Consider the following 144,179-nt stretch of genomic DNA (forward strand, 5'->3'; position numbering starts at 1 on the left):
AGTTATAATAAAATTTAGATTCATATCATTCATTATCATTTAGTTTTCACATCATTTTTGCATCATATCATTAAGCTAGACATATTTTTGATCCATTCATTAGGCATTTGTATATCATGTAATTAATGCATTTCATATCATTAGTTCATCATGTAATTAACCCATTTTATATCATTATCCGTACATTATCAATTAAGCCCATGTCATCTTAGATTCATTCCTATCATTTATTCACATTAGCATTCACATTATATGTTCATTAAAACTATTATCATTCATTTCATCACATTAGCATTAACATCACATTTTCAATATGAGCATTATCATAGCATCAAAATAATTTTCATACATACATTTCATCATTTCATTAATTGGATATATTTTATCAAAAATCATCCTATAAGTATATTGTATCATCATATAGACATCATCCTATAAATTCATAGTACCATCTCATAAGCATAAGCAATGCATACATCGTCAACATCACATATGCATCATCTACATCCATATCATATTATACATCATCATACATACACATAAGCATAAATAAGCAATTCATCGCATAAACATATCCATTATATATATCACTTCAAAACATATAGATCATAGCATCATAAATTTTCATCACATAGACATCATATTGCATTCATAAATCATATAAACATCCATGGCATATAGAAAAAAAATAAATGCATCTCATATCAATACTACATCCATAACAATCATATAAATCAAAATGTAGAATGCATTAGGAAATCACCATCGTATATCATATCATAAAAAAAACCAATGACCATGAACAATGATATCAATAAAAAAAGGTGGCAATGATCAAGGTACATCATACATGTTTATACCAAAATAATTGAATCCAGTGATATCAATACAAAAAATGGGGAGTCATAATCAAAATACATCACAAAGGGGCAAAATCTATGAGTGGCTCCCTCTGAAATCTATAGGCCTAGCACCCAATCTACCAGTTGTACCTGAAGGGCCTGCACCCACACTATCCCACCTGGTCCCTCCTTGGTCCTATCACCGCTCGACTCTCTATCTCCCACTGGGACACACCATGCATAGAGCTCTAAGAATATGAATGTGCTTGTCTATTTGTGGGTACATCATGGAAATATAGTGCTCTATAATAATCGACCCTCCCTATTTGATAGACAAGCTCTCTCAAAGTATCCCCATTAGGCCCCTGGCTCACTTCTTATTACAAATTCTGGACAAGAGTCTTTGCTCGACCATATCTCTTGATCATTGTATCCCACTTTGTAGTGAGATGAGCGACCTGTCCCTATAGCTAATATATATGGCCTTGAGCCTATGCCAACTATGTCCTCACTTGATCAATAATGCCCTACAACCATTGTGGTTGTCCCTTAGATGGTACCTATGGCCGAACGTGTGGCCGAACCTATGGCTATGGTTTTATCCGACCTAACACCTATCTATGTGCCTACCTCTGGGTAACTTGTCCCTGACCCTATGGTCATGGCTATCCTAGTTATGACTACACTAGTCGTGGTGGTGGCAATCAAGGATCCTTATGTGCTACCAGTGTCATAGGTGGTGCTAATGCTTGTGGTGGAGGTCTCCTCTATGAATTCCTCCCCCCTCCTCCATCTCCCCCATCTCCCCCATCTCCACCTCCTCTATCTCCCCCATCTCCTCCTCCTCCATCCCCCTCCCCCATACCCTCCTCCATCCCTACCACCTCTCCCTCCCCCTCTCTATAATCCCCTCTACCTCTGCCTCTACCCCTCCCACCATCTCCCTCCTCCTCCTCCTACCTCAAGCTAGTTGTAGCTTGTCATCCTCAAAGAGTGGCATTGGCTCCTCTAGATCTATGAGCCTTAGGAATGGGTGCTCCACAAAATACTCAGCATACTGCCATGTTAGCCCCCCATCTAGACAATGTGGAAAGTACTCCCACGCCACCCCCCAAGTGTCAAAATCTCCCTATATGTTGTATCAAAGTCCAAGGAAGGCCCCCTCTTTGGCCTCTCCTTATGTGCCTGCATATACTCTCCCTACCTTGTGGCATCCCTTGTGCATGACCATACTACTTGTAGACCCATGTGATGATAAAGTGCTTAATGATGTATGGAGTCCTGACGATTAGATATATCAAGGTAAAAACATAGGGCATCTCCCTCCAGTCCTCTGCCCACTACTCACAACCAATATACAGTCACCACACAACTGCAGACAAGTCATTTAGTACCCTCCTCCAATAGTCAAGCTTTCACAGCCTCTACTGGACAGCAACTCTTGCATATGCATAAACAAAGGACCTGCCTGGTAGATGTATCCTCTTTGCAAGTGGCTTTCCTACTAGGATATGCTCCCAAGCCCAAATCTATAGTAAGATGAGCCCTCAAGGAAATGAAGTCCCCTCATCATATACAACTTGGTGGAAATCATGATACAACTGCACTAACATGCACGCACCCCAAGCATATCTCATCTGCTCCTCAAGCAACTGACTCAATGTCCACCCCCATCCAACTAAGAAATCATGACCTCTCCTTTCTAGGTAGAAGAACCCTCCAATCAAACCTGCAAAAACTAAGGGAAGTGGCTCATACTTGTCCACCATATCCTGCCATGTAATAGAGTAACCACCGATCTAAAAATCATCAAAAATTTGTCTCAAGGCTTTAGTGCCACCCTGCTCCTCAACATCATACACAACCAACTCCCCCATAACCAGAATGTGAAGGATCCAATATACATCCTCTAGGGTGATTGTCATCTCTCCAGTTGGCAAGTGAAAGGTGTTATGATCACTGTACCACTGCTCTACCAATGCTATCAATAGACCATAGTTCAACCAATACTATGGAATATCTAGTAAGAATCCTAACCCACATGCATCAATCAACCCCTAGTCATCCTCGATCAATTGTGGAATTATGCTAAATGTCCTAGGATACTGTCCTCGTATCCGGAGGACTCACAAATCAGCCTATAAGTACAACAACAAACCAAATTTAGCAACTAATCTAATCAGACAACAAACATTAAATATCAGTCAAATGTCAACCAAGTATCAAAATTGCTCTTATGAGAACATCCAACTATCAATTGCTCTTTATGAGTGCATCCAACTATGAATTGCTCTTTACGAGCGCATCCAACTATCAATTTCTCTTTACAAGCTTATCCAACTATCAATTGCTCTTTACGATCACATCCAACTATTAATTTATTTTTACAAGCACATCCAACTATCAATTGCTCTTTATGAGCACATCCAACTATCAATTTCTCTTTACGGGTGCATCCAACTATCAATATTGCTCTTATGAGCGCATCAAATCATCTACTTTCTCTTTTCAGCGCATCCTAAATTGCTCATTACGAGTGAATCAAATTTCTCTTCCAAGGGAATCTATTAACCTATCATCTCTCATAAGTGCATCTATCATCATTATTAATCAATCATTCACCCTATCTAGTTGACTGATCATCAAAAATTTTTGACTACATCAAATCAGGCTTTCAAAAATTACAAAAATCCTAAAATGGGGCATATGCACTAAATTGCGCACCGAATGCGCTAAGACACACAAATGCATAAAAAAATTGTCAAATGCACAAAACTACACATCAAATGCACCAAATTAGGTAAAGCGCTAAAACCTTTATCAAATGCACCAGAGTATAGGTCATACATGTAGTTTCTTGTGAACACGCTAAACTATAGGCCCTATGCACAAAATCTATCATATGCACAAATCTAAATTTCATATGCGCAAGTTTAACCTAACTAGCCCTAGTTTTGACCTATTTGAATGCATAAAATCATGCATCATATGCACTAAATTACAAATCATATGGGCTAAACTACGCATCGTATGCATAGAAATAGGCTTATATGCACTAAAATGTGACAATTTTTTTAAACTAACATAAAAATGATTAAAATGCATGAAATTTTAAATTTTTTGAATCAAAAAGGGGTTTTAGATCTACTCACAGGTGGTCCATATGCTTCTGGTTGATCATGGTGGTGAACCCTCTCAAATTGGTGAATGTGGTATGAAATGGGCATGATGATATCTAACTAGAACCTCCACCTCAGCAAGGAATCTCCAAATAGTGAATGTGAAAATGACAAGTAAAAAGGCCCTTTTTGACCTTATATGTCTTTTTTAAAAGGTATTTTTGGTAGGGTTTATTTATTTTATTTTCATCTAGCCCTAATTATTTCAAATTAAATCATTTCAACATCAAACAGGGGCATATTATTAAATATCAGGAGCTAAATCATTAAAATTTTCAAAATGAATCATTTTCACAAAATCTCAACAAAATTTTTATCATTATGAAAAATACCAAAGTGCTCAAAACTACATGAATCATCTATTAATTAATTAAATAATCAAATAATCACAACACCACAAGGCAACCTAACATAGGTTCAAACATCACAACATAAGATACCAACATGATGTCTCACGCCAAGACACTCACACTAACAAGAATGACAACTTAAGCCTAGAGTGTGTAGAGGGAACTCATGCCATCTCCAATCAACTTTTTATTTGGAAAAAAACACGCTCAAACCTGTGAAGCCATGTGGAGTCGATATCTAGTACTTGCAATCATACAACCACCAATAACCATGATACAACATATACAATAATATATCACAAATGATCAAGCAAGTGATAGAGAGTGAACGCTATATCATACTTGTGATGAGTGGTATGACATTGTCCCTATCACGAATATAGTAGTAAGATAGTTGCACACATCATAGCATCATCTCATCCATTATAATCATGAAATGGGGTCTGTTGATTAGGTTGAAAGCACCAAAATACCAAGCGAAGGGGGAGTGAATCAACATTCCTAGTTAAAAGAAAGCAATAAACTATTTACGAATAGAAGCTATCCTCAAAAGTTAAAAAGATATGTAGAATAAACATGAAGATCACAACCGCAAGATGAACATCAAAATTTGTACATGGAAAACCCAAAAGAAGGGAAAAACCAAGGAGAGTGTTAACTCTCAAGAAAATATAACTAGTTATAGTTGTGTTTACAAATAGGTGGCTCACTACCAGATTATGAAAATGACTCACTACTAGACTGCTCATTGTAGATACAAAAGAAATGGCTAGCTGCTAGAATGCTCACTGCAATTGAAAGGGTTGAACTAAGAAAGTTTGTATCTCCAAATGCATGCTTTTAGTTCCAATTTTAGCTCATATTACAAACCTAAAAGTTTATAGAAGATCCAGTTAGAGATCTCAGCACTAATGTTCTCTAGCAGATCCGGTAAAGGACTACTACACTACTAATTTCCTTCACTATTTGCATCTCTCGCATACACTTCTTTTGCTGCCAATTATCTTCCACACATCACACACACTCACTTTATCAATTTACTTCTTCATTCCTTCATGGATCACTCATGAACACACATACACGTGTGCACACACACACACATACAAATATGCATACACATAAATTTGGCTTGAATAATTATTTGGATGCAAAGGTTATTTAAATGTTCCTCTATTATATGGTTGAATTCCCCAATTTAATTATATAATTCATTTTCCCAAACATCTTCTAAAAATCCTATTTATTCCATCCCACTTGCATTTTCCTACAAATCCACACCTTCACCCCCTTTTCTACCTCATCAGACACATCATCGTGGGACAAGTGAAAATAGCTATGTTTACAAATTAAATTGGTCAAATATCCTCACATCACATGGGTACTTAAATAGTAACACAGGTCTTAAACAAAGTTCAACTGGCAAAACCCAGAATAACTGAGACAAGCATAAACCAGTTGACACTTATCTTTTCATACAATCTAATACTTCATTCCATTTCACCCTAGTGCATGAATAAGTAATCTATCATCAAAGATATATTAACAGCTAGATCAACAAGTTTTACCTTCAGACACAGATCACTCAAACCATCACATGAATAACACCACACATGACACACAAATTTTTCATGTGGAAACCCAACTGGGAAAAACCATGGTGGGGATGAATACCCACAAGCTGTTTTTGAACTCTTTAGAAGTCCGCTCTGTTAGGAGCCTTGTCTGGTTAAAGACTGATACAATAGGTTATGTTAGGAGCCGATCTTGTTAGGGATCACTTGGTTAAGGGATGGCTAGAATACCCGGTTAAGGGTTAAACCCTGTTAATGGTTACCATGTTAGAGGATTTCAAGAACTCAATGGTTTTGAGTCACCCTGTTAAAGGATTTACAGTAAGCCGGTTAAAGCTACCTTGTTAAGGGATTTCCCAACTATTGAAGTGGTTAGAGATCAATAGGTATTACAATGATCCGGTAACAACACTCAATGCCAATGTAGATCTGCTTTAGCTCCTCTTCACCTTCTACACTTACACTCTGCAGGTATCACTTCTCTCCTCTAGTCTGGCAAGAATCACGTATCTCTTCTCTTGGATACACACACACAAATTTTTCCAACAACCTCAGAAAGAAACACAACATCGACCTTATAAGAAATAGATAGGTTAGTAGCATAAACCCTAAACCCTAAACCTGTTAGGTTAAGCAATTCAAATGGTTCAATCTTGACCATTGAGCACATTGCATTAAATGCAATAGTCTTGAACCAATCTAAAGATGTTCTCCATCAGTCGTTTTCCACTGATTTCATGGCGGTTGATAACCCATCACATGTTATCACCATTTACAGACTTCGCACATTCCCCAGGTAGATAGGGACAATCTCCTTAATGCAAGATCCTTCACGTGCACAAGGCTGATGTGGCAACATGATCTGTTCTTCGTTACAATGCTAACTCATCACACAAAGTCACCAGTTGAGTCACACAGGTTTGAAGTATTTCAACCAGAAACCTTGAAGTTGGGACTACCAATCGGTAGTCATACAAAGCTTCCATGTACCGGTTCCCATAACCACATGCCGGTTCACCTTGAACAAACACACCGCTTCACTTTGGCACATATACCAGTTCACAATGTTATACCAATTCTCACATATATCGGTTCTTGGTAACATACCGATTCTCTCTTCTTTAGCATATTGACATCAATGACAACATACAATGTTATCATGTCCTCATACTAGTTCACATAATGCCAACAATCTGCCCCTTTGGCATTTATGGCAATATACAAAGATATCTCTTCACTTCACATCTTCTCCCCCAATTTCTACAGATATCTTCTCTACTTCACTTCTTGCAAATTTCTTTTCCACTTTTCGCTTCACTTCTTATCCCCCTTTGACAATAATGCCAAAGTGGAGGTACAAGCTTCCCTGTTTCGTTATGTTGCTCCCCTTGAGGAGTAGCATCCTTCAACACATCAATCCGGAAGAAAAATTTGACTATGCAATACTTGACTGATGTGGAGCATATACCTTTAGTTTACCTCCTAAAGGGGCAACACCCCTAATTCACCTATTAAGTACATAAATGTAGCCTTTGGGAGAGGCTCGGTGAATATCTCTTCTAACTGCTCCTTACTGGAAACATGTTCAGTGCAATCTCTTTGTTCTGAACCTTTTCCCTCAAGAAATGATACTTAAGCTCAAAGTGCTTGGTTCTAGAATGTAAAACTAGATTCTTGGAGATGTTAATTTCACTAGTACTGTCACAAAATATACTTATCGGTTCAGATATAGAAACTTTGAAGCCATTTAATACATGCTTCATCCAAATTGTCTGAGTGCAGTTCATGAAAGCTGCAACATACTCTGCTTCTGCTGTAGACTGAGAGATACAACTCTTCTTCTTACTCATTCATGAGACCAGTCTACCACTGAGAAAGAATGCACCACTGATTGTGCTCTTCCAGTCATCCACATTACCTGCCCAATCAGCATCTGTGAATACTTTCAAGTTGAAATCCTTGCTAAATGGATACCACAATCCATAATCAATAGTTCCCTTTAGATACCTAAGAATTTGCTTCACTGCAACCAAGTGGGATTCTCTTGGACTTTTCTAGAACCTTGCAATAATGCCAACTGCATGTGCAATATCTGGTCTGCTATGCACTACATAATGCAACTTACCAATCATTGATCGGTATTCCTTCTCATTAACCAATGTTGAGTTATCCTCTTTGGATATTTTACAACCAGTCACCATCAGTGTACCAACCGATTTGCTATCTTCCATGCCAAAGGTCTTCAACACCTCTTTGACATACTTGGATTGAGTAATAAAGATTCCATCTTTCATCTGCCGAATCTGCAGTCTAATGAAGAACTTAATCTCCCCTATGAGTGGCATCTTAAACTCTTTCTTCATCTCATCTGCAAACTCATGACTCATCTTGTCATCTCCACCAAAGATAATGTCATCAACAAATACCTCACAGATCAGGATCTGATCTCCTTTAGACTTCAAGTAGATATTGCTATCTTCGCTTGTTCTCTCAAATCCAATCTTCACAAGATGGAAGTGCAGGCATTCATACCATGCTCTAGGTGCCTGCTTTAGACCATATAAGGCTTTATGTAGCCTACACACCATGTCACTGTCTTCAGATAGGGCAAACCCATCTGGTTGCTCTATATACACCTCCTCTTCAAGTACACCATTTAGGAATGCAGATTTTACATCCATTTGATATACTTTGAATCCTTTAAAAGCTGCATATGCAAGAAGCATACAAACTCCTTCCAATCTGGCTATAGGAGCAAAGGTTTCTCCATAGTCTTATCCTTCTTCTTGGGCATATCCTTTATGCACCAGTCTAGCTTTGTTTCTAATCACTGTGTCATCCTCATTCAGCTTATTTCTGAAAACCCATTTGGTAGCGATGACATTTTTATGCTCTGGTCTGGGTACCAAAGACCATGTACCATTTCTCTCTATCTGATCAAGTTCCTCTTCCATTGCCTTGAACTAGTCTTCATCTTTATGTGCCTCTTTGAATGATTTAGGCTCAAATTCAGAGATCATACATGAGTTTTCTTTGACCTTTCTTCTTGTAAGGATTCTTGCATCCTCATCTCCTATGATCTTCTTAGGATCATGATTCAACTTGACATACCGAGGAATGGTCTTGATAGATTCCTCTTGCTTTTGTTCTTCATCCTCATCTCCATCAGTATCATCATCTACATCTACCGATGTAGTAACATTGTTACTAGTACTTGGTTAATTGACAACCAGTTGCCAGAAGGTTACAACTGGTTCATTTACTACTTTCTCACTACCGGTTTCCTCAGTTTTCTCAAAGGTTTCATCAACTCTTACATTGATGCTTTCCATAATTCTTTGAGTCCTATTATTGAAACACTTGAGAGCTTCTCTCTTGGTGGAATACCCTAGGAATATTCCCTCATCACATTTCACATTAAATTTGCTCTGGTGTTTGCTCCTCTTGATGTAACATTTGCTACCAAACAATCTAAAGTAGCTAACCACAGGTGTCTTACCGGTCCAATACTCATAAGGAGTTTTATCCTTACCTTTCTTGATGAGTACCCAGTTCATTGTGTAGTCTGCAGTGCTCACCACTTCTCTCCAAAAGGTGTGAGCGACCTTTCCTTGAATCAACATAGTTCTAGCTGCTTCAACCACAGTCCTGTTATTCCTCTCTACTAGGCCATTCTGTTGTGGAGTCTGGGGGGTAGATAGTTGCCTCTTGATGCCATGTTCTTCATAGTACTTGTTGAATTCACCAGAAGTGAATTCTCCTCCTTGATCAGTTCTCATGCACTTGATCCTTTTACCGCTTTCCTTCTCCACTAATGCTCTGAAAGCTTTGAACTTTACAAAAGCTTCAGACTTATCTTTCAAGAATGTGACCCACATTATTCTTGAGCAGTCATCAGTGAGAATCATGAAGTACCTATCACCCTACACACTCCTAGGTTTCATAGGACCACACAAATCAGTATGCACAAGATCAAGTAAATTTTCAGCAGTGAAAGGTTTACCTTTAAAGGTTGAGGAAGACATTTTCCCTAGTTGACACTCTCTGCACAGGGTATTTTCTAGTTTGCTCAACACCAGCAACCCTCTAACTACCTTGATCTTACTATCCTTCATAATGTTATCAAAGTTTACATGGCAGAGTCTCCTATGCCATATCCAGCTATCATCAAATTTAGCCATAAGACATGTACTTATATTTGCATTCAGCTGAAATAAGTTACCTTTGGTCTGCATGCCGATGGCCACCAATTCACCATTCTTTCCTTTGATTCTGCACACTCCATTCTTGAATTCCAGAGTGAGACCACTATCATTTAGCTAGGCAGCACTTAGAAGGTTGTGTCTTAGACCATCAACCCAATACACATTGTCAGCACTACTCTTTCCATTCAAAGAGATGGACCCTTTTCCTTTGACCATACATGGTGCATCATTACCAAAGTGAACCACACCACTATCATACTCTTCCAAGGATAGAAAATTTCTCAGGTCACCAGTCACATGGTGAGAACAACCACTATCAATGATCCACTCATTGGAATTATCAAAGCGGGAGGAGCCTTCTTGTCTGACACATCTTCCTTGATAGAAACAAACACAATATCTTCATTTTGTTCATCTTCTGACTCCTCATCTGTGACACCTTCATCAACTGCCACAAAATAGTTTCTCCGATTTCCTCCTTTGAATTTCTTGAACCTTGTTGGTTTGTCCTTGTTGTCACCATTAGGACAATTTATAGCAATATGTCCTATCCAGTTACAAGAAAAGAATTTCAAAGGGAGCTTACCTCTGTATTTACCAATTCCTTTAGGAAGTTTCTTGGCAAGAAGAGCTTCAAATGCCATCAGAATCTCCTCATCATCCATTTCTCTACTCTATCTTGGTTCACCACTAGTGCTAGCTTCTTTTCTTTTTCTGGATGGTACATCAAAAGCTTTAAAAGCTGATTCAGTCTTTTGAACACTGCCATCAAAACTATTTAGCTCATAGGCTATCAACTTTGCAATGATGGAGTCTAGGGATACCTTAGTCTTGTCTATTGATCTCAACTCTTGAATAGCAACAACCCTTATTGCATAGACTGGTAATAAGGATCTCAGGACTTTTCTTACCATGGTGGAATCTTCCATTTTACCACCTGCACTCTTGATATCTCCAACAATAGTTTTGATTCTTATTCCATACTGTTGAATGGTCTCACCTTCAACCATCTACATGTCTTCAAACTTCCCTCTAAGGATTTCTTCCTTAGCTTGTTTTACATGCTCATCATCGCCATAGATATTTTCAAGAGTATCCCATACTTCTTTGGGATTTACTTTATCTTGGACATCAATAAACTCAATGTCAGATAAACTGCTAATTAGGACTTCCATGACTTGCCCATTCTCCTACATCTCTCTCTTTTGGTGATCGGTGAGAGTACTGGTAGGGGCAACATAAGCATTCTCAACATAGATCAAGTGTTGAGCACCCATGCTTTTGATGTATATCTTCATTCTATCTTTCCATATACTAAAATTATCTCTGTTGAACTTTGGACCTTCCCTCTTTATCATTAGACTGGGATCTTTTCCTCAAGTGGTTAAGCTTATAACATAGAGGACCTAGAGGACGCTTTGATACCAATTGATAACTCAATGATGAACGCATAGTACCAAACCAGTACTGAGAGGGGGGGGGGATGAATCAGTACAAACAAAAACACAATCCTAAATTGGTTTATCAGCAAACTCTGTGCTTTGGCAGACAAACAGTAACACCGATCTTAAACAGAGTTCAACTGACAAAACCAAGAGTAACTGAGACAAGCATAAACTGGTTGACACTTATCTTTTCATACAATCTAATACTTCATTCCATTTCACCCTAGTGCATGAACATGTAATCTATTATCAAAGATATGTTAACAACTAGATCAACATGTTTTACCTTCAGACACAAATCACTCAAACCATCACATGAATAACACCACACATGACACACAGATTTTTCACGTGCAAACCCAACTAGGAAAAACCACGGTGGGGATGAATACCCACAAGATGTTTTTGAACTCTTTAGAAGTTCGGTCTGTTAGGAGCCTTGTCTGGTTAAAGACTAATACAATAGGTTCTATTAGGAATCGATCCTATTAGGGATCAACCGGTTAAGGGATGGCTAGAATACTCGGTTAAGGGTTAAACCCTGTTAAAGGTTACCTTGTTAGAGGATTTCAAGAACTCAATGGTTTTGAGTCACCCTGTTAAAGGATTTACAGTAAGCCGATTAAAGCTACCCTATTAAGGGATTTCCCAACTATTGAAGTGGTTAGAGATCAATAGGTATTACAATGATCTGGTAATGACACTCAATGCCAATGCAAATCCACTTTAGCTCCTCTTCACCTTCTGCACTTACACTCTGCAGGTATCACTTCTCTCCTCTGGTCTGGAAAGAATTACATATCTCTTCTCTTGGATACACACACACAAATTTTGCCAACAACCTTAGAAAGAAACACAACATCGACCTTATAGGAAACTGTAGCGTCCTAAAATTGCGACACTTGCAATTTCGACTGCATTTCGGTCTTCACGATGGCGACGCAACATGCAACCTGAATGGAGACCCCGAAACTTGCTCATGACACTGAAAACTACATTTTTCAAGCACCCTGGCCTGAACCTCCTTGCACCCTGTTGTCTCGGAAGGTGGGACCAGAGCGCCGCCCAGCGCCCTGGTCCCTGGGTCCTATTTTGGGCCCGGTCTCCTATGGACTTCGGGTCTTTTTGTTTGTAATTTGGAAAATAAACTTTCCTGGTCGGCCTAAGGTCGGGAAAATCAGTCTATCAGCCCTAATTGAAAAGTATATAAACTACATATTCCTCTTTCATTCGATATGATGGAAAAAGCGTGGAAACTATACTCAAGCATTCAAGCATTCAAGCATTCCTTCAAGCAATTGATCATTTCAAGTCTCCATTCAAGGCTAAGTGTTGCATTCAAGACAAGGATTCAACCATTGAAGAGGAGATCACATACTACATGCTACAACATACAACATACAATATCTATACCTTCGCACATAAGGATACAAACATCCTTAGAACAAGGTATTAGTACTTGTTTTACAGTCATTTACATTTACAACACTTGCTCATTTCTTGGTTAATTCCAAAACCGGGGTTTGACCTAAAGGCAAACCCCTAATCCCTAACCCCCCAATCATCTTCGCTTTTCTATGTGTAGGTTGTAGGTACGCGGCTGAAATTGAAGATCTGGAATCCTTGTGCAGAGACGAACAGATCCCCCTTCGTTTCACGGATTTTTTGGAGGACCGTGGCACTGGGCGCCATCGTCCTGACAACTTTCGCTCAAATTTGTAGGACAGCGCCGTATCGACATTTTACTGCTAATTCCAGGTCCGTAGCTTCATCCTATATCCCTAACTCAGTTTATAAGCGAATCTTTCTCACTTTCTATGCATTCCTAGCTTAATTCTTCTATGCACATTCTTTACAAAAGAGGGTAGCCTTGCTTTCTTAACCCTTGAAACTCATTTAGCATCCAATCTTGCATTGCGTGGGATTGGATCTTGTGGGTTTCAACCCCTCTTTTGAATGTAAAGTCTCTCCCCTAAGTGAAAACCATCAACCCTAGTGAATCTCCCTTCTCTCTCCTTGGAGTTGGAAGAGGGGAGAGCAACTAGGGTTCGATCACGATTTTTCGCTTTACATTTTGGTGAACCCGACGTGAACATCCTTTCTGATTATTCATGATTAGATCTGAAATTTGATTCTTTGATTACATTTCCATGTTTGATCTTTTGCAAAATTTTAGAGGTGATTGCATAAAAACCCTAAAATTTCTTTTTAGTAATTGAACTTGTGAAATATTTAATTGTTAATGCTTGTTTCAGATCTGCCCTTCTATTACAAATTATCAATTCAAATTTGTGCTTTAATTTTGAAAATTAAGTGGTTAAGTGTCAAAACCCTAATTTTTGAAACCCTCTTGATTCAACCTTTGTCCGACAATTTCACTGATGAAAACATCTCCAAATCAGCTGTAACTTTGGATTCCGCAATAAAATCACAATATCTTTCATCCCTGAAAATTTGGAAAAAAGTTGCGAGGACCGTGTGCACTCCGAGCGCCATCGTCCCCGATATTTTTCCGAAATTTCGGGAGTGAGATCTTACTGTATTTTCCTGCTAAAATCCAGAATTTTGGCTGATTTTATCAATTATAACACTTTCAAAATTATAGTCAAAGTTGGTCTAGGGATTGCTTGGATTAACGCTTCTAATCATTCAAAAATCATTGAAACTGAAATTTTGTGTCAAAATTGTGTTCTTACTGTCCTAAATCTGAAAAGTGTGTTTGCATTCATTCGAAATTTCAGTGCTTTTTTCAAATTCTTGCAATTCGTGACTTTTGAAATTAAGTGCTTAATTACAACAACTTGAATTTCCGCTTTCAAAATTGAATTTTGCGTGAAATTGAGTCAATTTTTAAAATTCAAAATTTGCATTGCTTTTGGCATTCCCTCTAAAATCATAAAATTCAAAATTTCAGTTTCCCTCTCTTTTTCAAAATTCAAATTTTGCATTTTTCGACAATCTTGGTAGGGTTCAATTTTGAGATTGCAACTTTAATTTGGCCTATCTACAGATCGTAAAATCACTCAATTTTTTTAGATTAGCTTCAAAATCATCATACCTTTCATCCCTGCAAATTTCAAAAAAAGTTGCAAGGACCGTGTTGCACTCCGAGCGCCACGGTCCTGGACATTTTTTCTGAAATTTCGGGAGACTGTCGTGATTGCATTTTACAGCTTAAATCCAGAAGATTGGCTGATTTTACTGAAAATTGCTACCTCTAAATTCAAAATCTTCTCTCTCTTTCTAGTGCATGAGTTTTACAACAATAAGCCCTACTTACACTATTCTCATTAGACGAAGCCGTAGAATTAAGTCTTTCCGAGGTTTAACTACTGAGGAGATGGAACCTAATTTGAATAGCCTTTTTAACGAGGACATGGGTAATTCCTCTAATCCTCCTAATGATGAAGAAGCTCTCCATGAGGTTTCTGTAGAACAACTTTCGAAATTGGATAACCAATTTGATGATTTTCACCAATGGATGTCTCATGAGTATCCCGATAGTCAAGCTCTTCCTTTAATTGAGGGTCTAAAACATATGCTTCAAAGTGATAAGAATGGAATTGATATTTTGCGTGGTATTGCACACATCGTGGATTCAAATGTGATGCCTATGAAGAGTTGTGCTGAAAATTTGGGTTATACACAACCTCCTACTCAAGTCAATCATTCTATTCCTTTGATGACTTCTATTGCTAGCATACCTACCTTTACATCAAACATAATGACTACTTCAATACAAGACATTCCTCCTATGATCACCAGTCATGGGGGAAATCCCTCTTCTTCAATTAACCCTCTTCCTTCATTCAATCCAACTTCTTCATACATTCCTTCAATGAGTGTTCCTATTACATCTTCACAAATGAACATGACGCAAGGGGGCAATTCGTTTAACCATTCCATTCCTCCTTGTAGTGTTCCTCCTTTCCAATCATCTCCTATGACTAATTATCATAGAGTCCCACCACCTTACTCTTTACCTTCTTTCAATAACATAACACCTCCATCTCAATCTAACACATCTAATATGAACTCTTCAATTGAAGCGACCATTAACAATCTTGCACAAACTGTCTCTTCTTTACAGCAACAAATTGCCTCTATGAATCAATCCAAGTTTAGTGTGCCCACATTTGACGTTGCGAGCCCACTTTCTCTTGATATTGTTCGAGCTATTCCCCCTAAACATGTTGAAATTCCACATTTGGAGCTTTATAATGGTAAGGGTGATCCTCTAACACATGTTAAGACTTTTCAAACAATATGTACTAATTTTGCTTATGACCAAAGGTTGCTTGCAAAACTATTCACTAGAACATTAAGAGACAAAGCCCTACAATGGTATTTCTCGTTGCCTTCTTATTCTATTACTTCTTTCGAACAACTTGCAAATGCTTTCATTCAACAATTTCAAAACAATATAAGTCCTAAAGTTACTTTGATTGATTTAATGCATTGTAAACAAGGTGTTAAAGAAAAAGTGACTGATTTGATTGGTAGATATAAGCATTTGTATGCTCAAATTTCTTTTCCAGTGCCTGATAATGATATTCAAAGAATCTTTATTTCTAATTTACAAAAAGATATTCGAGACAAACTTCTATTTTCTGAGTTTACTTCTTTCCAACAGTTGTGTGCCACTCTTCACAATTATCAACTGACTGTGAGTCAAATGGAACAATCACATCCTATGGCTCCGAGTGATAAGGGTGATAGCAGTCAACAACCATTTGGGAAGTTTAAACTGAATAGAGATTCCATCAAATTCAATGAAAACATCATCAACAACAATGTGAATGCAGCATCAGGTGTGCCTCCTATTTCTAAATTTTTCAAGAAAGAAAGAAAGTATACTCCTTTGAATGAATCATTGCATAGTATTATGAATAAGTTATTGGAACAAAATGTGCTTACTCTTCCTCCTATAAGACAAATTGATCCTGCAAAGATTACTTCACCTTATTTTGATAACAAAGCTTTTTGTCAATTTCATCGTCAGCCTGAGCATGATACTGAAAAATGTTTTTCTTTAAAGGGTAAAATTCAAGATTTGATTGAGAATAATACTATCTCTGTTTCTAGAGTGAATGATAAAGGCAATACATCTGTAGCTCCTCCTAATCAAAATCTTCAGATTTTCATAGATCCATTACCTTCTCATACCTCTAATGCAATTGAGGCTAATGATTCCTCTCTCTCATCTGATGGTCTTGTGTCTATGACTCCGAATGTGATTAACTTTGTAGAGCAGCAAGAAATCCCTAGAGAACCTTCCATCACATTTGATTCCAGTGAAACCATTAGGGCACCTGATGGTCCTTTATACATAGTTGCAAAAGTCAAGAATACACCTTGTCGTGGAGTGCTTATTGATCCTTCATGCATGGTTAATGTTATTACTGAAGAATTTCTTTTTACTTTGCAATTGAATCAAGTGATATATGACAAAACAAATGTGATTGTGAAACTATTTGATGCATTTTCGTCTCCTGCAATTGGTTCTATTACATTTCCTATTGAGGCCCATAACAAATCCCTTGATGTGAACTTTGCTATTATTCCATCCTCCGAACAATTTCGTATGAAGCTTGGCTATCCTTGGCTGTCTTCCATGAAAGCTATTGCTTCTCCTATTCATAAGTGTTTGAAATTTCCCCATAATGGTGAAGTTGTTACTATCAATCATAGTCTCTTTAAACCAGCTGAAAGAACTTCTAGCGTTCCTATTGATTACTTTTGGCCTAAACAATTCCAATCTCTTCCTCCGCGAAGTGATCATCTTTTCAAATCTTATCAAAAGTGGAAAACAGATATGATCCTATCTCTAAGTGAACCTAGAACACCTAAACTTGATATTCCTATCATTCTTGAGAAGGAAGTTCTTCCTTTGAAAGATAAAACTAATGTCTTTCCTCAAGAAGATTCCCAACCCATCCCTATGGATGTGACTATGTCTATGCCTAATAAACCTTCTAAAAGTAGACCTATACCTCCTCGTCATGATGGACTTGGTCTTCTTCCTAAACCAAAAATTCCTCCTTTATATGGAGCAGTTCCTCCTCCTTCCTTCTATAGAGAGAAGAGACCTTCCTCTTCTCCTATTGTTCAACCTAAGAGACCACAACCTAAACACCCAAGTGATAAGGATGAGAACATTCTTCCTCCTCAATCTTCTCAACTTCCTACTAAGACTAGACGAAATCGTTCTGCACGTGAACGCCGATGAAAGCGTCGTCTTAGAGCTCAGACAGCTGCCTCTCAAACTTCGCAATCTCCAAAAACACCTTCAACAAGCATTATTCCATTTTCTCCTCAGCCGGACATTGAGCCTAAATCTCCTAAACATAAGATGCATGATGGTCTTGATCCTGTGCGAGTTAAAGATCCTATTTTTATAAATCTTGATGATGATATAGATGAAAATGTTATTCATGATGAAAATGTTACTCCTCTTGCTTCTGATAGTGAATATGAACTTGTTGATGTTGATAACCATTTATCTAATGAATTTTCTAAAGCACTTATCCTAGCTCCTAGACAAGAACAATGTGGCTTGGAACATGAACATAGCCCTTGTTTGGATCTTGTGATAGCTCCATCTGTTGTGTTGAATGTTCCTCCTCTAGCGTGTTCCCTACCTTCCCGAAACATTGATCAGCAAGATTGGGGGGTAGATGACGTGCTAGACTAGTTACATTAGCATAGCAGATTCTCTCCTCCTCTCTTGTGTTACTTCTTCTACATGTTATTCTCATTCTTCTATTTGTCATCCTTAGTGTTGTCTACTTGAGGACGATGCAAAGCATTGAGATCTCTCGATCTCTCTCATGTTGACTCAAAAGACACATGTGTTCCCTTCTTCTAGGTGACCTTCCTTGATTGGGGAATGAAGAACAATTATGCATACATACATATGATATATATACATGAATTATCATACAGCATACTGACCCTGAGTAAAGCGAAGTCACCTCGTGCTTTGTGTTTTGTGTCTATTATCCTTGGGTTTATCTCACACTTGGGGGCTAAATCCTTGCGATAACATGCTCCTTTCCTTTCTCATTCTTATATGTATCACTACCTTAAAGCAATCACCCCCGGTGAGGCGTGTGCGATCGCTTTAACGTAGGGGGGCATACATCCCGTTCATATCTTTTCAAGATACTTGAAAATTTCTTGGAAAATTTAATTTAACCTTTCCTTGAAAATTTTTGATATCTCTCTTGCATGACTCATAGTGAGGGAACCTTGCTACTGACAGTCATGGTTCTCCCTCGTGATCTTCCCTTTTACTTTGTCAATCGAAGTCGTAAGATCCTTAGTCCACTGGGGGCTTGGCGTGTCTTGCCTCCTTGACGTGGTGAAAGTCTTTCAATATTGTTTCCTTGTACTTTACCAGAAGTATGAGCATACATACTCCCGCTAAAGTGGGGGCTAAATGTAGCGTCCTAAAATTGCAACACTTGCAATTTCGACTGCATTTCGGTCTTCACGATGGCGACGCAACACGCAACCTGAATGGAGACCCCGAAACTTGCTCATGACACTGAAAACTGCATTTTTCAAGCACCCTGGCCTGAACCTCCTTGCACCTTGTTGTCCCGGGAGGTGGGACCAGAGCGCCCAGCGCCCTGGTCCTTCAGGACCAGGGCGCCCAGCACCCTGGTCCCCCAGGACCATGGCGCCCAGCGCCCTGGTCCCCCAGGACCATGGCGCCCAGCGCCCTGGTCCCTGGGTCCTATTTTGGGCCCAGTCTCCTTTGGACTTCGGGTCTTTTTGTTTGCAATTTGGAAAATAAACTTTCCTGGTCAGCCTAAGGTCGGGAAAATCAGTCTATCAGCCCTAATTGACAAGTATATAAACTACATATTCCTCTTTCATTCGATATGATGGAAAAAGTGTGGAAACTATACTCAAGCATTCAAGCATTCAAGCATTCAAGCATTCCTTCAAGCAATTGATCATTTCAAGTCTCCATTCAAGGCTAAGTGTTGCATTCAAGACAAGGATTCAACCATTGAAGAGGAGATCACATACTACATGCTACAACATACAACATACAATATCTATACCTTCGCACATAAGGATACAAACATCCTTAGAACAAGGTATTAGTACTTGTTTTACAATCATTTACATTTACAGCACTTGCTCATTTCTTGGTTAATTCCAAAACCGGGGTTTGACCTAAAGGCAAACCCCTAATCCCTGACCCCCCAATTGTCTTCGCTTTTCTGTGTGTAGGTTGTAGGTACGCGGCTGAAATTGAAGATCTGGAATCCTTGTGCAGAGACGAACAGATCCCCCTTCGTTTCGTGGATTTTTCGGAGGACCGTGGCGCCGGGCGCCATCGTCCTGACAACTTTCTCTCAAATTTGCAGGACAGCGCCGTATCGACATTTTACTGCTAATTCCAAGTCCGCAGCTTCATCCTATATCCCTAACTCAGTTTATAAGCGAATCTTTCTCACTTTCTATGCATTCCTAGCTTAATTCTTCTATGCACATTCTTTACAAAAGAGGGTAGCCTTGCTTTCTTAACCCTTGAAACTCATTTAGCATCCAATCTTGCATTGCGTGGGATTGGATCTTGTGGGTTTCAACCCCTCTTTTGAATGTAAAGTCTCTCCCCTAAGTGAAAACCATCAACCCTAGTGAATCTCCCTTCTCTCTCCTTGGAGTTGGAAGAGGGGAGAGCAACTAGGGTTCGATCGCGATTTTCTGCTTTACAGAAACATATAGGTTGGTAGCATAAAGCCTAAACCCTAAACCCATTACGTTAAGAAATTCAAATGGTTCAATCCTGACCGTTGAGCACATTGCATTAAATGCAATAGTCTTGAACCAATCTCAAGATGTTCTCCATCATTTGTTTTCCACCGATTTCATGGCAGCTGATAACCCATCACACGTTATCACTATTTACAGACTTCACACACTCCCGAGGTAGATATGGACAATATCCTTCATGCAAGATCCTTCACGCGCATAAGGCTAATGTGACAACGCGATCTGTTATTCGTTACAATGCTAACTCATCACACAAAGTCATCGGTTGAGTCACACAGGATTGAAGTACTTCAACCGGAAACCCTGAAGTTGGGACTACCAACCAGTAGTCACACAAAAGATTCCATGTACCGGTTCCCATAACCACATGCCAGTTCACCTTGAACAAACACACCGCTTCACTTTGGCACATATACCGGTTCACAATGTTATACCGGTTCTCACATATACTAGTTCTTAGTAACATACCAATTCTCTCTTCTTCAAACATATTGACATCAATGACAACATGCAATGTCATCATGTCCTCATACCGGTTCACATAATGCCAATAGAACCTTTCTTGCTCCATGCTTATTTACTCAAGGTTGCTTCTTGAGACCATATTTAGTAATAAATATGATCAATCCATATCAACCTCCATCTACTTGGCCTTACCTCATAAATGATCTTTGCATCCTCACCATCCAATTTTCTAGATTGAATCTCAACCCTTGATTCTATACCACCTCACTCTTGGCCTTGGAGTCTATAAATAGAGCTATTTCCAACATGTAAATCATCTCTTATCTCTTGTTTTTCATCATACTAATGCTCATTTTCATCTAGCTTATGTATTCATTTTGCTTAGCTTAGCTTATTTTAGCATGATTTTTAACTTAAGGTCTTGTTTATATCATGTTTATATCTTCATCTTAACTCCATAATTAGCTTGTATATCTTGCATTTAGCTCTCATTTAGCTTAAATTGCACATCATTTAGTAATATCGTTCTCTAGGTTGTCATCTAATTGAATCTTGTACACAATGTAAGAGCACTAATCTTTTAGATTCAATAGGTCCTTGGAGATAGGGGACAATGAGATTCTCTTGAGGGACTTTTTTGTAAATTTTTATATACTTTTATTTGAATCTCTCATACTAATGTCTCATTGGTACACTTACACTAACCCCTATATATATATATATATATATACCACAGGGCACAAATACAAAATAGTGTGTCAACCAAGTTCAAAGCTCATGTCGGCCTCCACAATACTTCTACACAATTCCTTTACATACTTTCGATTACCAAAGCGTATATTGTGATTACCAAAAAAAGACAAGGGTTATCTAGACCCTAGAGAATGGACCTATCACCACAAGATCACGTTCAATATCTCCAAAATGCAGACTCTAGATGTAGAAATGAAATTGCAATCACAAAACTCGAAGAGATACTTCTGATAGATACCAAACATATAATTTGTTGACACTGAGACACATAACTGATACAAGGACCAACTATAATTACTAACACTAGGATACCGGGGCTAGTGAGAACCCAGTAAGACCTCAAAAGGTCACCATCCAAAATTGTCCATATTGCATAATGACTTCAAATAAAAAACCACAACATCTGAAACGTGCACATACATAACGCAAACTTTTCCATAACATTCATAACATTCGGACTGATAACCTAGCTTGCACACAATGTTTGATACAGAACTAGAAGACTAGTTTGGCATCAATGACAACATTATTCACACAAGTCTAACAGGGTTGACATAATCAACATGCCATCATAATCCCATATGAAATATAATCCATCAAGAATAGTAAGTGCATATAAATCATCAATTATAAATCCATCATTATAATAATCAAGGATAAATATCATCATCCACATAAGTCATCATATGCCAAATGTCCACATAAATGTCTAGCATCATCAGTAAACATTTGAGATATAGATAGAGTCATAAGTATAAATCAAAACATCACATAAGAGTCTAAATAAGTCTATCGATGCATAAAAAAAAAGGTAAATCAAGGAGGAACACTACATAACCTCTAGACTCATATTTTAACAATTCTTAGCCACATCAACATCACCACCCTTGGATTGGTCTTTGGAATATTGTGGCCACCTGTACTTTGCGTGTCCAAATCCACATTGATTGTCTAGCCCCATATTGATTATCCACATGAATACTTGGTGATCCCTATCAACTTTCAACTAGACACATCATTGTTGCCAACACGTCATCTTTCTAGGATATGCCATCCTGATAGGGGACACATCCCTTGGCCAAGCCACTTTTTGTAATAAATATATTTAATTTTTTTGGTATGTATATCTTTCTCACATCCAATAATGCTTGCTTACTTATTATCATTGTAAATTTTGTTCCATGTTGCTAGCTTGACTCATTTCAGCATTCATGTACTTTAATGGTAATTTTCTAGAGGTATTTTATTCCTTTTCTTTCATGTTAATTTCTTTTATTTCTTGAATTTATTATGGCAATGCTATGGACAACACTATATGCTCAGCTTAGGGAAATGAGTGGCATGTCATATTATCCATCATGTCAAAGCACCATATTAATCCACTATTATGGCCTTGATCACTCAATTCATGCAAATTTCGTAGTTTAATTAATATTTGGATTTAAAAATGATTACGTAATGTCATGTGGCTTGTCACCAAGTGTTTTTTCCTATTGTTGATTTTATCTTTCCATCCCTAGATTTCTCTAAGGTGTAAATTCCAAACTCTTATTTTATTTCCTATTTTTCCTAGTCATCATTTGTGTGTAATCATGTTATTTACCATGGGTGGCCCTTAGAATTTCCAAGAGCCCACTAGCATGAAGAATGTGAGAGTTAACAAAAAGATTAATTTGGTTTTCAAGGATGCAAACTGGCATGTTTTTTTAAGAAATAATGTGGGTATGACAATGATGTGGCTTATGAATTTTCCATGGCATTTGGTGACAATGATAATTCAATAATGGTGTGGGTTATTTTGTTTGTAGTTATAGAGAAAATCATAGGTAATGCCACCAGATTACCTCAAATAGGGGAAGCTTATTTTCTAGTAATTGCAACTAGAGTAGCCAACCTTAAACGACCCACTAAGTAGTTTTTTGAATAGGAGGAGACATTGCAAACAAATATTGGACAAGGTACCTTATGGAATTCACTTGTATAACACTATAAGATGTAGCCAAATTCATAATAAAGTATAACATAGAAGGGAGTTATATCTAGGTTTTTGCACACCATTTTAGGTTATTATATCTTTTACAACATAGTGACCTAGTTAATTGTGTAAATTACCTCTTTCATTAAATTAAAAGGATGTGTTCAAAAGTACACAAAGGGAACTAAAATTATTTGGCATGCCATTAGTTAATCAAGTTAATCATTATGAAGGGTTTAGATCAAATCACATCCCCACTAATTTGGGCTATTTTTTCAAGTGAAGAAAACTCCTCTTAAATCTTAGCTCCAAAAGGTGAGGATGATCTCAAGGCTCTTGAAGTCAAGAATAGTAATGATGAACCTAAAAAATAAGATAATAAAATTGGAATCCCAATTAATAAAACCTTAGGTCAGTGAAAGGAAGTAGAATCTCAATACAAAAAAAATGGGCATTGAATTGTAAACATATGAGAGGAAAAATCATGGAGTGGAAATTGAAAATTTACAAGGGTACATGAAATAGATGAAGTGGATAGTGTTGGTTGTAGGGTTGAGTAAATAACTCATACTAAAAAGGGTAGAGAGATTTTTGGTACAAATGATCCTCTAGTAAAAACCACTTATAATACTAGGCTTAACAAAAAGAAAAAGGACGTCCAAACGAAGAACTAGGCAGACTACCTATGATTTGGAGATAAAGACTAAAGAAATTCATTTGAAGCAGGAGAACAAAGACCTAAGAGAAGTTGCTAAGGCTATGATGATGCTGGTGAAGGACGTAGAAGAGTCTATAAAAGTTTTTATCTGATATGTAATATTGGTCTTTGTTTGCTAGTCTCTCATTGGCTTTGTTCTGTCCCTTTCCCTTGCTGTTGTTTTTTCTGCTGGTCTTTTGCAGCTTTTTTGTCTTTGTTCTATTCTCTCTTGCTTCTTTCATTCTTATCTTTTCGTAATGTAAGTGGGTTTCAAGTCCCTTAAAACCTGATTTTCCTTAATCAAAAAGAAAAAGAAAAAGGAAGAAGAATCCTCAACCACCATATTATAGAGATGGTCCATTGCTACTTGTACAATTATCCAAGGAAAAAAAAGAACCAGATGTTAAGATTGTGGCCACTTATCTTTTAAGAAGTAGATACAAAAAAAAATGAGAACAAAGGAGACATAATAGGCAAAGAAAAAGAAAAAATAAAGAAGAAAACAAATGAAAATTGCAATAGAGAATAGTTTTCTTGAAGAACAAGATGAACTAAATGTTTATGAAAGAGACATGACTGAGCATCTCACTGGTCCCCAAATGCAGAAAGAAAAGGAGGATGTAGGTGGTCAATAAAATATTTTTTTTGAGAGACTCTTACATGAACAATATGGTGAATTTTATAGTTTTGTGAATGAGAATGTGTCTGACCACAATAATGATCTCTCTATAAAAGATGATAATCAGACAAAATCTGATTATCCACAAAGGAGTGAATGATATTTGTTGGTGCAAGGAACTAATACTCCACAACATATCTCTAATTTTACTAAACAAACTATGATAAATGAAATACAAACCCTAAATTAATAGTCAAAACTTTTCCTACCCATGATCACCATCAAAAAGATGATTCCATACCTAGGGATAAAAAGGAAAAATCTGCTAAACTTATAAGGCATTCAAAGGGAGGGGGGGTGAATCAGTGTAAGCAAAAACAATATGAATTTGATCACCAACTTAAAAAACTCAAAACTTAACAAACATAAGAGGAATATCACCGCATAAGCTAATGCCCAATAAAACAAATTCCACATAACACAAGAGATTTATACGTGGAAACCCAAAAGGGAAAAACCATGGTGGGAGTGAATACCCACAAGATTCACTATCTGTAAAATAGAAATCTTGACCGATTAAGGTCTTACAAATATGCCCTGTTAGGAGTAGACCCAGTTAGGAGTCACCTGATTAAGGGATTTAATTGATGAGCTCTGTTAGAGGCTTTGACCTATTAGGATCAACCTCACAAGAGGATTTAACACTCTGATATAGAGCTACCCTATTAAGGGATTCACAATGTAAGGCTCATTAGGACCTACCCAGTTAAGGGATTTTACTGCTGCAAACTGTTAGGAAAACAACATTTCAAATGATCTTCATGTAACACCTTTGTGTCTAATAAGATCTGCTTCAGATCCTCAAAACTTAAACAACACATCAATACATAGCTTCACTAATCACCACACAATCAAAATCTCAATATTCTCCTTTGATCTCATTAACATACTCATATCTATCTCATAACTCATCACACTTTTTATAGACATCAACTTAGTTGGCTACAACCTTAAAACAATTTCCCAGGTTCAATGAATCTAGACAAACTAATATTGCACATCAAACTTATCTCAGCTACTGACATAACAAACCAAAAATAAAACAAAACCTATTTATCTATTTAAGTGACTTTATCACTACCGGTTAAGTGTTCATCAGAATGTTTGCTCTGTACATCAAATCTCGCTTGTTTGATTGAATTTAAGAATGCGGTCATGTACATAAACCTAAATACCTATCTCCATCACTCTTGTAAAACTGCATCATTCAACTCTTTATCAATCACATGTATCGGTTGCATGAATGCAACTATGTCTTTGTTTACTGGTTAAGAACCTATTTGTCGGTTCACTGGTAAATAGTCTTCTGTACCAGTTTACCTTACCGATTGGCTTCCAAGACTTAGATGACTACCAAAAACATTTTTTCCATCAATGACAACATAAGACTTATTCATCAAACATGAATCTCAATCTCTTCATCACATTCATCAATCAATCATTTATCAGTTCAATCAAATGCCAACATTCTCGCCCTTTGGCATTGATGGAAACACTTAGGAAAAAATTTGTCAACTAAGTGTGCAAAACAAAAATTGACTTCATGACATATACTCCCCCTTAGCATTTACATGTGACTACAAAATTTTGACTCTCTACTAATCCTCCCTTTACTTTTACATACAAAATTTTGACCAACTCTTCAACTATTACTCCCCCTTTGACAACAATGCCAAACAAAGAAGTAAATACATGAAAGATAAATACATCTTACATCAAAATTACATCAAAAATTTCATAGCATATATATAAATGTAGGAGTTCAAAATGTTTTTACAATGCAATTTTAGAAAAAGCATCATTGAAATGTGATTTCAACTACTTCAGATCATTATGCTAGGTCTCCAAAATAGTGTTCGTTATCTCCACATTTGTCTTTATCTTCGCAAAAAAATCCTCCAGGGTATCTGTGGTACTCATATCTGGTGTTGCAAGGATAGCTTCAGATTCTTTATAAGGTCTCTGCAATATTTCCACCTTCGGTATCAATTGTGTTTATAATTCCTACAGTGATCGGATCCTCTTAATCTATTCATTTTCATAAGCTTTCAGCTTATGCTGAAGTTCTACAATCAATTTTTCAAATTTGATAGAAGAATAATTAAGGGGCTTAAATGACTCACTAATAACTTCAAGTTCTTGCTTATCTTCCTCCTTCTTCAAATAAACACAAAATAATGAAAATTTAGAAATAGTTGAGAGTATTTTACCTCTGGTCTCAAGTCCTCCTTTCAAATATGATGATATGATGAATCAATAATGATCTAATCAACTACTGAGAGGGGGGGGGTGAATCAATAGATAGAAAATAGACTAAACTTTCACCAAACTCAAAACCCAACTCATAAATCAATCAATAAACTAGCTGGTTTAACATTGAACAGTAAACTGTAACTGCATTGTCAAGTTTACCAGTTGACTGGCATAACAAAATAATAGTGAAACAGATTTGAAACTCTCAAACCATTTAACCAAAATATTAAAGCACTTTGCTAACATTAGTAAAAACACTTTTTAGATCACTTCCAGTCATCTTAACATATCTAAGTGGCTTTACTAGTTAAAAAAATTAACCATATCAAAACATAACCACAAAAGCCATTCACCACTTGACACAATAATTTTTGACGTGAAAACCCAAATGGGAAAAACCATGGTGGGGATGAATACCCACAAGTATTATAAAATATTTTGAAGTTCTCCCTGTTAGGAGCCAAGCCTTGTTAGAAGCTTTACAAAAATATCATGTTAGGAACAGATCCGGTTAAGGACCACCCGGTTAAGGGATTGACTACAATACCCTGTTAAAGGAAATACCTAGTTAGGAGCAACCTCGATAGAAGATTTGAAATCCAAGCTAATGAATTACCTGGTTAGAGGATTTAGAAAAAACCAAGCATGTTAAAGCTTACATGGTTAAGGGATTTAACTATTGTAATTGTTAGAGAACAATAGGGTTTTTGCTGATCTAGTAATAGAACTACTCTCCTTGATCAGATCCTATTCATGCTCCTATCTGCCTTCAAACATTCTGCAAATACTCTATGAGGCCCTACCCCGAGCCGTCATAGCATTTCAGTTATTTTTATGTTGCACCTATTATTGATACTATATTTTGATGCATTATGGACATAGATTTTATATGATGCAGTGTTTGGGTAACATTGATATGATTATGTCATTTAATTTGATTTGCAACACTTTATTTTAATGCTTGAAATTATGGATGCATGCTCTATAAATGATTTAATTCAATGATTATGATGATGATGCCATTCAGTAGATTATTTTATGTGGATGTTATCAGATAATTGGATACTGGATTTTTATAATTGAAATTGTATGCAATATCTGAATTGTATTCTTTTTATATGATAATATTATATGTGATTTTTGGAATTACTAATGTGCAAGTGAGATGTGCAGGAAAATTATTCCATGTGACCATGAAAACTATTCGGAGATCAAGCCTAGGCCTCTATGCATTTGTGAAGCCAAGGGTTTTCTATTTGGAGAGACAACACCTCATTTGTAAATGTGTTTTAATTTGTAAATGTTATGCTTGGATGTGTATTTAATGTGGAAATTGTTTAATTTATAAATTCCAAAAAAGGGATATTTGCCATGTGTATTTTAGTGATGTGTAATTGTTTTTGTAGTGTCACTTGACACATGTGTTGTAGGATGAGTGGGCAATGACATGTCCCTTTGGAGGAAATTTATTTTACCAATGCATATTTTTCAATTATCCTAGTATGGCCCCAAGAGAGTCTTGGATAGGGAGCCATTAGAAAGGTCAACTCAGGGTTGATCCATAGGTAAACTTTGGGTGAATTTCTAGGGGGTTAAACTAGCTCCTAGGGTCAAGTTAGGGGAATTTTTAGTGGGCCATATGATGTACCTATGGATGAAGGCCAAATTTAGCCATGTGTCCACTCCCTAGGGCCTGTTTAGCCTCCCCAAAAATTGAGTTTCCCAAGCTAGCCGAATTTCAACTTTAGAGGAGCCTTCCTAGGTTAGATAACCCTCCTCATGAGTGACATTGTTGTTCCCCATTCCTTTTACCATTTTGAGGTGTCTTGGCTAGAGAGTTTGTGAGGTATTGGAAAGACTAACCAATGAACATCCTTCACCCTTCCCAAGTGGGTTGGAAAGAGTGAGGAGTGTCTTCTTAGGGAATAGTTTGGGAAGGAGAAGTTTGATCACCCACTCTCCATTTTGGCTAAGTCTTGAGGGGAAAAGATAGTGGATTTGGGTAGCTCTTCTACAAGATTCATCATCCCTTTTGGCATATTTAAAGTTGGTTGTTTTCTAGCTCATGTATGTTGTTGTATTGTTGAAAAGATTGCTTGTTATAGTTTATTTTCATTATTGATATCTTAGTGTGTTGGGAAGATGTTGATTTCTTCCCTTGGTGTTCTTTTCTTTTGTTATTGTGTTTTTTTTTTTTGTTTTGTTTTGAGAGTTTTCAAGTTTAAACTCACCCTTGGGAGGGAAGACTGGCCTTGGGGTGAAGGGTTGTTTGACAGCCTATGAGTGTAGAGGCTCTCTTTGGAAGAGAGTGATTTATAAAGGGTTATGGGACCCTTGCTGCATGGTATTTTGTTTATGAAATGGGGGTCATAAGGGGAGTTTGTTGGCTTGTATGCCTTGGGGGACATAAGGGATTATAGGGACAAGTTTGGAACTTCTGGATGTGTTTATTTGTAGCCTTGCTATGACATTATGTTCTCTACTTGCAAAATTCTCCTCTAGGTATATGGTCCACCTTCACCCCACTTGAAAAGTCACACAAGTGACATTGTTTATCCTTGGGACGAGAGTGTTAATGTTGTTTTGAGTTTTCTTTATTGTATGTATTTTTTTAATGTGTGTTTCTCGTATAGCCTTGGTTGTCCTAGCTTGGGGGTGGCTTCTTGTAAGCCTAGGTTGGGAGGTGAGCCTATATGGTCACAACCTCAAGCTTTTTATTGTAGTTTTGCTTGGGAAAGGATTGGAAGAAAAAGCTTGAAGTTGATACTATTTTTATTTGTAATAAGAAAATAAATGTATTGGAAAGCCCTCTTTTAGTAGAAATGAGAGACTCGGTTTTGTATCTACCTATTTGTAAAAGAAATTCCTTGAAGTATTAAATGTATTTATTTGACTAAGTTTTACCATGAAACAAGATGTATTCTAAATTTGAAGTATTTATATTTTTGCAAAAAGAAGAATACATTTGTTGATTATTTCTGTGTTGATATAGTTGCTTGAAAAGAATAAAAATGATATTATATTTTATTTCTAATTATTGAGAAAGAAATGCAAAGTCAATGTTCATAGAAGAGTCACTTTTAAATAGAAATGAAATATTTTCTTACATCTAGAGTTCTACTCAAAGGAAGATTAGATAGATAAATTTAAGAGTCAATATTGATAATGCATTAGATATTGCAGTTTATTGAATTAAATATTTTTTTAGAAAATGTTAGTTGCAGCTGTAAATAGAAATATTATGTCATATTTTACATTCTGTAATAGCATGTTAGTGAAAAGAAAATAAATCTAGATATAAAGTTATTTACATCAAAAGGTTAACACTATGTTATTGATATAAAAAAAAAAGACAACAAATTTACTCTATTCTGTTATTTAACATACCCTGCTAAAATGCATGCCTAATGTTCTAAACTATACATCTAATCTGTTGTTTCTTCTTAGTTAAATGATTAATTTGTAGGCTGTTGTAATAAAAATGCTCAGGTACGTATATGCATATATATATATATATATACATATATAAATATTGGATACATTAAAACCTGGAAATGAAATATGCTGCAAATTATATTTTTTTGGCTCATTCCAGATAAATCTGTTGTTCTCAGATATATATATATATATATTGATATATATATATATCCTTTTAAATTGTTAAATTAAATAAAAAATTAATAATACACAAAAAAATTATGGAGAGAAGTTTGTGTGGGGTCGGGCTGGTCCAGCCGCATTGTGGGTCATAACCCACATAGTGGCTTCAACCATCTTTGTGGGTGGCGACCCACAGAGCGGCTTCAGCCGTCTCTGTGTGTGGTGACCCACAAAGCTACTTCGACCGTCTCTGTGGGCCCCAACCCATAGAGCGGCTGTGACCGTCTCTGTGGGCGGCAACCCACAGAGCGGTTGCGGCCATCTCTATGGGCAGCAACCTATAGAGTGACCGGGGTCACGCTGTGGGCCACGACCCACAGTGGCTATCTCGGCGGCCACTATGGGCCGTGATCCACAGGCTCAGCCCAACCGACCTGTGAGGTGACACCCACAGGTGCCAATCCACCTTCTGAACTACCGTCGCAGCACCTTCATTAACCTTGGTCGCCATGAACTGTTGGTCCTCTGCATAACACCTTCGGCCTCTCTTTTGCTCAGCCGCCATGGCCGCACCTACACACACACAAAAAAAGAAGAAGAGAGAAACAAGCAACCCTAACCCAATTTTGGGTTAGGGTTAGCTTGATAATAAAGAAATAAAAATAGGGTTGGGGTATAAAGAGAATAGACCAACCCTAGATAGGGTTTGTAATTAAATAATAATAAAATGAATTGAGGGGGAAGTCTTTTTTTAAAAAAATTGGAAAAGAACTCCCCCCCATTTATCTATAGTCAATATGTAGGTTAATTAACCCCTAATATTGACTAGGGTAAAATTGGTTCTTAATATAGACTTTTTAGGGATTATAATTGAAATTGGGGATTAATTTTTATATAGCAATATTATTCTCATAATTGATTAAATTTTATTAACGAGGTTTATTAATGAGAATTTTATATAGTTAGTTTTCATATTTAATTAAATATGGATGTTTGGGTTAAACTTCATTTGGGGGATTTTATTAATGAAATTTATTAAATGTATAATGTAAAATTTTAGCCTATGAGGTCATTGTTGGCCGAATATTTAATAGTTGAAAGTTAAATATCTAAGGGGAATTAAATTTGACTTTAATATAAGATGAATTAACTAGTCTAATATTATACTTGATTTGGGTTAACTCTATTAGTTTAATTTAAAAGCATATTCACGTTTGCTTAATTAATTATTTTAATATGAGTTAAAATTATTTTATGTAGCCTTGAGTATTTTAATATTGTTGAGATAATTAATATCTCTTGATTTATTATTGGAGAAATTTTAATTAGAGAAAATTAAGTAATTTAGTTAACTTAATTAATTAAGCTGTGACGACCCCTTTTAGGGAATAATTAGTCTACTCTAAATTATTGGTGCATTAATGATAGAGTTGAATTAAATCAACTTAGTAAACCATTCTATTTAACCCAGAGTTAACCCTTAGTTAAGACAAAACTTATTTATTCCATTTTAAATATAGATTATTTAATGTATTTATGTTGTTTTAAAAAAAAAATGTTGTTCCGTTTTTGCCCAAAAGTTTGGGCATGACATTTTGGTATCAGAGCAAGGTTTCCAACACTGGGAACCTTTCTCCATTATGTTTCACTTTTAATATTATTTTCTTTAAGAATTGATATTAATTTTATTTATTTACTTTATTTTATTTTATTTATCATTAAGGATGTCGTCGGCTATGCAACAAGATCATAAGCACGGTAGGGGTCCTAGATGTGCTTGCATGGTATGCGAGGATGTTGTGCGGGAAGAGCTGGATCCATAAGCGGATTGGGAAGCTTCGCCCAAACAACCGATTAACCCCAATAGAGACATTTTGGTTGCACTCCAGAACCTGATAGGCATAGTTCAGGATAGACTCCCAGTAATAGATCATCAAGCAGAGCACCAAAATTATTAGAGTCATAGATCCACAACTAGGGAGAAGAGTAGGAGTCCATCTCCTAACCGTATAGAGGCTCAAGCTAAGCATGAGCCTGAGTTAGTCCATCTGCCTAAGGTACCTCCAATAGCGGCACTAGTTATTTGTGAGAGAGCACACCGTGATCTCGGGGATCAGATCAGAGAGATTCTATGTCTTTAGCCACCATCATTTGTAGGATCTACCGATGGGGTAGAGGCTGAGGCTTGGCTTTTGAGTCTAAACAGGTGCTTTGGATTGTGTCCCTATGAGAGCAATTTGAAGGCATAGATTTCCATTCACCTTCTGAGAGGAACGACTTCCACATGGTGGAGGCAAGAGGAGTACAAGAATGATTTATCTGGGGACAGTGTCACTTGGGACATCTTTACAGAGAGATTCAGATATAGGTACCTATCAGAGCACTATAGGCAGCACAAGATTCATGAGTTCCATGATCTTCAGCAGAAGGGTCTCTTTGTGTCCCAGTATGAGAGCAAGTTATTTGAGATCTTACCCTATGTTGACTACCTGAAAGATGAGAAGTTACTCATCAATTGGTTTATCAAAGGATTGAATGTCAGGATAGAAGGACTAGCTAGGATGGCAGCTCCAAGGAGCCTTCGGGTTGCCGTGGAGAAGGACTTGATATCAGAGGAGATTCAGGGTAGATTGTAGGACATGTGGGATCGACATCAAAACTGAAACCCTATACCATAGTCTTTTGGTTTAAAAAACCCACTAGAAGGGTAACCATAGGAATCCATCGAGGCCCTTTAAACCCCCTCCTCCACAGTAGCCACAACAGAATCGAAGGCAAAGGCCTCCACAAGGTCAACGGGGCTTTAAGTCTAAGGAGTGTCATTCACAAGGTCCTAGGCATGACCAGCAATCACAAGGTCCTTACACACCTCTGGCATGGACTCAATAGTCCTCCAGGGGTGGTTTCAATGGTTCAAGTAGGACAGGAGGACAGGGATACTCTGGGCCATGGGGTGTTCAATTTCAGACATGTGGTGCTTGCTTCACTTGTGGGGCCATGGGGCACATGGCGAGAGAGTGTCCATAGGGTCAGATGGCAAAAAATTAGAGGATGGCAGGTTCAGAGCCTACAGTTGGGGACATGGGTAAGTCCCATAGAGTCTTTGCAGTGGTTGACAACTGGGCAAAGCATCAAGCCACAGTCATAGAGGCCACAGGTATGATAAGAGGTAGCAGTGTTTCTATCTTGTTTGATTCAGGAGCTACTAATTCTTTTATATCTCCATTGGTAGTGGAGCGTTGCAGGCTAGTGGCATCTAGGCAAGGTGTTAGTTGGGAAGTGGAGTTGGCTTCAGGAGCTAGAGTGTCTGTTGAGTCAATGTTTAGGGGTTGTCAGCTTCATATTGGGAGTACAACCACCTTAGTAGACCTTTGAGTCACACCTCTAGGATCTTACGACATTGTTCTTGGCATGGATTGGCTATACGCCCATAGAGCCAATATGGATTGTTGCTAGAAAAAGATCAAGTGTGTGGACGATCAGGGTACCTCCATAGTTATTTTAGGGATTCAGAGGCCCACATCAATTCATATGATTTTTGCTATTCAGCTTAAGTGGAGCATGCAAAAGGGATGTCAGCTATTTTCCATCACCATCAGTGATAGAGAGGAAGAGAATGAGAAGGAGCCTTCCCTAGATGATCATCCCATCCTTGAGGAATTTGCAGATGTGTTTCCTTCCGAGCTACCTGGTATGCCACCTAGCAGAGAGATTAATTTTCACATAGATCTTGTACTAGGAGCTGAGCCGATTTAAAGAGCACCATATAGGATGACCACAAATGAGCCTAATGAGCTCAAGATACAACTTGAGGAACTCTTAGAGAAGGGTCACATTCATCCTAGTGTCTCCCCTTGGGGTGCACCAGTCATCTTTGTGAAGAAGAAAGATGAATCCCTTCGGTTATGTATGGATTACAGGTAGTTGAACAAAGTGACCATCAAGAACCGATATCCCTTGCCCAGGATCGATGACTTATTTGATCAGCTTTAGGGTGCCAAAGTGTTTTCCAAGATAGATCTAAAATTAAGGTACCATCAATTGAGGATTGTAGAGAGCGATATCCACAAGACCGCTTTTCATACCATGTATGGCCACAATGAGTTCACCATGGTTCCATTCAGTCTTATGAATGCTCCAACTGTATTCATGAGTCTCTTGAATTAGGTATTCCACACTTTCCTTGACTGGTTTGTGATTGTGTTCCTTGACAACATATTGATATATTCTCAGAATGAGAAGGAGCATGAGGAGCACTTGAGACAGGTATTGCAGTGCTTGAGAGACAATCAGTTGTATGGTAGTTTGTTGAAGTGTGCATTCTTTAGATCAGAGGTCAAATATCTAGGGCATGTTATATTGGTGATGGGATCTCAGTTGAGCCATCAAAGATCAGAGCTATTATGGATTGGCCAGCGCCATCTAGTGTGACAGAATTTAGGAGTTTCATGGGTCTACCATGGTACTATAGATGCTTCGTTGAGGGGTTATCTAAGGTTGCACATCCTATTAAATCCCTTTAGCAAAAGGGAAAGAAATTCAAGTGGACAGAAAGGTGTGAGAGGGCCTTTCAGGATCTAAAAAGGGCACTCACTAGTGCACCTATTCTTATTGTGCCACACCCCTCAGCTGATTTCATGGTATGCATAGATGCTTCCTTGGATAGATTAGGAGCAGTCCTTATGTAGGAGGGTCAAGTTATAGCATATGATTCTAGGAAACTTAAGACTCGCGAGATTAACTACCCTACTCATGACCTTGAGCTTGCAGTAGTAGTGCATGCACTTGTGAGGTGGAGACACTTCCTTTTGGGTCATCATTTTGAGCTTCATTCAGATCATCAGAGCTTGCAGTACATACTCACTTAGCCTAATCTTAATGTTCATCAGAGGAGATGGATGGAGTTTTTATGTGAGTATGATTTGATGTTAACTACATCAAGGGGAAAGAGAATGTAGTTGCAGATGCCTTGAGTAGGAGACGTCATGATATATGTTCCATTTCTATGGACACAGATTTGAGAGGTCGTATATTGTAGTAGCTGCCAGAGGATGAGTGGTATCTAGAGGTATGTCAGGTAGTGCGGTCTTAGGAGACCCTGGAAGGGAAATATGCAGAGTATTTATTAGCGTCCGATGGAATACTATGCCATAGAGGGCGCATCTATGTACCTTCTTCCAGAGGATTGCGTGATTTCATTATGTTGGAGGATCATAGAGCTCCTTATGCAGCGCATCCCAAAGTTAAGAAGATGCATGTAAATTTGAGACACTTATATCATGGGCCAGGTATGACACAATGTATTGCTATACTAGTAGCCCAATGGCTTGAGTGCCAGAGAGTCAAGGTGGAGCACCGCCATCCAAGTGGTTTGCTCTAGTCTCATGCAATACCAGAGTAGAAGTGGGATACTATATCGATGAACTTTGTCATTGGTATTCCTATGTCAGTGCATCATCATGATGCCATCATGGTGACAGTTGACAAATTGACCAAGGTGGCCCACTTCTCATCAGTTCGGACTACCTTCACAACACTAGCAATGGCACAGGTATTCTTGCGGGATATTGTCAGACTTCATGGCATTCTATGCAAGATTATCTCAGACGATGACTTCCTCTTCACTTTTTCCTTTTTGAAGGAGTTACAAGCAGCAATAGGTACCAGACTCAACTTTAGTACAACCTATCATCTGAAAATGGATGGATAGACAGAGAGGGTTAACCAAGTGTTAGAAGACCTACTCCGTATGTACATCATGGAACATCAGACCAGATGGGAAGAGTACCTTCATTTAGTAGAGTTTGCCTATAATAATAGGCATCACACTTCTTTGGGGATGCCATCTTTTCAAGCTTTGTACGACAAACCTTGCAGGACACCTTTGAGTTGGGACCGCATTAAGGATAGAGTGGCCATAGGTCCTAAGATGGTTCATGATATGGAACAGTAGGTGATTTTGATTAGGCAACACCTTAGAGTGGCACAAGATAGGCAAAAGAAGTATGTAGATGTGAAGAGGATAGACCGTAGCTTCATGGTCGAGGATAAATTTTTCTTGAGAGTGCAACCACATAAGAGTCCAATCCATTATGGAAAGGGTTCTAAGCTCGCTCCTCTCTTTGTCAGACCATTTGATATCCTTGAGAGGATAGGACTAGTTGCATATCATCTAGCTTTGCCACCTATCCTATCATGCATCCACGATGTGTTTCATGTATCAATTCTGAGAAAGTACATTTATGATGAGTCTCATATTCTGGATTGGGATGCCTTGTAGGTGAAGTCAGATGGGCACCTAGCTTTGGAGCCCATCCACATTTTGGCTCGCCGGATGCTGTCTCTTCGAGGTCAAGAGCTAGACCAGGTTAGGGTCCAGTGGGATTGTTATGATGAGGTTACGACATCATGGGAGGACAGAGCGTAGATGAGATCTTACTACCTGCATCTTTTTGATGAACTTGAGGAGGAAGTTCATGCCTAGACGGGGAGGGTGTGAGGCCCTACCACGAGCCGGCATAGCATTTTGGTTATTTTTATGTTGCACCTATTATTGATACTATATTTTGATGCATTATGGATAGATTTTATACGATCTAGTGTTTGGATAACATTAATATGATTATGTCATTTACTTTGATTTGTAGTACTTTATTTTGATGCTTGAAATTATGGATACATGCTCTATAAATTATTTAATTCCATGATTATGATGATGATGCCTTTTAGTAGATTATTTTATGTGGATGTTATCAGATAATTGGATACTTGATTTTTATAATTGAAATTGTATGCAATGTCTGAATTGTATTCTTTTTATATGATAATATTATATATGATTTATGGAATTACTAATGTGCAAGTGAGATGTGCAGGAAAATTATTCCATGTGACCATGAAAACTATTCAGAGAATCAAGCCTAGGCCTCTGTGCATTTGTGAAGCCAAGGGTTGTCTATTTGGAGAGACAACACCTCATTTGTAAATGTGTTTTAATTTGTAAATGTTATGCTTGGATGTGTGTTTAATGTGGAAATTTTTTAATTTATAAATTCCAAAAAAGGGACATTTTCCATGTGTATTTTAGTGATATGTAATTCCTTTTGTAGTGTCACTTGACACGTGTTGTAGGATGATTTGGAAATGACATGTCCCTTTGAAGGAAATTTATTTTACCAATGCATATTTTTCAATTATCCTAGTGTGGCCCCAAGAAAGTCTTGGATAGGGAGCCATTAGAAAGGTCAACTCAGGGTTGACCCGTAGGTAAACTTTGGGTGAATTTCTAGGGGGTTAAACTAACTCCTAGGGTCAAGTTAGGGGCATTTTTAGTGGGCCATATGATGTACCTATGGATGAAGACCAAATTTAGCCATGTGCCACTCCCTAGGGCCTATTTAGCCTCCCCAAAAATTGAGTTTCCCAAGTTGGCTGAATTTCAACTTTAGAGGAGCCTTCCTACATTAGATAACCCTCCTCATGAGTGATATTGCTCTTCCCCATTCCTTTTACCCGTTTTGAGGTGTCTTGGCTAGAGAGTTTGTGAGGTATTGGAAAGACTAACCAATGAACATCCTTCACCCTTCCCGTGTGGGTTGGAAAGAGTGAGGAGTGTCTTCTTAGGGAATAGTTTGGGAAGGAGAAGTTTGATCACCCACTCTCCATTTTGGAGACTTAGATTCTTGAGCAATTTTTGTAAGTTTTTTTGGGAAGATTTTGGCTAAGTCTTGAGGGGAAAAGATAGTGGATTTGGGTAGCTCTTCTACAAGATTCATCATCCCTTTTGGCAGATTTAAGGTTGGTTCTTTTCTAGCTCATGTATGTTGTTTTATTGTTGAAAATATTGCTTTTTATAGTTTATTTTCATTATTGATATCTTAGTGTGTTGGGAAGATGTTTATTTCTTCCGTATGTGTTCTTTTCTTTTGTTATTGTGTTGTTTTTGTGCTTTTTTTTGGGAATTTTCAAGGCCAAACTCACCCTTGGGAGGGAAGAGTGGCATTGGGGTGAAGGGATGTTTGATAACCTATGAGTGTAGATGCTCTCTTTGGAAGAGAGTGATTTATGAAGGGTTATGGGACCCTTGCTGCATGGTATTTTGTTTATGAAATGGGGGTCATAAGGGGAGTTTGTTGGCTTGTATGCCTTGGGGGACATAAGGGATTATAGGGACAAGTTTGGAACTTGTGGATGCATTTATTTGTAGCCTTTCTATGGAATTATGTTCTCTACTTGCAAAATTCTCCTCTAGGTATATGGTCCACCTTCACCCCACTTGAAAAGTCACACAAGTGACATTGTTTATCATTGGGATGGGAGTGTTAATGTTGTGATTTTTCTTGCTTGTATGTGTTTCCCATCTAGCCTTGGTTCTCCTAGCTCAAGGGTGGCTTCTTGTAAGCCTAGGTTGGGAGGTGAGCCTCCATGGTCACAACCTCAAGCTTTTTATAGCAGGTTTTCTTGAGAAAGGATTGGAAGAAAAATCTTGAAGTTGATACTATTTTTATTTGTAATAAGAAAATAAATGTATTGGAAAGCCCTCGTTTAGTAGAAATGAGAGGCTAGGTTTTGTATCTACCTATTTGTAAAAGAAATTCCATGAAGTATTAAATGTATTTATTTGACTAAGTTTTACCATGAAACAAGATGTATTTTAAATTTGAAGTATTTATATTTTTGCAAAAAGAAGAATACATTTGTTGATTATTTCTGTGTTGATATAGTTGCTTGAAAAGAATAAAAATGATATTATATTTTGTTTCTAATTATTTAGAAAGAAATGCAAAGTCAATGTTCTTAGAAGAGTCACTTTTAAATAAAAATGAAATATTTGCTTACATCTAGAGTTCTACTCAAAGGGAGATTAGATAGATAAATTTAAGAGTCAATATTGATAATGCATTAGATATTGCAGATTATTGAATTAAATGTTTTTTTAGAAAATGTTAGTTGCAGCTATAAATAGAAATATTCTGTCATATTTTACATTCTGTAATAGCATGTTAGTGAAAAGAAAAGAAATCTAGATATAGAGTTATTTAAATCAAAAGGTTAACAGTATGTTATTGATATAAAAAAAAAAGAAAATAAATTTACTCTATTATGTTATTTAACATACCTTACTAAAATGCATGCCTAATGTTCTAAACTATACATCTAATATGTTGTTTCTTCTTAGTTAAATGATTAATTTGTAGGTTGTTGTAATAAAAATGCTCAGGTACAGATATACATATAAATCTCTCTCTCTCTCTCTCTCTCTCTCTCTCTCTCTCTATATATATATATATATATATATATATCTATATATACATATATAAATATTGGATACATTAAAACTTGGAAATGAAATATGCTGCAAATTATATTTTTTGGCTCATTCTAGATAAATCTATTGTTCTCAGATATATGTATATGTACATATATATAAGTTCATATATAAGTTCATATATATATATATCCTTTTAAAATGTTAAATAAAAAAAAAAAATTTAATAATACACTAAAAATTGAGGGAGATAAGTTTGTGTGGGGTCAGGTTGGCCTAGCCGCACTGTGGGTCGTAACCCACAGAGTGGCTCTGGCTGTTTCTGTGGGCGGCGACCCACAAAGACAACCCTCTATGGGCCGCAACCCACAAAGCGGCTGCGGTCATCTCTGTGGGCGGCAACCTATAGAGTAACCAAGGTCGCGCTATGGGCCAGGTCCCATAGTGGTGGTCTCGACTGTCATTGCGGGATGTGACCCACAGGCTTGGCCCGACCGACTTGTGAGGTGACACCCACCAGTGGCAATCCGCCTTCCAAACCATCGTCGCCGCTGTGAGGCCCTACCCTGACTCATCCTAGCATTTCAGTATTTTTCATGTTGAGACTATTATGGATGCTTTATTTTTATATATTATGGATTTGGAACTTATATGATTTCATGATTTGGATAACATTGATATATATTGATGCTTCATTTCTATGCATTGTAGATATAGAACTCTATATGATTCTAGACTAGGATTACTTTGTGATGATGTATGTCATTATTGGAATTGCAGGACTTTACTATGATGATAGAAATAGGATGCATGTTTATGTATGGATCAAAATTATGAGGATTATGATAATTGCTTATGTGGATTTATTTTGATATAAGATATATTGATTTTGTTTAATATCAATTGTATGCAGAGTGTTTGACGTGTATTCTTATTCATGTGTTTAAATATTATATGAGGTTATTTGGAAGTACTAATGTGTAATTGAGATGTGCAGGAAAATTATCCATGTGACCATGGAAATATTATGGAGAACCAAACCTAGACCTATGTACGTTGGTAAAACCAGGGGTTGTCTATTTGGAGAGACAACACCCCGTATGTATCATATTTTATTTGTAATAGTGAATGATGCATGTGTGTTAAATTTTATTATTGATTTATTTAAATCCAACAAGAGACAATTTCCATGTGTAAGTTTGTAATGTATTTTATTGTGTCACTTGACACGTGTTGATTTATGTCTTGAATTTTGACTTGTCTCTTGAAGGGAGTTGTTCACCTATAACTTTTTTTCAAACATTTGAATGTGGTTCTACAATTTCCTTGGGTAGAGAGTCTTTGGAGTGGTCAACTCAAGTTTGACCCAAAAATAAACTTCAGATGGGTTTATAAGGGGTCAAATGGACTCCTAGGGGTAGTTTGAAAGTGTTTCCTAAAGCCCATAAGGTATACCTATGAGTTAGGAGTTTTTTTAGGCATGTGTCTACTCCCATGTGACTGTTTAGTCATCCCAAAAAGTGGATTTTCTAAGATGTACGAAAATTCAAAATTAGAAGGTGCCATCTAGGTTAGATAACCTTCCCTTTTAATGAGAGATCATTTTTGATCTTTTTCTTACTTTTTCCCTTTTCAATTTTAGAAACCTGTGAGAACTCTCACTGAGGTCTTTTTAGGCAAGAATGAGAGATTTTGTGGGTAATCACCCACTCTCCATTTTTGGAGACTATGCATTTTGAAAAGTTTGGTTTTTGGATTTGAAAATTTTGGCTAAGTGTGGAAGGAAGATTTGTGGATTTGGGCTGCTCATCCTCAAACTAATTCTAGCATACCTTTGGGCAAATTGAAGGTTGGTTCATCTCTTTGTTTTTACTTTGCATGTTTATGTTGAAAAGATTGCTTGTATGTAGAGGTTGGTTTCTTGTATTTTCCTTTGTGAAAATTATTTTATGTTCTATCTTTTATTTCTTGTATGCATTTTTCTATGTCTTGGGAGTAACCAAGGCCTTCTACTCTTGGGAGAGTAGGATGGTCTTGTGGGTGGTAGAAGTTTGACAGCCCTCGAGTGAGAGACTCTCTTTACGAGAGCGAACTCAAGGGGTGTATTTGTGACCCTTGCTGCATGGCCTGGTTTGTGCATTTGGGGGTCATAAGGGGAGAAAGTGTGGCATAGATGCCTTGGGGGGCATAAGAAATGTGGGGTTGATGATCTTATGAAATAACTTTATTTGCCATGAGGTGGCATTGTGTTCTACCATTCTTACAGTCTCCTTAGGGTATTTGGTCCACTACCACCCATGTGAAAATCATCACATTTTGTGATGGAGTGTAGCCTTGGTTGGGAAAGTGTTTGCTATATGTTTTTTCCTTTCTTGTTGTATTTGCATGTCTGTAACCTGTCTAGGGCTTGGTTCTCCAAGCTCGGGGGTGGCTTCTAGTAAGCCTAGGCTGGGAGGTGAGCACTCCATGGTCATAGCCTATGATTTATTTGCAGGTTGTTTGGAAGAAAAGAAAAGGACAAGTAGAAGTTGCTGGATTTATTTGTTCGTAGAAAAAGATTTGAAAATGGAATATTTTATATTTTAAGTTGCAGCAATGTGAAAGGGAAACTATATGTTGTAATTACTTTGAAAAGGAAATGTATCTATTTTATTTAAAGTCCTCATTTGAGAGAAATGAGAGATCCATTTGTAAGGTTGACTATATTGTAATTTAAATATACTTTAAGGAAATACATTATTTTTATTAACTATCATTTTGTTGCAAAATGAAATATTTATGTTGAAGTTTAAGTTATGTGTTGTCCTTGAAATAATGTTGATTGTATACATGGTATTTTGAAAATGAAAGTTAAATTTGCATGTTACTTCTAAAAATAAAAGATCAGTTTATTTCCTCATGCATATTTCTAAGGTTAAATTAAAATAATATCACATTTATATAATAGTTGTTTAAATTTATTGAATTCTGTTATTTACTTCTTTGTGGAAATTAAAATCTAGAGTTAAATAGTCTATTAAATTTAAATAATATCATATTTCTATAGTTGTTTAATTTTATTGGATTCTGTCAATCATTTATTTGCAGAAAATAAATCTAAAGTCAAATAGGTTATCTCTGATTTATGGTATTTAAAAATAAAAAAAAATACATGGATTTAAATCAGAATATTTTAATCAATCTGTTTAAAAAGTTTCAAAAAAAAGAATATAACATGTATATTTTGGCATAGTAGAGTTAGCCCTTGTTTTCAAATGCATCATATATATATATATATATACTACACTTATATTTAAAATGCATATATATATATATATATATATATATATATATATATATATATTAAACAAAAAAAAACAAAAAAACTTTGGGGGGAAAAGCCAAAGGGCCGAACCACTGTGTGGACACACAGTGGTCGGCCCGCGACCGAACCACTATGTGGACACACAGTGGTGCCGTGACCTCCACTATGTGGACACATAGTGGCACCCGCGGTCGCCACTATGTGGACACACAGTGGGCGGCATCCGGCATCGCCTCTCCCTCCCCTTCTTCGAGCCCCCCTGTGTGAAACCGCCGCCCTCCTCTGCTTCCATAAGACCTCTGCCATAGCTTGCTTTCAACCTGCACAAAAGTTTAAAACCCTAACCCGGTTCGGATTAGGGTAAGAGTTTAATATAAAGAAAAACTTGGAATGGAAAAGAAATATAAAAATAAGGTTAGTAAGAATTCCTTATTTTTATAACTTATATTTTAGGGTTTGTGGATAGTCTATTTTTTTTTAGAAAACAAAAGAATTATATATATATATATATATATATGTCATAAATATGTATATATATATATATTTACACATGATGAAATATATGCTTGTAGGAACTAATTTTGGATTATTATTTTATAATGTACTTATATTTTATATATGGTTTTTTTTTTAAAAACATATGGGCATGTAAATATTCGATTTGTTGTTTTAAAATTTAAATATCTCTTAGAGTTTAATCTTTTAGAAATTTAATAACAAATTTGGTAAGTTAATTTTGGCTATGGGGGAATATTTTAGTCCACCTAGAAATAGGTTATTGAGATTAAACTTTATAGGGCAAATCTCATTGTGGAATTATTTGGCCCTTTAGACAAAACTTGGACTTATTATTATTATTATCATTTAAATATTTAATCGATTTTAAAAATCTAAGTGCTAGGACTAATTAATGTAGTTCCTAAGCAATTAAAAAGTTATTAGAGATTAATAATATCCCTGTCAATTAATTTAGAGATTTTTGGATTTAATTTAATCTATTGATTTAAATTGATGAGGTAATAAGTAGTTATTTTAGTATTCTGCATTTAATTTAAATATTATTTTTCTTACTTGACTTAGTGGTTAGAGTTAACCCAAACGTAGTTAAGACAAATTTGTTAGTGCGTTTTGTAATAACAAATTTAATGTTATTAGGTTGTTATTTAAAAAAAAAAAAATTTATCCTGTTTGTGCCCAAAAGTTTGGGCATGACAACCGCCCCTTCATTAACCTCGGCCGCCATGAACTGTCGGTCCCTTGCATAACACCTTTGGCCCCTCCTTTGCTCGGCCACCATGGCCACACCTAAATACACACACACACAAAAAGAAAAGAGAGAAACAAGCAACCCTAACCCAATTTCGGGTTAGGGTTAGCTTGATAATAAAGAAATAAAAAGAATAGGGTTGGGGTATAAAGAGAATAGACCAACCCTAGATAGGGTTTGTAATTAAATAATAATAAAATGAATTGAGGGGGAAGTATTTTTTTTTTAAAATTGGAAAAGAAACTCACCCCCATTTATCTATAGTCAATATGTAGGTTAATTAACCCCTAATATTGACTAGGGTAAAACTGGTTCTTAATATAGACTTTTTAGGGATTATAATTGAAATTGGGGATTATTTTTTATATAGCAATATTATTCTCATAATTGATTAAATTTTATTAACGAGGTTTATTAATGAGAATTTTATATAGTTAGTTTTCATATTTAATTAAACATGGATGTTTGGGTTAAAATTCCTTTGGGGGATTTTATTAATGAAATTTATTAAATGTATAATGTAAAATTTTAGCCTATGAGGTCATTGTTGGCCGAATATTTAATAGTTGAAAATTAAATATCTAAGGGGAATTAAATTTGACTTTAATATAAGATGAATTAATTAGTCTAATATTATACTTGATTCGGGTTAACTCTATTAGTTTAATTTAAAAGTGTATTCATGTTTGCTCAATTAATTATTTTAATATGAGTTAAAATTATTCTATGTAGCCTTGAGTATTTTAATACTGTTCAGATAATTAATATCTCTTGATTTATTATTGGAGAAATTTTAATTAGAGAAAATTAAGTAATTTAGTTAACTTAATTAATTAAGCTGTGACGACCCCTTTTAGGGAATAATTATTCTACTCTAAATTATTGGCGCATTAATGATAGAGTTGAATTAAATCAACTTAGTAAACCATTCTATTTAACCCAGAGTTAACCCTTAGTTAAGACAAAACTTATTTATTCCATTTTAAATATAGATTATTTAATGTATTGATGTTGTTTAAAAAAAAAAATTTGTTGTTTCATTTTTGCCCTTAAGTTTGGGCATGAGATACTCCTTCTGGTTCGGCAATCAATCACACTGACACTTAACCAAAAGTTGCCAACACTACTACAAAACAACTCATCGACCTTATAAGAAAAACAATAGGTCAGTAACACATCACAAAACCTAAGATCTCATAGAGATTACAAACAAATCGGTTCAAACATGACCATTAGATTACATAGAAATCATCAACATATTTTTCAAGACAACCTCGACTGCTCCTTGATCACCGCTCATCGAATCCTATAACTCATCACATAGTTTCTACTTCATGCAATGTACTCGCTCATTCCCAAGATAAAATAGTTATCTCAACATTCCAAAAACCACTTGAAACTCATCACGTGCATCATGCATATGTGGCATAATCATCTCCGATCACCATTTAATCATAGATCAACATAACCAATTCACCAAGCTCCATCGGTTAGGGTTTGGCATATCAACAGGTAGGGTTACCGGTTGATCTCTCTACTATAATAGCAATATCGGTTTCTTTCACTTTATCAACTACCGGTTGCAAAAAAACTCCATTACTAGTTACAATGGACATCAATGATAACACTTAAACTTCATTAATGCAATCTTCATGAAATGCCAACAAAATAGTCCTTATTGATAGTAAGATCAACTTTCCCTTTATCAATTTTAGACATCAATTGCTCAGTTCTTTTCTTCTTGTAATCCTTCTCAACACTGACATAAGCTACATCCTCAAATGATTTCATCTTTTCTCCAACATCATTAACAAACTGACCAAGCTTATCAATAGGAGTAACAAAATTATCAGTATCAGTCTTTGGTAGGAGACTTGACAAAATCTCAACAACATTTCTTATTGTCTTTGCCTCTTGTTGTTATTTCATCCTCTTCTTCTTGGCCTAGGATTGCATGGCAGTTGCAATTTCCATCAACTTCGTTGAGCTCAAATTGCCCATTTCTATTGGTCCTTTGATGCTTATATCATCATCATCTTCATCATCAACAAAGTTTTTTTTAGAATCAAGTGACAAAGGTATCACTTTAGGTCTAGTCTTTTCTGACTTCTCCTCTGTTTCCTCTTTGTCTTCTGTTTTCTCCTCTTCCTTTTATTTTTCTTTTTCTTCCATCTTCTTTTCCTCTTTCTTTTCACTTTCCTTATCCTTTTTAGTTTCCTATATCGGTGGGGCAATGCATCAATAGTTTGAGTAATTATCGGTGGCTCCTGATCTTTCTTTTCTTCTTGTCCCTATTCTTGTTCATGTTGCTCAGACATTTGAGCATCAACATCCTATATATCTACATTGTTAGTAGCATCAACATCATCAATATTACTAGTATAATCATCATCAGGATTCACAAGTTCAGTTTGTGTTTTCATCAGTTGATCATCCAACGCAATTTCATCAGGCTTAGAATCAGTTATTTTAACATCTTTCAGAAGATCTTCAACCTCAAACCTTTCTGATTCATCTTCTTTAGCCTCTTCCTCTTCATCTAGAATTAGACCTAGTACCTTCTTCAAAATTTGTCCAGTCTCCTCATGGATTGATTGGGTCTTGCCAATTAACATTCTTGTCAACCTTTTCTTCAACCTAAAAGATGACTTTGTCTTAGAAAAAATTTCATCTAGCTCTTCCTTAGTAGCTTCAAGTTGCAAGTTTTTCAAAAAATATTCAATAAATTCTCTCTCATGTCTCATGGCTTCCTGCCATCTAGCATCAATTTTATTATACAATGAATTTGGAATTTGCCCTTGCAATTCAATTAGGGCCTTGTTGTATTTATTCATCATGTAAACAACTGCATCTTCTATCTGCCTTTATTCATCCTCACTAAACTTATCATAGAGTTTCTTCACACCAATCAATACACCATACTCTTTAATGTTTATTATTAAATTTTCAAGAGGTGTGAGCTTGGTTACTGGTTTCTTTGGAGATTTCACAGTTGGAGTACCAAAACCCTTTGACCTTTTGCCACTGGCCCTTAGGGCTTTATTTTCTCCTTCAGACTCAATCTCTTCTTCATCAGCATCTACCAATTTTTGTGCTTGTTGCTTTTTCCTTTTACCAGTCTTAATTGGTGCAGTAGGTGGTTCAACACTAATACATTTGGGGTCAAATTTCGATGAACAAGGAGCATTGTGTGAAAATTTGATTTTTTTTAAAAAAATGCCCGTGTTTGTCAGAATTTTGACGACCTCGAGCATTTTATTAAAAAAAAAAAACACAACGCATTTTCATTTTGAAAGAAAACCAAAGCAAGCGGTGACCGTCTTGCCTCCCTGCCGCCCCCACCAAAGCGATCTCTACACAAGCAAGGTGAGGTTTTTTTTGCAATCAAAGGAATTCTTTGTTTTTCAATGAAGGGCAACTAATTGTTTTTTGCAATCAAGGGCAACCAATTTTTTTTTGCGAATTAATCCATTTTGTGCATATCCTGCAATCTTAAAATTCCATGAAATGACATCTCTTTGAGGTATTCCATCATATAGTTCACATGCCATGTGTATGCTACCCCATTTTGTGATTTTTGTTATTGGAGCATTTGCAACTAATTTCTGACAAAAAACCCCCTTCGATTATGCTTTGATGGATGCCCATACCTTGTTCCAAAGCTCCTATTTTGGCACACACAAGGAGGATGCTCGCAAACGTTGCATTGAGATAAACGTGACTGTATTTCATGAGGATTTGAACTCAAAGCATTGGCACTATCACTTATGGCTATATTATCTTTTTAAGACACTTTCATAGTGCACTTCACTTGTCCTAATAATGGACTATCATGCGATTCTTAAGAATGGAAATACTCCAAACATTCATGCCCTCTATGTTGTCATTGTGGTTTTCAATCATTGCGACTACATGCTTTTCAAGGACCAAGTAGTGTTCTTTTTTCATTGTTCTACTATGCTTCTCAAGCTGAACCAACATAGTTTTATTTAATGGCTTTGTTTTGATAGTGATTTCTCCATGGCTTCCACTGCCTTTTTCTTGGCACATTCAATGCATTGTCATCTATCACTACTATTTATTGTCCTTTTTACCTTTATTGAGGTTGTTCTCATACATGTCATTCACTTTGTCTATGAGTATATCTCAACCAATTCACTTTTGTAAGTAGAAATAGAAGATTAGTCTCATCTCTTTTACTATTTTAGACCTTCATAGTAATCTTTGCAATATATCATTTCCTTCCAATTATATGGAATAATGATTTTCTTTTTATGGAATGTGATATTATCAGCTCCTCTATGATTACCTTAGATCTTTGTGGCTAAGAATTTTTCTTGATGAACTTATGCTCTTTATTGATTTCTTTTACTACCATTATATTATCCTGAAAAAGGCTTGTTCAATGCTCCCTTAGCATGCATGTGCTCTCTTTGTATTGATCTAGGGATACTAATTAATGTATCTATGGATTTCCCTTATTCACTATGTTGTGACAGTCATTTGCAGATTTGGGACTATCATCTTTCATAATTTGATGTCTTTAAGATGTGGGTACATTGCTTGACAAGAAAAGCTCAAGCACTTGTGAAGTTCAAAGAGTTTAAACCCCTTGTTGAATGGTCATCCAGTTGTTCTCTAAATGCAAAATTCTCAAGTAAATGAGAAATTCACTCAAAATGGTTTATCCACAACTAAAAGAAAACAACTAACCACTACATATATGCATCAACAAAACAGTGTTGTATAGAGACCTAATCATGCCTTCATGGATATGTAGATCAAGTTCCTACATTTTGGACAAAAGAAATTCACACAATAATATATTTGTTGAACACACCCACCACAAAGATTTGGTTATGCAATAATATATTTGTTGTTAACTTTATCATGGAGGATTTGGTTATGCTTGTTACAATCAAGGTTTGACCAAACTAATTCTTAAATATACAAATGAAGAGTGTGGTTGGTTGGTGACTAATTACTCTTTTTAACACCATTTACAAGATCATATCTAAATCAAGTGTCTCAAGAATTAAGCTACTACTAAGAAGATAGTTTGCCTAAAGAAAATGGGTTTCTTGGGTGGCTATTTATTGTAGATAACTTAGTTCCTTCATGAGAATCAATCAATTTGGAACATGTATAACTCACATTTGTGACATGTCACTAATGCAATTCCTTAGTACTTGTTTGAGTACTATCTCCTCTATTGTTTTCTATCCACTTTTGTGTCCTTCTTAGAACAAATAATAGATTAATGAGAAGGTGGAAAAGGTGGATTCACCTAAGAGGGAGTGGATTTTCCCAATAATATGTTAGATTCTCCCAAGGATGGATGGACTATACACTTGAAAGGTAGAATATTAAGGATGATGACAAGGTGAATTTTCCTTAGAATGATAGGGTTGATTTTCCTAAGAACAAGTAGATTCATGTAAACTAGAGGATACAAATTTGGACAAAATAATGGAAGGAGACTAAAACTAGATAGATTCACCTAAATGGGAGTGTAGTCATCTAAGGATAGGAAAAATTCACCATTTGCATAAGAAAGATGGATAAGATAAATGATTTATGTGAAATAGATTCACCTAAGAGAAAGTAGATTCACATAAGGATAGGTGTATTTTCCTAAAGATGAAGGGATAAGACTTAACAAAAAGAGGACTTAGGATGATGACAAGGAGGATTCATTTAAGGATATGGCATATTCACCTAAGGGATAGTGTATTCTCCCAAGAATATGGAAAAATTATTGATTGGTGGAATGACATACTAGATCAAGGAATGATACAAGGGTAGATTCACCTAAATATAGGGTAAATTCAGCTAAAAGGGTACCCATGAGATTGTGGTACTGAGTACCTATCTATGGATGGTGTATTTGGATGCAAGTATGATGAAACCATGCTTGTGTATGATGAAACAAAGTCCAGATCTCTATTATAGGTCCAACATTATCTCTATTATTTGAGACACCATTTTATTAGCATATCCAATTAGGGTAATTTATGGGTTTAATTATGGATCATGTTGTCTATTTCCATGCACTATTGAACTTATTTGGATGTATTGTGATTATTTTAATTTTGAAGTTATAAATAAATTATGTTTGTACCTTAGAAAGGGTAATTCCAATTGATGTTTGGGAAGTTTATTTGAAAACTTATGGTGATTATTGCCCTATGTTATGTAATGGAGTTATTTTTACACTAAGTAATTAACTAGAAAAATGAATTTGTATTGTTGTACAAGTATGATGAAACCATGCTTGTGTGTTTACATGTTTGTGCATCCTATTGAGAACCAACCTCGTTGTTGAGGAACTCAATAAATGTGGTGTTAAGTAGAAGAATGGAAAACTCAAGAAGCTATGGTGACATATTGTGGCATTAGTAGGGATTATCTCTATTGACCACACCTTTCAAAGATAGTATCCCCTAGTTCTCCTCATAGAATGGACCATTGGATGGCTCATAGTGGTATCCTATCCTACATTTATCATGATGGCATTGCTGATAGTTGGTATGTGGTTCTTGGTATGGGTTTCCTCTTACCCTAATATCTTATTTATATCTTTGTTCCAACATGTGGAGATTGATTTTTGTCATGATATGATGATTTTCATGTTTGCATGTGTTTTGACATTATGCAAATAGATATGATGTCACACCATACTTATGTTTTGATATAGTGTAGGTGATGGTTACATGTTGTTGATGGTAGCAATTTGGGTTCAAAGACACAATTCCACACACACACACAAATATTTGAAGATGCATTTTATTTTATTCCTTCTTGGTGGTGATTAGTGTTGGAAGATATGCACACATGTAGAGAGGAACTCATGTTAGATACAATAGGTTGTGTTTGATAACATATGAATGTGCCTCATGATGTATACATATAGCTTGGGTGTGTGACATGCATGCACATTTTTCCATAAGACACATTGCTATGTGGCATATGCCCTATGCATGTCTTCTTTGTGAGGCACATTGCTATGTGCAATGTGGCCCTAGGTGTGTCTTCTCTATGAGGTGTATTGCCATGATATGTTAGGATTTGTAGTGTGCAGGCCACAAATGCATGCATGAGGGACTATTATTATAGTCATGTTTTTTGGGCATGTAGCCTAGGCATGTCTTCTCCATTAGGTACATGGCCATGCCATGTGGGAGTTTTTGTGTTCATGCCACAAATGCACAAATGAGTGTCATGCCCAAAAATTAGGGCAAAAATGGAATGATTTTTTTTTTTAAAAACAACTAGTTAATTAAAAAAGTTCGCTATCACGACATGTGTTAACATGTTGGCCATAACAAAAATCTAACTAACTCTGATACTAACTAAGTATCAAACTTAATTAAAATTCATTTGCGGAAACTAAATGCTTTAATCTATTTTCTCATCAAATATAGTCATTAGTTTAATTTATTAAACTCATTTAAAGTGGTAGACGTAGATAAAAAATTGATCTCCAATAAAGCCATATTGTCTAAATTTCATTTTAAATCATTAATTAATTTAATGGATTAAAGTGTCAAATTAATTTCTAAATGACATTATTCGATGAGGGAAAATTATCTCTCCAAAATCAAATTTAATTTTCAAGGAATTAATTTCCCTTTTCATTTAACCAAGGCTTCACCATTAGTTAATCTAAATATAATTAATTGGAATTTAAAAAAAACAACTCCTACGCCTATTTAAAATTGAAACCCTAACTTCTTTTAAAAAATAAATTTCTACAACCTTAAAGATAACTTTCATGATAACCCTAATTTAATTCATAATATATAATTACTTCTTAAAACTCTTTTTTTTTTAGAAAGAAACCATAAACTTGTTTAATTTTTCCCCTCTACCCTAGCTCTAACCGAGCTAGGGTTTTCTCTTTCTAAATTTATTATTTTTTTTTAATTTTTTGACCCCGTTACCATGCAGGGCGGCCATGGCAGTGGACGGGTTGAGTGAAAGCAGGAGGAGGTGAAAGTAGGGAGGAGGCAGGAGGTGGGAGTCGGCGCCGCCGAAGTCTCCACTGTGCAAGGCACAGTGGGCTCGGCCGCCAGCCACTGTGTATCACACAGTGAGCACGGCCGCTGGCCACTGTGCAATGCACAGTGAGCTTGGCCCGCCGGCCACTGTGCAATACACAGTGGACTCGGCCGCCGGCCACTGTGCCATGCACAGTGCGCTCAGTCGCCGGCCACTGTGCATTGCACAGTGCGCTCGGCCCCCGGCCGAAACCCTCCGCTTAAACATTTTTTTTTGTTTTAAAATTTTAAAAATATATATATATATATATATTATATATATAAATATATATATATATATATTTATATATTTATATATATATATATATAAATATATAAATATATATATATATATATATTTGTTATTATGAATATTAAAAGAAATAGTGAAAGAAGTTTATTTATATTTTCAATTACAGAGATGAATAATGTTTTTTTTTTGTCCATTTGCTTTATGAATATAGGATTTAGATGGAATTTATATATTTTTAACACTGATTTTTTTTTACTGTTTATTATCAAAGGCATAAATATGATTTTGCTAAAGTCTGAGGTAAATAAATATAAAAAGATCACAACAAAGTAAATAGCTATAAATTTATTTCCTGCATTAAAATAACGACAGATTTAAATAAAACAACTATCTTGAGCTTTGACTCCTATTTCTGTAGCTTGATAAATCTTCAGATATCAATAAATGTAATAGCAATTTAACAATCTAAAGTTTATTAAACTAAAGATAAGAGATTAGAGGAGAGAAAATGCTTTAGATTTTATTCCTACAATGAATTACGAAATTTCATTCTTGCAACTATTATTTTCTAGGATCCAACAACTTAAATCTTACAATAGGAAGTTTAAACTGCAACATACACCCTTTAAGCAACATGCATACACTCATTTAGGTGCTATCAATAAATCCTTCTTATATTATTCTGCAAGTAGAATGTAGGAAATTTCACAGATAAGAGGAAATACTGAATCAAATAAAACTGATTTTCATATTAAAATGATTATTGCATGCAAATCAAAAGTAGCTTTTTTTTAAAAACAGGAATAGAAATAAAACAAGCTTTTCACAACTCTAAGATATTCTGCAACATTTACCATATGTTTCTTTTTTCAACTACAATCCCAACTCTCATGTCTATATTTCAAATTTACAACTTGCCTCTCATTTCAACAAATGAGGGCGTATTTCTTCTAACAAAAACTAACAACTGCAAATAAATTTAGATTTCTTCAACAATATTCTTCTGCAACCCTTCACTTTTCCTAGTCTTTTCTCCTGGCATTCCTGCATATTAGAAAATGCAAATATGACCACGGAGTGCTCACCTCCCAGCCTAGGCTAACTGGTAGCCACCCCCGAGCTTGGAGAACCAAGCCCTAGATGGGTAACAAACATGCAAACACATAGAAGACAAAAATACACACACAAAGATTCAGACACACTCCCAACCTGGCTACACAGCACCACACTTTGGTGATGACCTTTTTAAGGGTGGTAGTGGACCAATACCCTGAGGAGAACTGCAAGTATGAAAAAAATGTCATGCCCAAAATTTAGGGCAAAAACGGGTCAATTTTTTTTTTTTTAAATACTAATTTAATTAACAAGTTTGCTCACACGACAAGCATTAATGAAATTCCCATAATTATATTCGAGCTAATTCTAAAATGAACCAAGCATCGATAATTTGTTTAATTCTATTTGCGGAAAACTAACTGGTTTAAAATTTATCTCCACGAGATACCTAGTCATTAAGTTTATTAAATCCATCATGATAAAGGAATAGGAGAGGAAAATTAATTCAATCTCCAAAATGACTATAAAGTCTAAACAACCATATTTAAATTTCTATTAATTACTTACTCCAAATTATAACCGGAATTATATATATATATATATATATATATATATATATATATATATATATATATATATATATATATATTTATTTATTTATTTATAATTAAATACTTATTCAAAAATATACCAGAGTTATATATATATATATATATTTACAAATATTTATAAACTTTAATTCTTCAAAAATAACTTTCCAAAAAAAACAAACAATATTTTCCCAACCCTAATTAGGGTTCTTTTTTTTTTATAATATATTATCAACTCTTAAACTATCATATTATTTTATTTCCTTTAACCCTAACCCTACCCGGGCTAGGGTTTAATCTCTTTTTTGTTTACCACTGAATTTTTTTAGCAGGGCCGAAACCCCAAGGCGGTGGCCATTTTTCATTGCAGGTTCGAAGTAGGCAACAGGGAGGGCTGAGGCGCCACTGTGTGGGCGCACAGTGGGCGCCACGGCACCACTGTGTGTCCACACAGTGGGTGCTGCTAGCGGCTCACACCACTGTGTGGCCACACAGTGGCGGCTGCGGCCGTCCACTATGTGTCCACACAGTGGGAGCCAAGCGGCCCGCACTGTGTGTGCACACAGTGGGCGCCGCGCGGCCCTCACTGTGCGTACACACAATGGGGCCCGCGTGGAACCCAATTTCCCCTTTTTTTTTTCTTTAAATTTTTTTTTTTTTAAATATATTATATATATATATATGTATATATATTTATATATATATATATATATATATTTATATTTATATAAATTTATATATATAAAAGTTTTAAGGGTGAAAATATATAAAAATATATATTTTTTTTTAAATAAGATTTACATACAAAATTTTAAACAAAATAACAATGGGAAACACATTATGTAAATCCAAAATTACATGTGCACAAATAAACATTTAAGTATATATATATATATATATATATATATATATATATATATATATATTTAATTAATTGATATAAAACTTAGGCTCTTTTATTTATTTATTCTAATTGCTGATAAAAGAAATAGAAGTAGATCTTTTGCTAAACTTTTATTCCAACACTTTTTCTTTTTTCTTAAAATACATCATTCTATTCTGAATAAAACACATTCATTGATTTTTCCACTAATAAAACAATTACTTAAAACACTCTTATTTTTTTTATACTTAGAATTCTTCAGCAAAATAACCCATACTTTTCAACAAGTAGAATATAGATAAAATTCATTTGAAGCTAATTTTTCCATAATACAAAAGAAGCTTTTCTTTTTCTGAAACACAAATAGAAGTAGAAATAAAACAAACTTTTACAACTCTAAGATATTCTGCATATTTACAGGATGTTTCTTTGCTTAGGTACGACAATAAATCTCAAGTCTATTTTCAAGAATTACAACTTGCTTCTCTTTTCTATGAAAGAGGCACACTTCTATAACAAATTTAAACATATATTTGCAACTAGATTTAAGTATCTTCATCAATAATCTTCTATGTCTTTTCATGGTTCCTATTCTCTTTCTCCTAACTTTCCTGCATAATAGAAAACACAAATATGACCACAGAGTGCTCACCTCCCAGCCTAGGCTAACTGGTAGCCACCCCCGAGCTCGGAGAACCAATTTCTAGACGCGTAACATACAGGCAAACATATAGAAGGCAATGCATACAGATTTTCAAACACACTCCCAACTTGGCTTCACAGCACCACACTTTGGTGATGATCTTTTCAAAGGGTGGTAGTGGACCAATACCCTGAGGAGAACTGCAAGTATGAAATAAACAAGAAGCCACCTCATGGCACAATAAATATATCAAGAATTTCAACTCCTTATTCCTTATGCCCCCCAAAGGCATTCTAGCCTTATATCCCTCCTTATGACCCCCATTGCACAAATAGGCCATGCAGCAAGGGTCACACAAAGATCCCTTGTGATCACTCTCAAAAGAGAGTCTCTCACTCGAGGGTTGTCATTGCTACCACCCACAAGATCCTCTTCTCTCCCAAGAGAAAGAGGTCTTGAGGAAACTCCCAAAACACAACACAAATCATAATGCAAAAATACCAAAAGATTTTTCAACAAATACATTCAAGAACACAGATTTCTTACACCAACAAACTTTCAGACATAAGCAAGAAGAAGACATTTTAATGAATAATTGAAACCAACCTTAATCTACCCAAAGGTATTATGATATTTGATGAAGAGCTGCCCAATCCACGAATCTTTTTCCTTCTACCCTTAATCAATTTTTCTATTCCATAACATTATTTTCTTTTCAAAATTTCTCTTGTCTCCAAAAATGGAGAGTGGGTGATTACCCTTCAATTCCCAAAAATCTTCCTTAAGAAGCTCACTCTCTGAGTTCTCACAAGTTTCTAAAAACCAAAAGGGAAAGAAAGCAAAAATGCAAAAAGACTCCCATTCGAATAAGAAAAATCTAAATTAGATTTAACTTCTAAATTTTCAATTTTCGCACAACTCAAAAAAGCCAATTTTTAAAGCGTTAAAAAGATCATTATAAAGTAGAAACTTGCCTAAAATTACCCCTAACCCCTAGGTATACCTTATGGGCTTTAGGAAACCCTATTAAACTACCCCTAGGTGTTCATTTAACCCATTTTAAACCCCTCTGAAGTTTATTTTCGGGTCAAACATAAGTTGACCACCCCAAATATTATATTCCCAAAGTATTTATGACAACACATTATTTTATTTAAGAAGAACTATAATTAAACACTTTCCCACCAAGAGACAAAATAAAACATTTAAATTTAAATCCACACGTGTCAAGTGACACAAATAAAACACTTTTACAAAAATAAAACATGAAATTGTCTCTTGTGGTTTTTACACAATAATTTTAAATAACACTTAACACTCATGCAGAATATACTGTTACAAATAAAATACAACACAAACGGGGTGTTGTCTCTCCAAATAGACAAACCCTGGCTTACGAACATACATAAGTCTAGGTTTGATTCTCCGTAATTTTCATGGTCACATGGTAAATTTCTTGCGCATCTCAATTTACACATTAGTACTTCCAAATATCCATATATAATACAATTCAATAATATAACAATGCACATCATTACTTGCATACAATTTTCATCTGCACAGATTGAATACATCTTTAATCAAGCAAATTCACATAAGCAATTTCATCCCAATTCACATAAACTAAACATACATCATAGTTCTATATTCAGAGTAAAGTCCTGCAAATTCAATAACGACATCTATCATTGCAATATCATCTTATCTAACAATCATGTAGTGTTCTATCACAAAAGCATATAAGTAAAATCATCAAATCATAGCAATGTTATCCCAAATCCTGAAATCATATAAGTTCTAAGTCTCAAAAAGCATCAAAATAAAGTATCCATAATAGTCTAAATATAAAATCCACTGAATGTTAGACTGAGTCGAGGTGAGGCCTCACAAAAAATAAGTAGCCACCTCATGGCACAATAAATACATCAAAAATCTCAACCCCTTATTCCTTATGCCCCCCAAAGGCATTCTAGCCTTATATCCCTCCTTATGACCCCCATTGCACAAACAGGCCATGCAGCAAGGGTCACACAAAGATCCCTTGTGATTGCTCTCAAACGAGAGTCTCTCACTCGAGGGTTGTCATTGCTACCACCCACAAGATCCTCCTCTCTCCCAAGAGTAAGAGGTCTTGAGAAAACTCCCAAAACACAACAAAACATAATGCAAAAATTTCAAATGAAATTCTAAAAACAAGACATTCAAGAACACAGATTTCTTACACCAATCACACTCTCAAACACATACAAGAAAATAGACATTTTAAAGAATAATCAAACCAACCTTAATCTGCCCAATGGTAGTATACTATTTGAGGAAGAGCTGCCCAATCCACGGATCTTCTTCTTCTACCCTTAGTCAAATTTTCTATTCCAAACTATTCTTTTCTTTTCAAAAATTCTCTTGTCTCCAAAAATGGAGAGTGGGTGATTACCCTCAAATTCTCCAATTCTTGCTTAAGAAGCTCATTCTCTGAGTTCTCACAAGTTTCTAAAAACCAAAAAGGAAAGTAAAGCAGAATGGAAAAAGACTCCCATTCGAATAGGAAAAAAAAACTCAATTAGATTTAAACTTCTAATTTTCAATTTTCGCACAACTCAAAAAACCCAATTTTTAAAGCGTCAAAAAGGTCACTTAAAAGTAAAAACTTGCCTAAAATTACCCCTAACCCCTAGGTATACCCTATGGGCTTTAGGAAACCCTATTAAACTACCCCTAGGTGTTCGTTTAACCCATTTTAAACCCCTCTGAAGTTTATTTTCGGGTCAAACATATGTTGACCACTCCAAAAATTTCTTTCCCAAGGTATTTATGACAACACGTTATATTATTTAAGAAAAAACTATAGTTAAACACTTTCCCACCAAGAGACAAAAATAAAACATTTAAACTTAAATCCACACATGTGTCAAGTGACACAAATAAAACACTTTTACAAATTAAAACATGAAATCGTCTCTTGTGGTTTTTACACATTAAATTTAAATAACACTTAACACTCATGCAGCATATACTGTTACGAATAAAATACAACACAAACGGGGTGTTGTCTCTCCAAATAGACAACCCTTGGCTTACGAACATACATAAGTCTAGGTTTGGTTCTCCGTAATTTTCCCATGGTCACATGGATAATTCCTGCGCAACTCAATTTACACATTAGTACTTCCAAATAATCTCATATAATATAAAACACATGAATGATAATGCACTACAAACACTCTGCATACAATATACATTTATCAATCAATACATCCTTCATCCAAATAACTCCACATAACAATTATCATCATTCACATAATTTTGATCCATACATTAAAACATGCATTCCTATTTCTATCCTCATAGTAAAGTCCTGCAAATCCAATAATGACATACCTCCTCTCAAATTTATCATATTCTAGGATCATCTAGAGTTCTGTATCTATAAAGCATATAAATGAAGCATCCACATTCATAAATGTTACCCCATCATAGAATCATATAAGTTCTACATCCAGACATAGGTGACATACGTCAAATCAAGATTATCCAGTCATTGGATCTTTTAGGATTTCAAATTCATAACATATCAAAATGTACACCACAAGGTGCAATAACTCTATAACTTGGTTCAATTACCTTTCTCATCAATCTATCTGTCTATCACAATCCATTCTATTGAATTATAAAGCATTTATTCATAGGTCAAACATGGTCAACTAAGTAAATCAAAGCTTGGTTTGGGGAAGGCCTTGCAATGAGGGACTATTATTGGAGTCATGATGAATCTTCACTCTATTTAGCCACAATTTCTAGTCGTATAGTTATGTAATGTGCACTTTTAAGGATTGTGAAGTTTCCTTCAATTATTGATGATCTCTCATCTTTGTTGCATGGGCCAACAATTTTATTTTATCTTGTTTGAATTACTCTAATCACTATTGTGAGTTTTCTCTATTGTGTAGTTATTGTGGCTATGTTTGATTTGCTATTGGAATTGAACACATTTATTTGACTTATTATTGGTACTATTTTTTCTTTCTTTCAATATTTATGATCTTTGGTAGTTTAGTGAAACTCTTGCTATTTTTAAATGTTGCCTTCTTTGTTGTGATGTGATTCCTCACCAAGATCGACGTAGATAACCTTGGATGAGTGATATAAGGAATCAAACATTGGGAAAATTTGAGGATAGGGGTAAGTGTTTGTTGTATGGGTAGCTATGATCCACTTGTACATTCTTAGTGATTATTGATGGCTATGTCTGGGAGGCTAATCCCATTAAACAAACAAGAGGGAAGTCATACATAATCGTATGGATCCTCCCTAGTTGTGTGTGGATTCAAGACCATCATTTCATATGGTTCTTGGTTACTTTGTGAGACCATGGCATCCTCTTAGACCAATATGTGAGCCTTGTATTGTTATCCCTACAATGTGGATGAATAAGTGTATGTTAAAATAAATGCTTTGCATGCCATATAGTTGCATATGAGTTGTTCACTTCATCAGATCATGATTTAGAATATGTGAATTCTTTTATCCATGTGAAGTCGAATGATTGATTATGAAAATGTGTTATACATTGAAGCATAATCTGTAAGATGTTCTCTTCAAGAAAAAATATTTATGGTTTCATAGTGAAATGTTGACAAAATGGGGTCCTAGTCTAGGAAAGTAAACTACAAACTTATACATTTACCATTTCAAAACATTTTATTGGGGAATAGTCAATTTGGTTCAATTTAATTCCTCTAGGAAAGACCAACAATATGATTAATTGTTCCATTTTGATGTGATTGGATATGATTAGATATAATTTCATTGAAGATGCAAGAACTAAGTAAAATTATGCAAAATTGACAAGATTAAGCATAAACAAGTAAATAATAAAACAAAAAACTAACATAGAGGTACATATTTGGAAATAAGACTCTAAAATGAACCTAATCAGTTACCTATAGGGAAAATGAGGTTAGAGATAATCTACCTATATGGAAAGTGGTTAAACTCTACCTCTAAGTGGCTCATCTTGAGCATTGTCGATATATGGGCATTGATGGCATATTATATCTGGTTCTATCATTTTTGTGGGTGCAAAATTAACAAGGAAAAATAGTATTAGTGGGATCATGATCTCATCAAAATGGTTTTGTCTTTGCATTTATGATAGCACATTGATCACACCTTACAAAAGGTTCCAATCTCATACATAGCATCCCAAAGTAAGGTCAATAATGATGTAACTTAATGCTTAAACTCGAGTTTTGGGTAGTCATATACCGATCATTTCCAGGATTGATGCTTAAACTAGAGTTCTGGGTAGTCATATACCCATGGCATAGGGTAGGGGTGACCTGCAAACAATGCTAGTTCTAGATGCCTGTTTGTTTTGTGTATAACTTGTCAAAATTAGATCGATTGGCTACAGGTCTGCCATAAAGTTTCCAACTTATCACCAGTGAAAATACAAGAAACAAGGCTTAGAATACTCAAAAATGTCTCTCAGAAAGTCTGCAACAGGCAAAATTTTAGTAAGAATTTGCAAACACAATGCTCAAAAATTCACACAATCAGCTACATTAAATACATTATCTATTAAGTTCAATGTTTTAAGATGAAAAAGAAGAGTTAAATGGTTTTGGTTCGATTTGCAATTTTTGTGAAGCTTTTGCACTGAAGTTTCCATAGCCTGATTTTTTTGCCTGTGAAGAAAGACCATGTCAGATAATATCAGTGAAGAAAAAAATAAGGAGACAATTGCTAGATTATGGTCTAACTTGAAAAGAAAAGGTGATGGGAAATTTTATTGTCCCTACAAAATTTGTAAGGGCTTAAAGACTAGAAGACTTCTAATCAAAACAACTAAGAAACATTGTAGGCAGCATGGTCACATTGAAGGGGGACATGATTATCATCCACTGGTAAGTTGTTCATTATATCATTTTAACAATTTATATACATAAGAAATCACTTGATAATAAGATCATGATCATGGTTTATTTATGTTGATCATTTTTATATAGGTCGAGCACCCCAGGGCACATGATATGGACCAACACAACCCGAAGAATATGGTTTTCAAAGTGGAGGAACATGGAGGTGTGAATATTGAAGCTGAAGATAATGACCCCATGGAAGATGACGATCATGCACCAGAAAACACAATTGAAGATGATGGTACAAATAAATTGATCCATGACACATTTATTACTGGCACAATTGATCATGATGATCAGGATGACCTTGATGTTCATGATTTACCTCTTCTTAAGAAGGCATATGAGCCCCTTTACAAAGGCTCCCAAACAACTCTTCTCTCTGCTGTATTGTTGTTCGTGAACTTGAAGGTTATCAATGGTTTATCCAACATAACAATCTCACGTATGTTAAGGTGTGTCATACATGTCATTATAGTTAATAAATGGTAAATCATGTACCATTAATATTCTTTATATTAACACCTCAAACTTTTTTTTTTTTGCTGTAGATTGATAGGTGAGTTTTTCTTACCACCATCAAATATTCTACCTCGCTCATACCGAGAATTATCTGCCATTATGAAAGATATTGGAATGGAGTATCAAACAGTAGATTCTTGTCCCAATGATCATATTATATATCATAAACAACATGAATTTGGAACAGAATGCCCTGAATGTCATATCAGTAGATATCAAATAGATCAAATAACAAAAAAGGTGCCTTGCAAGGTTCTTCATTATATTCCCATTATTCCACGTATGCAACGATTATTAAGGTGCACTAGCTTGGCACAATTTATGGATTACCATGCACATAATAGAAGTTGAGATGACATTATTCGAATGCCTATGGATGGTTCAGAATTTATGGACATAGAGGAAAAGTGGCCACACTTTAAAGAAGAACCTCATAATCTTAGGCTTTCATTGGTAGCGGACGGTGTCAATCCATTTGGAGAGTTGAGATCTGTTTACTCGGTGTGGCCTATTTTTGTTATCAACAATAATATTCCTCCATGGATGTCAATAAAGAGGGAGCACATAATGTTGGCAATGATTGTTCCAAGTATTTTATCATTTAATAGTCATCTACATTTAATTATAAATATTGCAGTAAAATGGTCATAATAATTATGTAATGTTTTTGTTCATTCCACTAGGCAAGTACCAAGTTAAAGATTTGAATGTATATATTGAGCCTCTTATCGACGAGTTGCTAGAGTTATGGAATGGTGTGACCATGTATGACATCTCTAGACCAATAGGACAAAGACAATTTCAATTTCATGCAATGCTTGTATGGACAATACATGATGCCCCAAGGCTAACACATTTTTGTGGTACGTTATAGTGTTCAAGTTGCACATGATAATTATAATTATAAAAATTAATAGATTTAATAGAATTATACATTATCTTGAAGGTCTTCAAACAAAGGGAAAATTTGCATGTCCAGTTTGTGGTCCAAAGATGAAATCCCGTCATTCAAAAAGTTTAGGAAAACAGGTGTTTGATGAGTATGGGCACTTCCTTCACAAAAATCATAAGTACCAGAATACTGAAAAACATCTTTTCAATGGGAAAGAAGAGACTACATCAAAGCCACAAAGAATGACTCCTCACTTATGAAAGTTGGAATATAATAAAATTAATCATCAAGGTAATGTCATTCTATCTAATGGTTTATGTTTGGAATTTGAATTTTTCTATCATGTTTTGTTTACTGATGATGTAATTGATGATAGTGAAGGTCATCAAGGCATGGATGACCACCTTCAAAAGGGACTAAAAAGTTATCCCAGACAATTCGGTAGGTTGCCTTACTACGAGCAGCTACAAATTGTGCATTTGTTTGATACAATGCATATTGGAAAGAATATAACAGAGACATTATGGAAAATATTGGATGGAAGGCGTGACAAAGAAAAAATTGTCAAAATTTGTAGTGACATTGTGGAATCCAATCATGCAATGAAAAATGTCATTCAATCAAATAGCAATGGAGATCAGATTAATATAAGTACCCTTCCTTGGTTATTAACAGAGCAACAAAGCAATTCTATAAAAGAAGTCATATGAAAAATTCGATTTCCCAAAGGATTTGCTGCGAACATAAACAATCTCATATCAAAGAAGAGTGAATTTGGGCTAGGGATGAAAATGCATGATTGGCATACCTTCATTAAGGTAATTCGCGTTCTTGTGTATTTACTATATATTTGTATACTGCGCATGTACTTTTCATTGTATTATGTTAGAAAACAATGAAAAGATCCTTTTATAATTGTTGCAGTACGGTCTACCTCTATCTCTCCCAGACCACTTCGATAATAATATCAAGCAAGTCATATATGATCTTGGAAAATACATGGGGTAAGTAGTGATGTTTGTTCAATTTGTTGTATAGGTATTATATTTGCCATTTGTTTTACTTGTTATGCAATATATTGTATATTATTTTGCAAAGTCTCATTTATATATTTTTGCATCTTCAATCTCTTTTAGGTGGTTGTCATCTAAAGAAATCCACAAGGAAGATATAAAATATTGGAAGAGAAAAATCCCTCATCTAATGTGTGAAATGCAAAAGTGTCTACCTTCAACTTTTTTCAATGCACAAGAACACTACCTCATACACCAAGTTGAGGAGATTGATGTAATACCCTAAAATTGGTCATCTAAACCATGGGCCCTTAATCTTGACAACATCACCAAGGTCCTAACCAAAGGCAATTAAATCAATCTTGAGCACATTATTAATTCTTTAATTATCAAAAATCACATGGCAAATCAACTACTCAACATTAATTAAATATTTATTTAATTAATTGAATCATTTTCCAAGAATATCATTTTGATCAATTATCCCATTTTAATTTATCAAATATCCTTGCATATTTAATTAATTAATAAATTTGCCATTCAATCATGCAAAAAGGATTAACTTATTACAAAAGATGAATTAATTTATTACAAAGAGTTGAATTGAAACAAAACAAAAATCAAAAAAAGAATTGAATTAAAAGAGAAATCAAACTTGAGATATTATTTCTTTTTCTAAATTTAGAACTTGAAATCAGAAAAGCAATTTAATTGAATTATGGAATTATTCTCTAAAATTGGAACTCAAAGCTTTTTAGAAAAAGAAGTTCAGTTGCATTGAAAAGACCTTTTTCTTGAATGAATCAAATATGTGCATGGAATTATCTATTTTTATCAGATGTACATAGAATTAATTTATTATTATTTTCCAATGCAACTTGGACTTCTGATTTGAATGCATTTCAATTAAACTATAATTGGAATCTATCTCAAGGTTAACTCAACCTGATTTCTCAATTATTTTCAATTAATCCTAAATTGAGCTTTTTGTGATTCTCTATAAATTCAGTCTTCAACTCTCATTCCAATTCACCCCAGAGATTTTTGAAAACACACTTGGAGATTATTATCACGCTAATTTCACTCTGGAGTCATTGAAATCATTGTGCTTTTTTTAGATTACTTGCATCCATTTTATATTTATTATTGCTTGCATCCATTGTTGCTTGAATTGGTTATTATTGCTTGAATTATTCAGCCATCTTGCATCCATATAGCTTAATATCATATAGATTAAATCCTTTGTCTTGGTGTAGTCTAGTCACTGGTATTGCTTATAAAAATCTGAGAGCAATCTTATACTTGCATCTTTTAGAAGCCAATTAGTCGCTTTGCTATGGTTTATTTCTTATTGATTATTGATTACTAACCATGCATATAATGACTTAATTGAAGTTTTGTGCTTGTAGCTACAGGTTCACTTTTTCACACACACATCTCTGGCGCCCACCGTGGGGCCCAAAGACTACATTTTTTCGGCCTCCAAGACTGACTGCTTTATTTTTTGTTATTTTTCAGGTTTCAGATTTTTCAGTTTTTCGTCCGTACATCTTGTACGACAATTCTTACAGGCTGAAACGATAAACTGCAGGTGTCACATGAATTACAAACACATTATCGTACGAGTAGACCCTCTGTCATACGAGCAGATCCTCTATCGTACGAGCAGATATTATCTGTCATACGAGCCAACATGATCAGTAATATTGTCTCGTACTATACTGCATCCTGTTTCATATGAGTCAAGTATCTGTCATATGATTCTGTATTTTCTGGTAAAGGAGGCAAATTTCATATTTTTTTCATTTTTGATTGATTATTCTGACGACTAACCCTGACTGTTTATTTGTCTATCTCAGAATTTTTCACAGCCTAACTAGTTTTTGCAGAATGCTTGTTGAAGAATATGCTTGTCGCACAAAGACAATATGACTACTGATTCATTGTCTTTGCAGGTTGCCTGAAGGAGAATCGACTAAACATCATGTATTCTTTAAATTCATTTTTAGGAACCTAACTTGCTATCTTGTTAAAGAAAAAATCTATCTTTTGTTCTTTTAGAAGATTCTAAGAGGTAGGAGAGTATGCTCTTGTCTTTTTCTAGACAATCAGAAATTTAGACCCTTGAAGCTTTTTCTTTGTTTGAGATTTGTACATCTTTAGCAGGCCTGCCCTCCCGAGAGGTTGAAAAACTCTTAAAGCTATTACGGCCAGTGTGAGGGGAACAACCTAAGTGGGAATGGCTAGACGCCAAGTACTCCAACCCACTATAAAATAAACATGATTTGATGAAAATCAAGTCAACGACAGTGCTTGGGAATAGCTCTCCTCCGTACCTTCGAGTATATTAAACCTTGGTTTTCAAGGCTGGGAGACCTCTTAATTGAGTTTATACCTCGATGTGCCAAATGGATCCTTGACTAAATCCAATTTAAAATTAGAAGCTAACCGGTTCATCTCCAAAAGGGGGATAATCTTTGTGCAAGAGAGGTAGTAACTCTCCCAAGATACTTGTCATTTCATGCCCCCATTAGAGTTTGGAGTCGGATAATACGGCGTTGAGAATCCATTGCGTGAGACTCAGTGGCTGTATTCTGATTAGCTATTGGGTGTGTACTTGAGTCTACAAGCAAAGGTTTTCTTTCCTCACCAAATTCCTTAGGGTTTGCATGCTGTGATTGGAGTCACTATACATACTACTTGTTTTTTGTGTTTCCATCCCTAAAATAAAAAACTGAAATACCAAAAATTAGTGAAGACCAGAAACAACTCCTAAGTTGAAACTCTGTCTGTGTCAGAAACTAGTCCATCCTCAGTCAAAACTCTATCTGTGTCAGAAACTAGTCCATCCTAAGTCAAAACTCTGTTTGTGTCAGAAACTAGTCCATCCTAAGTCAAAACTCTGTCCATGTCAGAAAATAGTCCATCCTAAGTCGAAACTTTGTCTGTGTTAGAAAATAGTATATCCTAGTCAAAAATCAGTCCATCTCAGAATTGGTCATACTCAACAATAAAAAAAACTCAAAATTTCTAGACTTTGTCCTATGAACAGTTGTATGAGTCTGATAATTCATTGTCCTATATCACATTCTATGTCGTACGAGTTTTCTGGTTTGTCGTCCTAGACCCAATTTTGTGTCGTACGAGTCATTTCATTCTGTCATCTGGCTCTGTATCCTATTTTGTACGAAACATAATTGTTCTTAGTCTTTTGTCATCCTACACATGCCCATTTGTCGTACGGTATGAGGCAGCAACTCGTACGAAGCATAACTATTGTCATCCTGTAACTACTAAGTTGTCATCTGGTCTAGAAAATCCTGTCGTATGAGTCTTTGGTTTTGTCAGAATAGAACAATCAAACTTTCTTAAAAATAGCTTATAGCAAACATAATACTGGTTATCATTTTCCTGAGCATAAATAGATCAAGATAGTGTACCTCTACCATTTGCGTTGCACGATTTGGTCGATCACCTCTTAGCTAGTTCAATCAACTACCTATCAAATTTTAGTCACTTAGATAACGTCTTATACAAGATAGATTGTTCCTGAAACTAGACTGCATCTTACACTACACTTAGAATCAACTTGGATAACGTCTTAGATAGGATAGATCGTTCCTGAAATTAGACAAAATCTCAGTTGTTTCTCCCAAACAATACTCTAAATAGAACAACTAGCTCTGAAATTGATCTTGAACTCTGCATCACAAAACAACTCTAGGTCACACTAATCCATAAAAAATGCCTATTCAAACTAGGAGTTATCATAAGAAACAAGCCAAAGGCAAAGAACAAACCTTCACTTATCAAGATAATCCATTCTACGTGAAGGATCCCCTCACTGACATACCATCATCATCAGGCGGACCAATTTTTGATGAACCAAAATCTCCCACTATACATGAGACAGAGTAGAATGATGGAAACAAAAATGACTATAATATTCTTGAAAATCATAATGACTTGTCATCATCAAGTGAGATTGACGAAGCTATTGAACCTCCAGAAAAAGAAATCCTTGACTATCAGAAAGACAAAGACTTTAGAAAAATGATGTAAACTATCATGACCCGAGAAAAGGAAGACTATTTCTTAGAACTAGCAAATCAAGGTGCCAAACTTCCTATTGGATATGATGTTTAGACACTTGTTACTAAAAGGGAAGACTCACCTATAATCATGGTACACAAATAGTTACTAGCTTTGTGGACAGAGCTCATAGAGCTGAAGAATAAGGACAAGTCCCCGAAACAATACTCTGGAAACAATATGTCCCTTCCCATTTGATAAGAATTTACACATGCCTCCATTCCCCTCATGAGTGGAAATCCCAAAATTTGACAAATATGATGGTACCTTAGATCCTCAAGATCATGTTAGGGAATTTAGTGCTACTTGTATGGAATTCATGAACGATCAAACCTACCTCATGCATCTCTTCCCAAGGAGTTTAGGGGGTCAAGAAATGGAATGGTTCTCAAGTCTACCCAAAGGAATAATATCATTCGAAGAACTAATCCAACTATTTTTACAACAATACTCATACAACATTCGACATCCTATGAATATGATCGATCTTTGTAATACTCAACAGAAAATAGGGGAACCTCTTTTTACTTTTCTCCAACGCTGGAGAAGGATGTTCTCTAGGTACCCGTAACCTATTCCAGACTCTGAGAAAATGGATATATTTGTCAATAACTTGGTCCCTGAACTAAAATATAGCGTACAAATGTAAGTACACCCATCATTTAACAAAATGGTAGATAATGCCATTCGAATGGAAGATGTGCTCATAAAGAAGGGAGATATCACACCTTGGAAAGAAACACAAATAGGGTCTAGCTCTAAAGAGAAGAACAAGTATTGGAAATTTGCCAAAGATGACAACAAGAATGTTGTTAATGATGGAGTAGTAGACACTGTCAAAACCAACTCAAAATCCACAATATTCAACCTGGCTAGTGGTACACAAGCACTTAAAGCCACTGAGATTACAGCAGAGAATCCGCCAAAGAAAACAAAGGAATGGTTCAAAGACAAGCCTTGGCTTTCCAAACTTAAGCATGATTTTACTCCTCTTGAAGAATCATATGAGTCTGCTTTCAAAACTCTGTTGGTGAACAACTTGATAACACTACCAAATAACTCCAGACCATATGATCTGGATATCAAACCAAGATGGTGGAGAGAAAATGAATAATGTGACTTCCATCGAAATAAGGGTCATAACATAAACAATTGCATGAAGCTAAAACATGAGATTCAAGATCTCATAGATGCTGGTAAAGTTGTTGTTGGGAATCATCCAACCAATGCTGATCATAAAGCATTTAAAGACCCTTTGCCTTCTTATGAACAAGGTGATTCCTCAAAGACCAAAGGAGGTGCCAAGGTAAATTATGCTTATGCCAGCTAGGACAACGTTATCAACATGATTGAACCTTCACACTCAGAATATTGCAATGTGATTATAGTCAAAGATAAACCAAATGAATCATGATATGCAAAAGCTCTGACCAGATCTCAAAAGAAAGTTACCCTCCAAGGAGCTAGTTCTTCCAAACTGGCTCAAGAAACATCAAATCCAACAGCCTTGCCAAACAAACAAAAGGAATCAACCTTGGACAAATTTAAAATATTAACCTCATCATCATCCTCTGGATATAGTGTGGTTGAATAGTTGAAAATGACAAATGCTCAAATTTCAATTTTTGAATTGCTACAACTCTCATCTGCTCACAAGGAAATCCTAGACAAAGCATTGCTCACTACCACCATTCCAAAAGATTTAGACATTGATCGGTTTCAGTCTATGGTGGGTCATCTGACTTCACCTCACTATTTGACCTTCTCTGAGGAAGATGACAATTCATTAAATCATCCACATAACCAGCCATTGCATATTGAAGCCATGATCCACAAACACAGAGTTAAACATGTTTTGATAGATGGAGGTGCGGGATTGAATATCTATACTTATCATCTGCTTACACAACTAGGATTCTCTGAAAATGTCATTGATCCAGGAAAGAAAATAACAATTAAAGCCTATGATGAAGAAGAGAGGACCTCCAATGGTTTGGCATCATTACCAATCAAAGTAGGACTGGTAGAGAGAGATGTCCTTTTCCAGGTTCTCGATATTCCATTGTCATACAATATATTACTGGGCAGGCCATGGATTCATGAAATGAAGGCAGTACCATCAACATATCACCAATGCTTAAAGTTTCCTTATAATGGAGCTGAAGTCAATATTCCTGTTGATACAAGTGTCATCTATAATGCATTGACAAAAGGTGTAGATACTTTTGTGCCTCATAATAGGGTAGCCTCTCCAAATGAAGATCTAGAAACATTGATGAAAGACTTAGAAAAGAGATTGAAGATTACAGATACCAGCATGGATGGCTACAAGATAGAACTGGTACTATCATTAGTTTCTCTCCCTCCATCACCAAAATAGTTGGGCAAGCCATTAGAGGCTATGAGAAAACAAACTTCAGCTCTGAAGACTATATATGATGGTCTCTTCATACAATCTTCTACCTCCTTAGCCGATGGAATAGAAGAGGATGTTGTGCTTAACTGGGTCTTTAAGGAAGATAGTCCAAATGAGGAGGTACGACATTGTGAGATTTCCTCAAACCAATATGGTCATGGTTACAAAATGATTTAGCGCATGGGGTACTCAGGTACTGGTCCTTTGGGCAAACAAAAAGAAGGTATTACTGAACCAATTCAGCTACAAACCAAATCCACACATGATAAGGCTGGACTGGGATACAATCCTAAAAAGACATCAAAACAAAAACATGTTTCTAAGTCTAAAGGCTTGAAAAAGATATCGCCTTTAACATTACATGAAGCAAACACTAAACAAACAAAAGAAGAGTGTAGAAAAGAGAAAGAGGAATCAACTGTCAAGAAAGAAGAAATAGTCAGTGCTCAAGCTTTGATGGTATCAGCTACAATAATACAAGAAGTTGAGGTTCCTGAGGATATAAGAGATGAAGTTGTGAGAATCAGAGAATTGTTTGCACCATTAAAAGTTCCAGTCACATATATTGGCAGGCAACAAGTAGAGGATTCAGAGACTGATTCAAACGAGTATGAATGGGGTCCTGACTATCTTTCAGACACATCCGCTACAGAAACTCCAGAAGAATCTAGTGGTGTCATTGATGATACTCAAGAGCTAATGCACATAAAACTAGAGAGGGAAATAAGAAGAAATTAGACAAAAGAGGCAAGCAAATTATGAACAAGCATTGAAAGAAGGAACAATACCAGAAAGATTCTAATCTATGTGTCCTTATCCTAAAATAGAAAAAATCAGTTATAGCACTACACAAGAAGAGTTAGAAGCTGCAGAACAACAACCAGTTATTAGTCCAGAAGAAGCTGAGTGGAGTAGATGAAAAAAAATCATAGAAACAATGAGATCATGTCAATAGGTGTGTCAGATACAAATGACAAATGAACTACAATATGAAGGAATTTGTAGCATTAAAGATGTTAGTATTGATACCATACATATTCTTACTAAATCACCTGAAAGAGACTTGGAAACTTCATCCGATAACTCTGATGATTCTAAGGACTTTGATAACAGTCTTGTTCATGATGATACCCACTCATCCTCAAATTCTAAATCATCTGATACAAACAATGAAAATTTTCCTACTAGTCTTATTGCTATTAAACCACGACATGACGTCCAGTCCGGCGTAGTAAATGACGTTACAAGTAAGTCTATTGGATTGGATCGATTAAATATTAATGTGAACTTTAATAATCATGATTTGACTCTTCCTGGTCTCGAGACACTTACGCAAGGTATCATTCTAGAACTTGACTTTTTGATCCGCAATTGTGATAACAATACCATGAACGCTCTTGAACCTACCCAAAATTTGTCCTTAATACATCCCGAATTGATTGACTGTACTTTACAGAATCAACCCATGGATATACCTACTTTTGCCAATGACTATACATTATCCTATTATCTCAATGTAGTCAAACCTATGAACTCTTCCACCAGTGAATGGAGTGAAAATATGACTGAAGAGGATATCAAGTATCTTAGTCGCAAAAACAAGAAAAAGAAAAATAAAAGATTTGATGGCGAAAACCATATTGTGGCGATGTCAGAATCTAAAAAAGAGAAAATAAAGGATGTACCTAAGGGTGAAAACCTCTCTGAGGTGTCTGAAGGTGAGATACTTGGTATACTGCCCAGTCATTTTCAGGAGCGGTCTTCCATATTGATCGAGCCAACTCAGCAAGTGAATATCGGGAATCAAGAGACACCACAAATTATTCATGTAGCTCAATCACTATCGACAGAGGAATTGAAGGATTTCACTCAGCTATTCTTAGAGAAGAAAATAAATTTTGCATGGATGTACTCTAATATGCTAGGCTTGGATCCTGATCTCATTATGCACCATCTCTCAATCACACCAGGAGTAAAACTAGTTAAACAAAAACTCTGTAAGATGCACCCGCATGTCGCACTATTGGTCAAAGCTGAACTAGAGAAACTACTTAAAGCTGGATTTATCAGAGCAATAGATTATGCTGAATGGATTTCCAACATAGTACCTGTGTCGAAGGTAGATAAATATATCAGAGTTTGTACAGATTTTAGAGATCTCAATAAAGCATGTCCAAAAGATGACTTTCCATTGCCAAATATTGATATGATAGTTGACATGATAGCTGGGTATGAGATGTACTCACTAATGGATGGATTTTCTAGCTACAATCAAATTAAAATCGCTCTTGGAGATCAAGAAAAGACAGCTTTCACCTATGCATGGGGAACCTTTTGCTAGAATGTTATGCCATTTGGGTTAAAGAACGTAGGAACGACTTATCAAAGAGCAGTTACAACTATCTTTCATGACATGATGCATAGGAATATGGAAGACTATGTTGATGACACCTTAGTGAAGACTATGAAAAGATCAACGCATATTCAAGAGTTAGGTCCTATACTTGACATAATGGAAATGTTCAAGCTCCGATTAAATCCAAAGAAGTGTGCATTTGAAGTGACATTTGGTAAACTACTTGGCTACATCATTTCAAAGAAGGGCATCGAGGTTGATCCTGAAAAGGTCCAAGCTATAATGGAAATGCCACCTCCAAAGAACATCAGTCAAATGAGAAGTCTATAGGGATGTCTCCAATCCATTAGAAGATTCATTTCTCAACTAGCAGACAAGGCTCAACCTTTTACAAAAGTATTGAGAAAAGGAATAATATACAACTGGGATCAGTAGTGTGAACAACATCTTCAGTAGATAAAAGAGTACCTATCTAATCCACCAATATTGATGCCACCTATTCAGGGTGAGCCACTAATCTTATATATATCAACAACTAATTCATCACTAGGGGCACTTCTGGTGCAACAGGATGACAACAAAAAGGAAAGAGCTATTTATTACATCAGCGAGACATTGGTGTCTTATGAAATGAGCTACAGTATAATAGAAAAAGCATGCTTGGCATTAGTCTTTGCATCATAGAAATTGAGGCACTATATGCTTGCACATTCAGTCAATTTGGTGGCCAAAATTGATCCAGTCAAGTATCTTCTTAATAAAGCAACACTCACCAGATGATTGGAAAAGTGGGTAATTATCCTTACAGAATTTGACATTGAATATGTGGAATGCAAAGCCATAAAAGGACAGGTAATTGCTGATCAACTTGCTAAAGCTCCACTTAAGGATACTCAACCACTACATATTGAGTTCCCAGATGAATCAATAATGCATCTTACTCAACAACTCTGGAAGATGTTCTTTGATGGTTCCTTTACTCAAAATGGTTCAGGTGTTGGCATACTATTCATTACTCCTCAGAAGTACTCAATTCCAAAGTCTTATAAGATTCTATTCCCTTGCACAAACAACATTGCAGAATATGAAGCTTTGGTGAATGGAATAAAACTATCCATTGAATGGAAAGTTGTTGAATTACATATTTATGGAGATTCTCAGCTAGTCATCAATCAAATCAATGATAGATATCAGACTCGAGATAAGAAATTGATGCCTTACAAGAGGATGGTAGATGATTTCAAGAAGTATTTTGCTTTTGTATCATTCCAACAAATTCCTAGATCAGCGAATAGAGCAGTAGATGCTATGGCTACCTTGGCATCTATACCTAAGCTACAGGAGTCCAATTTTCGCTTTGATTTCCTAGTGGAAGAGTTATATTACCCTGCTTATGATTCTCCTGAGACCCAAATAGTCTGTTCTATTATTGGACATGACTCATCCCGATACAGCCACATCTATTCCTATCTATGTGATCAAATTATCCCTGAAAACCTTACTCATAACGAGAAAAGAAACCTAACTCGAAATGCTTCGCGGTATGTTATCATAGCTAATGATTTATTTAGATGAGGTTTGGACAGTACTTTGCTTAGATGTCTAGAAACTGAAGAATCTAAACGTGCATTATCAGAAGTCCATGAAGGTATTTGTGGATCTCATTCAAATGGTTTTACTTTAGCTCGGAAACTATTATGGGCTAGCTACTACTGGCCAGATATGGAAAAGATGCCATAAAATTTGCTAAGACTTGTGAGAAATGTCAGCTTCATGGAAATCTCATACATGCCCCGGCAAGGGACCTCATACCATTTATAACACACTGACCTTTTTAGCAATGGGCCTTTGATCTCAATGCTCAGATATATTTGGCTTCATCCAACGGACATAAATTCATTATAACTACCATTGAGTATTTCACCAAGTGGGTAGAGGCAGTTCCGCTCACCAAGGCAACTGGTAAACAAGTCACCTTATTCATCCTAAACTATATAATTTGCAAGTATGGGATACCTTCGTCCATCATGACTAATAATGGAGTACAATTCAAAAATAAAGATCTAGATGAGCTTTGTGAGAAATTCAAAATAAAGCAACACTGGTCATCAGTATATTACCCTCAAGGTAATGGACAAGCTGAGGTGTCTAACAAAAACCTACTGACTATATTGCACAGAATAGTAAACAAGTCTGGGAAGGATTGGCATCTGCAGCTCAATCCTGCACTATGGGCTTACAGAACTAGTATCAGAACACCTACTAGGGCTACACCTTTTTCTTTGGTGTACAGTTCCGAAGCAGTATTACCTATTGAAGTAGAAATACCATCTCTAAGAGTTTCGTTGCAAGGTCTTGTTACTGATGAAGATCGTATAATATCTAGATTGCGAGAACTCGAATTGCTGGATGTGCATCGACAAGTGGCGTTTGATCATCTCAGAGTGTATTAGAAGAGAATGTCTAGAGGGTATAACAAGAAAGTTCAACAAAGAGAATTTCAAGTTGGTGACCTAGTTCTGAGAGAAAATCCAAAAAATCAACAGTTTCGTGACAACAAAGGGAAGTTTGAACCCAACTGGCTGGGTCCCTACATTGTTACTGCAGTATTCGGCTCTGGTGCCTATCAACTCTCAAACTTAGAAGGAGAACAACTTCGTGAACTGATTAACACCATCCACTTGAAGAAATTCTTCACTTAGCACTCTCAAATCCAACAAACTTGTACAGTTGGAAAAAGTCTTGAAAAAAATCCTAAAAATTGGAAAAAGTCCTAAAAAAAATCCTAAAAATTGGAAAAAGTCCTGAAAAAAATCCTAAAAATCAGAAAAAGTCCTGAAGAAATCCAAAAAATAAAAATAAAAAAAAAGAAAAATTGCCCTAGTGAAAACTTGGTAAATAGGCACCTTGGTAAAAAAAAAAAAAATGAATCTCTACCAAGCAGGTGAAAACCTGGCAAATATGCACCTCTTGTACTTAAGCGCTTCATCTATCAACGAAACGTTGGCATTTCCCACTTTAAAGTATCTTTTGCTTTCGCTTGTGCATATTTTCAGTCACTTTTGTGACATCCTGGTTCGTTGGAACCCTCATGACTTGAAACTGATCAATGTCCTAGTCTTAGGTTATTCGATAGAGCACATTACATATCCTAAGCAGTGTCAACCAAGTCATTATGCCGTCAATGAAACCTGGTCGTCCACTCCAAGTCAGTTACCTGTCTCCTGACTACTACAGAGTTTTTATCACTGAGTTCACAAGAAAAACAACATAATGGAAAACAATTACTAAACAGTTTGGGCTATGAATGAAAATTTTCTTTGTATGCTATCTTTTATATTGATTTTTGATTATTGCCTCTCTGAGTAACTCGAGGAAGTCTATTGTGACTAAGAGGAGCAAGGATTGTGGGTGTAATATTTTCTTTGTTTTCTGCTTGTAGAATGATCCTGATGATCTGGAAACATATAAATTAGCTGGGTGTCTGTGATAAGAGCCTTCACATTAAGGTGAAATCACCTCACATACCTCGACTCCGCTTATTTGTATGCTACAGGGAGGTCCATGTCATTTCTTTGTCTATTTTGTGGGAATTTCTTGATGATGCAATTCGGATCCCTGAGAAATCTATCCAAGGATATGAACAAAAAAAGGGTCATTGCGGACAAGATAATTAATATTGCACATTGAAAAAGGAAGGAACTCTAACCTGCCTGTTGTGTTCATTATGCTCAATGATGAATCTTAAGTATTTTAAATCCAGTGACTAGGTTTAGGTTGCATTTTGCACATCATTTTGCATTTCATTCTACATTTTTGTGAATCTAGAGTGATTTTGGTGTGATAATAATGATCTCTTCATTTGCTGAATGAGAGCTGAGAGCGTCATCATTTCTTACGCTAAGTGGTCTTTTTTATCATTATTTCTTTGATCAAGTACTTGTGTTTTGAGATGTTTAGCCACATACAAGACATTTCATATAGATTCATTCATTCATTTTATTATTAAATCATTTGCATTCATTTTATTGCATAGAAAGAAAAAAAAAAATTGCACTGCTCATTTTCATTCATTTATTTGCATATGAAAAGAAACAAAAACATAGACATTCATTATCATTTGCAATACATACATTCATGCTGAAAGAAATGCATACATGTAGAATAAAGCATATAGAAACATCTCATAATTGAATTGACACAAGTATAATGAAGTCAAATCAGATCTCATATATATATATCATCTCAAGTCTAAGAGTACAAAATGATGTCCAATGACATGTACAAACTCCCATCAGAGCAAGAATCGTATCAGCTACAAAAAATAGGTGTGTCTACAAAAAAATATCCTAGCTACAAAAAGAATCATCTAGCTAGCACCCTCTCCCTCATCGCCTGGTGGAGGAGGAGGAGCGTGATGCCTGGGATCCTGGCATGGTGCTCATGCTCCCTCTGATCTAGCCATATACTGTGAATAAGGTTGCACCTGCTGTGCAACAGGAACTGTGACACTATATGCCACGACATAATATGCAGCCCTACTACTCTAGAGCAACACCTCCTATCAAAGAGACTCTATCTCTGCTCTCGACTCGGCTCTCAATGTTGTGATCTGGCGATCACTCTCTGCCCTAACCTCGACTAGCTATTGGTCTTGCTCTGCCAACTGAGTTTGAGCCACTGTCAACTGTGACTGTAGCTTTGCAAGGCATGCTCTCATCGAATGACTTGTGTCAGCCCCCTACTCTCTCGTAGGCTCTCTGCTACCATCTCCACCACCATCTCCACCTGTGGCTCCACCCTACTCATCCCACCGCTACCGGTCCTGCCTTGGAGCTACTTGCTCCTCCTCTCCGCCACCCAACCTCATGCCTACTCTCCCAAGGGATCCACCTTCACCCCTCTGCTATCCAACATCAACTCATACTTCACTATTGCTAGCACCAGGATCACCACCAGTCCGTCATGGAGCATCTGGTCTCTGGCCCTATCCCTGCCTATGGCCTTGTCTCTATGCCTATCCCTGTGCCGGTGCGGGGGCATCATCCTCCACATCCTCAATATGAGGAGCATGCTCTCTAGGATTTGTAAACCGAGGGAATGGATGTTGTTGAAAGTAATCCCTATACTGGGGCAATACCCCCACTTCTGCTATATCCTCCAGGTAATCCCATCTCAGCCAGTGTAAACCTGTCAGCTCCTGCATCGCTAATGCATAGGATAGCCTAGGTGACCATCCTTATCTCTCCTCATTAGCATATCAAGCATATGCTGTATACTCTTGAGAGGTCCCCTGCAGCCAGCCATACTACCTCATCACTCGTTAAATGATGAATCGCTCCACAAAAGTCTGCGATCTCCCAATCAGTGGGCATGTAACAAAAAGATCTCTCTGCACCGCCTACCAGTCATCCCCTAACTCCCGGTCTCCATATAATAGCTATCAGATCATCCAGCTGTCATCGCCAGAAGTCTGTCTTTCCCAGATGGGGCTATGTAATGTATCTGACATACCTGTAGATAATAGGCTGCCCGGGCTCTCTGCTATCATCGACTATCGGTCGACAAATGGGAAGGTGCTCCCAAGCCCACACCTGTAAAATGTAAACCCTTGCAGCCATGCTCCGCCCATCTCTGTAGACATTCTCATGCATCTCCCGATACATGTGGGCCAATAAGCAAGAACCCTTGCCCAGTCTCTAAGGGGTCTCTATCAACCTCTCTAGCATACGACCCCATCCGCTCTGAAAACCTAGTTACCCTCTGTCTGGCATCAAGAAGCAACCAATGAAACCTGCTAGGACACATGCTAGTGGGTACTCCTCACTGTACCTACCCATCAATATATCCCAACTCATAGAACGAGTCAAGATATCAAGATCCTTGAATATGTTCCTAAGAGTTTGTAGTCCAGGTAACAATGCAGTATCATAATCCACCTTATCCCCAGCAAAAGGGATATGAAGGATCTTGTACACATTCTCGGGAGTGATAGTCAACTCCCCAACTGGAAATGAAAGGTATTATGCTCTGAATGAAATCGCTCTACCAACGTTGTCAGCATCCCATGGTTCACATGGATATCAAGTAACCTCATCAGGTGATTAAAGCCACACATATCAATATGAGCCTGCTCGACCTCAGGCAAATCATGAACCAAAGCCATAGTGGGAGGATATACACATCTGAAGAGCATAGGAGGTAAGCATACCTGCATAAAAACCCAACAACAATCATTAGAAAACATTCCACATCAGCCTACAAGAGAAGTTAAACATCACGCAAATCCAAATAAGTCAAATGCAAAAGCAAAACTTCATGTTTATACTTTCAAAAATGGTCACTATTTTTCGAATGACAAAACACAATTAAACAGAATCTCGTATGAGTCAGGAATGGCTCTCATACGAGAAAACAACCTCAAATGATATTTTATTGGACTTTGCATGACAAAATGGTCTCCTAACTGACCTGTCATACGACACAAGGGTTACTCCCGTACGACAAATCTAATGGTCTTAAATGATGAAAGATAATTTGCCAGTTTCTTGTATGAGATAGGATCCTATCTCGCATGATAAACCCCGACACCCAACCCAAAACCTATGAAAAACGTGCAAAATAAACAAAAAAATTCAAAATTGGAAGCATAAAGAGGCTAAAGATCGATCACTTACCACTGGCTCGTAGTTTCGAAGTTGATTGTGACGTCTCTGGCGCTCAAATTGATGCTAACAAGTAGGGACCACCATTTTTGTTCGCAAAAGGCTTTTTGAATTTTCAAACTTGGAGGGTTAAAATGAATTGAAAATGACACTTTTGTCCTATATATAGCCTAAAACCTAAATTTTCAACTTGCTCCGATGGTCACGAAAATTGTACCCTTAGCTAATATGCCTGCTCTGATTCCATTTTCGGGATCGAAATCGAAATTCAAGATCGTTTTACTAGTCAATTTTAAAATTTTGACCACTTAGTGCTTTTTTTTTTTGTTATCAAATGCTCATTCTTTCTTCAAATTGCGCTCAATTTCAAACACTGAATCTTAATTCAATTTCATTCTACACATCAACATTACAATCAACTCTACACTCAATTTCTTATCAATTATCGCCAAAATTTTCAAAAAAATCCTCATGATCATTTTGTGCTCAAATAAGTTATTTTTTTGTCACACAATTGCCTATAATCAATCCCTCGCTATCTTTCAATTTCACTACCGAAGAGGCATACTCACGACCTTATGACTTCACATCTCACAAGTCGAGAAATTTTTTCAAATCTTTATCAAAAGTCGAGCAAAATCTTTTCAATTAAAGAAAATCAATCCTTATTGCTAAGGGGCATCTCAGCTTCATCGCTTCACATCAAGTTGAGATCTCTCGATCATCTGAATCAATCAATCGCTAGGGGCATCTTAGTTTCATCACTTCAAATCAAGCTGATATTTGTCTTTCATCTGAATTAATCTCTTAACATTAATCAGTTTCATCGCTTCAAATCAAACTGATTATTCGTTTAAACTCAATCAAAAGTTTAAAGAGTTTCTTTGACCACACTAAATCTAAGCAGTTGTTTAGTATTCATTTCTTATTCAAGCTGGAGGGTTTATTCTTTGCTTATTGTGTCTTGATCAATCAAGCTCAAGATTGATTTTTATCATCACTCACTGCATCTAAGATCAATCAAGTTCTAGATCAGTAAGATCCACTTCTTGATCAATCAAGTTCAAGTTTGGTATCTTTGTTTTCTACCGTTCCTCAGTTTAATCAAGTTTGGGATCGGTATCACTTTAATCAGACCTCATTTAGCTTTGTCACTTCGAATCAAGCTAAACACCTTGCTTTTTTATCTAGTTCGTGATCAATCAAGTTCAGAACTAGCATCTCCTAGACATCACACATTCTTTAAATCAAAGCGCTGCTCGCACATTAATTCAAAGAGGGGCAAATGTAATACCCTAAAATTGGTCATCTAAACCATGGGCCCCTAATCTCGACAACATCACCAAGGTCCTAACCAAAGGCAATTAAATCAATCTTGAGCACATTATTAATTCTTTAATTATCAAAAATCACATGGCAAATCAACTACTCAACATTAATTAAATATTTATTTAATTAATTGAACCATTTTCTAGGAATATCATTTTGATCAATTATCCCATTTTAATTTATTAAATATCCTTGCATATTTAATTAATTAATAAATTTGCCATTCAATCATGCAAAAAGGATTAACTTATTACAAAAGATGAATTAATTTATTACAAAGAGTTGAATTGAAACAAAACAAAAATCAAAAAAAGAATTGAATTAAAAGAGAAATCAAACTTGAGATATTATTTCTTTTTCTAAATTTAGAACTTGAAATCAGAAAAGCAATTTAATTGAATTATGGAATTATTCTCTAAAATTGGAACTCAAAGCTTTTCAGAAAAAGAAGTTCAGTTGCATTGAAAAGACCTTTTTCTTGAATGAATCAAATATGTGCATGGAATTAATTTATTATTATTTTCCAATGCAACTTGGACTTCTGATTTGAATGCGTTTCAATTAAACTATAATTGGAATCTATCTCAAGGTTAACTCAACCTGATTTCTCAATTATTTTCAATTAATCCTAAATTGAGCTTTTTGTGATTCTCTATAAATTCAGTCTTCAACTCTCATTCCAATTCACCCCAGAGATTTTTGAGAACATGCTTGGAGATTATTATCACGCTAATTTCGCTCAGGAGTCATTGAAATCATTGTGCTTTTTTTAGATTACTTGCATCCATTGTTGCTTGAATTGGTTATTATTACTTGAATTATTCATCCATCTTGCATCCATATAGCTTAATATCATATAGATTAAATCCTTCGTCTTGGTGTAGTTTAGTCACTAGTATTGCTTATAAAAATCTGAGAGCAATCTTATACTCGCATCTTTTAGAAGGCAATTAGTCGCTTTGGTATGGTTTATTTCTTATTGATTATTGATTACTAACCATGCATATAATGACTTAATTGAAGTGTTGTGCTTGCAACTACAGGTTCACTTTTTCACACTAGGTCAATGTGGATGGTTGAGAGGCACTTGAAATTTTTGAAGGTTTTGGTTCGACAAAGAGCACATCCTGAGGGTTCTATGGTGGAGGGATATATGGTATACCAAACTATGGTGTACATTACTGAATATCTTCCTAAGTTTGTAGCAAAAATCCATGTAGATCGCATTTGGGATCCCAACCCCATTAATAAATTCGAAGGGGAGCACTTGATGGGGAAAGGTAGATTGAAGAAAGTGAGAGGTAATTATAAGATGTTATTGTAGTAAATTAATTCTTCATCTTCTAAATAAGTCAGTTGTAAGTGGTCTATTAATTATTTGTACAGTTGGTCAGGAGTGGGATGCGCTACATTTGTATATTGCAAACAATCTTGATTGGATGATGGTGTGGATTGAACGATGTCAACATTCTGGTTGCACATTAACATGGGATGGTGTTGCTTCATTGGTTAAAGAAGCTCATTGTAATGGAGATTCCAATGTTACACAAAGGGAAATTGATTTAGCATATGGTTTAAGAGATCAACAGGTACGTATAATTTTATTAATCACCCGTATGTTTATCAACTCATGATGCAATAATTTTAATATGTTAGACATATTGCAGGTCAAACACCACAAGGCTATGTGTTGCAATGGTCATAAATTTCGCATCAAACAGTTGAATGACACGAAGAAAACTTGTGATTCTGGGATAACTGCAGTCTTTGAGGTGACCAATATTTCATCTAGAAATGACATACATCCTCAAGAGTCTCAAAATTGATACTATGGCATTTTGGATGATATACTTGAGTGTGACTTTAATTCCTTCAAATTAATTATGTTCGTCGTCAAATGGTATAGGCTACGGCTGAATAAAAATGATCCTAATAGAACTATTATCGAACATGATAATGGATTTACAATGGCTAATACAAGGTCGTTTGAACAAGTTGGGGATGAGCTCTATGTTCTTCCAAGTCAATGTGAGCAGGTATTTTACTCGAAGGTTCCACATAAACCGGGTTGGTCATTTGTTGTTAGACATGATCCAAGAGGAAGGCCAATAATGTATAATGTGATGGAAGAAGAAGATATCGAAGAAGTAGAAGATGATATAGATGATGATCACAATCGATAGTTAGTCGATGATGTTCCTGATGAAGATGTACATGAAGAAGAAGCTGATGATGATGCTGCTGCTACTGCTGATGATGATGGTGATGGTGATGGTGATGGTGATGGTGATGGTGATGGTGATGGTGATGGTGATGGTGAGGGTGAGGGTGATGGTGATGGTGATGATAATGAAGATGACGAACACAATGATGACGACGACGATGATGACGATGATGATGATGATGATGATGATGGTCATGATGATGAGTTGGATGAAGAAGAAGATCAATGGCATGAATGAAATGTATGAGATGCGATTATTATATTATCTATCTAATATTGATATCTTGATAGAAATTGATTTGACTTATATGGTTACATAAATAATTCATATGTTTTGAATTCTAATGCCATTACTTAATGAATTCATGATGCACCTCTAGCTATGTGATAGATGGTGATTTAAAATACATATGTGATGGATTACATGCTTATGATGATACATGTGACATTTTTTGAACTTTGTGTTTATTTATGGAATGTGGACTACTTATTAGCTATGTGATGGATGGTGATTTATGATACATATGTGATGGATTACATGTTTATAATGATACATATGTGATTCTTATGATGCTCAATTACATATATGATGATACATATGTGATGCTTATGATGCTTATGATACTGCAGTATTTATTGTTTATCAAACTACAAATGTAATGCTTATGATGCTCAATTGTTGGTGTAGGAACCTAAACCCCTTTGACGAGGATCCTGCACAGTCTCATGGATCGACATGTATAAGTCAATACACCTTATAGAAATAATATATTTTTAAAAAATTACAAGAAAAACAAAATTCCTCAGTTTTTCAAACCTCAACATTAGCAGGAATAGAAGAGGAAAGTGAGACATGTAGATCTCAAATAGGGAGATCAACTAGAGGTCAAAAGATTAGAAGAAAATTTAATAAACGCATGGAATTTTTTCTTGCTCAAGGGGGGTCATGTTCTTATGATGATGAGACCAAAGGCAACATTGAGGTGCCCTTGAGGTACAAACATCTACTAAAACAATGTGTACCCAAGGAACTTCCTCCAATAAACACTAATTTTTGTGTTAATGAGAAGATATATCGCATAGCACCTTCATCGTTACATGGTTTGGGCCTATTTTCCATGGACAACATAAAGGTCTGTTACAACAAAGTTGCTGAATTGATGGAGTTTGTTGGACCTTGTTACAATTATAATGATTGGATGTAGATTGTTCGATATAAAAAAAGTATGTGTAGGTATGCACTGTTAGCCAATTATATACAACAAAAAGATAATGATCAAAGTAAACGAGTGGCTGTATACATTGATGGAAGGCCAAAAGCAACATGAAATATTGCAGGTTTTATAAATAGTACATGACCTGGGTCAACTAATAAGAAACCCAATTGCATATTTGAGGCACGTGAGGGAAATTGTGTGTTTGTATGTGCGATAAAATAAATAAGTGCAGCGGAAGAGCTGCTAATCGATTACAATTTGAATCGTATAGATACAAACAAAGTTACTATCATGGGGGTGGTACATACTATATATATACCATTTAAGCCAACTTCCAATTAATGAATCTGATAAACCATTGTATTATTAAGTTTTTTTGCTAAGTCTATTGGTTTCATTTCGCTAACGTTTTTATATTTTTTCTTTGTCACAGGGCCACATGGATCCACCACATAGCACAGATAGGGGTGTAGGTCCCGACAGTTCTACGGAGCAGGTAAACCTCATTGTAACTGTACAAATTAGATAGAAGCAAATTGTTACATTATGATCTTTTCTTGAGTGTTTTGAAGTAATTTTGATAGTGTTAATTATATTCTTGTCACAGACAGATGTTCAGGATAAGGGAAAGGAACCTGTAGTACCTCAGCACCTCCATAGGGATGTGGGGCGCTCAACAGTGTTATGCGCTGATGACATCGCACTTAGCACAAACCCTATACAATTGGTACAAATGAATATTAGAAAAATTAGCTAAGAGATTGTTGATTTGGCAACCATAAGCCCTCAGATTGATGAGATAACAGAGAGGGTGCAACTATTGTTGCGGATAGTGGAAAACTTGCAAGTAAGCAGTAATGAAAGCTTTAATCATAACAAAAGTTCAGTAATGGTTTATATTTTTTTCTCTTTTATGTCATTAACTAAAATGTGTATGTGTTGTTTTTACAAAAATTTATAAGGGCTCATCATCCTGGTGGTGATGATCAGGGTATTGCAGGTAGTTCAGGTGATGACCATGTTCTATATATTAAAACCACTCCTTTGGACTTGTGAACTTGCTTTTTTAATGTTTTATATATTTAATGTATTACTCTTCAGGTGTTGACATGGGTCTGAGGTCGACCCCAACTGTATTGCCGACTGCAATGTCAGCAACACATAGCATGTAGACATCGTCTATTGCACCGGCTCATGTTGACCCACCCACTGGTGGTAGATCCCTCTTTTTCTCTCTCTTTTGTTATGTGTTTATTACCCTTGAAGTGTTCTTTCTTGGAGGCATTTCATAGTGGATTCATTTACTGTGGCAGGAGATGCACATGAGGATGCGCTAGAGGCGACTACTGGTGATAACATACCATCATTTCCTGGATCTTCCCATATTGCTAGTACGAGAACGTTGCAGGCCACATTGGTGGTGAGTGATGAAGAATTGATTCCCTTGAAGATACAAAAGGTTCCAGGTACTTTAAAATTATTATTATATGTAGTCTAATTGTAATTTACTTACTGATCACTCATTTTGGACTAATGATCCCATGTTTTTTTTGCAGGAAATGATATTTTTTCTAAAAATCTTAATGACATTACATTGCAGATATTTGGGCCCACCATATGTAAAAGGTGGAACATCATACGTGAACTAACCCTTATCCACTATTTTGATTTCATATCATTGCTAGAATAGTTTTCCTTTTATCCATTTCTTGAACTATATCAAAGGTAGCTTCAGTTTCTTTCTAAATCTAACAGGTTTGTTTTTGCTTTAAAGGTGGAATGACCAAGAAAAAAAGTTAAAAGATGAACTCACAAACCATATGGTAGGGTTGTTTGGAAATGACACATTCGGCAAGACTAAGCTCCTGGAAAAAGCTGGCACATATCTAAAGTATGTGAGGGACCAATACAAGACACATTTAGAGAAGAACGTAAAGTATGAGCATCCCCCCATGATTCTAGAGAGGGAGTGGAAGGACTTGATTTTGGATGCAAAGGAGAGAATTGAAAGGAAAAAAAGAAATACACCATCAGATGCCAGAAGAAGGTATGTGATACTATTAAGAATGTGAATATGTACTAATTATTCATTATATTTATATAATCTAACATATTTCAAACTTTTCATAGATTGAGTGACATGTCAAAGGCAACCAAGGCAAGACAAGAAAAGCATGGGCAACACAAACTCGGCTCTGGTGGTTATATGAAACTTGCCGCACGAATTGTAAGAATCAGTAAATTAAGTATCACATCAAAATATTTATAAATTGTAAATAAATTTTTTTTAATCAAACAATACAAGCAAAATTCACAATACTAAGCAAAAATGCAGGGCTCTGAATTCAATAGAGCGCCCACAGAAGATGACAAGAGAATTGGCTACTAGCAAGGCTATATAGCCGTGGCTAAATGGCTACGAGAATTGAGTGGGCAAACATGAGATTCTGATGCATCTGTCACAATGGTAAATAAGCTAAATGAAAATTATTTCAAATTGAATACTTAACCAATAATCTATTTGATGTTAAGTTTCAACATAAAGTGACTATTTTTTTTTTAAATAAGCAAGCAATGATAACACTGTGCATGACATTGGAATGCAACATGATAATCATGGAACAGAACCTGTACATGAAGGTCCGGATGTGCATCCTAGTAGTGGAGGTATTCATTTGCTATTCAAATTTTTTTATGTAATTATTAATACAATTAAACATCTTAAATTGAAAATTAGTGTAGTAATTAATGTAACCTTTATTGTTAATATTTTAGAGCATGTAGTCAGTGGTAACCAAGTGGAGCATGATCCGGGTAGACAACATCAGGAACGTGATGTTCCCCAATCAGGTAAAGAGGACCACTATTATTCCTTTAAACAAATTTAATTGCAATTGGTGTATTGATTAATGTAATGTTTCGTATTTCAACTCCAGAGGATCTAGAGGGTGTTTAGCATGTCAAGGTTGAGGCTAGACAATATGATGTGGAAGATGATGAGGCCCCATCAGGTAAAGAGTGTAACGGTTGTGTTCTTTAAATTAATGAAATACTTGTAACAATAATAAAAAAAATGTTTTGAATTTAACCCAATTCTTTGTTATTGTAGAGGACCCCCCTTTGGTTCAGCATCCTCATCCTTTGTATAGGACTAGGCATACATCAAGAGCACGAGAAGAGGGCAGAACATCTGAAGATGGGTGAAATGATGAAGAAGGTGATGCTCCACTTAGACTTTACATAGCTTCAAAAAAAAAAGAAAAAAAGAAATGATTGTAATCTACCTTATTTGATAATGACTGATTTTTATGTGTTAATGAATGTAATTATGTGCTAATGAATGTTCATGAATGATGTGTTGATGATTATTGATGAATGTTGCATGTTAATGAAAGTTAATGAATTTTATGTGATAATGAATGAATGTTATATTTTAATAATGGATGAAAGAATGAATGAATGTTAGATGTTAACAAGGAATTTAGAGTGATGTTGGGGGGGGGGGGGGGGGGGAGGGGCCAAATGAGCTTCCACCTTCATGTGGTTGGCCCTATTAAGTAGAGAATATTAAACTATTCTCGAAACAAAGTGAAGCTCAATAAGATAACACACTTTTCAATATTTCATTATGTTGCACAGTTAATCTTATTGAATAATGTACGTATATTGAATCTTAATTGCAGGGTCCAACAGAGCCAACATGAACAACACCATGGTGCGACTACAAAAGTTGTGAATATGCCTCATCATGAATAAAGCTGAATTAGCGCATTCTTTGTAAAATCTCAAATGCTCTACACTTTGGAAGTTTTGAAATTTTTATGATCATATGGGTCCCCTACCTAAAAGATTTTTTCCTTGATTTGTTTGTGATACACATTGAGAGATTTTTGTTTTCCTTTTATTTATGCATGTCTTAACCATTCTCCACATGCTTCCCATTCTTATTTAGATTGTTATATTTTTACATATGTTGGAATCTATAGTTCCACGTACATGTTTTCTATGTTCTTTGTAACTGTATGAAAAGGTGTAGAATGTGGGTATAGTCCAAAATCTTGATTACCAACAAGCTATTATTGTTTAATAGTTCCAGTGTTTGTATTAATTGAAACAATTTAACCCTTTTAACATGTTTCATAGAAAACCTGCACTTTTTATGCAATCTTATTGTTACACTTCAATTACTAAGGTGATGTGATTTTCAAAAGTATTCCAACGAAAACAAAATTGGTTTTCATTTATGTATTTTATTAAAATTTTAGAGTTTCCTCATGAATATTTAAACTTAGAAGGATTTAAAAATTCAATACAAGAGTACTGGACATAATTTCTGGAGATAGAACTGAAACTCTCTCCCATGACTTCAGATTGTTTCCATGCTCTCTAGGCTAGTAGCTTTCAGACACAAAACATAGGTCTTCTAAATTTTTGTGTCAACATTAATTAGTTCCTTTCTCTTCTTTTTCATCCTTTTGGAAAGAGAATTGGAAATTGTTAGGAACAAACATCTTCCTAAGTGATTTGTTAAAATACAATGGGGAACTCAATCAAATTTTAATTCACTTCATTTTAAGTTATTATCACAATTCATTGAATTATACTTACAAAAGGCTTATATTTCCAAGGTAAAATATCAGTATCTTTCTTGGGTGATATTAGATAGCAGGGTCTCTTGGCTTAGACAAAATCACCCTCTCATTGTATTCAAAGTAGATGCATAGAAAAGCTAGATGCATCAATCATTAAATCATAAACAAACACAAGCTCAAAAATTATGTTACCAAGTACACTTGGAACCTAGCCTGTAACTAACTAGTTCATACTAGATATTGTTTGGGTATGGTATTCAATTCTATTAGAATCTACAAAATAAATATTAACCTAGAAATTAATGTAAGTGATAACATTTTTAAAATTGTTAAATATAAATGATAATAAAATCAAAATAGCATAACATAGTTGATTTCATAAGAGAGAAAATGAAAAAGTTCACAATATCTTCACTCAATATCCAAGATTTTTAATCCATGAGGATGAAGATGAGGATGAGATGGAAAACCAAAAGACAAGGAATTGTTTATCCAAGTTTCCAAATTTTTGAGGATAAGGAAAAAAACATAATCCTATGAAAGAAGGAGAATGTGCAAGTCATTATCTCAAGTTAAAAGAAATTACTTAAGTAAAATAAACAAACAAATGCAATATCATACTTACGATAAAACATATCCACTTGGTGAATAAAATGATACATTGGTACACCCCCTTAAGTGCAATTGAGGTAAGAAGAAATGGGTCACAAGGTTAGGTATCCATGTAAAATATGAAATAACCCCAAATTATAAAGAGAGCGTACCCTCTTGAAGTAGAGACTAGAAAATCCATAGGACAAAACTCCATGCCAAGTGACATATGTGAAGGATAATATAGACCCACCCCATCCCCTAAAGTTGGTGTCTCCACAAAGAAGAGAGAAAAGCAATGGAAAATGTTGAATGGTGAATGTTGTAGTAGGTTCATTTGCAACAAATGATGCACCTTCCTTTCACAATATGGAAATCTTGAGTCGTCAAATTGTTGAATTCCCATTCAAGTGGAATGTAAAAAGGAATTCAGATGTATGGTTTTTGAAGTGACTCATGTGTCTTGATGTTGATGTTACGCTGTGATTGTTCCATAGAAGATTCAGGGACTACAATCATTGAAGTGTGAGACAATAATTAATGTGAAATAGAATGTGTCATGTTGCATGATATGGTGAGGATAGAACAAGTGAATTTACAATGGGAGATGATGTAACTCGATGGGCATTGTCATCAATGAGAAGACAAATATTCTCAATTGTTTCATCAATATTTGAAAGGTGAGAGTCCACAAACAGATGTGAAATGTTTAAGTAGGCCTCCCAATGAAGTGGATCTCATAGACACGAAGAATCCTATATAGAGAATCATTGAGAGCCCTTGAAGAAGCAAATTTGAACTTCGATGAAGCAATACATGATGGAGGAATATCTTGCAAGAGGAAATCAAAGTCATTATGGTGTCATCTAGATCTGAAATGTGGTCTACTTTTTAAAAAAGTAAAGATGCTTGATAGGAATGTGTCCTAGTGGGGTGAATCTAGAAGACATATAATCCTATTGCAAAGAATCATGGAAAGTTCTAGAAGAAGCAACTTTTAATTCTGAAGTAGCAACATGTATAAGAGATGTTCTCATTTGTAGATGGAGTATCAATAGGAGGATCACTAGTCCATGGACCATGTCATTGTTGTTAAATACCTACACTTTTGTTCATAGTCACTTGGTGTAGGAATGAATTCAATTAGATAGGGTAGGAGATCCTACATAATGTAATTTTTCACTATCCCTTGTTTCGAGTACAAATGGTTCTCTAAATTTATCTTGACAATAGAATGTCAGAATTTAATACCATAAACCATGATGAAAACTGCCAAAAATGGAAATTTATCTTAGTTCGCAATTACAAAATGCTTTTGTATAGGCCTCTCGAAGATTAAGTACATCAAATTGTGACTTTATAAATTGAGTGTATGTATTAGCAATCTCCCAAATTGTTCAATGGTCTCCAAACCTTGTCAGTTTTTTATTTTTATTTTAACTCAAATATATATGGTATAGGCACATCATTGGTTGTGTGATTTTTTTTTTCCTTAAATGCTTCTACAACCAAAAGAGACAAGTTTTAGATGAAAATGGGGTCTTATGGGCCTTTTTGACACAATGGTAGGTTCTTTAGACCTGAAAATGCCCCAAAAACTAGTCGATTGCCTTAAGTTACAAACAAATCCTTGTTTGTGAGCATGCTTCTTGATCTCCAATTTTGGTGGAATGAAAGATAATATTGAATTTCTCAAGCCTTTTGGATGCTTCGAAACCACCAAAAAAAATCTTCTTTGATCATTGAAATGTTGTAGTGACTTGGATAAAAAAAGAAAACTAAGTCTAAACTTTAGAAGTTAGTTTTTTCTTGTCAAATTGTTTTCAATTTTCAAATCATCCAAGGATGAAAGAGGAGTATATTTTGTTATGACAAGATAAAAAAAAAACTTAGAATCTTTTGAAACCATTGAAACATGGGGACCCCTTCCCCCCCTCCAAAATCCCTATTTTTTCAGGATGCAATACTTAGGGGAAACATCCCCTTGCCGCACCACTTAGGGACGTCCTAGGGACTCCAAGGAGTGTCTTGACCTTCTTGAGGATGCCTATGAGTCTCCCATGGCCCCCAATTAGAAACTCCAATTCTAAACAAAAATGGTGAAAATATTGTGAAAATGTCATCCGTATTAAAGGTTTGGCAATGCCCCCTAACCTTGATGGGGTCTCTGCCCTAAACCCCCCACAAGGGGCACTACCCATTGACCCCAAACCTCTATCCACCATTCTTATTTTTAATGCAATCATTTCCATTTTTTTATGTTGACTAGTTTAAACACTTAGTATGCCAAAGTTTCATCTGCAATTCTTATACTTATTCTTAGTTTGTTCCCAAAGTTCCAAAACTCTACCACCATTGTTAATGTTCAAATTTCAATGCAATCATTGACATATTTTTAATGTTTATTGTAAAATTTACATAGTGTGGAAAAGTTTTATTTACAGTTGTTATACTTATTCTATACACATCCTTTTATAATTAATTTTTTAAGTTGTATATATATTTGCATCCCACCCCGCCCCCTTCGTCATCCCCCTATCGTCCCCAAAATTAAGCCCTTGGTATGTTAAGATATGAAAGCTCACAATAGTTTCATTTGATATGTTAATAGAGAAAAACCCTACAATATATAGCTTCCAAGATTCCAAATCCATGAGGATCATGAAGAGGTAGAAAACCAAAAAAAGAAATTGCTTATCCAAGTTTCCAAATTTGTGACAAGGAAAAAGTAGAATCTCAATCAAAGAAGGAGAATGTGCAACTCATTATCTTATTCTACCTAAGTAAAAATATTACCTAATTAAACTTTTTAATAGTGGAATATCACACTTAGGATAAAACATATCCAAGGTAAATAAAATATTACATTGATAGGCTTCTTTGGTTGCTCTAAAAGTGGTGCCTTATGAATTATGTTCTTGGATACTAAAGTTTCCAAATTCTGGGCACTCTTGATAGCTTCTCATAGAGATTGTGATTCAAAGGCTTTAACCAAACCTTTCAATGGTTTCTGTTGATGTGTTTTTTATGCACTATGCAACACAAAATAAAATACTAAGTATTCTATCCTCTCTTGAACAAAATCCTCCCAAGTGCTAAACTACGTGATCAAATGGGATGACTCCAAGATTCCAATAGTCAAGTCTTGACTTTATATTGTAGATAGACTCAATGATTGTGATGTGATATCTGCTGGAATCACAAGGGGGACTTACATTGCTTGGGTCAAGACCTATTCATTCTCATGTTTCATGATTGATTTACACTCCATGATTTAGGTCATCCTTGAGCAACATCTCGACTTAGCCAAATTTTGTTTTTTGTACCCTAATTCTTTAATTTTGACCCCTTACTAGCATTGCCTTAGGTTTTATTGGAATTCTTGCTTCTCTAGCATGGGCACATTTCTAGGGTTCATTCACACAAATTTCTCTTGATGAGCAAGCTAGTATCATGACCATGACTTAAACAAAATTTTAACTTAGTCAAATTATCTCCTCCAAACTTCTATGAGTTCATCACCTTCATTTTTCATCATTTGGATGTCTTTTGTCATTGGAAGGTAATTCTTGACCACCATACCTCAATCTTGACCTATGCTACCCTAAAACCCTAGAACCTAGTCATGTTTACAATTGAGATCTTGGTGACTTGATCACTTAATATAGCTTAATCATGCAGGTCTCATCTAACTTCAACTCCAACACTTAAGCAAATCAACCCTAGCAACCAAGTACTTTGGGAAATATCTTGCAACTTGACAACATGGGTAATGATGGAGGAATGGAAGGTGAGACCTATAGAGGTGAGAGAGAGAGAGAGAGGGTGAGAGGAAGAGATAATGTAGAGAAAGAGAAGTAGAGAGGGAGAGAAGAAGAGAGGGATGGAGAAAGAGACCTAGAGAGGGGAGAGAGAATAGAGATAGTAGAGATGGATAGAGAAGAGAGATAGAAGAGAGATACCAATGTCAATCTTTTTCTATAAATTTTTTTTTTTGAAAAATCGGCCTATTGTCAGAATTCTGACTCCAAAGGGTAAAATTCGGATAGAGGAGTACTGTTGGATTCACAACATCCTTGTCAAAACTCTCCTGGAGGCCATCGTAATTACGATGGCCTCCAGGAGAGTTCCGACGAGGATGCTGTATCCGACGACACTCATCTGTCAGAATTTTACCCTTTAGAGTCAGAATTCCGATGATAGGCCGAGATCGCGACGATATTCTTTCAGGGTATGAGCATCCATGGTGGCTGTCAGAAAGGTTGGAGGTGATGTCAGAATTACGACGACCACAAGGATAGTCGAAACTTCCGACACAAAGTTTTCGATGAATTTTTTTGTCGGTAGTGCGATGAAATTGTGTCGGAATCCCGATGATTTGCTGTCGAAATTTTGACATGAATGTACTAGTGCAACAATCTTACCTTTTCTTTGGAACTGAATCTTTGATGGTTTCTCCTTCTTAACAACTGCTAGTTTTTCTTTCTCTGCAACTTTATCCTTTCTATCTCTTGTCTTTACACTGGTGGGGGTACTGGTTGATGCACTTGATGTTCCAGCCTGTTTAGTAGCATGCTTTTCTCTTTCTTTAGCAATGGCTTCCTTTGTGAATCCTACTTAATCTATAAATCCTTCAACTTCTTTTCTAACTTTCTTTGCTATTACTAGTCTGTTAAGTTCTGAATGCACTTGAAGGGATTTCTCCTTGTTAGTGTCAAAATGTTCTGCTATTGTATCTACTAGTTGGGCAAGCAAATGATCAACATATGCAATTAGAAGATCCTTGTCCACTTCATATCCCATGTAGTTTGGGGCACAACTACCTCCATCTTGCAAGTATCTAGATCAACCATAAAGAAAATTGTGTTTTCATACTGGTTGACAACCTTTGTCGGTATCCTTTCCCTTGCATGCATTTTCTTCTGAAAATATTTAAAATATCCTCATACAATCTTTTCAAAACCATTACCCAACATTCTAATATTGTTCTTCATTTGTACCAATGCTAGAGTGTCATCTATCCATTAGATATCACCAATACTGGGAAAATAATTATGAAGGTAAAAGAATAAACCAAGAATTAATTGTCCAAACTTAAACCTTAACCTCTTATCCTTCTTGATGGATTCTAGGTTCAACATCAGTTGACTCCTCAATGCCTCTGACAATTCATAGTCAACATCCTCTTTTATCATCCGGTGGGCAATGTGGATAGCAACAACAGGGATGTTGTTCATCCTGCTAGAGTAATAAATCTAGTAACCGATAACCATTGAGGCATATTTCACTACTGGATCATTGATATTATTCACTATCATTGCTCTGCCATCCCATTTAGATCCTATTAAATTTTCTACATCATTTTAGGAATGGATTTGAGTATAGGAGCCTCATCGATGGCACAAATTCTAGTGAGTGCGTGAATAGCTTCCTTAGAAATTTTATGTGGTCGATCGAGCCACATAAACTGGTCATGAATTCTGCTAAGCACATATCTCACAAGTTCATCATCAAAATCATTAATGAAATTCAGAGCATGGTGAAACCCTTTCTTGGTAACCCTTTTGAACTATTCCTTTATCACTTCATTCTTATCACACAATGTTTTATACTGATAAAAAATAACAGCAATACTAAGATCCTCTAGTTTGCAATGATAAAACAATCTAACATCTTCAACATTTAAGATACCATAAGGAACTCTAGATAGGGCTCCAAAGGTATCAATTGCCTCAGACTTAAATGGGTGCCTCTTAAATTTGGGATGAGGTCTACTAGTAACATCAACTAGATGTGGGTTGTCCATCTTCAATGATTCAAAAAGACAAGCAGATAACAAGTTTTTTGGATAAATACCTTTTACTGCTTCTGCACTAGGGTTCCAAACACCAACAAAGATTTCTCACTGATTCCTGATCCCAAATCACACTAGATCACTTCAAATATCTATCAATTCTGCAAACACAAACTCTACTCTGCTCTATTCTCTCTCTGAGTGCTCACAAGAATGCAATATGACAAATAACATTCAAAAAATTCCTTTTATTTGCCCATTATCTACTGCATTAAATGCCATTGCAGGTAAAACCCTAAAATATCTTATAACACACTACTGGTTCTCATAACATATCAAACCTACTAGTTTGATCACAAAATCACTTCACAATATCATAATACATCAAAGTATGCAGATTCAATATACGTCATGGTCCTTCAGGGGGTTCTGAAATAGATCTAACATTAACCTCCCCCTAAGCTTTTTAATATCTTAGTTTTCCGGTGAGGGGTTCTCCACACTAGGTGAAGAAATAGGATCTTTAGATGGTTTCTCTTTGATTTTCTCATCATCCTTCTTTTTCTAGATTATGTTCATTTCAGCTCTGGTCTCCTCCACATCAACTTTCATCTTCCCTTTCTGGTCAGCATATTGATTCACCGGTTGGTTCACCTTAGCTTTGCAAAAATTTGCAATATGTCCTCATTTATAACAATGATAACAATCCATACTAGATGCTCTCTAAAGTCTAGGATTGCCTCTACCAGTCCTTGAAATGTATTAAGTCTATAACCATTAGTAACATCAGATTTTCTTCTACAAACATTAGTAGTATGTCATGGTTTATGATAGTTGAAACAAATAGGCTTACATGATTTCTTATCGATGGGTTTCTGAATCTTAGGTGCAGATTTACCTTCATGCATATTGTCCTTTGTACCAGAAGTCTCACCTTTCTCAAATGTATTGTAACCCAATCCAGTTGTATCGCCATTCATCCTTTGAGATATTATATGTTCATTAAGCATGGTAGAACTTTTCTTAAACTTAGTAGGCTTCTCATTAGCATTAGCAAGTTCTTGTGTAAGGTCTTCATTCCTTTTCATAAGAGTCTCTCTAAGAGACATTACCATATCTATTTCTGCCTTTATCTCTTCTTTTTCTTCTTTTTCCTCATGCCAATGTGCATATAGAGTGCTATTTTCCTGATTTATCTTAAAGATCTCATGTTCTTTCTCTTTGATCTTGTCTTCTCCTTCCTTGCTTGCTTCAAGTTCCTGACTCATCTAGATGGTTAGGGATTATATCTCTCTCCTAAAGTTAGTCTTCTCATCATTTAGTTTCTCCACCTCATCAACCAATGCACCTATGTTTTCTTCATCAGAAGAACTTCTCTCAGAAACCTCGAACAATTGTTCAGTTAGCTCTCTTCTTTTAGAAAGTGAATCTTTATACTTTCCTCTCAATGTTTCTAGGGCTTCCTCAGTTTTTGCAAGTTTATTAGACATCTCTCTATAAATTATATCCCTTATGTCTTCCTTAGGAATCCTTCTCAAGTGGTTAAGCCTCAAATAATTTTGGCTTTGATACCAATTGATAAACTTATAAGGCACTGAGAGAGAGGGGGGGTGAATCAATGCAAGAAAAAATAATATGAATCTGATCACCAACTTAAACAACTCAAAACTTAACAAACATAAGAGGATTATCACCACATAAGTTAATGCCTAATAAAACAAATTCCACATAACACAGGATATTTATATGTGGAAACCCCAAAGGGAAAAACCATGGTGGGAGTTAATACCCACAAGATTCACTATCTACAGAATAAAAATATTGATCGGTTAAGGTCTTACAAATATACCCCGTTAGGAGTAGACCCAGTTAAGTGATTTAAATGATGAACCCTGTTAGGATTTTTGACCTATTAGGATCAATCTCGCAAGAGGATTTAACACTCTGATATAGAGCTACCTTATTAAGGGATTTACAATGCAAGGCCTGTTAGGACCTACCTGGTTAGTGTTGGCATTATTGGATGAATTGATTATGTGTTGCATTGATGTTTTGTCATTGATGTCAACACTAGTTGTTATGGTTGATTACCGGTAGAAGATCTAGTGTTACCGGCAGAAGAGACTATCTGTTGGACACTTCCAGCATGTTTGGATCCATGGAATGTGTATGGTTACATGTGGTACATGCTTCTAGAGCATGTCTTGGTCAGATGGTATTGACTTGGTAATCATATGTTATCATACACTTTGGTAAACCCTTACTGACACTAGTTTAAGGCTTTACCAATAGAGCTCTCACTGAGGAATCTTGACAAGATGCATAATTGGTGTTGGTGCAGCTTCTACATGGATTATAGGATGCTGAAGATGTTCTTTGATCATGCTTCAACTACTTGAAGACATTTCTTTAACATGGTGGACCCAAAATAGGTCCGATACCTATCTAGCTTATCGACTGATATCATGTTAATGTGTACTCTACACGTTACCGAGATGTTTCGGGATGTTTTATGGATTTGTTATTATTGTTTTGGTCTTAAGCCGACATGACATATCATTGTAATGTGGATTTATGTAATGATCTTATTGTAATATCTTTTAGGTGGCCGACCTAATTGGTTTAGGCCTTAGGGTTTGTATAAAATGATGTAAGATCTCATTGTAGATCATGGTATGGGAATAGAATAAGAAGTCATGGTCTTGAAATGCAATATCATATGCGAAGGCGACTTGGTAAATCATAGGTGATTGAATTGGGATTAAGGAAGAGGTCAAAGGCCTCTGGTATTCAGCTTAGCTAAGACCTTTAATCAAGCATGGTAGATGTTATCTCTGCCAGATGCTCTCTGCCAGTTCACTCTATTGTATTGTTGTCCATTTATCTCAAGATGGTTGTAGCCTCTCTGTAGTCAGTGAGAGTCTTTTTAATGAGCAGTACGCTCTAGGTAGTGTGCCTTCCTGCATGTGCAGGCCCCTCATTGTATCACATACTTTTGACAGAGGTATCATCTGACTATGGGTAGGCTTCCCACCATAGTTTTTCTCTTTTCGGGTTTTCTACGTACAAATCATGGTGTTATGTGGTATGGTTGCTTTGCATTGATTATTTGTTTAATTTTTAAGTTGTATTGTTTACCAGTATCTGTTTCTGCTTTACCGGTACTTAATCAGGTTAAAGGTTATTAAGTGGATTAAATGTTATAATTTGTTAACAACTGATTCACCCCTCTTAGTTGTTCATCGATTATCCTACCAATTGGTATCAGAGCTTTGGTCCTCTTTTGCAGAAGCTTAACTGCTTGAGGTAGATCCTATGGAAGCTAACACTTCTAATCCACCAACAACTATTTTCAGAAGAGAAATCCCTAAGCTTGATGGAACAAATTATGGGAAAATTTGAATGGAGACTCATCTTAGATGTCTTGGAAAAGATATTTGGGAGATCACTGAGAAAGGATACACACCTTATGATCTGGCATCTAGGAATCCTTCTCCTGTAGACTTGGATAAGAGTATTGAAAATGATTTCAGAGCTAGAGAAGCCCTCTTGTGTGCACTTACTGATCAACAGATCATGGGATTGACTGATAAATAATTGGCAAAGGTTATGTGGGACAAATTGCAAACTATAAATGAAGGTGATCCTACTATCAAAATTGCTAAACTTCATGGCTACCGGGTAAGATATGAAAACTTGAAGATGGAAGATAATGAATGAATTACTATATTTATGGAAAGAGTAAATGAGATTGTTATGGGAATTCAATGTTGTGGACAATTTCTAAGTGAAGATGAAATAGTTTCCAAAGTATTGAGAGCCCTTCCACCGACTTACAAGATGAAGGCAACTATAATTAATGAGTTGAGAAAAATGGAAAACTCTTCAGTTAATAGAGACATTCTGATTGGGAAATTATCTTCTTTTGAGCTTGAAGAATTTGGATCTTCTGGAGTTGTAAAGTCTGAACCTTCTTTTCATGCATCATCATCATGATCTACCAACAAAAGTGATTGGAAAGTATTATATGCAAAAGAATTGGAAGACATGAGGAAAGAAGATGAAGAATTTGAGAAACTTGAAGCCTTATTTTCTAGAAGAGTACCCAAAGGTCCGACGAGAAGTAAGTATGAAGGAAAAGCACCTTGTAAATTATTTTCATGTAATAAGATTGGTCATTTTGCATCTAGATGTCTTGAAAGGAATGCAAGGTTTGAGGAAAGAGTTAAGAAATCATTTAAGCCTAACTAGAACATATATAGATTCAAGAAAAGTAAACAATGCTACATAACGAATGAGGAAGGATTAACTGATGACTCTAGAGATGAACCAATAAAAGACCCTGCTAGTGGATCCAACAATAGAAAGGAATGGGTGTTTTATGCTTTAAAGGGAGATGAACTAGAACTGGCTATCATAAATAAAGAAAAGGCCCTGGCAGCAAAAGTTGAAAATAAGGATGAATGGGTAATTGATAGTGGATTCTCACATCATATGACTTGAGACAAAGGGAAATTTATGTCCCTGCAAGAATATAATGGTGATCAAGTCAGATTTGGAGATGACAAAGCATGTATGATCAAAGGTAGAGGTATTATTTCTTTTGATGGTAAGAATTACACTGATAATGTCTATTATGTAGAAGGTTTAAAGAATAATCTTTTGAGTGTTGGTCTATTGGTGGACAAGGGTTTCCAACTTCATTTTAAAGATAGAAAATGCAAAATCATTAACAAGACTGGTTTGGAGATTGCAACCAGTATTCAAACTGGAGGTAATATTTTCACTTGAACATTGGTAATAAGACATGTTTTATTTATCATATTGATGAGAGTTGGTTATGGCATAAGAGGTTGTGTCATGTTAATTTTGATTGTATTGTTAAGATTAGTTCAACTAAGGCAGTTAGAGATATACCTAAGATTATGAAGCCTCATAATCCGCTATGTTAGGAATGTCAAATGGGAAAGAAATTTAGAATTTCTTTTAAGAGCATGCATGATAAATCTAATAATGTACTTGATTTTATTCACACTGACTTATGTGGTCCAGCAAGGACTAGAAGTTTTCAAGGTGATAGGTATTTCATGTTGATTATTGATGACTATTCTAAGATGACATGGGTGACTTTTCTTAAGGAGAAGTTTGAAGCTTTTAAGAAATTCAAGATCTTTAATGAAAAGGTTGAAACAAAAACTGGATTGAAAATAAAATGTCTAAGATCAGATCATGGCGGTGAGTTCACTTCTCACAAATTTAATAGTTATTGTGAGATAAATGGTATAAGGAGACAGTTATCTGCACCTAGGACTCCTCAACAGAATGGAGTGGTGGAAAGAAAGAACAAAACCATTTTGGATATAGCAAGATCTATGATGATGGAAGCCAAATTGCCTCATATCTATTAGAGAGAAGCAATGAGTACAATAGTCTACACATTCAATAGAGTTCACATCAAAGGTGAAACCGGTAAGACCCCTTATGAATTATGGTTTGGACATACACCTACTATTAACTATTTTAGAATTTTTGGAAGTAAATGCTATATCAAAAGAGATGATTCAATTGGAAAGTTTGATCCTAAATGTGATGAAGGGATATTTATTGGTTATTCAATTCAAAGAAAAGAATATAGATGTTATAACAAAAGACTGCACAAAATTGTGGAGAGTGCTAATGTGAAAGTGGATGAGTAGTACATAAATCATTCTATATCATATGATAGGGAATCGGTAGTGGAAATGATCATAACTAAACTGGCAATGCCTCAACCGATACAAGAAATTGAGATAGTTACACCGACAGAATCAAAAAATTCAACTGTGACTGATGATCAGAGTAGTGAACCTAAAGTTCAGAAGATACCAAGGTATGTAAGATTAAATCATTCTGAAGATCAAATCATTGGAGATAGGAACAAGGGAGTTATGACTAGAAGAAGACTAAATGAAGAGGTATGTCTTATTTCTCAAGTTGAACCGACATTTTTTATTGAAGCTTGTAAGTATGAACATTGGTTAAAGGCTATGGAAGATGAATTAGATCAGATAAAAAAGAATGAAGCTTGGACTTTAGTTCCCTGACCTATAAATAAGAATGTTATTGGAACTAAATGGGTTTTTAGGAATAAACTGAATGAGGATGTTCAAGTTGTAAGAAACAAGGCTAGATTGGTTTGTAAAGGATATTCTCAAATAGAAGGAATTGATTACAGTGAGACATTTGCACCTATAGCTAGAATTGAAGTTGTTAGACTATTTCTTGCCTATGCAGCTTATAAGAATTATAAGTTTTATCAAATGGATGTTAAATGTGCATTTTTGAATGGTGAACTTGAAGAAGAAGTATACATTGAGCAACCTAATGGATTTTTACTGACAAATGATAAAGATATGGTTTGCAGATTAAAGAAAGCTTTATATGGATTGAAACAGGCTCTTAGAGCTTGGTTTGCAAGGTTGGATAAATGTCTTTTGAAGCTTGGTTTTACTAAAGGTAGTGTTGATAGCAACTTATATTATAAGATCACTAATAATGATATTCTGATTATTGAAGTATTTGTTGATGATATCATTTTTGGAGGAGAAGACAAACTATGCATGGAATTTGCTAACAATATGAAGAATGAATTTGAAATGTCCATGATTGGTGAGATTAAATTTTTCTTAGGTTTGCAGATTACTCAAACCGATAAAGGCATTTTTTTATCTGAGGGAATTGTTGAAGAAGTTTGGTTTGGATAATTCCAAACTGGTAAGTACTCCTATGGTGAGAAGTGAGAAATTATCTAACACCGGTAAATCTGACAAGGTATAAGTCTATGATTGGTGGTCTATTATATTTAACTTAGACTAGACTGGATATTATGAATGTAGTAAGTATTGTTTCAAGATATCAAAGTAATCCTAAAGAAAATCATGAATTTGTAGTAAAGAGGATATTTCAGTATTTTCTAGGAACAACAGAATATGGTTTATGGTATTCTAAAAATGATGATTTCACTTTATGTGCATATACTGACTCAGATTGGGCAGGAGATACTAATGACAGGAAGAGCACTTTTGGTGGAGCTTTCTTTCTTGGAAAGAAAGTGGTTTCATGGATCAGCAAAAAATAGTCATGCATTTCTTTATATACTGCAGAAGTTGAGTATGTTGCAACACCAACTAATTGCACTCAAGTCTTGTGGATGAAGAAAATGTTGAAGGATATCAGGGTAAATTATAGTGAACCGGTAGTTATCTACTGTGATAACTCTACAGCTATTGACAAGTCTAAGAATCCGGTATTTCACTCTAAGACTAAGAATATATCAATAAAGTATAACTTTTTGAAGGATAAGGTAGAAGGAAAGGAAGTTAAATTCGTTTATGTGAACACTAAAGAATAGACTTCGGACATATTCACTAAACCATTATCTAAGCAATCATTTGAGTATTTGAGAGACAGGTTAGTGGTTTCTACCCCTCCAACATAGACTTGATTGATGCAGTTTGTCATCAGTCTGACAAGCATAATCAAAGATATTATTCATTCCAACACTGACGATTGGTGCTACTACTCAGGGGGAGTAGTCAGATTTGAGATACAGAGGTTTGTGTTCAAATTGGGATTAAGGAAGCATTCAAAGGCCTTTGATATTGAGCTTAACCGGGACTGTAATTAGGCATGGTAGATGTTATCTCTAGCAGTTCACTCTATTAGATTGTTGTCCATTTATCTTGAGATGGTTGTAGCCTCTCTGTAGTTAGTGAGACTCTTTTGTAATGAGCATTATGCTCTAGGCAGTGTACCTTCCTGCATGTGTAGGCCCCTCATTGTATCACATACTTTCTGTAGAAGTATCATCTGACTGTGGGTAGGCTTCCCACTGTGGTTTTTCTCTTTCCATGTTTTCCAAGTACAAATAATGGTGCTATGTGGTATGGTTGCTTTGCATTGATTATCTGTTTAATTGTTAAGTTGCATTGTTTACCGATATATGTTTCTACTTTATCGGTACTTAAGCAGGTTAAAGGTTATTAAGTGGATTAAATGTCATAATTTGTTAACAACCGATTCACCCTCCCCCTCTTAGTTGTTCATTGGTTATCATAACAGTTAAGGGATTTAACTACTGCAAACTGTTAGGAAAACAATAGTTCAAATGATCTTCATGTAACACCTCTATGTCTAATAAGATCCACTCCAAATCCTGAAAACTTCAACAACACTTCAATACAGAGCTTCACTAATCGCCACACATTTAGAATCTCAATATACACCTTCGATCTCATTAACATATGCATGTCTATCTCATAACTCACCACACTTTTTATAGACATCAACTTAGTCGGCTATAACCTTGGAATAGTTTCCCAGGGTCAATGAATCTAGACAAACTAACATTGCACGTTGAACTTATGTCGGCCATCGACATAACAAACCAAAAATAAAACAAAACATGTGCTGGTTTATCGATTTAAGTGACTTTATCACTACCGGTTAAGTGTTCATTAGAATGCCTGCTTTGTATATTAAATCATGCTTGTCCGATTGAATCTATGAATGCGGTCATGTACATAGCTCTAAATACCCATCTCCATCACTCTTGTAAAACAACATCATTCAACTCTTCTTCAATCACCTGTATCAGTTGCATGAATGCAACTCTATCTTTGTTTACCGGTTAAGAACCTATTTGTCGGTTCATTGGTAAACTATCTTCTGTACTAGTTTACCTTACCATTTGGCTTCCAAGACTTAGTTGACTACCAAAAACATTGTTGCCATCAATGACAACATAGGACTTAGTTATCAAACATGAATCTTAATCTCTTGATCACATTCACCAATCAATCATTTATCAGTTTAGTCAAATGCCAACAAAATCACATGAAAATTCATAGGTTGTAGAGGAATATTCTATGGAAGAAATCTAGTTCTTGTAGGATAAATTGCATCAATTTAAGATTCAAATTTGACCCCTTCAAGGATAGTTACAATAATCCTATGACAAAACCCAAAAATAGGCCTAGGAACCAAGGGAGTTACAACACCAATTGGGGCAATTGGATAAGAATCAAGAATCGGATATGGTAGGTTACATAACTATGGAGGAGCATCTACAAATTGTGGAAAACCTAAGAGATACTCTGAAAAGAGAATTCATGGAAACCCATATGTCCATGGAAAAACATCAATAGGTCATTAGTTACCTCAATAAGTCTTGGGAGTGTAAATTAATGGTAGAATACATACCCATAATAGAGCACTAGAAGATAAATAAAAATTTGAAGGCTTCATGGAAATAAAGGATCTCATTAGATCACATAATGTAGACTAAGCATCAGTAGACAATCCACCATTTGAAAGAAAATCAGGGAAAAGAGATAAGAGCCATAGTGGAGAAATCGATAGATGACTACCCCAAGTCTATAAGTAGTGTATGAGGACATGCAATATCTTTAGCTAGAGTTAAACTATGGGTTAAAAGTCTATCCAATTTTTCCCTTAGTCTTAAACTATATTTTAACCTTTTCCTCTTAAATTTTTATAATAATTTTATAGAATTAAAAGAAAATTTATATGAATTAAAGGATGTAATATACTTTAGCAAGAAACCAAATATTTAGTAATAATCTTAGTGGTTGTATAAAAATAGGGATCCGATGGCTATGGGAAAGAGTGATGAAGGTCTCTTGGGATATTTTGGTGATCTTTTTTATTTGATGTAATTAATATCTTTTAGAATATGCTTGTTAATTAGTTTACAAACTGTTGGAAATAGTGGTTGCATGCCACTTCACTATTTTAATAGTTGATTGATGTATTTTTAGTTATACAACTTCAAACAATGGACATATATATTTAGACAATTTTCATCCTAACTAAGGCCTCACTCTATCTTTTAGACCTTTTGTACCTTGAACCTATTTGATTCTACTCACACCATGTTTTATTCCCAAAATTCAACTTGCATCCTAGTTTTTAGACTCTTGTGCAATCCTAATTGGCTGAACAAAGGCTCCCTAGGTACCATTGTCCTAGGATAGGGGTACTCTAAGTGCCCTTGTCCTGACAAAAGGGCCCAATTTTTGTCCAAACAATGGTCATTAAATGTGGGTGGGAATTTCCCTCCCTGACAGCCTGTCTTGAAATTTCAAACATGCTTGATGTAGTGGGGTATAAAAAAAAGAATTAGCACCTTATTTGGACATCCATCTTACATATCTCCCTAAATTCACAATTCGATTTCTCAAGAGAAATATTCAAATTCAAGTGAGAAAGCAATCAAACATTTTCCAAACATTGAAGGAGAGGTCAAGTATTTAGGTTCAAGCATTCAAGATGACATCCCTGATCAAGATTCTATGTAGACATCCTATATCCTATAAGATGTCATCAACCTTTCATGAAGACTTCAAAGAAAGACTTATCAAGGTAAAAAAATTAATTTTGGTATTTCATTTAAAATCTAGCTTCTACCCTCAAAAGGTACACTTTATATTTCCAATTATATTTCAAATTCAATTTCAAAAAAAGGTTCAATTTAAAATAGGGGTTTAACTTAGGCAAATCCCTATTCTCAACATCTTTATTTCTCGATGTGCAGGTGATAGGTTCAAGAGCTATAAATATAGAATCAGACATAATAGACAAATACAATCAAATCCATTGTTTGGAGGCACAAAAAGCAAAGGATGGTTTCACTTCGAGCTACAATGTCCAGCAAATTTCATGTGAAATTTCTAGGGTTAATTATAAGTAGCATTCTAATTCTGAAACAATTTATTTCATTATCATCTAACGTTCCTAGGATAGATTTGCCTGAAGTTACTTTGTCCTGGATTTTTAGGCCCAAATTCTAGTCATAGGTTATGATCACCTTCCTCTTCTTAGATATGTGATTACAACTTCATATTTGATTTGTAATTGCCTGTTCACATGCATTTAGGTCACTTTTCCACCTTTAACCCTAGATCTAGCATTGGTCTCCATATTTTTGGTATTGTATTCAATCCTCCCAATAAAGAGGAGTAGAGGTCAATCCAAATTCAACCCTTTTCACACAAAGGAGGTTGAATGTAATGATTTGATCCTCTCCTTAATGCAATGTTGGAAAATAGGTCTAGCTTGTATGATGCAGAGCTAGGAAAAAAACTAGGTGAAAACCTTATCTCACCCAAAACTATTATGTCCAAAACAAGTTATTTTGTTTGTTCAATGTGTGAACAACACACCTACCAAATACTCAACTCACACAACAATTTGTGTGACAAGATCCATACCGATTTAGTATCTTTCAGTACCGGTATGATGAAAACACTCTACCCTTGTGTGAATGGAAGATAATATTCCAGTATTGGTGGGATGGAAACCTATTGGATTTTGTCTATTGTTGGTCCAACCAACACAAAACACCCACGAGATCTAGCTATCAGATGTGTTAGGGAATACTTGTCTCACAATTGTCCTATTGTCTAGTAGCCCTATTGGTAGCATACTAGCCCTACAGGTCGAGTTCTCCAAACACAACTTAACAAAATTCCAAAGGAAAAGACAAAATAAAGGTACATTCAAATTACCTTTATCTAGTTACACAATTCCCCAAAGGATTGGACTCTAACCACAAGTTGAAAGGTCTATACCCTTACTGTCCTTCCAGACCTAATTAAACCAATTAGGCCTAATTTACAAAGTAGGTACCCCTTGTATTAGTCCCCCGACTAAAACAACACTTCTTCAAGGTGGGTTAAGGTGTCAAACCACCAAATCCAAGGTTTCAAGACTTGATCCCATCTTCTTTACCTTCTGCAAGTGATTTCCACTTCTACAGTTCAAGCGGTCACATAGAGATGGTCACCTAGGGTCAATTCAATCTCTTTAAGTCACCTAGGGTCCTCTGGTGAAAATGTCAGATTAAGGGCATCTTTAAAGTGAAACCCTAGGTGTCGGCAAGGTTTGTGACTAGTCTAGTTAGATTTGGATGGATCCCTACAACTTGATTGTTACAAAACCTAAAAATTGATTCAAATGAAAGGTAAGAGACTTTCCTAACTCATATAATTGGTTTTAGACATCCACCAATCTATATTGATTATAAATGAACAACAAAAATAGAGAATTTCAGAAAACTCCAAATCATCATCAATTTTCATCAACTTCAACAACTAATCCAAAAAAAAACTTAAATCAATCCAAGTGGGCATAATATAGCCTCTCTAATGGTTTCCAACCACCTTTCAAACTTTGTGTCACAACCCTCCTTTTTGATTTAAATACAAAACGTTATTTATACTCTTTGGATGAATTATTGAATGAATATTGTAAGAGAATAAATTAATAAACCACACACACATGGAAAATGCATATTTTAAATTGTTATTTAATTTCCCTCACCCAAATTAAGGCACATGTTGTAGGAGGAATAAGAAGCTTCTAGAGGCTTCTCCACCTCCTTGCATGTAACTCCTCCCACTAAGCCTAATTAATTTGCATGGAGGCCAAATTGGGAGAAGAATCTCTTTTTTTTAAATTAAAAAAAAGGTAGTGGGAAATTGTAATTTCTTTTATAAAATGGGAACAAGTTTCAAAGGAAAAAGCTAGCTAATCTGGATAAGAAATTTCTGCAAGTTGAATTCTCTTTGGTAGTCCACTTCATTGGCAGCTAGGATTTTGTTGGAAGATTTTTTCTTCAAATTGGAGGATCAAGGAAGACTCCACACCACCTTCAAGCATCCAGGTTCCTCCAACTTAGTTCATGCATCTCATTTTTTTTATGGTAGATCAGATTGATTAGATTAATTATGAGTATGAAAATTTAATTGTATTTTGTTAAAGAATTAGTTTAGATTTTGTAGAAAATGAGAATCCTGGTTTTAGTAAGATTCATTGTTAAATTTCTTGATATGAAATTAGTTTTTTTTAGATTTTGTAAAGAAGGAGATTTGTTGTTAGAATAGATTCATTGTTTAAATTTTAATAAGAGATTAGTTTCAGCTTTTTAGAGAATAAAAATTCATTGTTTGATAAGAAAATTTGTTTCAGATTTGTAGAATGAAATTCATTTTTTTTGAAAATAAGATTCATTGTTTTAAATTTTTAGTTTCAGATTTTAGAGAATAAAATTCATTGTTTTTGTCTTAGAATGAAATTCATTTCTTTTGAAAATAAGATACATTAGTTTCAGATTTCAGAGAATAAAATTCATTGTCTGATAAGAAAATTTGTTTCGGATTGTAGAATGAAATTCATTTTTTTCTTGAAATATAAGATTCATTGTTTTAATTCCGATAAGAAATTAGTTTCAGAGTAAATAGAAATTAGATTATTGTCTTCAGTTTATTTTGATAAAAACTAGATCTCCCTGTGTGTAGAAATAAATCCTCTCTCTCTGTGAATGAAATCTCCCTGTGAAAAGAAATAAATCTTCTTTATCTGTGAACGAATTTTCCCTGTGAAAAGAATAAAGGAAATGAAAAAAAAAAAAACCTCTCTGGCTATTGCTTCATTATATTTTATCTCTAAATATCAATCTGCCACATTGTTATTCCCTGTATCTACCCTGCTCTGGGTGATTTTCAATAGATTAAAATACATTACTCCTGTAAGAAAAAAAAATAATAACAATAATATTGTTTGCAAAAACATATATATATATATATATATACATATATATATATATATATACATATATATATATATATATATATATATATACGTGCACATATAAATAACAAAAAATGGAAGTCGTTCAAAAAAAAAAAACCTCTTAAAAATACCACCTTCGCCCCGCAACACATGGCGTTTTGCATTATTATTAACCTGCATGCAAGGACGGTTACGTAGTAACCGATTGCAGGGTACGGACGGGCCCGCAGGGTCCCCTCATCCCTGCGGACCTGCGCATGCAGGGCCGCAGGGGTGATGGGACCCGTGGCCCCCACCCCGCAACCCTTGCTACCATCATAATAAAATACAAGCCATCCCATTTAAATTTGGTTTTTTTAGTATTTCGAAATTTGGAATTTTATTTGTTTGTTTTTTTTAAAAGAATAATAACCTAAATTAATTACCATGTAGTTAATGTTTTTTTTTGGGGGTTGATAATAATGACACTTAGGAAATGATGACTTCTTTATTCCTTAGTGTAAATTTAAGGAGATTGACTTTCAATTAAAAATGAGATTAATGTGTAGCAAGATTTTTATTAAACTATTAAGAATCGTTGGGACACTCGATTGGCCCTTAGAGATTTACTTACCTTATTACAAGTACTTAGATTTAATCGTTATTTTGGATTCGTTAAGTCATCTTGCATCATAGATTAATTGCTTTCGTTAATGGTTCATAACATGCGAATTATTTATAGGATAATTATATCTTTCATGCAATTATTACTATGCAAGTTTCATTTGTTATGCAAATTTACACTTCAAGTAGTTACTTCAATTATTTACGTTTTCATCTTCGTTATTCGTAGTTAGATAACTAAATAAAGGAAGTTGGAAAACCAAAACTAGCAGCGTTCGGTATATATGGTGCCTCTGGGTCACGCTTACGGGTAATGCCGTCGTGTTGAACTACTGCACTTAACGCCTAATAAAGCTGCATTAACGACGTCTGTGGCATCGTCCCTATAAATCATCGGGGAGTAATAAGGGACATTTGGAAGTTAAAAATCCAAGGGGCGGGTAATCCCTCTTGGATCGATAATTTAATAAGATAACTTTTAACTGAATTCCACATCCGTTGAGATAAACCATAGTAAACCCCTCTTAGGGATGGTCAAGTTAAGAGCTCTCATGAAAATTACTTTATTTATTTATTTATTTATTCACCTCGAAGGGATATTGGTGATTGAAATTGGGTGACGCTCATGATAAGAATTAGGTTCTAGTTATTTTGTTAGGCCACAAGCAATAGGCCATCTTGAGCCTTCGCTTAAATGCTACCTTCGTGGGTAGCAACCGCAGAGAAACTGTCTGGGACACTGACCCTAGAAAGGGTTGTGTACCCACAAAATCAGTTTACATCAAACCATAGATTAGAAAATAGAACTACATACTTTACGCCTTGATCCCGTGCCGAAGCGGGTATGTAGGCAGTCTTGGGACGGAGTTGTCCCTCGTACTCAGGCGTTTGTGGGTGGGGTTTAGGCTTGGTTGAGTAAGAATCCTAATTGAAAGATAAGATAATCAAACTTAATTCGATGCATACTCGGAAGGAATCCCGTATGGATTCGCTTGACTTCCCGAGGCTTTAAGCCAAATTCCGAGGCGGAATTCAAGCTTGTATTATTTTCTTATTACTCCTAAGGACGGCGACCTCGGTGCATTCTTGTTAGAAGAATGTAGTACTTAGTGAGTGGCTCAGGACTCGAATGGTCCTGATGAGTCTAAGTCTCTGGCCAGAGCATCTCCTATCCCGTTTGGATGGATGCCTACCCCGTATGGGTAGATGCCTATCCCGTATTGGATAGATGGAATTTACGTCCCGTATGGACAATTGCCTAACCCGTATGGTTAGAAGCTCATCCTGAATGGATGAATGCCCAATCCTATTCGGATGGATGCCCAGAGTATGCAATTGAAATAAACATAATAAAGGAAAAAAAAAATATACTCAATTTTTGTTGGATTAATCTAGGGTGGGTTATTACATGTGGTATCAGAGCAAAGGTTCAAATCTAGGCCTTGTGCTCACTTCAATTTATTAAACTAAGGGAATGTTTTACAATAATAGAAATTAAATTTTATTCTTCAAAAAAAAAACTAACTACATAATTTAACTTCCAGGTAAAACCTAGAATGGCAAGAGGAAGAGGAAGAGGAAGAGGAAGAGGAAGAGGAAGACGTACTAGGAGTCAAAGGGAGGAAAACCATGAGGAAAACCATGAGGAAAACCATGAAGGGAACCATGAGGAAGGCCATGAAGAGGCTCGACACAACCTAGGAAATAACGGAGATGGGGTCCAAGCTATAATCGACCTCCTAACCGAACAAAGAGATAAAATCAACTTCCTGGAACAATCACTACAGGATCTTAGGGAAAGGCAGAATGACTATGAGAATAGAAGTGGTACCGAGAATGGAAACCCTGGTAGCAATCAAGGAAATGTGATGGGTAATGGAAAGGAAAATAACATATTGGAACTCTCCAAGGATTTGAAGAAAATCACCCCTCCTAAGTTCGATGGGAGGCAGATTGGTGAAGGGGCTGAGAATTGGCTAAATGAAATGGAGAAATATTTTGAGCTAAGAGATTTCAGCGAAACAACCAAGGCTTTATGGGGCTCCTATCAACTCACAGGGGAGGCGGCTAGTTGGTGGACCAACACCAAGGAACAAAATGGGTATAACAGGGATACAATCACATGGGATCAGTTTGTTCACCATTTTCGAGATAGGTGGCTCCCTCAATTGTTCTTTGATGAGAAAGTGACGGAATTCCATAACCTACGTCAAGGGTCCCTATCCGTTCAACAATATTGGGATAAATTCGCCAAGTTGCTTAAATATGTGCCTATGTACCAAAGGGATGAAGAAGGCCAAGCAAGGAAGTTCATTTTGGGGCTGAATACCAACATAGGGGCAGAGGTTGATATGCATGGACCCAGAAACATGAATGAAGTACTGGAAAAGTCCCTAAGGCAAGAGAGGAAGATTCAGACACTAGCAGGACGGAACTATAATGGGAATCACTCATTCAAAAGGAAGCAAGAATTCAATGGAAACACTAATTTCAACAAGGGTCAAAGGAATAACTCTTCCGAAAGGAGACCACCGCCTAATCAATATCAGAGGAATGGAAATGATAATAACAGGGGTAATAATAATAGGGGCAATAACAACAGAGGCAATGATAACAGAGGCAACTATAACAGGAATGACCAGCAGAACAGGATAACTTATCCACCCAGGGGAAATGAAACAAGGAATGATCCCCCTAGAAATCAAGGTAGGAGAGGTCCTCCAGGCGGATGCTTTATGTGCGGGGAAAACCATTTTGCTAGAGATTGCCCCAGGATGCAAGGACAAATTAGAGCCAATCAACCCCAACAAGGGCCCCAACAGAGGATTCATGCAGCAGTTAGGAACCAAAGAAGGAGATACCAGAATGTTCCCGTGGAAACTACAGGTACACTATTTGAACAACCAATATCAATTCTAATTGACACTGGATCATCTGAATGTTTCATCTCACCTGAATTAGTGAACAAATATGCATTAAAAGTTAATCAAATGGAGTCACCATGGACGGTTCAATATGGGGATAAGGCAACTAGAGAAGTAACTAAGTGTTTACCAAGGGCAAAAGTACAATTCCTTGAGTTCGAAACAAGGGTAGATCTCTATGTGGCACCCTTAGGATTATATGATGTAATTATGGGAATGAGTTGGTTAGCAGACCATCAAGCTAATGTAGATTGTTATAGCAAAATTGTTGAATGTTTGGATGATGGGGGGAAAAGGGTCAAAATCCAAGGAAAGTTTAAACCCATTAGTATAGAAACTATCTCAGCAATGCAATTAAAGAAGGAAAGGAGAAGAGGAGGACAAATCTTTATGGTCGAAATTGACGAAGGAAAGGAGGAAAATACACCAACATTTGAAAATACCCCTTTCTTAAAGGAATTTAGAGATGTTTTTCCAGAAGAACTACCCGGCTTACCCCCTAAGAGAAAGTTTGACTTTTCTATCGAAGTACTCCCAGGAGCTGAACCAGTATCAAAGGCACCCTACCGAATGAACACAACCGAATTACAAGAGCTCAAAATGCAATTAGAGGAACTCTTAGCTAAGGGATTAATAAGGCCAAGTGTATCACCATGGGGAGCGCCAGTTTTATTTGTTAAGAAGAAGGATGGAACCTTAAGGCTATGCATCGACTATAGGATGTTGAACAAAGTCACCATAAAGAATAGGTATCCCTTACCTCGCATAGAGGACCTCTTTGACCAAATGAAAGGAGCAGCAGTTTTCTCAAAGATAGATCTTCGATCAGGGTACCATCAACTCAGAATTAAGGAAGAAGACATCCCGAAGACAGCTTTCAGGACAAGATATGGACATTATGAATTCACAGTAGTTCCTTTTGGAGTAACTAATGCCCCAGCTGCATTCATGAACCTAATGAATAGTGTATTCCATGACTACTTGGATAAGTTTGTTTTGGTATTCTTGGATGACATTTTGATTTATTCTAGAAATGAAGAGGAACATTTAGCGCACCTACAAATTGTTTTGCAAAGATTGAGAGAACATAAGTTATATGGGAAATTGTCCAAATGTGCCTTCTTTGAGGAAAAGATTCACTACCTTGGGCATATAATATCAAAGGAAAGAATAGCAGTCGACCCAGATAAAATAAAGGCGATAGTAGAATGGCCAATCCCTAAGAATGTTTCAGAGGTAAGAAGCTTTATGGGGCTAGCAGGTTACTATAGGAGGTTTGTGGAAGGATTCTCTAAGATAGCAAATCCCATCACCTCGTTGCAAAGGAAGGGCAAAAGGTTTGTATGGACCGAGCAAAGTGATAAGGCATTTCAAGTCTTGAAGGGGAAACTAACTTCAGCACCCATTCTAAAGGTACCAGACCCAAATGGACACTTCATAGTTGTAACAGATGCTTCTATTGAAGGGTTAGGAGGAGTACTTGTCCAAGATGAAGGGGTAGTGGCTTATGAATCTAGGAAGCTAAAGACTCATGAAGTCAATTATGCACCCCACGACTTAGAGTTGGCAGCAATTGTGCATGCCCTGCAAAAATGGAGACACTTCTTACTAGGGAAGCCCTTTGAGCTTAAGTCGGACAACCAAGGACTAAAATACATCTTTACCCAACCTCACTTAAATGCCAGACAAAGAAGGTGGTTAGAGTTTCTAAGTGAATATGACTTTGAGATTGAATATATTAAGGGAAAAGAAAATAGGGTGGCCGATGCCTTAAGCAGGAGGAGACACTTGATGACTATAGCAACCTTCAAAACCTCTTTCAAAAGGCAAGTAATGGATGAGCAAGGACATGACCCATGGTATGAGCAAGTCAAATTAACTATAAGACACAACCCGACCGACCCTAAGGTTGAAGGGTATACATTTGATGAAGATGGGCTACTCAGATACAATAATAGAATCTATGTTCCTAATTCAGGGAATTTAAGGGAAGTAGTTTTATCGGAGGCTCACAATGCCCCTTATTCAGGCCACCCAGGAGTTAAAAAACTTTATGCAGATCTAAAGAAGTTATACTTTTGGCAAGGGTTGAAGAGCGATATTGTCAAGTATGTAGCTAAATGTTTGGAGTGTCAAAGAGTAAAGGCAGAACATAGGCACCCAGCTGGATTGTTGCAATTGCACGATGTACCTCAACATAAGTGGCAAGTTATTAGTATGGATTTTGTACAAGGGCTACCCATGTCACCTTCTAGGCATGACGCAATAATGGTGGTAATTGACAAGCTCACTAAGGTGGCACACTTTATACCAGGAAATCTGACAGATGATGCACCCACCTTGGCTAGACGTTTCATGAAGGAGATAGTTAGGTTGCATGGAGTACCAGAGAAAATCATATCAGACAGGGATGCAAGATTCACCTCCAGGTTTTAGACCACTCTTCAATCAGCTCTAGGGACTCAACTAAATTTTAGCACCGCATACCACCCGGAAACCGACGGTCAGACAGAAAGGACAAATCAGATTATGGAAGACCTGCTTCGTATGTACTGCATGGACCAACAGAGAAAATGGGAAGAGTACCTACCTTTGGTAGAGTTTGCCTACAATAATACATATCAAACATCTTTGGGAATGGCACCTTTTGAAGCTTTGTATGGAAGACCATGTCGAACACCTTTGAGTTGGGATAGTCTGGAAGATAGAGTGATTATTGGACCAGAAATGTTGAAAGAAATGGAGAGGAAAACTAAGGAAATTAGACAAAGGTTGAAGGAAGCCTCAGATAGGCAGAAAAGTTATGCAGATAAAAACAGAACACCAAGGGAGTTTGAAGTAGGAGAGAAAGTCTTCCTAAGGGTTAGGCCACACAAGAGTTCTATAAGATTTGGGAAAAAGACTAAGCTTGCACCTCGTTATGTCGGACCCTTTGAAATATTGGGAAGAATTAATCCAGTTGCTTATCGGTTGGCCTTACCTCCCCAATTGAGCCGAATCCATGATGTCTTCCATGTATCTCTTCTTAAGAAGTATGTACCTGATGAGAAACACATTTTGAATTGGGATGCCTTGCAGGTCCAAGAAATGGGGGGAATAATGATAGAGCCATTCAGAATCTTGGAGAGGCGCCAGTGCCAGTTGCGCAACAGAGAGGTTGATCAGTGCAAAGTGCAATGGGACCAGTACGACGAGAAGAATGCCACGTGGGAGGATACTAAGGAGATGCAGCAGCTATTTCCCTTTTTGTTTTGAACATGAACTATAAACTCTTTTGAATGCATTTAATAAGTGCATCGGGACGATGCACAGATTAAGGGGAGGAGGATGTCACAACCCTCCTTTTTGATTTAAATACAAAACGTTATTTATACTCTTTGGATGAATTATTGAATGAATATTGTAAGAGAATAAATTAATAAACCACACACACATGGAAAATGCATATTTTAAATTGTTATTTAATTTCCCTCACCCAAATTAAGGCACATGTTGTAGGAGGAATAAGAAGCTTCTAGAGGCTTCTCCACCTCCTTGCATGTAACTCCTCCCACTAAGCCTAATTAATTTGCATGGAGGCCAAATTGGGAGAAGAATCTCTTTTTTTTAAATTAAAAAAAAGGTAGTGGGAAATTGTAATTTCTTTTATAAAATGGGAACAAGTTTCAAAGGAAAAAGCTAGCTAATCTGGATAAGAAATTTCTGCAAGTTGAATTCTCTTTGGTAGTCCACTTCATTGGCAGCTAGGATTTTGTTGGAGGATTTTTTCTTCAAATTGGAGGATCAAGGAAGACTCCACACCACCTTCAAGCATCCAGGTTCCTCCAACTTAGTTCATGCATCTCATTTTTTTTATGGTAGATCAGATTGATTAGATTAATTATGAGTATGAAAATTTAATTGTATTTTGTTAAAGAATTAGTTTAGATTTTGTAGAAAATGAGAATCCTGGTTTTAGTAAGATTCATTGTTAAATTTCTTGATATGAAATTAGTTTTTTTTAGATTTTGTAAAGAAGGAGATTTGTTGTTAGAATAGATTCATTGTTTAAATTTTAATAAGAGATTAGTTTCAGCTTTTTAGAGAATAAAAATTCATTGTTTGATAAGAAAATTTGTTTCAGATTTGTAGAATGAAATTCATTTTTTTTGAAAATAAGATTCATTGTTTTAAATTTTTAGTTTCAGATTTTAGAGAATAAAATTCATTGTTTTTGTCTTAGAATGAAATTCATTTCTTTTGAAAATAAGATACATTAGTTTCAGATTTCAGAGAATAAAATTCATTGTCTGATAAGAAAATTTGTTTCGGATTGTAGAATGAAATTCATTTTTTTCTTGAAATATAAGATTCATTGTTTTAATTCCGATAAGAAATTAGTTTCAGAGTAAATAGAAATTAGATTATTGTCTTCAGTTTATTTTGATAAAAACTAGATCTCCCTGTGTGTAGAAATAAATCCTCTCTCTCTGTGAATGAAATCTCCCTGTGAAAAGAAATAAATCTTCTTTATCTGTGAACGAATTTTCCCTGTGAAAAGAATAAAGGAAATGAAAAAAAAAAAAACCTCTCTGGCTATTGCTTCATTATATTTTATCTCTGAATATCAATCTGCCACATTGTTATTCCCTGTATCTACCCTGCTCTGGGTGATTTTCAATAGATTAAAATACATTACTCCTGTAAGAAAAAAAAATAATAACAATAATATTGTTTGCAAAAACATATATATATATATACGTGCACATATAAATAACAAAAAATGGAAGTCGTTCAAAAAAAAAAAACCTCTTAAAAATACCACCTTCGCCCCGCAACACATGGCGTTTTGCATTATTATTAACCTGCATGCAAGGACGGTTACGTAGTAACCAATTGCAGGGTACGGACGGGCCCGCAGGGTCCCCTCATCCCTGCGGACCTGCGCATGCAGGGCCGCAGGGGTGATGGGACCCATGGCCCCCACCCTGCAACCCTTGCTACCATCATAATAAAATACAAGCCATCCCATTTAAATTTGGTTTTTTTAGTATTTCGAAATTTGGAATTTTATTTGTTTGTTTTTTTTAAAAGAATAATAACCTAAATTAATTACCATGTAGTTAATGTTTTTTTTTGGGGGTTGATAATAATGACACTTAGGAAATGATGACTTCTTTATTCCTTAGTGTAAATTTAAGGAGATTGACTTTCAATTAAAAATGAGATTAATGTGTAGCAAGATTTTTATTAAACTATTAAGAATCGTTGGGACACTCGATTGGCCCTTAGAGATTTACTTACCTTATTACAAGTACTTATATTTAATCGTTATTTTGGATTCGTTAAGTCATCTTGCATCATAGATTAATTGCTTTCGTTAATGGTTCATAACATGCGAATTATTTATAGGATAATTATATCTTTCATGCAATTATTACTATGCAAGTTTCATTTGTTATGCAAATTTACACTTCAAGTAGTTACTTCAATTATTTACGTTTTCATCTTCGTTATTCGTAGTTAGATAACTAAATAAAGGAAGTTGGAAAACCAAAACTAGCAGTGTTCGGTATATATGGTGCCTCTGGGTCACGCTTACGGGTAATGTCGTCGTGTTGAACTACTGCACTTAACGCCTAATAAAGCTGCATTAACGACGTCTGTGGCATCGTCCCTATAAATCGTCGGGGAGTAATAAGGGACATTTGGAAGTTAAAAATCCAAGGGGCGGGTAATCCCTCTTGGATCGATAATTTAATAAGATAAATTTTAACTGAATTCCACATCCGTTGAGATAAACCATAGTAAACCCCTCTTAGGGATGGTCAAGTTAAGAGCTCTCGTGAAAATTACTTTATTTATTTATTTATTTATTCACCTCGAAGGGATATTGGTGATTGAAATTGGGTGACGCTCATGATAAGAATTAGGTTCTAGTTATTTTGTTAGGCCACAAGCAATAGGCCATCTTGAGCCTTCGCTTAAATGCTACCTTCGTGGGTAGCAACCGCAGAGAAACTGTCTGGGACACTGACCCTAGAAAGGGTTGCGTACCCACAAAATCAGTTTACATCAAACCATAGATTAGAAAACAGAACTACATACTTTACGCCTTGATCCCGTGCCGAAGCGGGTATGTAGGCAGTCTTGGGATGGAGTTGTCCCTCGTACTCAGGCGTTCGTGGGTGGGGTTTAGGCTTGGTTGAGTAAGAATCCTAATTGAAAGATAAGATAATCAAACTTAATTCGATGCATACTCGGAAGGAATCCCGTATGGATTCGCTTGACTTCCCGAGGCTTTAAGCCAAATTCCGAGGCGGAATTCAAGCTTGTATTATTTTCTTATTACTCCTAAGGACGGCGACCTCGGTGCATTCTTGTTAGAAGAATGTAGTACTTAGTGAGTGGCTCAGGACCCGAATGGTCCCGATGAGTCTAAGTCTCTGGCCAGAGCATCTCCTATCCCGTTTGGATGGATGCCTACCCCATATGGGTAGATGCCTATCCCGTATTGGATAGATGGAATTTACGTCCCGTATGGACAATTGCCTAACCCGTATGGTTAGAAGCTCATCCTGAATGGATGAATGCCCAATCCTATTCGGATGGATGCCCAGAGTATGCAATTGAAATAAACATAATAAAGGAAAAAAAAAATATACTCATTTTTTGTTGGATTAATCTAGGGTGGGTTATTACACTTTGGAACTGTTGGAGGATTAGTTATCCCTTTGTTTACAACATTTTGCAATGACAACAAAAGTTGTCAACTTGCACTTTTCAAATTTGGCGACTCCGTGGTGTATTTGACCTATTCCAAGGATTGGTATGATGTTTCTAAGACCAATATTTATTTTCCTAACTCATGGCTAGACTCCTACTGACCCACATGGTCATTTATCCATGGTGGCTCATAAAATGCAACCATGACAATGCCTTACATCAATTGGGTCTTATTGACTCACAAAACTATCAACCTATTACAGATGATCTTTTTCACCTCATGAGTGATATTAGGCTCTTTTAGACTTTATTTGTGTCTTAATTTATGCCTTTGGGTTCTCGTGTGCCATTATATGCCTAAACACATATCCTTCATCACATTTTTGTGAACTTGACATAATGTTTGCATTAATTTAAATTTTTCATTTCATATCTGGTTTGTGTGTATTAATTCAACTATGTTTGTAATTATTTTTTAATTACATCATTTATGTATTTACATTTCATAAATTTCAAGGTCTAATTCACAAAAACCCTAAAAAAATTGATAAAATTAATTTATGAGTTGCATGATTTCTAATCTATATACTTAGATTTTATTGTTATTGCATGCTATTTTCAGATTTAGAAGCACTTATTTATCACAACTATCATTTCTCTAGTGCATTTTATTGGTTAATCAATCATTTTAGTGAAAAAATGCATTGTTCAATCATTTATTTAGCTTTCATTTCAATTTCATAAGAGGTATTGTGAGTACAAATCCATTCACTTAGCATTTCCCTCTTTTTGTGTGAGTTTCTGGTACCCTTTCTCCTACATCCAACATCTTTGTGAGAAGATTTTATAAACCTATACATTACCAAAGTTTATATACTAAGGGGTGTTAGCTAAGGTTAAATAACCTATTCCTTGGGTTCTTGGATGAATCCTCAATCTGTAGACAATAAATACATAATATTATGGAGAACCATTCCCCTTCCACTTCTCATGATGAGGATGACTCCTTATCTCAAGTAACTATTGACCAATTGGGGAAGCTTGACCATGAGTTGGATAAGATTCAACAATGAATGGGTCAAGAACACTCAAATAGTGAGTCAATCTCCTTTATTGAAGGCTTGAGGAGAATGATTCAAAGTGATGAAAATGATGTGGAAATTTTGTGTGACATTGCTCATATTGTTGACTCTAATGTTACACCAATGAAAATTTGTGCCAAAGCTCTTGGTTCTTCCACTCCCACAACTCAATTTGATAATTCCCTTCCTATGCCTACATCTTTTCCTAATGTACCTACTTATACATCCTCTACCATGACTACCTCTACACAAAATTTTAATATGTTAGTAATGGGGGTAATCCTATCAATCAATATTCCTACACACCTCCTTCCACTAGCCTTCCATTTGTGTTACAATCATCTCTTATACCTACCTACCATAATGTTCCACCTTCCAATTCTTAAGCTCCATGTATCTACCCTAGCATTACACCTCGATCATGTAACAAAAATGTCTAATTCCAACTCATCCACTGAAGACAATATAAACAATGTAGCTCAAAGTGTTTAATCCTGATGCAGGATCATCCCTAGTTCTTAGCAATCTTGCATCACCCAAAATCATTTACTTTCCAATTTGTTTAGTTTAGTTTGCCTTTGCAATTTTAGTATTTCATTTTGTGTTTTACCGCATTTGTTCACCGGATCTTTTGGAGTGGGATTTTGTTTGTGGACATCTTCATCTACCTTATCATAATTTCTTGGGATGTTTGGTTTTTTTCTTGGAAAGTTATTGTTTCCAGAATGTGAGACAGTTATTTGACCTCACCACCAGAGCCACTTGGACCTATCTACTTGTTGGTTCCCAAGACCATAGATTGGAAATCCAAGAGCTTTTCCAAATCTCTTAATGATTTCTCAATCAGCCTTGGCCAATGAACAGGAATGGTCGAAGACCAAATTCCTCTACACTTTAGGCTCCACTAGACCTAGGTGGGTATACCCCAATCTCCAGAGCATAAAGAGATTTCTTTATAGTGAATTTAAACTATTTTAATCTAGTTGTTTACAGGACTGACAAACAATTTCCTGCAACTATGCTTTATTGATATGCTTTTAACTTGTCTTAATTTCAAGATTTGAATATAATTGAATATGAATAAAAGTTATTATAGAATGCTGTTAGAACTAAGAGTAATTATGAAAGAACAAGGCAAGTAAAAATTAGTAATATATTTCTCTAGTGAGGACTTTGTACACACTTAATCTATTCACAAGAAACCAGAAACAAACTAGTGCATTATCTCATAGCTTACATGTCACTTAATGGACAAATACTTGTAATCTTTGGAGACAGTGTGAAGAAACAAACTAGCACAAGGAAATGGAGAATAGTGAAGCGGAGGAAGAAATGGAAATGGAAGACTGGCTAAAGAAAGACTTGATTAAAGGCGACCTAAAACACTTGGAGGATGTCATCAAAATTCTGAAGGAACGGGTGGAGGAGGATAAGGACAATGTCAATGCCCGGATGGCTAGAAATGAGAAAGCCCTGAAAAGCCTTATGGATCATAACCTCCAGGTTCTAAAAGTCTCCTCCCAGAACATGAACGCGCTGGTGAATCACCTGGAAAAGAAAAACCAAGAGAAGAACCTGGTGGTTATTGAAGATGCTCCTACTTCCAGCCTAAGCCACTAGACCTCTAGGCGCAGAACTAGGCAGACTATGACGGAGAAGGAAATGAAGATGAAAGATAGCCAGACTGCTTAGGAAAATACTGATTTGAGGGAAGCGGAAAAAGCAATGATGCTTTTGGTACAGGATGCAAAAGAAACCATGAAGAATTTCTAAATTTTGTTTTTTGCTGGGCTTGGGGCCAATTTCTTGCTGGCCTTTTGCTGTCCTTTCCTTTGTTGCTGGTCTTTTTACTGGTGTTTTGCTGTTGTAGTATTTTGTTTCTATATTGAATATCTTTCTTATGTATCTGGGTTTCAGGTCCCTTAAAACCTATTTTTAATTAATCAAAAATAAACTATCACTGCAATATCCACAATGTATTGTATGAGAACAACAAAAACAATTCTGCTATCTCTATACCAACAAATGATAAAGTATTGCAACAAATCTTCTTTAGATTTATCTGAAAGATTTTAAATCATTAACATCATATGACATGAAATGATCTGAAGATGTAAACAACAAACCTTGTATATTGATTAATGGAAACAATTGGTGTACAAAAACCACAGACTCACAGATACTTCATGATTACACTTGTTTGCACAAAATGGATTTCATTTCTACGGACTTATCTTACATACCACTATAGGTTCCAATAGACAATCTAAAAAGATCATAATCTTACTTTCATTCTCTCCCCTAGGATACAAAATGACTCTCTATACATACATGACTCAAATGATATGAATGAAAGGACACACCCTTTCATTTGTACAAACAAAGACTAACAAAATTCCTAACTATCCCTCTTAACTACTATAACTAAAACACACAACAATAACATACATTGACTTTTTCCATCTAGCCGCTGACCACATTTATGGATATGCTAAAGATATTTTTCCTCTTTATATGTAGTAGCGTTGAAGAAAATATCTCTGACCGCTATCTTTGTTGTAACAAAACCTTCAACCTGCTCCCCTATTTCATTCATGCCCAACACATCTGCATGGGCAATGCTAAGGGCTCAACTGGGTAGAGATCTACATTTAGTGATCCACTGGTGCTTGTCCTTCATGACCCCTGCATCATCCACTACACTTGGAAATCCATGATTAACGATCCCTTTACACTCCTTATACTTGGTATTTAATTCTGTTGTGAATCCTTGATGAGTATCAATTATATTTTTGACTTTATTGATCCTTTTGTCACTCAGTGTTTGATCTTGTAGTAGCATGTTTAACCTATTAAGAATCCTCTGGTGCAATAATGTGTTATCCATGTTTTTTTGGTAAATAGTCCAGAATTCCTCCAACACCTTCTGCAAATTTTCAAATTGTTTTGTCAATCAGACACATGTTATCTCTGTCCTTATGCTTTGTTTTTTTTCCTTCAATTTTTGGTTTTCCTTGTATAGTTCTTCACAGTTCTTTTTCAATTTGGATTCGTCCGGTATCTGGGGTATAGGTTGGCCCTTACTCCTCAAAAGTTCTTCATACAATGACTTATACTTTCCTTCTTCTTTCATCAACATCTTCATATGTTCTTTGTTTAAATTTGAGATATCAACTCCCATATCTGTCATGACCATGGGATCAACCTCTCCAACCTTCAACTTCATCATGTGTCCAAAAGCCTTGTCCACATCTATGATCTTTGGCCTTTTATTTGGGGGATAAAGAGCCCACAAATGCATAGCCTCATCATCTAGAACATATCTTGATCCAATGAAGATGTCATTCATGCCTTGAATGTCCAATTTGAAATCCTTCTTCTCTGAATGTAACAGGCTATCAAAAATGAAGGATGCACTAAGATCTGAGCATAGAAATAAGATAATCCCTACCTCTACAAGAAGCTAACTTCCCCTTTGAGGAGTCATTCTTTCAACTTCTACATCAATATCTTCCTTCAGTTTCCTAAGCATCTTTGCCTTATTCTCTGGTGTTATGTCAGGCACTGCTTCTCTTACCCTTTTCCCTTTGAAGTGATACAAGAAGGACTTGAATCCTTTTGACTTGATGAACTCATCATCAAACACAAAAGAGGTATGCTCCTCTAGCCTAACATCTACATCTGCATTTATCCTCGCAATAGTTATGTCTTGTGCTTCAAGTTCTTCTTCCCTTTCCAGCCTCCTAAATCTTGAAATAGCTTCATTTTCTCCTGACTCACTCTCTACCTCTTCTTCCTCTCCTATCTCCTATAGTCATTGCTTCTTCTCCTCTAATTTCCATTCTAAACTTTAGACTATCTACATAGCCTCCTCAGACTCCTTGTTCTTGAAGATATCCCATACTTCTACGCTCATGAAAGTAATCACCCAGATTTTTGTTTTTCATGCCCTAGTGGATATAGCCCTCTGGGTCATAGTTCTTCCGACCTATGTGCTCATAGAGGTTGTAATCTTCTATCAACCTCTTGTTGATGATCTCATATGCCTTTATGGAGACAATAGTGAAATCACCAAAATGTAAGGTCCCAGGCAAGAAAAATTGCTTGTGAGCACCCCCAAAATGCATTGCATTTGAGACACTCATCTGCCTTACAATCTCCAAGTAAGCGATCCTATCAGGTGCAAGCTTCAGAAGCACATAAGGAGCCCCTTCAAATCTGAAAACTATAACATAGGTGAATTCTTGGCACACATACTAGTCACCCTAATTGTGGTTTACTTTGGTATCCCCATGTTCATGGGGTCTAAGGAATCTTTTGATTTCCTCCTAAAAAGACCCATCAAAAGACACTCCAAAATCTTTGAATAAAGGCTACACAAAAAAACTCTTCAAATTTGATATAGTGGGATCTCATGAAACTTGAATCCCACAATGACCACCATAACTATACAAGTTTCTCCTCTCCATCCTTACCACAAATATTAAGCTTTAGCTCCTCGGGCTACATTCCGCTGAGTCATCCATAAAACAAGACAACGTGCATCAAAAAAGAATAAAACTTAAGAGATTTATTAGGGTTATTTTGAAGGCTTAAGAAACCCTCATGGATTTTCTCAACAATATAAGTAGCATAGTCGAATTGTCTCAACTCATGCATTTGTGTGTCGACAACAAGGACTAGAGGTCTTATCCAAACTATATTTGGGATCTCATCTCCTCCCACTTGACCGCCTGCCATATAGGTATACTGCATATACTGCCTGAAGATATTGATATAAAATGTGGGCCTGTCCTCTTCTATCAATTTTCCCTTTTCAGCCTTATGAATGGCCAAATTCCATCCATTGTACATGGTGTCCATCTTTGTATACTCTTCCTCTAGTTTCTCAAAAGGCAAAGGAACATTAGATTCAAAACCTAGACCAAAAACCTCCTAGATGGTGGCTACTAAGATATTAAATAAAGCGTCGCCATTTGGTAACTAAATACATCTTTTTGCAACATTGTAAGCCCTAACCATTGTTTTCATCAATCAGATATTTCCAAAGACGTTAGGGACTACCAGCTTACCCAATCAAGTCATCCATGGGTTTGAAATTGGGGATGGCTTATTTCTTCTTGTATAATGATACAAGAATAATTCATGACCTCTGATCCTGGTCCAAACATCGCTAATTTCTTTGAACTCATCCTCTAGCTGGTCACGGATGGGTAGGTTAACCTTTGATCTCTAGGATTTGGCTCCTGGTGAGCTCATTTGATCAATCATATCATGGTTGAACTTTCATTTTAGTGCACCTTCTCCCCCTTTAGATTTATTAGAAGTGCTTTCAGAGACTTTTGTGACCTTCCTCTTTCCCTTGGAACTAGAACCCTCCATATTTGAATCTTTCAAGCTTTCTGTAGTTTGATTCTCTATAGTTTAATTTTGCTTCAATCTCTCTATTAGCTTCAGACTATTATGAAAAATCCTTGTATCAACTCTTCATACATGGATTTGACATATTAAAAGCATTTACTCAATTGAAATACTACTATGATCTGCCTCCTGCTAACACCAATCTACCCATTCTCTGCATTTAATAGTGGCAGGTCAATCTATTTGCAATCAGATTTCACAATAGCTAATCGACATAACTTTTTCAATAGTTCAATTATTTGGCGCCACCTGTCCTTCAGTCGGCATAGGTCTCACCAATCACTTCACCTCCTGGCTGGGTTCTACTTTCACCTTTATATCACATCGGTGTAGGTCATTCCGATGTACCCTCCTTTATTCATCCATGGCATTCTGCCCATCGGGTCTCTACAAAGCTCCAAATATGTTCCTCCGATCATGAGAAGTTATTCCAATGAATCCTCCTTAGTATTCCTTATCTCACTCGTTACATCAGGTCACTTTATCAGGTATTGGGACAACTTATTTTATGTTTCCCCGATGGCTCGATTACATTTACTTCATGCTTGTGCTTTCTGTTTACTTCTCTGGTCTATCGACATATGATTTCCCAATGAAACCTCCCTCTTGGTCATCATGTTGCAAAGCTTATCAGGTGTCAAGATAACACTTCCTATGTTTCTCCGATGACTTGATGATATTGGGCTCTAGCCTATTTATTTTCAGATCCATTAGCTTATGCTCCCCCAATGAGGTCTCTTTCTCAATAATCACTTTAGATTCCTCATCGAGTATCGACGTAGTGGAAAATGTCATCCCGATGACTTTACCTTGTCGCTCTTTTAGTCACTTACTTCAGTGTAGGCTATCCTGATGAAACCTCATTTCCATCCATCATGATATATACCCTATCGAGTATTGACGTAGCTTTTTCTTATGCTATTTGATATCCCGATGATTTCAAAAAATCCACTCTGCATTCTCCTTAGTTGGTGTAAGTCATACTAATAACCTCCTCCTCTGTGCTCGGCTGATGGCTTAGTATTTCCACCCTTTAGTATTGCTTCATCGGATAAAGTTATGCCGATGAGACCACCTTTTCTATCTAGCCCATCGGGTATCAGGGTAGCATGAAATATCATTTTCTAACAACCCGATGATATTTACTATCTACTTGACATTCTCTTTCATCGGTATAGGTTATACTAATCACCTCATCAACTATTGGCACAACATTTTTCTCATGCCTCTAATAGTGAATGTTATGTCGATGAAAACCTTCTTCTAAACTTGCTTTTGGTTCTCCTTCAGAGTGATTGGTCTAGGTCATTCTGATAAGTTATCTCATTATTTATGCCAGTCAGTCTTATCGGGGTAACTTACACTGATAGTTCAAACTTGATAATTATGCAAATTAGGCTCCTCTTCATATATTACTTGCAATTGTAACCTTTTTTAGAAACTCTGCATGTGTTAATAGATGACAAAGACTATCACATAGGCCTAGAGAATGCCTTATGTTGTTCTCAAATTTTGATTTCCTCAGTCCCCTCTATAAGAAAATTTGAAACCTCTGTTGCATATGGAGAGGATAACCAGAAAATAGAATTCTAGAAAAACATATAACAAGGTTTCGATAAAACCTTCTACACATTAAGCTTATCCAAAGCTCAAGTGGGTATACCTCTTGTGAATACTTTCATGATTTTAATATGAGATCCACAGCAAACCAAGGCTAAAAACCTATGAACCTCAGCACCTTAATAATACTGAAACATTAAAAGAAAAACATGTGTTCATTTTTAGTCTTGACCCCAAGAAAGATAGAAAAAATCCACAACTGATATCAGTGCCTTATTCAGGCTACAGAGTCACCCAATTTAAACAAGAGTTCCAAATCTAGACATTCTCATACATCTCATCACTTCGGCTTACGTTAACCTAATACATGCCTAACATATTTATAAGCTATTTCCCTTTAAACTAAAATTGTTTATCAAATTCAAAGGAGCAAACAATCGATTCACTAACAAAGATATTTCAAGTATATTTAATTCCTCTCCTAAAGAGAAAACCCTAAAACATATCTATAAGATTGCCTTGCAATCCCTATTCAATCGAATAACCCTAAATTATCCAAAAGAAACTAGTAAATAAATGAATGCACACAAAGAAGACAACAAAGATTTAGGCTTAGAAGGTTTTGATCTGTATATTAAAATTCATTTTTGAAAGTCTTACATAACTCAAGGTGATTTCTGAAAGAACCAAAAAACCCTAAATATATTTCAACAGAGTTTCTTTACAAATTCTTGTGATAATTTTTTCCTAAAGTCCTGGTATCCATTTATAATCATATGGATGCAAACAAGCTTTGAAATTCCCTAGGAAAAGTTTGTTACAACCATGATTCCCACTAAAAAGAAATTACAATCATTTCATTCCTAACAGCTTTGAAGTTTGTTATTCCGCTGCAGCATCTTCTAACTGTTCTTGAACCTCCGCTTCTTGCACTACATACTTGTTTTTCCACTCTTGGAACACGTCATCACTAGGCCAGGAGAAGTTAACAATCTTCTTCTTCAGTTTATTCAACCTCTTCCATGTGTTCCTTAATTGCTTGACCTCTGTCTCCAAAAAACCATAATGTGACTTCATTTTCTCAATTTCTTCAATTGTCTGAATAAATAAAGATGTGTCATCTATGTTGATGACTTCATTTATCCTTTGAGACAAGTTATACCCTAGCTCATCAAGCCACACCTTTTCATCCTTCAGTTGCCTTGAAATAACAAAACCCCCGGGAAACAATTCAAACTTATGGTTAGCATATCCCTTTCTATACAAGTTGGCCTTTCTCTCTACACCAACCCTTCCTTCCGCTAATCTGGTCATGCTTTTCACTAACTCATTAGTGGATTTAATATTTGATTCAACCTCTATCTCTTCGTAAGATGAACACATAAGTTCCAAATCCACCTCTCTAGGCATCCACTTATTCAAAATTGGTTCCAAAGTAGCCTTGTCTTCTTTTAGATCAATCAACATATTCAAAATTCTCTTCATATAAATGTACACAATAGAATCTCCTACTATGTCAGCGAATTTTAAGATCATGCCTCTGACTTTTTCCTCATACTTATTTGCAAATAGGGCCTGAGCCTGTTTCAACTTTTCCATTTCATCTTGTATGGTCTTAGTTGCTTGAAAACCAGAAATCATAGGAGAAGGGGAAATTCAATGATTGCACTAGTGGGTGGAAGTTTTGCTAGAGAAGAGGCAATCAATAAAGTGGAAGATTCACCCTTCTGGTATTGCCCTGCCAGTTGATTCTGCAACTTGGCAATGATGCTATCCCTATGGACTACCTCTCTTTTGGCTTCATTATAAGCCTTTAGAACTGTCTCTAGTTTTACCTAGAGGTCACATTTTTCCTTGGCTTCCTTTTCAGCTACTACCACACTAAATTTTGCTGATTCCAAAACTGTGCTGGCAGCTTCTACTACCCTTGTGTCCTCCACTCTTTTCACAATCATACCTCCAAGGTAGCTGGACCTTGAAGTGTAATTTCTCTTTCTACTCTCATCCCTCCTTAGAGATCACATGACCAAATCAACATGGTCCTTGCTAAATCTCACTCCTTCTAAGGGCTTTGTTTCTTTCCTTACTGCTTCAAGGACTAGTGCATCTACTATATCCCACTCAGGGAGAATTAGTACACCAACCTTTTCTACCATTTCTCTCCCCTACTGAGGAGTAATGGTTTTTAATTTTGTTATCATTTCTTGTTTTACTTCTTCCTTGGTGTAGGAGAACCCTTATAAGGTCTTCCTCCATTTGGATTTTGTTGGGATTTTTGCTTCTTTAAGAAGCCATGTAAATGTAATAAGAGCCAAGAGCTCATTGGTCTTGTTTAGGTCCTAGTTTAGGTCCTAGGTTCACAAGTCTAGGTTGAATTTTCTTTTGGAGTAGAGGGTATGTATGCCCATTGATGAGTTTGGGGTCCTTTTATCATGTTTGTGTCCATAGGGTAGCCCAATGTAGGCCTAAAAGTCAAGAAAAGCAACATTGCAAAAGTTGCTCAAAAGTTGCAAAAAGTTGCATGACAACTTTTCAAAGTTGTCATGCAACTTTTCCACCTAATAGGTCATAACCTTAGCTTGGCATGGAGAACCCTAACCTTGGCACACAAACTGAGGCAAAGACATTATATATGGTGGCAAACCCTAAAATGAGGGATTGGATGTCAGATTGTACAGCAAAAGGGAAAAGACCTTGACTCTGACTGTATTTTGGTTGCCAGCCCGCATAAATGGAGAAATGAAGGATTGTTAATGGATTGTTATAGAACCCAAATTGTATTGGGAGTCTTTTTTAGTGTTGACATATTCATTTTGAGCACTTAGATTAAGTTTGTTTTCCAATTTTTGGTGTGTTTGTAAATACTTTGCAAATTTCTTCTTTACTGTCCAGTTTTGGATTGTTTTGTGTAAATGGGTTGACAACTCCTATCCCCATTGTCGAAACACCATGAAACCAGGGGGAATAGGAGTGCAGACCCTGTATAGTATCTCAGAGGAAGCAGGGCCCTTGAAGATGCAGGAAAGACTTTCAAAGACCCACTCCTACGCGAGACTAGACTGTGCCCAGCTAGGAAGGGTTAAGGTTGCAGAGGTCCGTGAGAGCAAGGAAGGACAAGGAAGGAGGAAGGTCAAAACCTCTTGGGGGAACATGAATGGATGGAGAACTATGTCAAAGACCTATCCTATCCTTTCTAGGACATGAGAAGGTGTAGGAAGGGTTAAACCCTTATTAGCCTATGTGAGGGTTTTTGAAGCTTGTGAGTAGGTGAGACCTTAGGAGAAGAATCACATGTTGTTGGTGGGTGGATTGGGAAAGGTCAAGGGATTCCACAAGAAAGTGAAGTCTTAGAGACCCTAGGGTGTGGTTGGAACACCTAGTGATCCAAGGAGAGGATCAAAGAGCATAGACTAGGCTAGTCTATCCCATACCCATTCCCATCAAATTGGTATCAGAGAAAAGTTAAAGATTTGGTGGACCATGCATGTCTCTATATTCTAGTGAATCAGTAGGGGAGAACATAATGGTCACTAATGCAGAGCTGGCTAGGGAGGTAGAAGAACAAAAGGAGAAAAATAGACTCCTTGAAGATGCTATGAGTGAGATAAGGAACAAGCTGCAAGAAGTGGTTGATCAAGGAGCACAAGAACTCTAGGATGCGGACACTAGTGACAGAGGCAAGAAAGCTATTGATCTAGATGACATCATACCTAAACCAGACCCCTTAATCAATGAAGAACCTTTTGTAAAGGCCATCAAGGCTTTGAATACAAAATCTTTTGAAGGATTACCACATTTCAGTGGAAGGATGGATATTGACACCGTCATGGAATGGATTGAGGGTATGGAGAACCACTTTGAGTGTGAAGGTATGACAGAAGCTCAAAAGGTTAAGGTTGCCAAATCAAGACTAAGGGGAGCAGCCTTGACATGGTGGAAGTACTTGCAAGAGGAGAGAATTAGCATGGGGAAGCTATCTATTCCAAACTAGAAGGCCATGGTGAGTAAGATCAAGGATAACTACTTGCCAAAGGATTATGAAGTCCAACTTCATAAGAAGAGACAGGGATTGAAGTAGAAAGATCTTGATGTGGCCTCCTACACATAGGAGTTTCAAAAGCTTTGTCTTGGATGCAAAGTCCAAGAAGTGGAATCTATCAAGGTGGCTAGGTATCTAAGTGGCCTAAAGTGGAACATCTAAGAGGAGATAAGCCTATGGACTCCTACCACTATCCAAAAGTGTCATTAGCTTGTTGCTAAGGTGGAAGAGAGGAAAAAAAGGAAGGGAGACTCCAACAACAGGGGTAGAGGCAGAGGTAGAGATCAAATGAATCACCGAGGTGGCTACCAAAGCAAGGCAAGTGAGCAAAGGAATCAAGGAGCGTCCAAGTTGACTGAGCATAATAGTGAAACCACTCTTAGAGGAGGCCATTCTCAAGGAAGAGGTGCATAAGGGGCCCCAAATAGGAGCAAAGGTACCGACAGGGGTAATTCCTACTTTGCAACCATGAAATGCTACAATTATGGTCAATTGGGACACTCGGCCTATAGATGCCCTGACAAGCCTACCTCATCAAATAGTGGAAAGAGGGTTGCTTATGCCCATGAAGACACATCAAGTAGCAAAACACCCGAGGTGGACCTTATTGAATCAGAGATTAGAGAAAATCTAATGTTCAATAGAGTCTTGATAAGATAGCCAGTTAAGGATGAACCTAAGCATAGGAGAGCATTGTTTAGGGTGAGATGTAAAATCCTTGGTAAGTTTTGCAAGGTGATAGTTGATTCAGGGTCAACTGATAACATCATTTCAGATGAGGCAGCCAAGAAGTTGAAACTCACAAAGATACCCCACACTAGCCCTTACAAGGTGACATGCTTGAATCAAGGACATAGGGTGCTTGTCAATGAATAGACTTGGGTAGAGTTTTCTATTGGAGGATACAAGGATAAGATCCTTTGTGATGTGTTACCCATGGATGCTTGTCATCTGCTACTAGGTAGACCCTGGCAATTTGATAGAAAGGTGATCTATGATGGAGAGGAGAACTCCATTTCCTTCAAGAAGGACATCAGAACCTATAAGATTCAGTCTCTGACAGAGAATGATGAGGGAACCTCAAGAACACCTAGTGTCTTACTTAATACTGGTAAAGGGTTCTTACACCTGCTGCACGAAGAGGAGACAGTGGGATGTGCCATCTTTGTGAAGCCAAAGGAGGAGGAAGATAAGTTGTAGATAGAGGTACCTAAGGAGGTGAAGCAAATGTTGCAAGAATATAAAGACATAGTGAGTGATGGAGCACCTGCAACACTTCCACCAAGAAGGTCTATAAGCCATCAAATAGACTTTATCCCTGGTGCATCCCTGCCCAATAAAGTAGCATATAAGTTCACACCTGATCAAAACAAGGAGGTGGCAAGGCAAGTCCAGGAGTTGTTGGATCAAGGACTGATCAAGAAGAGCATCAGCCCATGTGCAGTCCCGATAGTACTAGCAACAAAGAAGGGAGGCAAGTGGAGACTTTGCATTGATTCAAGGGAAATCAATAGGATCACCATAAGGTACAAATTTCCTATTCCTAGAATAGAGGATTTGATGTACTGTTTAAGAGGTGCCATGCATTTTACTAATTTGGACCTAAAAGTGGTTATCATTAAATTAGGATTAAGGAGGGTGATGAGTGGAAGACCACTTTTAAGACCATAGAAGGATTGTATGAATGGCTTGTGATGCCATTTGGACTTACCAATGCCCCAAGTACCTTCATGAGGTTGATGAATGAGGTGTTGAAGGACTTCACATGCAGATTTGTGGTGGTGTACTTAGATGACATACTCATCTATAGAAGAACCAAAGAGGAGCACCTAGAACATTTGAGGTTAGTCCTAGAGAGGTTGCATGAAGAGAAGATGGCAATAAACTTAGAGAAGTGTGACTTTTTGAAGCAAAAGTTAGTCTACTTGGGGTTTGTGGTGTCTAAGGGAACCTTGAAGATGGATCCAAGCAAAGTGGAGGCAATTTTGAATTGGCCTGCCCCTAAAACAGGGACTGAAGTTAGGAGTTTCCATGGTTTATCCCAATTCTATAGAAAGTTTGTGAGGAACTTCAGTGGCATATGTGCACCAATACTTGACACCATAAAAGGAGGCCTTAAAACTAAGTTCAAATGGACTGAACAAGCTGATGAAGCATTCCAATTATTGAAGCAAGAAGTAGCCACAAAACCCATCCTACTCTTACCTACTTTTGACAAGCTATTCACATTGGAATGTGATGCAAGTGGAATTGTAGTAGGGGGTGTATTGAGTCAAGAGGGAAGGCCTGTGGCATTTTTCAGTGAGAAGCTTAATGAGGTGAAGAAGAGGTATTCGACATATGATCTAGAGTTGTATGCACTAGTTTAGTCTCTCAAGAAGTGGAGGCATTACCTACTCCCAAAAGAATTTGTGGTGTTCATAGATAACCAGGATTTGAGTTACATTAACACTCAAGAGAAGCTTAGCAATAGACATTTGAAGTGGATGGAGTACCTCCAATCCTCTACCTTTACTATCAAGCATAAAAAGGGGTAGCTTAACAAGGTGGCAGATGCTTTAAGATGGAAGTTATTAACTATCCAAGAACTACAATTGCAGATCATAGGGATAGAAGGTTTCAAGGATCTCTATGAAGAAGATGAGGACTTCTCATCAGCCTACAAGGTTTGCAAGGAGTTTGAGAATCATTTTCATGGTGAGTATGCAGATTACACTCTTCAAAATGGTCTCTTGTTCAAAGGCAATCAATTATGTGTGCCTAGAGGATCTATGAGAGAAAATCTCATCGAAGAGAAACACAATGGAAGTCTAAGTGGACACTTTGGAATAAATAAAACTTTGGATCTAGTACAGTGTCATGCCCAAAATTTAGGGCAAAAACGGAACAATTTTTTTTTTTAAAAGATACTAATTTAATTTAAAAGCACACTCTTGCGACAAGCGCTAGAGAAAATTCCATTAATAAATTCGAGCTCATTCTGAAACGAACGAAGCATCAACAATCAGTTATATTCTAATCGCGGAATAACCTACTGGTTTAAATTTTATCTCCGAAAGATATTTAATTAATAGTTTTATTAAATTAATCATACTAAAAGTATTAGGAGAGATATTTTAATTTATCCTCCATTAAGACTATATAGTCTTTTTAATTCTTTTATATTTCTCTTTATAATTTAACCAAAATTAAAATCAGGATTAAATAAATATATACATATATACATAATTGATTATGCATATATTTATATATTTAAAATTTAATTACTTATACAAAAAAATGCTCAAATTCATACATTTATATACATATATATATAATTTCCATATGTATTTATGGAAACATATATATATGTATATTTAACCAAACTGGTAAATATTTTAATTATTATTTTAATTAACATTAACCTGCCCTAACCTCCACTCGGTTAGGGTTTTAAACCCTATATATTATTATATTTTTTTTTAACTGTTAAACTTAATGGCCGGGCCGAAGCCCTTGGCGACCATGAATTCCATCTATATTTTAATGCAGGTCACGGAGGAGCAAAACAGGTCCGGCCGCGTGCACGCCACTGTGTGAGCGCACAGTGGGCGTCGCGGCTCCACTGTGTGCCCACACAGTGGGCGCCGCTCGCGGCACCACTGTGTGGCCACACAGTGGCGGCCGCGGCCGTCCACTGTGTGCCCACACAGTGGGAGCCGCAAGCGGCTCCACTATGCGTGCACACAGTGGGCGCCGCGCGGTCGTCCACTGTGCATACGCACAGAGGAGCCCGCGGGGACCCCTAAACTTCGTTTTAATTTTTTTTTTCAATTTATTTATTTTTTTTAATTAAAATACATTATAATATTTATATGTATATATATATATATATATAAATATAAATATATTTATATATATATATATATATTTATAAATAACTTAAATAAGCATAGTAAAAATAAAAATGAAATTTATTTCAATATAAATTTATATAAGGTTTTTTTTTTTGAAGAGAATTTTACATACAAAATTTTAAACTAATATAATCAAGAAAAAGATAACATTAAGTTTAATCAAAAATAGAAATATATATATATATATATATATTCATTTATAAAACTAGCTTTTAAATCAATGTTAACAAAAATACAATTCAAAGTATTTTATAAAGATACATTATACTTTTTCTGGAAATAAAGAAATCCATTTATATATTTTTTTTTAAAATAGAATATTCACTTAAAACAACTTTTTTTATAAAAAAATACATAGAAATCTTTCAACAATAATCTTTTATTTGCCACAAGTGAAATATAATTAAAGTCAAAATGAAAAACAAATCTTTTATTTCTTTCCATAATACAAGAAGCTTTTTGCATGCAACACAATTTAAACCCCTTTTTTTTATAAACCAGAAGTAGAAATAACAAGCTTTTCTTTCTTTAAAACATCTCTAAAATATTCTACCAAATTTACAGAACGATTTCTCTGAACAGTCACAACATTAAGACTTCAAGTCTACTATTACAAATTTCAACTTGCTTCTCCTTTCTCTTGAATTTGAGGCATTTATTTACAACAACTTTAAACATACATCTGCAACTAATTCAAATATCTTCAAATACAATCTTCTGAATATCTTTCATGAATCCTATCCTCTTTCTTCTGAATTTCCTGCATAATAGAAAACACAAAATTGACCACGGAGTGCTCACCTCCCAGCCTAGGCTAACTGGTAGCCACCCCCGAGCTCGGAGAACCAATTCCTAGAGGGGTACAAACAGGCAAACACAAAGAAACACAAAGCATACAAATATTCCAGACACATTCCCAACCTGGCTTTCACAGCACCACACTCTGGTGGTGAACATTTTCAAGGGTGGTAGTGGACCAAATACCCTGAGGAGAATTCTGCAAGTATGTAATAACAAGAAGCCACCTCATGGCACAAATAACATATCAAAATCTCAACCCCATAAATTCCTTATGCCCCCCAAAGGCATTCTATCCTTATAACCCTCCTTATGACCCCCATTGCACAAACAGGCCATGCAGCAAGGGTCACACAAAGATCCCTTGTGATCGCTCTCTAAAGAGAGTCTCTCACTCGAGGGCTGTCACTGCTACCACCCTCAAGATCCTCTTCTCTCCCAAGAGAAAGAGAGATCTTGAGAAAACTCCCAAAACACATTCATTCATAAAACAAAACCAAAAGATTTTCAAACATTCATTTTCAAGAATACAGATTTCCTTATTCAACAACTTTCAGAAATAAACAAAAACAAGTCATTAAAAGTAAAAATGAAACCAACCTAAATCTGCCCAAAGGTTATAATGATATCTGAAGAAGAGCTGCCCAATCCACAATTCTTTATTTTCCTTAATAAATTTCTTTATCCCATAACATTATTTTTTTTTCTTTCAAATTTTTCTTCTGTCTCCAAAAATGGAGAGAGGGTGATTAACCAGCTATTCCCAAAAATCTTCCTTAAGAAGCTCACTCTCTGAGTTCTCACAAGATTCTAAAAAAAATCAACAAAAAGAAGGAAGAAAGCAAAAATGCAAAAAGACTTTCCTTCCAAGAGGGAAAATCTTGATTTGATTTTCACTTCAATTTTCAATTTTCGCTCAACTCAAAAAAGCCAATTTTTAAAGCGTTAAAAAGATCATTATAAAGTAGAAACTTGCCTAAAATTACCCCTAACCCCTAGGTATACCTTATGGGCTTCAGGAAACCCTAATAAACTACCCCTAGGTGTTCATTTAACCCATTTTAAACCCCTCTGAAGTTTATTTTCGGGTCAAACATAAGTTGACCTCTCCAAATATTATATTCTCAAAATATCTTTTTTGACAACACATTATTTTATTTAAAATTAATAATAATTAACACTTTCCCATCAAGAGACAAGATAAAATATTTAAATTTACATCCACACGTGTCAAGTGACACTAATAAAATACTTTTACAAAAATAAACATGAAATTGTCTCTTGAGGTTTTTTTTACACAATAAATTTAAATAACACATAACACACATGCAGCATATACTGATACGAATAAAATACAACACAAACGGGGTGTTGTCTCTCCAAATAGACAAACCCTGGCTTTACGAACATACATAAGTCTAGGTTTGATTCTCCGTAATTTTCCATGGTCACATGGTAAATTTCCTGCGCATCTCAATTTACACATTAGTACTCCCAAATATTCATATAAAATATAATTCAATAATACAACAATGCACATCATTACTTGCATACAATTTTCATCTGCATAGATTGAATACATCTTTTGTCAAGCAAATTCACATAAACAATTTTCATCCCAATTCACATAAACTAAACATACATCGTAGTTCTATATTCAAAGTAAAGTCCTGCAAATTCAATAACGACATCTATCATTGCAATATCATTCTTTCTAATAATCATGTAGTGTTCTATCTCATAAAGCATGTAAGTAAAACATCAATTCATAGCAATGTTATCCAATATCCTGAAATCATAAAAGTTCTAAATCTCAAAATGCATCAAAACAAAGTATCCATAGTAGTCTAAAATATAAAATCCACTAAATGTCAAACTGAGTCGAGGTGAGGCCTCACATCCTCCCCCTCTAGGCATGAACTTCCTCCTGGAGTTCATCAAAGAGGTGAGGGTACTCTGATCTCATACGTGCTGCGTCCTCCCATGAAGCCGTAACCTCATCATAACAATCCCACTGGACCCTAACCTGGTCCAGCTCTCGACCTCGAAGGGCCAATGTCCGGCGTGCCAAAATACGAATGGGCTCCAAAGATAGCTGCCCGTCCGACTCCACCTGCAAGGCATCCCAATCTAAAAGGTGAGACTCATCATAGATATATTTTCTCAAAACTGAAACATGAAACACGTCGTGGAGGCGTGACAGGCTAGGTGGCCAAGCTAAACGGTAGGCTACTAGGCCTATCCTCTCCAGAATCTCAAAAGGTCCTACAAAGCGAGGTGCGAGCTTAGAACCCTTTCCGTAACGGATCGGACTCTTATGCGGTCGCACTCTCAAGAAAACTCTGTCTCCAACCAAGTAACTACGGTCAATCCTCTTTGCATCGGCATACTTCTTCTGTCTATCCTGAGCCTCTCTGAGATGCTGCCTAATCAAATCCACCTGCTGTTCCATATCTCGAACTAACTCAAGACCAATAGCAACTCTATCCTCTATGCGATCCCAACTCAAGGGCGTCCTGCAAGGCCTGCCGTATAATGCCTGGTAGGGTGGCATTCCCAAAGAAGTGTGATGCCCATTGTTATAGGCAAACTCCACTAAGGGAAGATACTCCTCCCACCGGGTCTGATGATCCATGACGTACATACGAAGCATATCCTCTAACACCTGATTGACTCTCTCTGTCTGACCATCTGTCTCCGGGTGATAAGCTGTACTGAAATTGAGCTTTGTGCCCATAGCTGCCTGTAATGACTTCCAAAAGGTAGAAGTGAAAAGAGAGTCCCTATCAGAAATAATCTTGCGGGGTACGCCATGTAGTCTAACAATGTCTCGCAAGAACACCTGTGCTACTGCAGGAGCTGTGAATGTAGTACGAACTGGTGAAAAGTGAGCTACTTTGGTCAACTTGTCAACTGTCACCAAGATAGCATCATGGCGACGAGAAGACATAGGGAGACCAATGATGAAATCCATGGATATAGTATCCCACTTCCACTCTGGTATAGCATGAGACTGAAGCAACCCACCTGGATGGCGGTGCTCCGCCTTTACCCTCTGACACTCGAGACACCGAGCTACTATCTCAGCAATGAGCTGCCGCATTCCCGGCCAATGATACAACTGCCTCAAGTCTGCATGCAACTTCTTAACCCCGGGATGCATAGCATAAGGAGCTCTATGAGCTTCCAAGACAATGAACTCTCGCAACCCTCCGGAGGAAGGTACATAAATGCGCCCTTTGTGGCGTAATAGTCCATTGGACTCCAAGGAATAATCCACATATTTCCCTTCTAGAGTGACCTGAGAACGTAACACCTGACAAACCTCTGCATACCATCCATCCTCAGATAAGTGCCGAAGTATACGGTCCCTCAAGTCTATGCCCATGGATATGGTGCAAACCTCATGACGTCTCCTACTCAAGGCATCTGCAACTACATTTTCCTTTCCCTTGATGTAGTGAACGTCAAAATCATATTCGCACAAAAACTCCATCCATCTCCTCTGACGTGCATTAAGGTTCGGCTGAGTGAAGATATACTGAAGACTCTGATGATCTGAATGCAACTCAAAGTGATGTCCTAAAAGGAAGTGTCTCCACCTCACAAGTGCATGCACTACTGCTGCGAGCTCAAGGTCGTGAGTGGGATAATTAAGTTCATGAGTCTTAAGTTTCCTAGACTCGAAAGCTATGGCCTTACCACCTTGCATAAGAACTGCCCCTAAACCCTCTAAGGAAGCATCGGTACAAACCATGAAATCAGCTGAAGGATCTGGTACAACAAGGATAGGAGCGCTAGTAAGTGCCTTCTTGAGTTTCTGAAAGGCCTTCTCGCACTTCTCTGTCCACTCAAACTTCTTCCCTTTACGCTGAAGAGAGGTAATAGGGTGTGCGACTCTGGAGAAACCTTCGACAAAACGTCGGTAATATCCTGCTAGACCCATGAAACTCCTGACCTCTGTCACACTGGTAGGCGCTGGCCAATCCATAATAGCCCTAATCTTTGATGGGTCCACTGAGATCCCATCACCGGTAATAACGTGTCCAAGGTACTTGACCTCAGATTGAAAGAAAGCACACTTCGATAGGCTGCCAAACAACTGGTTATCTCGCAAACACTGCAATACCTGTTTTAGGTGCTCCTCATGCTCCTTCTCATTCCGAGAATATATCAATATATCATCGAGGAACACAATAACAAAACGGTCCAGAAAGGTACGGAACACCCCATTCATGAGACTCATAAAAACTGCTGGGGCATTCGTAAGTCCAAAGGGGACTACGGTAAACTCATAGTGACCATATCTAGTGCGAAATGTGGTCTTGTGGATATCGCTTTCCACTATTCTCAACTGATGGTATCCTGACTTCAGATCTATTTTGGAAAAGACTTTGGCACCCTGAAGCTGGTCAAATAAATCATCAATTCTGGGCAAGGGATATCGGTTCTTGATGGTTACTTTATTTAGCTGCCGGTAATCCATACACAATCGGAGAGATCCATCCTTCTTCTTAACGAAGATAACTGGTGCACCCCACGGGGATACGCTAGGACGGATATGACCCTTTTCAAGAAGTTCCTCAAGCTGAATTTTAAGTTCATTAAGCTCATTTGTGGTCATTCTATAAGGTGCTCTAGAAACTGGCTCGGCTCCTGGTACTAGGTCTATATGAAAATCAATCTCTCTGCGGGGAGGCATTCCTGGTAACTCTGAAGGAAATACATCTGAATATCCCTGAAGGATAGGATGGTCATCAAGCAATGCTTCTTTTTCCTCCTCTTCTCCTCTATCACTGATAGTGATAGCAAAAAGCTGACATCCCTTCCGCATGCTCCGCTTGAGCTGCATTGCGGAGATCATACGAAGAGACACGGGCCTCTGAATCCTGGTGATAACTATGGGCGAACCATGATCATCCTCACACTTGATCTTTTTCAGGTGGCAATCCATCTTGGCTCTATGGGCATAAAGCCAATCCATGCCAAGTACGATTCCATAAGATCCAAGTGGAGTCACTCTAAGGTCTACTACAATGGTGGTCTTGCCAATCTGCAACTGACATGCCCTAACTTCTGATTCCACTGACACTCTAGCCCCTGAAGCTAATTCCACTTCCCAACTGACACCCTGCCTAGTTGCCACTAGCCCGCAACGCTCTACAACCAACGGAGATATAAAGGAGTCAGTAGCTCCTGAATCAAACAAAATAGATACATTGTTACCTCTGATTATACCTGAAGATTCGATAACCGTGGCTTGATGATCGGCCTGGTGGTTGTCAACCGCTGCAAATACTCTATGGGACCTGCCCATATCACCAACTGTCGGCTCTGAAGCGGCCATCCGCTGACTCCCTGCTACCTGTCCCTGAGGGAAATCCCTCGCCAAGTGCCCCATGGCTCCACAAGTAAAGCAAGCACCCCGTGCCTGGAACTGGGCACCCTGAGGCCTAGAAAATCCCTGACCTCCTGTCCTACTGGATCCGCTGTACCCACCCCTGGAGGACTGCTGAGTCCCCGCTGGCTGTGTGTATTGCCCCTGTGCTCTCTGATCACGTTTCTGTCCCTGAGTTTGCCACTGCTTGGGCTTGGAGCCTTGCTGATACTGTGGAGGCTTCTGTTTCTGGTTCTGTGGTGTCTGCTGTGGAGGAGGGGGTTTGGAGAACCCCTGAGAATTTCGGTTGTTCCCCTTCCAATGTGGTTTCTGGAATCCATAAGTCTGCGGTGCGGGATTTCGATTCTGATACCGATCCCTATTGTCCTGTGGTCTAACCTGAATTTCCTCAGCAATCAGTGCCTTCTCTACAGCAACCCGAAGGCTCTCTGGAGCGGACATCCTAACAGGCTCGGCTATCCTGGCGTTCAATCCCCTGATGAAGCGGTTTACAAGAAGTTTCTCATCCTTTAGATAATCTACATATGGCAACAACTCAAAGAATTTACTCTCATACTGGGTTACTGACAAGCCTTTTTGTTGGAGATCATGAAATTCGTCTATACGATGCTGCTTGAAGTGCTCTGATAGGTACCTCTCCCGGAACCTCTCGGTGAATATCTCCCAAGTGAGTGTATCAGGTGCTAATCCGCATTTGTACTCTTCCTGTCTCCACCAGGTGGAGGTTGTTCCTCTCAGCAGATGAACTGCAACACGTGCTTTCAAGTTGCTCTCATAAGAACGCAACGCAAAGCACCTCTCAAGACTCAGAAGCCATGCCTCGGCCTCTACTCCATCTGTAGAACCTCCGAAGGATGGTGGTTGGAGGTGCATGACCTCCCTGATGAGATCCCCTGGATCTCGATGACCTCTCTCAAAATAGACTGGTTCCACCGCAGGAGGTGGTCCTGGCATATGCACTGACTCTGGCTCATTACCACCTTGGCTCTCTACAGGAATCGGAGCTGGGCTCCTGCTCCATTCTCTATCAACAGATCTATGACTCCCAGAGTCCTGATTCCTAACCGGAGGGTTCTCTACTGGAATCCTTTCCTGAACAATGCCAATAAGATTCTGAATGGCTGCTAGAAGGTCACGGTTAGGTTCATTTGGCTGTTCGGGAGGTGCTCCTGGGTTCTCCTCTGGAACCGATGCCTCCCTCTCTTCCTCATCGCGAGCTAGGCGCTCACGTCTAGGACCCCGTCCGCGCTTGCGAGCTTGTCGCATCAACGGAGGCATCCTAAGAGGAAAATAATACAGAACAATTAATTTATTTCTTTTAGAATTAAATTTATTTAAATTCAAAATTCCATTAACAAAATAATTTAAAATATTCTAAGGCGAAACGTAAGTGAGTAAGGCTCCTAGTGTGGAAACCTTGCTCTGATACCAAAATGTCATGCCCAAAATTTAGGGCAAAAATGGAACAATTTTTTTTTTAAAAAGATACTAATTTAATTTAAAAGCACACTCTTGCGACAAGCGCTAGAGAAAATTCCATTAATAAATTCGAGCTCATTCTGAAACGAACGAAGCATCGACAATCAGTTATATTCTAATCGCGGAATAACCTACTGGTTTAAATTTTATCTCCGAAAGATATTTAATTAATAGTTTTATTAAATTAATCATACTAAAAGTATTAGGAGAGATATTTTAATTTATCCTCCATTAAGACTATATAGTCTTTTTAATTCTTTTATATTTCTCTTTATAATTTAACCAAAATTAAAATCAGGATTAAATAAATATATACATATATACATAATTGATTATGCATATATTTATATATTTAAAATTTAATTACTTATACAAAAAAATGCTCAAATTCATACATTTATATACATATATATATAATTTCCATATGTATTTATGGAAACATATATATATGTATATTTAACCAAACTGGTAAATATTTTAATTATTATTTTAATTAACATTAACCTGCCCTAACCTCCACTCGGTTAGGGTTTTAAACCCTATATATTATTATATTTTTTTTTAACTGTTAAACTTCATGGCCGGGTCGAAGCCCTTGGCGACCATGAATTCCATCTATATTTTAATGCAGGTCACGGAGGAGCAAAACAGGTCCGGCCGCGTGCGCGCCACTGTGTGAGCGCACAGTGGGCGCCGCGGCCGTCCACTGTGTGCCCACACAGTGGGAGCCGCAAGCGGCTCCACTGTGCGTGCACACAGTGGGCGTCGCGCGGTCGTCCACTGTGCGTACGCACAGAGGAGCCCGCGGGGACCCCTAAACTTCGTTTTAATTTTTTTTTAAAATTTATTTATTTATTTTAATTAAAATACATAATAATATTTATATGTATATATATATATTTATATAT

The sequence above is a fragment of the Cryptomeria japonica genome, chromosome 3 (assembly GCF_030272615.1).
Source record: "Cryptomeria japonica chromosome 3, Sugi_1.0, whole genome shotgun sequence".
Taxonomy (NCBI): domain Eukaryota; kingdom Viridiplantae; phylum Streptophyta; class Pinopsida; order Cupressales; family Cupressaceae; genus Cryptomeria; species Cryptomeria japonica.